Below are 144,179 nucleotides of genomic sequence, written 5' to 3'. Positions count from 1 at the left end.
TCAGATTTTTGTTTCAATAAGTACCCCTTTTCATCAAGGGATGCTTGATATGTAGTAGAGTGGGGTAGAAGCAAAGAAAGATAAATTATGTAGCAGCAAATTACATGTATCCAAGAGCAAATTGGCAGAATTTGTTCAGGTGGAAGAAAATCACACTAAACACCTACTATGTTCCAGAACATCAAGGAGTGATGCATTACCATGTTTTATCAAGGTATTGCATCCTTTTTGAGTCAAAACCATTGACTTTCCATTGTTCACAAACTCAACAGCCAAATGAAGGCATTAGTGGCCAGTTTGGATTGAAAAGGCAATGACTCATTTCTGCTAACTTTGTCTGTACGTAGTCCAGTCTTGCCATTCCCTTGGATCACTATAGCTCTTTTTAAGCTACAACTTCTGTACAGATCTTGGAGGTCACATATTCGAATGACTGTGCTGCAAGTGAAAAAAGATATACAGAGGCTTTAGCAGCCCAGGTATTGAGAAGGAGTGTAGAAATATATTTTTATTCCACTCACATCAGTAAGAAAAAAAGGGTTCTGAGGTTCTCCAGTAAGAATTTGCTACAAAAATACTCCAACATTCTGCAACTGTCTACAAAGGAATACACACTTATTAATCAGTCCTACTCCTTCACAGCCAAAATGAGTGCCAAAGGCTGATTTTCTTATCGACAAATGAAACAATGGCAGCACCAGGAATAGATAACTTTCATCTTTCCTCACAGTCCAAGTTGAAGCAATTGGACACCAATGCTTTCTAATAGTACCTACAATCTCTATATATTGCTCTTGCATGCTTTGACAGCTTGGGATAGGCAGAGTTGATTTTTTTCCTCATTGAGTGAATAAGGAAGGTTTTAATTTCTACAAATGAGATGCAAACTCTTGTTTTAAAGAATGGAATAGAATTTAAACTCTGCTCTCAGGAAGAAGAAAAATTTGGATGATTCCTGACAGTACTTTTCCTATTCCACCAAAGAGTGAGGAAAACCACTTCTCAGTTCTAACCAAGAGACAGAAATTACTTCGAGCAGTTCACCAGCTAGACCAGGGATCGCTGTGTCCAGATTAACCACTGGCTTTATCAGTTTGGACATACATTTTAGAGGCCAGAGCCAGGGTGCCAGGGCTGAGGGGAAAGGGTGCCTGTCTGCCGGAGGTGCTGCGTGGCCTTCCCGACCACCGGCAGCCACAGCACCCATACGGCGCTGGTGCGGGCAGCGCTGCCAGGCGCAGGCAGGGAAAGGCTTAACTGTAGATAAGGCTTAACTTGCAGTGCCAATCTGCCGAGGCTGTCCTCCATTCACCTCACACACAACACACATACTAATTTCCTTGTAAGGACCAGCAAAATAAGTGTATGTAACAGACCCTTATGCCCCTCCTCTCTGTATTCAGTCTGCTTTGTTAACCATCACACAAGATAAGCAAGAAGGGCAGGAGGGGAAAACAATCTTGATCCTTGTTTAAAACAAAACCACAAGTGTCCCAAGCCAGAAACGGTATCTGCTGACTCAAAGGCCACGACAGGCAACCCATGCCCGAGAAGGCTGAAGATTGGCAGAAATGCAAGTATGAGTAAGGAACTCCTGAGAGCTCAGTGGCCCAGTGGCTCGCTGACCTACACCTCCAGCCTCTCATTGCCCAGTTACGTTCAGGTCCAGCTGCAGTGCAGGCAGCCATGCTGCAGCAGCAGTTGTCTGGCACAGCGGCGTCTGTCTGTGGCACACAGGCTCTCCCTGTACTTTTTTATTCATAACCACATCCTGGAGTTGGCTTCTCAAAACAATTTGCAATTTAGGCAGCACCAGGGGAAAAGCAGAGGAACAGCTAGCCTGAGAAAAAAGGAAGACAACATGCTAGGTAGCTGTGGGTCACATTTACTGCTAAAAGTCTCACCCTCTTTTAACTCTTCCTAACATAAGGTAGGGGCAATCCTGCCGGGTCCCAGAGGCATTGACAAGCATTAATTTCTGTGACCTGCCTTTCCTCCCTAGCCCAGCTCCAGAATCACAGAATCGTATAGGTTGGAAAAGACCTTTAAGATCATCAAGTCCAACCGTAAACCTCACACTACCAAGACCACCACTACACCATGTCCCTAAGCACCTCATCCAAACGTCTTTTAAAAGACATCTTTTAAATGTCTCCCCTCCTTCCCCCAGCCCCCCACTCTTTTCAGACCCAGGGACACAACTTTGGCTTGGCCAGGCCCCCAGGCTTGCCCCAAGCAGTGCCATGTGGATGCTGGTGCATGGCCCCAGGACCCGCTGCCCTGACCAGGCTCCTTGGGCATCACTTTGGGGCCACTGAAGGACCCCACCACTGCCCCCAGCTCAGGGACCCCCTCACATTGGGGCAGCCCTGCTCCTGCTGCACCCTCAGAGCAAGGTCACTGCTGCTTTCTGTGCCTTCCACCAGGTCACTGCATCAGGAGCTGACCATCAGTGGAGACGGAGCCAGCTACTGTTAGACTTACTGCTTCAGGAAGCCCATTTCACTGCTTGGAGCATCACACCTTAATGGAGATGAGATAACTTACACATCTAGCTGAAATGGGCAGCCTACCTATGGAAAAATACTTTTTGCTCTGCTGTCACATGAGCCACAATTGATATCACCCTCAGCACATGGCTTTGTTCTGCTTCCAAAGTATTCCCAACCGCCTGTCATTTCACACTCTTCTGCCTTCATCTTCCTCATCCTCCCTATTATTTCTTTTGCATCTGACACCTTGTCTTCTTCCTCTATAAAGACGTACAGCCAAATTGCATAAGCCTATTGCATAAATCCCAGCTGCAAACACCCCAAGATGCCTGTCATGACATCTTGTTTCTGGTATTCCTCTTCCTCACCACCCCCCCATCCATCCCCAACCCCCTAATGTTCTCTAGATTTCTAAGTCTTCAGAGAAGACCTATCTTACTATCATTTTTGCCGTGATGTAATGCCAAAGGACAACTACCTTGCTGGGTTATTAATGGCAATTATTACAATAACAAATTCAAGAAGAATTATTTTGCAACTAAATTAAACATCTAAAGTAAGAGCAAGTACAAGTGATGAATGCCTAAGAGCTGTCAAATCTCTGCAATTAGTACTCTATTCAGAGCTAAAGGAAAAGCCTCTGAAGTAGCACTGAGTTCTAGATTTTATTTTTTTTAATTACTATTTTTCATTGTGGAATTGGAGAGAGTAAATATCACACAAGAATGACTGACTCCAAGGCTTCTGTGTGCATCCATTACCCAAAATCTGAAGCTTCAAAAAACTTCTTGCAGATTTACTGACCACATTAGAAAACAACAGTCAGTTTTCATTTCCATTTTGGCCAATTTGTGGGAAAAAAAATCAAAGCAATAAAAACCACACAACTCTGCTGCAATCAAACCTACTTAATTTTTCCCATCTTCTGTTCCCTTTGCCATGTTTAAAGCAAGAACAAAAAGCTTTCAGCCAAGGCTTCAGCATGCATGCCCAACCATGAAAGACAAATACTTCTTTCATCAGCAATGTACTGATGAGTAGACAAAACTATTATTATATTTCCCCTGCTAAGGTGGACTTAAAGCAGCATATTAATCAGAACTGCATACAACCTCTAAACTGGCCAGGAAGTGGGATCAAAACAAGAAGCAGACATGACTCGCCATCCTATGACAAGATATTTGTTCAAAGCCACATTTTTTCTTCCTCCATAGAGGACTCCAAAAACATGTTTCAGAGGTTAATCTTTGTTGAAGGTGCAGCAAGACAAGTGTATTGAGTAACAAGAAAGCTCCATGGGCAAAGTTGTTCCTACTCAGCCACCTTTACTCCCCTGTTTCACGGTTAAGTCTGTGGAGCTGCACCAGATGGGATGGAATTTTCCCCCCTGTGATTAGAGACATTTGTTCATCAGATGTTTGTGCCAGCACAGAGGAAGCTGTGCCAAGGGAAGACACCACGAGCACTTGACTCTAGCTGCAGTGTTTGTCAAGTACAGGCTGCATTTCTTTACCCACCTGTAAGTGCTGTTTCGGCAGCACTGTAAGGGTTTGCAAATTAGGCAGATAATGCCTGTTAAAGGTTGTCTTGATTTTCTGAGCTGGAATCTCAAGCAGTGAAAGAGCATTTAAGAGGAGGAGCTGGGAGCCCAGCTTTTAAGTGTCATCCTTGTTATTGACTTTTCAATATAGAAGTAGAGTCATAGAATATCTCGAGTTGGAAGGGACCCGTAAGGATTGCCAGAGTCCAACTACATTTGATATCTCCATTTGATAGATTCAAATCAACCAGCTGATACATGCATTGGTATACAAGCAGTTAAGCACATAGTAAAATAAACTATCTATCTAAATGATTTTCAGTCTGCAGGGAACTCCTCTGGCTAGCCAGCGTTGGCTGGAGTTGGGAAATCCACATGCCAGGAAGAAACTAAACAAGTGTATTTAATTAAGAGCTATCCTAGAAGAATAGCTTTTATAATTAAGGTATTATAATGGAAACCCAAACCTTTCAGAGATATCAGAAATACTTAAAACTCCAGTGCTATTTGTCTGCCAGTCAACTCTCAATAGAGAATTTTCCTGTCGGCTGGGTTTAAAGGCTCGGGCTCCAGACAAATTGATTGCTCATAAAAAGAATATCAGTTACATCAGAACTTTTTGCTGTATGCTGAGCTTTGACAGGCTGGAGAATGATGTCCCCCACGGAGCCAAACCACGTGTAAGCACAAAGCCCGTATGGCTGACTTGCATTGTTCTCTCTCTCACATGCTACAAGCAAAACCTCCTTTCTCTCACCTCTTTCAACAGATAATTTCTGAGCTCAAATTTGCTAAAATATTTAAGCTATAATCCATCAGCAAACAGAAAGCAACCCTGTAAAACCTGCCATCTCCAGCCTTACCAGAAGTTCCTTCCACTCATAAACAGCAAATTGATACCTGGACTCAAAAGACATCTTTCAGGTCACATCTTTTTAAGGAAAACGTGGCCTTCTGCAAAAATTATTATACTCCGTCTCACGCTTTTCACCTGGTTATTATTCAGGCCGTAGGCTTGTTAGCATGAGGACTTCCTACAGGCTTCTATAGCCTGCTAAAACTCCCAGTATGCATTATGGCCTTCAAATATTAGAGCTGCATAATACTAACAGAACCTGGAAAGGTAATTTACTGACAAATGACTGTAATTGAACACACAATCTACTAACAATGTTCTAACCGAAAAATACATTATATAAAACATAGAAATATTGTAACAAATTTTAGGAAGGGACTGAAGGCAGCAAGGCAAAGTTAACAACACCTGTTAGTTATAGCTATTCCAGGCAGACTCCCTCCTGGCTTGTTTTTTAACTTTTATTAACATAGACTCCACAGCTGTGCCACTGCATGCCACTTTCACTGAGGCTTTGCTGTCTTTATCATCAGCAAGCTTTACTCAAGTCCATGCCGAATCTCCTGTGTTGCAGTATATGCTCCCATTTATCCGCCAAGGACATGAAAAAAAAAAATCTATTCCTTTATATGGCAATAACCTTTTACATATTTGAAGACTACTATTACATTCCCTGTCAGTCTATTCTTCAAGGTGCTTGTGGGCGACCACAAGTTTTCCAGACCTTGTCCTCTCATTTTCCTCCTCAACGCTCCCTCCAATTGATCCCTCTCTTTCTGAAAGCGTGATATTCAAATCTGGATATAGTACTCTTGTTGCAGAGTAAGTGGAGAGATGAGCTAACATCAAACATCTTTATAGATAATACTTCTGGTTACGCTATTGAGTATTGCACCTTGGTTGCAATTAGTGCAAGTGAAGACACAACAGATCTGTGCAACCCGAAATCAGATCTCACACTATAAAGAAGTATTTAAAAAGCTCTTATCCTCAGGCTTTAAAAGGACTCTCAGTATTTCAACAAGCTGATTCATTAATGCTATCTCTTTGTGTTGGAGAGAGATGACTTCCAACAGTGAAGACTTGCCAAATTTTGTTCCCACTGGTTGTCACACTGTTGGGATGGAGTTATAAGATGTACATCCGATTTTTTAATGCTGTGTTCAGCAACTATTTTGAAAGGAAATCCATGTCTTCAAGCATATCTCTGATTGAACACATGCCCAGAGGTCTTCAAGAATCACAACTATTGCTTATCTGGCATCTTTATCTTCAGAAAATGAGGTGGAAAAGAGGAGCAGCCACAGAGCTGCTAAGCAAAGTGGATTCTATTACAATAACACAACAGTAATTGCTGGAGGAGCAGCAATTGAACTGCAGATAACCAAAATACCCATGTATCACAGACCAGAAGGAATGAATCACAAAAAACGGACAAAGAGCAGAACAGATACCTCACATGAGGTATCATACCTCACACGCTCCAGCTTCTCAGCAAAACACCAGGAGGTTTAAAAATATCAAAGCTACTTCTATAAAGAATGATGAAGGCATTTCTGTTAATCTATTCCCACCCACCCCTTAGTTACAGCTTCCTCTGGCTTCTTGCAGAATTTGCTACTGAACTCAAACAGATGACACAGCTTCACAGTGATTACACTGGCACAGCGTGCCAGTTTCCCTCTGTCCCCTCACCGATGTGCCCAGTAACTGTCATCTGCTGGAATTTAAAGCCAAGGGTCACCCACGTAGTGGAATGGACTTCATTTCATGCCTTCCAAAACATCATTAGAACATAATCAGTCATAGTTTCCAAATAAATCAATGATACCTCCAAGGCTGAAGACTTAATGCTATACTTTATGCCTAACCACCTCCCTCTAAAATAGAGTCTCTCCAAGAAACTGTCTGCAGGAGGAATATATACCTATGTCAGACCAGCCTCCAAGTAGCAACAAGTTCTTTTATTCCTGTTAAATTTTCCTTTATGTTTTTCATAAGTGTTTCTCTATCACATTAAACCCCTTCCCCTTGCCCAAATTCACTAGACAGATTATCACAACCCAAAGCTTTAAGATATAAACCCCAAAATCATTATGAGAATATGTACTGACTTTTCACTTTGGAGAAGAGGCATGTTTTTTGTTTCTTGGTTTTTATGTTTGTTTCAATCATTCATCTCATCTGGGTAGAGAAGAATTATTCAATGTCTACCTATAAATTCTAACAAATCTGTGAATAATTCATGCAGTAGAGGAGACCAAATTACCACCTACCTGCACCTGTGGATGTTGAGGAATTAATATCATTTATAAGGTCCCTTTTCTCTTAAACTGCATTCCTGTAGCACCAAATAACACACTCAATCAGCACGGCTGTCAACTTTGGAAAGAAAAACAGATACATCACTGGAAGGCAAAAGTTCTTTTCTAGATTAAAAAAAAATTCATGAGGAGGCCACTCTGTAGATCACCTCACCCTGGGCTTTGAGGCCGGTACTTCATTTCACTTACCTCACAGCTTCAACCTGAGAGTCCATCTCTGCATTAGGGGAAAAAAAAACCCAAAAGACCAGCCCAAACCCAAAAAAATACAACCCCCCATGCCACGGAGCTCAGTATAAGGTAAAAGCAAATCAGGATTTTCTGTGTTGTTACCAGTCAGTGAAGCAGGTCTGTCTGACCCTGTTCCACACACGCTGAACAAAGATTTTTGCTGTGCAGCACAAGGAAGTGCCGGCTCCGGCTGCTAGATCAGATCAATTCCTTTGTGCCTCAGGTAAATGCCTGCTTTGTAGGCAAAGAGGAAAATTTTATATCCTAGCAGCCCTCCTGCTCCAAGAACAGAGCCTAAAGTGTTGTTTCCATTGTGTCTGTGGATCTCAGGTCACTCTGGCATGCAGGGTGCTGGGGGCTGCATGATGCAGAGCTCTATCACAGCACAAGGGTCTCTGCTGGGTTTTTGTACCAATCACCGTTATTCCCATATGCCCCAGCAATGCAAATGTTGTATTTGATCCAGAGTTGCTCCCTTTTGCAGGCTCAGCATTCAGAAGGACACCAGGACACCCCCACCCTTCCTGGGGGGACACTGACATCCCCCATCTTGGGGGAAATGATGCTCCTGGGGTCTCCGTGCCCTGCCCCAAGTCCAGGCACTGCCACTGCAGCCAGGAGGGGCTCTTGGCCCTGCTCCCACCAGCTCCCCAGAGAGACAGACCCAGCTCAGCACTTGGAGTTTCTGCACCAGTCCCTCCTCCCACATCCCATCCTTCCTCTGTGCTAAGGGCTTCTGGCCCAAGACGATACCATAGGAAAGGCCCAGGGACACCGCCTGCAGCACTCTAGCATGGGATTTATCCCACCTCAGCCTGCCACGCATCCCTGAAACCAAGCCGCTGCCCATCACAGGACAGCTGAGCATTGCCCTCCAAGTCACTCCCAGCTGCACATGTTGCTTGTCCAAGAGTAGCAGTTGGGTCTTGCACATCCTGCCCGATGCACTGCTCAAGAAGAGACCACCAATGTCCTGAGCATGAGCCTCCGAAGCCAGCACCAAGGTGATGTCTGAAGCAATACTCATGAAGAACATGATCTAAACTTGTTCCCTCCGCACTGGCATGCTGTGGAAGAACCACAGGAGTTTTCTGTACTATTTCCAACCTCATTTCTCTTCTTGCTTGGCAGCTAGGTCACAGCTTGCTGTTATGCCTGTAGTTTTGCTAACCTTTACTGAAAGCTTGAAGCTGTGAACACTACTGCACTGCCGTGTGGTTCCTATCACTGGTAACGTGGACAATATTTTCCTGGGGTGAACACAGAGAATGCAGATTGAGCAAATCAAATCATTTAACAATTTTTTTTCCCCTAAAATTTGTTTCAAAAGAAACTGAAATTATTACACACACAAAAAAGCTTTCTTCCTCCATGTTACCATGAAGAAGAAAAGAAAAATAGTCTTAATTTTAGTTTAACACTTTTAAAAACTGCTAAGATTTTCAAAGATACAATATGAAATATATTTCATTTAAGTACAAGCAGCAAGAAAATATCCAAGTGTTTATACAAGTTACAGTCCCAAATTTACCTTTTTCACTTACAAGCAAATACATTCTCATTAGTCTTCAGGTTATTTATGTTTAGCTGTTTACTTTTTCCCTGTTTGAGTTTTTTTGTTGCTGTAGTTTTTTAAGTTTATACTCCATGGGTGAAACACTCCTCAAATTTGAGATCAGATATTGAGAATATAAGGAATAATTAGTTTCCAAATATTTGCAAGGTAAACAAGCAACCTTTCACCTTCTTTGGCCTTAAGTAACAATCATCAGTTTCCGTTAAGTGTCTCAGAGAAAGCCAGTAAAGCTATATAGCATGAAACTAGCTTCTCTGAGAAGCCTAAGGCATTATATTACATTCAAGCAACACATCAGGTTTTGATTGCTGCTTAGGAATCGTCACAATACGTAGCTCTAAATTGCTTGATGTAATTGTTTACTCAGTAATTTCAGGTGCCAGCACCAGGTAAAGACAGATGTGTATGAGCTAAATCATGCTAAAATATCATGGCTACTGGAAGCTGTTTACAATAGTGTTTTCATGAGAAAGGTGCATGGTCTGGAGCTGGAGTACTTCTCAAGGAGATCAGAAACAACATGGACTGTGCTGGATTGAGTCTCCTTCACATCTCCTTACTGTCTTATTACAGTGTTGTATCTAATCTGTCAGTTGGCTTTGATTAAATTTGTAGCTGGCTCTAGTTGATGCCAACTTCGTGGCAATTTCCCAATTCCATCACATTGTTGAAATCACCCAGCTGGAAAAAAACTTACCAAGAATATACTGTGAACATTAAAAGAATCAGACCTTTAGTGCTTCCCCTCCCTGCAAACGGTATGAAGCAAATCAACTGTGAACTAAACTAAGAGCAGAAATTGGCATGAATTATGCAAGCTATCTCAACTGAACATTTTTTCCCCTCATCATATCCCTGCTTTACCTAACACAGGAAAATTCTTTCAGACAGCTGTTATTTTTTTTGGCTTCTTTTGTACATCACCAGGAACACCTCCCACTGGGTTCCTCAGGAGATTGCTAAAATAACATAAGTAATACAGTGCAAGTATTCTATCATTAGTCATCGGGATGAAGATCTTTCTGGCTTTGTCTATTCCTCTCTGTGATTTCTTTCAGTGCATCAGCACAGTCCTTTGTTTTTTCTCTGCGAACACACTCGTCATTCTTCAATCCTTGTAGTACCTACGTGACACGTTATTACACTCAAAGTCTTATTATGGGCAAAAGGGGAAATGCTTCATTTGGAAAGCCAATAATTTATTGTTAGACTTAATTAAAATCTTAACAGCCTAACTAAAATACAATAAACTGTTATTACAGTGCAGTTACAATGGTACTAACCTTTGGAGTCCAAATTATCTAAACAATACAATGCACAGCTCAGCAAAGATTGCTATACAAAAGCATTCTCTGGTGTTACGCTCTCCTTTACTCTGCCCCTATGGCTCTCAAGTGTGAGAGTAAGTCATCTTCAAGAATCAGCTGGGGGGGAGGACATGGGACTGAGGTTGCAACAAGTTGTTAGCATCCCCCGTCCTTTGCTAAGAGGAGCATCATGTTCATGATGGGGTTTCTTCCTTCCCATTACTGAGGAGGATGTTGTCAATCGTTTCTTCCTTCTCCCTCCAGGGCCCACATTTGAGTATTTTTATACATTTTCTAACACAATTTTACACTTTAATCTTCCTTCACTAATACACAATTTGATATTACATCCAGATTTGCTATAGGTAAGAAACTCTCTCTCTAAGTCTGATACCTGTTCCTTTTCTCTTTGTTACCACTAAAACTGGTTTTGTCCAGCTCTGCAGTTCTTTAACTGAGCGTGGCTGTCAAAAGCCCTAAGGCCTTCAGTATCATCCTTTGCCCCTTCCGTTGTCACCCAATGCCTCTACTCCTCTACACCACATCCTGTGACTTCTTTGGTGGCCTCTACTGTCATACCACGCCTACATTACCCCACACTACATTATGCTATGGCCATAAATGTTTCATTCTAATAACTACTTGTTACAATTACCTATGTAAAATTATGGTAATTTCACATGCTTGTACAAAATTAAGCAAGAGCAAAAGAAATTAGGCAGTATCCTCCTCATCATTAAAAAAATTGTTATTGCAGCTAAACAGAAGTAAAGCTCTAGGCTGGCTAAGACAAATTCAGGCAAAGCCTAATAAGAATCAGTCCTGAGGCCTTACAAAGTGGTTAAGCTTACAAACTAAGCAGCTTACAGGACTATAATGACCAAGAGTCCCCACTCTTCCCAAAGCATCAAAACTGAAGTCTCAGTGTCCTCAAGTTTTGTGCACATTTGCAGCCATTGAAAAGTAGTGTGCACTTCTCTGTGTTGCTTCCAGTCCCATGAGGACAATTACATCCCTTCATCAGCAAAGCAAATGCTTGGGAGGTAATTAAAAGATGATTTAGGAAAAAAACCCAACCACCCCAGATCCAGCTATAAACAGATGTGAATGCATCAGGTTCCTTAATTAGCAACATTTGCTGCAGAGAATAATTTGGTTTGTTTTTGTTTCTACAAACATAGATCAGACTGAAAGTGATGGAGATCATGAGTTTAGCAGCTGGAAATGGGGAAATTGTGCAACTCCTCAAAAGTAGGTGTTCTGGAAACACCAAGTACAAGTCAGTCAGATGTATGCTATTCCTGGCTGCACACCTATTACACTCGTTAGTCAGTCAGTTACACTTTTTTTTTTTCTGATGATGGTTGGATTCAAGATCTTGAAAGTTTATCGATGCATTTATCATTTGTGCGTATTACGACAAGGTTTCATACATAAGTCTTATCACCTCATTGCGGCCTCACTTTACATATGTTTGCAGCCAAATTTCAGCCAAAATTGTCATAAGTTCTGTTGAAATACGCCATGAAAAATTAAACTGCAGCCTTAGTAGAGCACAAAACAAGCCTATGCCTCTTTTCAAGCATCCGCTCAATGTCCATCTCCAAGTATGAGTGGGAGGGGAAGCTGCTGGTCCACTTTCCTCTCCTGAATACAATGCTTCATGGACAGTATCTGAAGTCTGAAAAGTACTTGCAGATTTTTCTCTCTTTTGCCTAGACTAACTGGCTTTCACAGAGACTAAATATAGTGGATTTTAATCTACCAGGCTGTGAAAAAGTCAGTCAAGTCCTGACAGCATAAACCAAATGAAATAAGGTTTTTTTTCAAGTATAATGTAGTTTAGAGAAGCAGATGTTACCACCTTCTGGCAGAGAAAAAAAGCTACATTTTCAGGCAAAACAGCCCCTTAATACATATTGAAGAGCCTGCACAGTGGAATACTTGGTGCAATCCAGAAAAGTCCAGTTTGTGAAAGCAAGTAATTCCCTACGGCTATCTTTTGAGGAAAGAAGAAAGCCATTGAAGAACATACCCTTCTATGCCCAGCAGGGTCTGCAGTGCTACATCCTCATTATGCCAAGCACCACACAGAATGCAGCTTGTAGAAGACTGAAGATTGCAAGGAGATCCTCTACTATTACATACATTCACAAAACCAGAACAGAGGCTCTGTTTTGAGCTAAACCAGTGTAAACACCGCTTAGTGACAGCCAAAACATCAGCGTGTTATCAATATTATTCTCATACTAAAATCCAAAGCACAGCACTATACCAGCTACTAGGAAGAAAATTAACTCTATCCCAGCTGAAACCAGGACACCTATTCACCTTGATCCAAATTCTACTCGAGCGAAGTTGTCCTCATTCAAGCTTCCATGTCCAACACAACCCAACTCTGTTTTCACAGAATTGTTGAGGTGGGAAGGAGTCTCTAGAGATCTTCTAGTCCGACCTCTGCTAAAGCAGGGTCAGCTACAGCAGGTCGCAAAGGACTGTGTCCAGTCAGGCTTTGAATATCTCCAAGAATGGTGACTCCACCACCTCTCTGAGCAGCCTGTGCCAGTGCTCAGTCACCCACATACTAAAAAAGTGTTTTCTTATGGAATTGGATGGAATTTTCTGTGTTTCAACTTGTGCCCACTGCCTCTTGTCCTGTCACTAGGCACCACTGAGAAGTTTGGCTCTGTCTTCTTTACTCCTCCCATCAGACACAGGAAAGTGAGTCCTCATTTCTGTGAGCACTTGCAGCGATCATCTATGTCCAGGAGATTTGTAAATGTCCCATGGGGCCAATGGCACACCATGGCTGGATTAGCAAGTATGCTGTGCTACAACTGACATTCAATGATTGTCCTTGAGATGTTCTGTATAATTTACTTTCCTCCAAAGAGTGGCAGGGAGCAGTTGGAAAGTTCTTCAGCACAACTAACTGGCTAAGCCTCCCTTATGCCTGACACACTATTCCCATAGTCTTCTGTATAAACTACTGTTTCCAGTGAGCCTGAGAACACCTGGCTGCCTCCACGCTTGGTTTACGTGCAATAATGTAGTCTCTTGATCCAGAAGCTGAGAGCATGTCTTGAAATTTCCAAAAGCAATTGAAACCACCTTGAACCTCAACCTAGGAAGCCCCAAGGGCCTGCATTTCAGCCAATAACTTCCCTGGCTGGTATGGCCTTATGCCTACACTATGCTTAGTTCCTGTGCTTCAGGCTCAGATACACCACCAGGCTGACAACATCCAACATTGCTGACAAAGGACAAAAAGCAGGATTACTCACATTTGAACATGCACTTCCATCACTTCTTCAACCTTAAGAGCCTTTGAGTACTTGCCAAGTTAATTCTCTTTTCATTTTTATACAAGTCTTTGCTGATTCACAGAGGTGGAGGAGGAAAGTAATGAGGGAAACACACATGTTGCAGTACTAAAGAAGAGATCTTAGTGTAAACAGCCCAGCTGGAAAAAGCAAACAACAGAAACCTTATGAAACAGTTTGATCTCAAGTTTTCAGTTGAGCTGTGTGGACACTTCCACACACAGACAATACTCACCCTCCAGGACTGCTTGCAACCAAGCTGCAATCCACCACATGCCATGAGGTCCTGAGTCCATGCTGCATGACCCATGTATATGATACTCAACAGCAGTCCTTTTTTTCAGTTTAACTGAGAGAAAAATCTGTGCTTTCTCTGCATACTGGTTGTGCTGAGCCAGGGACAAGCAAGGTGGAGCATTTCAGAGTGGCTTCCTGCTAATGAGCTAACATTTCCAAAGTGGGCTCAGGCAGATGCAGCTATAAAAGCACTGTAATTCCAATTCATTGGCCCCTAGTGGAAATGAAGCAATGAATAAGACAGCTGCTTAACAGTGATCCAAGAAAGAAAATTATGATTAACATTTGTCTTATTGCCTTAACATCTTCCTTTTTTCTTTATACAAGGCGATATGTGTGCTGGATGTAACATTCAAAGAAAATGTTTTAGTACTAATTTTTATTCCTCCTATCTACAAAACTAAACATCATCTACATCAAACAAATATGTTTCTGACCTACTGAGGCACGTGGCTATCCAATGAGCATGTTTCCTCTCCCTTCAGTGGAGCTCTGGTGTTGAAATTGTCACACTTTCCACCCACAAGTCCTTCGAACCTTTAACTTCATATGACATCCAAAGTAATTCCTCCATGGTCTAAAACAATTTCATAAAAGTTGTCATCATTCCCCATCTCCTTCATACAACCCAGTGTTTTGAAAAAGCATGCTATGAAATGGCTACAATAAACCATTGACCCACTTGGCATGTCACCAGTGGGCTGGGCAAGGAAACCTCTCATTGCTTTAGTGCCTAGGATCCTGCTTCACCTGTTGTTCACAGTAACATGTAGCATTTTTTCAATACATCAGTCATCATCTATACTGGGGCCACAAGTTCTTCAGAGAACCTGCTCTACCTTTCAGGAGTGGGAACCTTCGAGCACCAGCCAGCTAATTGTACTCCATTAGATCCTCCAGAGCACCCACGTTCACATCATTGAGTCACGCTCCTGTGCAGCAGTCAGTGCACAGAGACACACTCTTGCCGGCGACGGGCTCACTTCAGACTTCTGATTCATCAGGGATCCTGCCCAAATTCTTCAGCTGCTATAGCTGAGGGAAGAAAGACTTGGAAATACCACTGTCAAGCAGTGCAAATGGAGGCACAAATCCAGGCAAGTCTCATTCTCTAAATGAAGCTTAGAGGGATGCAACTCTTCCTTCTAGAGCTAAAAGAGTCATTGTTCTGTCAAACACTTATCTTGGAATATTTCCTTAAAGCCAGAGGGGCTGCTCTGAGCCCTCGCTGAGCCAGGCTGCACAAACCCTGGGCCTGTGCTAGATAACCTGAGCTAACACATGCTCACAGCAAAGTTTTTCCACAGCCACACATTTCTCTTGCAGCCATACAAGCAAAAGCGTGAAGCTACTGTTTGGCAACATTTTTACTTGCCAAGACAGTTTCAGATACAGACTCTTAAAAGGAACATTGTCATATTTTGCAAAGTTTTTAATATTTTCTCTCCTGCACTTCTCATGTACTTTTTAAAGCCCTAAATTTAGGTGGAAACTAACATTCTGCATTACTTTATTGTCCTTTACAGAGCTGTTGGATATAGGCACCCCCTTCAAGAACTTGAAATGGAAGTATTTACATGGCTGTGTGCCTTGTGAAATTCACTACAGCTGCAGAGCACTCAGGGTATACCTGATTCTTACCCCCGTTATAACACACAACCATCAGCAGAGTAGCTTGCACAAGGAATAAAGGAGGGAACTTGAGAGCTAAAGGCTTGACTCCAGAACAGAGCTGTAAACTATCTGACATTATTTGTAGATAAGGATCTAAAGGGGACTCCTAATGCATCAAACCAACAAGATGCAATAACTTGTAGAAGGTGCAAATGCAGGTGAATCCACTAAAGAATACCTTACGATTTGAACAGATGTGATTTTTTAAAATTATTATTTTAAAAAGCAGGTTACAAAAAGCCTAGGGAAAAAAAAACCACAACAAAACAAACAAAAAACCCCACATACTCACACTGAGGGTTGGTAAATCACCAAACAAACCAGAAGCAGACCTTCTCTTGAAAAGAAGTAAGAATTCCTGAAAATGAGGTTTCTCTTTGCTATTTATATATGACCTAGAACATTGTCTCTGTTGCAATGATGCTGAGGGTTGACAGACAATAACATCCAAAGGAACTATGCAATTAACTTTAAGGGCCATTTATTCACTCTGAGTTTCAAGAAAAAGGTTTCCATATGAAGTCCTTAGCTTTTCTGTAAAACATATAAAAGAACTGGCACTAAAGGCATCACCTGGATCCACACAACCCCCTCACTTAAAGTATCAGTAGATAAAACAAAGTGAATAGATACAGCTCTTTTATGTATATTGATTCCCCTAATATTTGGTCAGGCTGGCAAATAGTGGTTTTGTTAGAGGAAGCAGTGCATTTCCATGTTCAAGCCTCTTGCACCCACAAGTATGCCACTAACACCAGTTACAGTCCTTCCAGACCCCCCCCTCATCCCCGTATTTACCAGCTGGCCCAGCAGCTCAGCTGCTCCTCCTCTCTTAACCAGCTTGCATTTGGATTTGGTTTCTTCCAGGCTTCTTGCCTGAATTTTTGCAGCTGGCACTTCCTTCTTCCTCTATAGCTAGATGCCATCAGGTGGTGTGCAACAGATCCATCAGCAGCCTCCATCATCTGACTGTGACCTACAACAGATAAGACATCTGTACACTTGGGCCTTGTCCCTCTGCCACTCGAGAGCTGCTGTCCGGATGCAGCACCCCTTTTGAACATCTAAACCATGCCAAAACCAATGAGTCCTCCTAAAACTGCTCATGGCTCTACACCAGATACTGTGATACATGCTCTGAGGTTGAAAAGTCTCAGGAAGGAGCCTTCATGCCCCCTTCTACTAATAGAAAAAATGGAATAGAAAAGGGGAAGGGGAAGACAACTGATTTTTAAGAACCCAGTCTGACCCTCCACAGCAAAAATAAAACTTCATATGCAATAAATACCCTGGCACTAGTGTGCATTGCACAGGTAAAAGAATGCTCGAGTAAGAAGTTTCTGAGTTATTTGTCAGATCAATCACTGCAAGAGGCAACAACAGGGTTTTACTGACATTTTCATATTGCAAACAATTTTTATTATATTTCCCCGTGTATTCCAGCAGCTGTGCTAGCAATGCCCTTGGTAATAGACTTCAGATTCTCCAATTTCTTTGTATCTGCTATATTTAGATTTGTTGTTCAAACCTCTTGATCTGACTATTGGCATGACTCATCAATTGTTGGCAGCATATTATTATAACTAATCAGCATCTTACAATTAGAGACAATGGCTTCTGAATAAAATTAGTTGACTGGAATATTTTTTGAGCCAGTCAGCAGTAGCCATTAGAAAAAAAGCTTTACCGTTTCTAATTTTGTGTTATTGATCCAAAAATGCTAGAGATAAAACACTGCTGGAAAACTTCCTGGAGATTATGTCAATACACGCTGAGTATTAATATAATCATTTTTAAGAAGCCAGACACAATGATTCATCCTTTTTAACATGTGTCTGGACTTTGGAATTACCTGTTATGGTTTTCATATCATTATTTACAGTAACCAAAAAGCTTACCTTTCTCCCAAAAAATTAATTCTAAGGTTTAACACGAAAATTCATCCTGGCCTGAGCAACAGTTCTCTGAGTAGTTTCTTTGAGCGTCCAGATCTATTTGACTTTGCAACCACACAGGCAACTACATGTATGAACTCCAAGATCTGCGTTTTTGGCAAGTTCCCCTACGCTGCAATTTGTTCTTGATATAGCTTCGCAAAAGAGATCAGTCAAAGCAGCCTATGGACTTTGCTGCCTTGGGTGCCTGTGCCCAACATAGCCTGTGAGGAGACTGGAGTGACACACTACACCAGTGGAAGCTCCGGCATTTGGGGAGCAGCCTCCAGCTTTGGGCACCCTCTGAACTTAGCCGGGAGCCCTGCCTTCGTTCAAAGGCAACGCACTGCTCGTCAGCTGCTGAGTGGCATTTTGGCTCCGAGAGGCAGTCTTTCAGCTTCCAGCGTTGTTTACAGGCATGTTTCACCTAATTTGGCAAAGCAAAATATTATCTGGCACACCAAAAAGGTTGCTAACTCTAGGTAGAAGCTATTTTAAGATGCTTTTATGCTAGTATAATTGTTCCTCATTTCCATTTCTACCGGGGAATAATTTTTAGCTCAATGAAAAGAAAAATATATCACCTTGCTATCTTTCCAGAATAAGATTATTGAAATGGGAATTAAATCAGTATCTCTATAAAAAAACCCAACACCTTTGTTTGCAAGCCCAGCATACCAAACAGTACCTTCAGAGTGCCAGTGAAGTTTTAATTGATGGCATCACCTTTCCCAACAAGGCAGGAAACCTTCAAAAAAACCATAGGAAGTCTGAAATAGCTCATCTTTCAACAGTTCACATTTGACAGTGTTGATTATTAATGCTGTGCTTTTAACTCCTACTCATATAGCAGAATCTGCTGTTAGCCAGCTTACGTGGTATTAACTTCACCTACAAGCATTCCTGGCACACTCTGATACCACGACAACCCAGGGCTATCTACAGTCTCCACATCAACGTGGGTTGTCAGTCTGCAGATCAGCCTCCCCAGACCAGTGTCCTGACACCATGAGAGTTTTAAATGCCTGCAATGATCAGTCATGCTCAAATGACAGCACAGAAGCAACAAGAACTGGAAGCCTGTTGCTTTTTTCTTTTTTTTTTTTTTTTCCTTCCCCCTTCGAACTATGTCATTTAAGCTCTTTCTTCACTCTAGTCTTTGATGGTACTACAGAATTCAGCAGCGGGGTGATGAAAAAGGTACAGCCCAATCCTGGACCTACCTTGCTGCAAAACACAAGAGTATGGAGTCTGCCACATTACTCAGTAGATCATCAGGACATCTTCCTGGGCTGAGGAATCTCAGCTGAGCATCTTTCCTATTTTGGGAGACTCGCTGTCCTCAGGGACTTACCTATACATTATGGAAAATTTATCCCTTCTTCCCACATGCTGACTTAGGAAACAGAGTGGACATGGTTGACATGCAGGGAAAATACATCACATTAGTCTTAACAAACAGCAGATTCTGGAACAGGCACTTGGGCTGTTAAGATAGTGTTTAAATGAAGAAAGAAAAATAAGGCCAGAAGGGCAGTAAGTGGACCTATATCAAGTCATAAACAAGCAGAAAACTAGAAAGCAGGTTCAGACTTTAGACCAAAAATCGTAACAACCTCACAGTAATAAAATACCAGACAGCAGGATTCACAACAGCAGCATCAATTTTATCCTGAAAGGCTTTCCTGTCACTCAGTTACTACCAGTACCAGCCAAACCCCAAGCCATGGTTGCATTATGGTACCAGGGTGGGTTTTCATGTGTCAGGCTTGATCTTTCATACATATTCCTTTCCTGGAATTTCCATGTAACCATCATAACCACTTTATGAAATACTGACATACATGCATTTAGCAGTTCCTCAGTCTTTTGCAGGATCCAACACTTGTAAAATTGCTATTTCCATTCAAAGCCCAAGTCTATTGCTCTGCTGCGCCATATTTTTGACTTGCTTTACTTATTGGCTCCAAATCTAAGAGGCCAAAGGGGGTGGGAGGGAGGAAGACCACCTCTTCCAAAACATCCTCTTTCCAAGGAAGAGCACGCTGCTTGGATATGGACAGTCGGAGCAGTTGCTCAGACTAAACAAAGACAGCTTCCTTGATGAACACATGATTGCACAGGATTTCAAATGAGCAAGCAAGTGCTGGAAGTGAATAAAAAATTCAATAGGAGAGATGGCAAGTCTGCCATCCAGCTGAGATTTACTTTACTATGAAAGAAAAAGGCTCACTGGAGATTACGGGAAAACTTTTTGGAGGACTGCTATGCTAGCAGCCAATGATTTGTGCAAGGACTGCATTGGTTAACTTGTCAGTGCTGTTGACAAAAAGCAGCTGTTTACATGTACAGCTGCACATTCTAAAATGTTGCGCTGTTGCCATGAGCACCACCCATGGGGTCCACTGTGTCCTGTACAACAGCAATCACATACTGGGTTCCCTTGAGTTCAGAAGGGATCATTCTGCTAAGCTTTCAGAGAGATAACAACTGTTACAGATTCAAGCCTAAACAAATCAAGTTAATAGATTTGTTTCCTTGGTAGGGAAGGAGATTTTAAAATCAGACTCATACAGGTAGTGGGCTTATGTTCAAACCCAACATCTATGCAGCAGAATACATCATCTGGTGACACTATTGTCCTCTAAAGAGCTTTTCTGTAACTTCCAGGGAACTTTTAACAGCTGCTTCATGGGGAATAATGCCACTGACACATGCTTAGTTTTTCTGCCACTGACCCTCTGTGAGGAAATAAACCAGAACTTCTGAAAGGGTTCAGAACTGCCCATGGAATCTTCATTTGGGGAGAATGGGGAGAATTTTCTCCCCATTTTGTTGTCTTGTTTCCACCTGTCTGTGTATTGCGCAGTCTTTTCTGTGGCACTTGGTACAAGGCCTTGTGTTTTCTGTCCAGATTCTCCTCTTGGGTATAGCAACACAAATCCAAACGAACTATTATATCAATGAAGTTTATTCACTTTGAAAAGTGGATCCACTTTTAGCCCTCTAAAGAATTGCCAAAGTATGGAGTATTTTCAAAGTCTAGCAGAGATAGATAGAGATTAATTCCTGAAAGCTTAACTAGATTAACTCTGCAGACATTCATCGCTCAAGCCCATACTCCATCTCTTTCTTTCAGTAATTACTGGTCTCCCTGCAAGGAAGATTCTGAGGGCCAGTCATTCCAGTGAGGTGTAATTAATTTGTGTCTGGTCTTTGTGAAGAAGCAGCAATGAAGTCTCTGCATTTATCCTATTGAAATGATTCTACTAAGCATATCTTTTAGTTTTCAGGTGAATGCAAGGTGTTACGTTTCAATGGTTAGAGATTTCAGACTGAACATGCCTAATCCAGCCAAACAGGAGGCTACTGCCAAAGGCGTGGTCTGTCTCCCCCACTATACCCATTCCTACCTAAATATTCCCACTGTTTTCCATCAACTGGATTGAGCAGTCAGCTGGCTGCAGTGCAAACCTTTGATCCAGACAAAAAAAAGCACCCCCTAAAAGTAAGCACAATTAGATTGGAGTTGACTTATCTGTTAGTTTCCTGACAGCAAGATAAAATGAACCATTGGATTTAATGCACAGTGGAAGCAAGCAGCTGGGAGATGGGCACAGCCTCTTTCAAAAATCAGTCGCTATACAGTTAAGTTAAAACTATGGTTTCGTATTGTGGTAAGTCATCAAATGGAGAGGAAGAAGAAGAGGTTTACAGCTTATTGCGGCAAGGGACTGAGATCTGGCAGTAGGATTAGTAGAACTATAACCTGATGAATAAGTTTCTTGGTTTTTTTTCTGGGAGAGGGAAAGTGGTAGGGAGGAGGTAGAGCAGGAGGATGAAAGAATCTATAACAAGCTGGTTAGCTACAGGGAGAAATGAACAGGATAAATGTTAGCTTTAATTTTGGTCTAAACTATTTACATGAAATAAAAACATTGGAGAATACACCTAAGTTCTGAGTATTCCCATGGAGTTGATCAAAATTGCACTTGACACGAGAAATTCTGCATTAGAAAAACCAGCATTATTGAAAATGAAAAAATAGCAACTTCTGTATCCCAGAGTCAAATATGATGAGGGCATCTTGTCATAAATATGCAGAATTTGGAAACAGGATAGATGTATTAATGGGTGAGCATCAGAACTCAGAAACCCCCACTTCATCACAAAGATCTCAGTGCTTCAGATTCAAACTTATTCACACACCACCTGAGTATCTTTCTCCTCTCCATTGAAGAAGCTTTTTTGCTTTTCATGAAAATGGGTGAGATAAAGTCAAATATACTTGAATTAAACATGTTACTTGACTATGAAAATTATGACAAGAACCAAAATAAATCATCTGTTAACAGGGGAAGAAAGAACATCTTTACCTTAACATCTTTATGATTCCACCTGTTCCTGTGAAGAATTTCTTTCTGCTAATACAAACTAGCCCATGACTCTCTTCAGGTTTTTCCTGCCTGCTGGTACAAACCTACTCTGTGCAGAGATCAATCTTTGAAGAGCACAGGATAGCATGCAAGCATTGCACAGCATGCAAGGCCAGATCTAAAGCATACTGGAGAACTTTCCATTCCTGTGGAAGAATTTTGTGAGCCTGCTAGCTGCCTGGACTGCTCTGAGGCATGGTGTGACACAGGATAGGAGAGGGAAGGTCTCCAGGAGGTGTCTCTGGTGTGCAGCGAGACGGTGATGAACTTGTTTTAACCTCAGGAAGTCACAGTAGTACAAACCTCTCAGTCTTGTTGGGCAAGACAACAGCGGTGACTGCTGCCTCCCTTTGTTACCGTATTACCATGTGGCACTGTATGACCTTGTTTGGGGCGAGGTTGTGTTCAGCATTTCTATTGCTGTTCTCCATGAGGAGCTCACCTAGGGCAGCTAATTCCTAGCTTTGAACCCAACAGAGCTATTCTAGCAGCACAAAGGCTACATTAGCCTCTAGGTACTTGTTTTCCAATACCACCTTAGTTGGAACTCTAATTTATTTATTTCATGGTCAACAGAGACACTCGACCCTACCAATTCAGTTTAGCACAAGTGCAACGTTAGTTTCCTCATTTCCTTGTATCTATTCATTTTCATTTCTATGCTAATTTGACTTTTCACCGTTCTTCAACCACAAGCAGCAGCCTCTTGCAGATTTCTTGCGCTGTTATTTACTCATCTGCATTCAAGTGTTGTCTGTGACCAAAATACCCACAAAGTGTTTCAATGACTCCACTATTTTTTCACTTGTTCCCAAGCATCATCCTTCTCAGTGCTGTACCAGGAATGGATACTCCAATATCCGAGCTCATTGCTACAGAAGATAAGGAAAAGGAATCCTGTTGTCCTGGTTTCAGCTGAGATAGAGTTAATTTTCTTTATAGTGGCTGGTATGGGGCTATGTTTTGGATTTGTGCTGAAAACAGTGTTGATAATACAGAGATGTTTTAGTTGTTGCTGCACTAGTCAAGGACTTTTCAGCTTCCCATGCTCTGCCAGGTGCACAAGAAGCTGGGAGGGGGCACAGCCAGGAGAGTTGATCCAAACTGACCAAAGGGCTATTCCATACCATATGACATCATCCTCAGCATATAAAGCTGGGGAAGAAGAAGGAAGGGGGGGACATTTGGAGTGATGGCATTTGTCTTCCCAAGTAACCACTACGCATGATGGAGCCCTGCTTTCCTGGAGATGGCTGAACACCTACCTGCCTGCCCATGGGAAGTAGTGAATGAATTCCTTGCTTTGCTTTGTTTGCGTGTGCGGCTTTTGCTTTACCTGTTAAACTGTTTTTATCTCAACCCTCGAGTTTTCTTACTTTTGCTCTTCAAAGTCTCTTCCCCATCCCACCAGGGGGGAGTGAGCAAGCAGCTGCGTGGTGCTTAGTTCCTGGCTGGGGCTAAACCACGACACCTGTGTAAATGAGATCCCTTTGGCAGGGTTCCCTTCAGCATTGCTGCAATAACTAGGCAAAAACACCAGACAACTATGAGAAAGAGGCATCTGCTCTTCTTGTTTTTCAATGTCAAAGCAATTTATTAGAAGTAAGATGACGTACAAATAGGAAGGTCTGCTACTCTGCAATGCCAGCTCTCCTCACATGCTCCCTTAGCTCTACTTCACTACAAATCCACTAGTTTTTCAAGCACTGGTATGATGAACAGTCTTGACAAAGCAGCATTTGAATAACCAGTTTGAACTGCTGGTTAATTCAGTCCAGTAACTTCACTGCAACAGCCGCCAAGTCTTCCCACTGCAGATAGGTGCCGAAGCACAATGCATTCGCCACCTGAAGTCAGTCAGTCTGCACGCATTCAGTCCTGGGCTCACAACCGCAGCCTAGCAGGGTGTGCACAGGGCAGACTTGCCCTCTCTGTTGAATATACTTCCCAAAATCAATAGTCTAATCAAGGCACCTGCTAGAGATGTTAGTCAGAAGGACACCCTCCTCCCTAAGGTCCAACTTCTGCCCACAGCACCCTTCTCCGTATGCTCATAGCAATCTCCACCCTGCTGCACCCCTCCTTGCCCGGCCAGGCAGCCCCCCACTTGCAGAAGGGGGCCAGGATACACAGCCAAGCCCCCTCATTAGCACACTGCTTTCCTCCTTAGAGCCAGAGAGCTGAGACAGGTCAGCACTGTTTGTAACAGCACACACAGCTGGAAACCAGACAGATCTCATTAGGCATTTACAAATCCGCCTTTAGAATTGAAAATTAAGCTCAAACACTGAAGCAGCTGCAGAAATGCATCTTCAGCCAGTCTGGGTAAATTCTCTATTTCCCCAGCACTTAGAAGAGCCTTATAAGCATCCTGCTCAATATGCCATGGCACTGTGAAGGATGTCTTGCAGGCCTTCTTAGTTTAAATTTTCTTTATTATTCAGTAATGGGATGGGGTCTGGATGCTTGTTTTCCAGATGCTTGTTTTCTTTCATGCTGCCCATCCAGGCTCCACTGTAACTACAGGTTGACATTTCTTACTGAGGTGCAGGAGTAGAGATGCAGGGGATATAACCAGGCCTGGACAAGCACAACATGTGCCACTTTAGCTTTGTATCCAGAAAGGACACATCCCTGCATCCTTCTAAAAAAGCCCAGGTCTTTGCTTCAAAGGCATTTCTGAACATCAGGTAGGAAATGCTCTCTGCACTCTTCTGCACTGACTGATGAGCTTACATGTTCCGAGATGCCCAGGGTACACCGAGAGGGCATCCCAACTCCCTTCTGACATACTAGCTATACACTCTTTGTAGCATCTCCCTTTTTCCTCTTTGCTCAGCTGTCACAGAGCAAGGCAGGCTGCCTCCCGTGCTTAACCGCTTTCTTTACAACTAAAAATTCCTTTTCAAATTGCACAGAACTTGATCTTTTACCTCTTTCTCCAGCCTGTTGAGTTTTTTGCTGTGCCCTTGATATCAGACTGATCAGTGTCTTCATGCTAGCATGACTTAAAATTCCTAGTATCACACATTATATCCAGTTCCCCAAAATAATAAAACTTCTTTATGCATTTTGTGAACTATCTATTTTTCAGCACTTCTAGTAAAGTAACACTTCTATTTAAACGTGTTACATGCTGCTCCTTAATAACTGCTCTTCAGCAAGCAGCTTAGGATGGGAAGACAGAACTATGGATTTTCCTAGCCAAAACTGAATAGGGTAAACAAGAAAAAAAAAAAAGAGGGAGAACAGTTATGTAGAAATCCCATGGTAATAAGCAAGTCCCTTTCATTGGAGTATCATTTTTTTACCAATAATAAAATGTCTAACAGCAGAAAAAATAAAAAAGTTTTTACATATCTTCAGTTGACCAGTTTGTGACCCAAGCATATGCATATTTCTGGGCATAAAAGGACCTTTTCTTTGCTTTCCTATGCCTGCATCTGTACAAAAGGAGGCAGAAATCAGATGTGTCTGTTCACTCATAACTAGCTGAGCATTCACATCCTTGGTTACGTATCCATCGCTGCCTAAACTTCCATTTGTCATAGTTGATCAGCCAGCACTACATTATACTGAAGGAAGTACTGGTTCCCTGAAAATGGCTATTTGAATTTAATGGTAAATGTTCTATATCCCAGGGGTATTATCACTACTGCAGTCAGATTTCTACAATTAATTAGTTCATCATCTGCCCTTGATGGTTACGTGGCACTTCTCCATGGCAACACTGATTTGTGGAGTCTAGTTTCATAAAGAGAAGAAACCCGCAGACCCTCAGATTTCAACATAGCTGGCAACACCAGCAGCGAGAGCGCTCAGGCTGCAAATCCTACGAGACAGTAGCCGTTTGTGTAACTTCTGCTGTGCTTCAGAGATTGGCAGGTTTAGCATTCACCAGTGCTTAGCTGGACCTCTGCTATGGGGCTTGCAGCTGATTAGTCATGTGTTGACTCATTATCTCAGGCATGCTAGAAAACCAGCCAAAAGTAATGGCATGGGCTTTACAACTTTTCAAGTTCCATCCTCTTCTAAACAGATTTGGGCTACTGGGGAAGTGCCATTTATTTCTCATCATGCTACAGCAGGATTTGTTTTAAGTTTTCCCCATTGCCTGGCACAATCATGCTTCTAACACCTACTACTTTGTAAGTAATAATAAGAAATAGCACCTAGGCTTTAGACTGCTTTCCACGTTGGAAGATCCTAAGATATTCTGTACGTTTGGCGAAGCACGTTCAAGACAGCTAATAACTTGCCCAGCAGTGAAATACTGACGCCTCTGAGCTGGAGAGCAATACATGCTTAGCAGCAGGCATCAAAGCTGCCACAAAGCATTAAATTGACATAGCAAAATCAGACAGAACTACCATGACCATACCTGGGCTGGAAAGAGTTATCAGTGTTGAAAAAGCTGTAAGTTGCCAGCATTTTCTCACTCATCAATGAGTCAGGGACCTATTGCTGTTTTGTAAGAAGACACAAAACCCCAGGAGAGTTAACAAGCAAAATAAGAATACTTCCTGGGGAGTCAAAAAAGCCCATCCCAAATCCTCACCTTCAAGCAAATTTTGCCTCCATTGTACAGGGGTGCTTCAACAAGGGGGATTAGAAATGCCTACTCAGCCTGTTCTAGTCTGGCTCTCAACATCCCCCACTGAAGTTTTTCTCTTGTGAAACATTAACTGGAGCAGGGCCAGAAACCTTGCTTTCTCCCCACCAAATAGCTTAAGGAGGGTGGTGGATTCTCTCTCTTGCCTAGCAAACATCTCATTATTTGTATAAAACAACACACCTCCACCAGTAGAAACCTTCCCATTTCAGAACGGTCCTTGGCCTTGTGGCTCCTCTCCTGGCCCTGGCAGGGGAAGCCACAGAAACCCTACAGACCCTTGCAGCGCAGGTCAACCACGCTGGATGTACCTCTACTGTGCAAAATGCCAGTGAGGGTGGGGGGGAAGCTCATTTGGTCCCCCTGTGCGTGGCTAACAGTGGAGCTGTCTAAATGAGTTAGCGTAAAGCAATAGGGTTTCCGTTTCTGCTGCATGCTGTTGAAGTAAAGTCTCTTCCAAAGACATCATTGCTGTTACAACTACCAGCTTCCCATCCCTGTTGTTGGTGAACACAAAGTATCTTATTTCAGATGCAAAAACCATCAGACTTCAAAAGCAGCACAAATAATTAACTACCTCCTAGACAGCAGGTCCCTTGTGCAGGCCACAGGAAAGAATGCAGAGTGGGGGCAAACAGGCAGTTACATTTTTGGCAATGCCTGACTTAAAGGTGCTCTGTTCAATAGCAGCTTACCAGCCAGCAACACCAGCAATGCCCAGAGTTCACAGTACTAATTGGTAGGATTTCAAGTGCACTAGATGTCTCTCTACAGGACTTCCTGGCCACTCTGATGGAATTAATTGCACCCTAATGCCTCAATGTTCATATTATGTATCCTCCTCCTACAAAAATAGCATTTCAAATAACTAAAGCCAGGTTAATTACTCTGCCAGCCACTGGGAACACTTACTATGCCACCACATGTGGCAAAAGAACCACAAGCGGCTAAGGAACCCCATGCTGTTTCCCATGTGTCTGGATAGAAAAAGAAAAAACCCTGTTCTGCATTTCAATAAAGAACACTACTAACTAAAACATGGATGCCGTGTGTGGGATTCGATGGGGCATTTGGTATGAGATTTGAAAGCCTAAGTAACAAGTGTTCACAACAAAGCAGGACAGAGGAAGGCTCGGGAACGGTTTGTCTCGTAGGTGGTTACATCCAATAGCCTGGCGTTACCGACAAGAGCTCAACTTTTTTAATCCAGCCCAGTGAAGGGCAGGGGAGAAATACAGCTGCTGTGTACAGATGCGCTAAGAGGAGATGACAATGACACCAGAAAAGAAAAATTCAAACTGAGGACAATTCATCTTAAGAGTAAATAGCATGGATACACCAAATATACCTGTAAGCTGGAAACCAGGAGGCCCCTAGCCAACAGAGCTATCAGGTGTTTAAATAGTCTTTCACAAAACAACAGCTTTACGGATGAAGCAATGCCAGTCTGTGAAAGTGAGTATAAGAGCAACTAGATGTGACAGCAGGGAAGCTTACTTTCACAGCCTCACAGCCTGAGATATCCTTCTAGCCTTACATTTAAGTTCTTAAGTGCACCATATGTCCCAGCAGATTTCACTGGGACATTTTTCACATACACACCTCCCCCAGTCACCACCCCCCCCAACATCTCAGAGTTCAAACATTTGTCAAAACAGGGAAAAGGTTTGCCTTCTAGGCTTTTGATCTACCCATCACCTAAAATGGGAAGATGAAAGCATTTCAGCTCTCTAGTAAGCGTGATCACCACTTACATTTTCTACGGATAAAATATCTAGGAGTACACAAAAAATTCAAAGTTGCAGTAAGCACTTTGAAAGACTTGAGAGGTACCTAATATAAGATCTGTTAAACCTAAAGCAACAAGTAGCCTGTGTTCTCTCCAGTTTCATTTATAGCTTGGGTAATTCAGCAGCCAGGCTTTAATTTGCTGCTGTCAATTCAGACAGCATTTTTCCCTAGGTTCATAAATGTTACTTAAGTGAGTTTCCAACAGAAGTCTGCTTGGACATTAGTATGTTTAACTAGCAATATAAAACTAATCCTTGTCCCTCTTTCACTGTTCATCACATCATTTACAAGCTTGTTCGCACTGTCAGTTTCAGGCAGCCTTAGTAAAATTGGGAACAGCCATCTTCCATTGCTAGCGTTACAAATGTGATTAAAGTGCCTACTTTAGACTAAGCCACTAACCTGAAGTAGCAAACAGCAAATTTGAACTCTCTCTTTCCTTGCTGGTCAAGTCAGAAGATGAAATTTTGTATTTTCAGAAACTGCAGAGTGGATCAACAGCTAAGAAAAGAATGAAAAGCACAGTTTAAAATCATACAGTTCTGAAATGGACCATGCCTCCCCCTTGACTTAATTATTTCTGAAGCCAAATAATTCACTATTTGTTACCAAATCCCACCATGCTCCTTTCTGGGGTTGTTTTCAGGGAGTGAGGGTGTGGTGGGGTGTATTACAGCACCTTGCTTTTTTTTTTTTTAACTAGACTTGGTGCACACAAAGAGGTACATCAGTCTTTATCCTGACAAATAGCAAGCTATGTCCTTTTCCACTCATAACCCTTGACCCTCAACATGACTTCCTTCTCCATAAACCCTGAATCTGGGTGCTCCAGTGACTCAGAGAAAAATCCACCTGTGTCTTAACCTAAGAGAGACTACGTTCAAATTCTGCCAATAGGGAAGGATGCTTGCAGGACAGCAGAGTTCACTGTGCCAGGCTGCTTTGCCTTTCAGGTACCTTCCCCTTCCAGATCTGAACACAACAATAATCAAGCAAATTCCAGTACAGCAGTTGGAAAGATCATTTTATTGTACAAAGAATTTTATATGCCTACCAAGTTAGGGACAGCTTCCTGAAAACTTCCTGAATAGTTGCATAAAAAGTCTTAGTTACAAATTAATTACCCAATAAAAACCTGTGATAAAGGCAAAAGACCATTTAGATTAATAAATCAGTTATCTTTACTACATATAGCCTGTTATGAAGCTACAAGTTACAATAAGCCACACTATGCGATGACTCGCTAAAGTGATTCTGTCCTTACAACAGAATTTATGAAGAATCTGGAGCAATAAAGTGTGACTGCATCATTGCTCCTTTTTCTACCCAGAAATAATTAGTTGTGGTGGGTTTTTTTTTGTTTTTGTTTTTTTAAATAAAATGTTCAAGCTGGAGCAGGTCTCTGGAAATGATTTAGCAGTATTAAAGGCACTATTAAGAGACTGGGCTCATCTTAAGCTGCACCTACCACAGCTGTCTAGTTTGCAGATAACCTTTGATTCATTACCATGGCAGCAAAGAGTGAACCATGACCCTGCAGTGTGACAAGTAAACCACAAACCCACAGTGTGACTGAACACACAAAGCAAATTTTCACCTTAAAGGAGTCAACATTTTTAATCAAGGTCAAAGTTTAGTGACCACTACCCATCATAACTATACACACAGTACACATGTATTAAAGCAGGTATATAGTGGGATTCAATCCCTCAGTTACAGAAAGAGTGTAGCCAGAGGCCAAAGGAAATGATACTTCCCTCCCTCTGGATTTGTGAAGCTCCATATGGAGCACACTGCCTAGTCTCGACCCTCCCAATACAAGACAGCAGTTGCCAAGTCTTTTGCAGTTGACTAAGGGTGACTAAGGGTGACTGGTGACATACTAACCAAAACCACCTGCTATCCTATCAACTTCATACAGAGACACTTAGCAGGCTGTCTCACAGCTACTACACCTGTGACAGACTATACCACATGGAGGAGCAGGTTTCAATGCATGAAAAGTCTGTTGCAACACCATTTTCAGCTGCTGAAGGTGTCCCATACTGATGCAAAAGGCTCCTTTTAATTCACCCTTACTGATGCAAAAGGCTCGTTCACCCTTGCATCCTTAGATGCACTCACACAAACAAATGGAGAGAAGTGGCATTATCAACAAAGGTATAACTAAAGAGAGATCTATTCTCTGGCTAGACTATTACTTTCCTTTATCAGCAAAAAAATCCACTGAAACAAATTCAGAAAAATTTCTGACTTATTAGGAAATATCACAACTGAATAAATTTGAGAGACAGCTTTAAAGGCAAAAACATGAGTGAGGGAGGATACTGACAAAGAACACAAACTTGAAGCAGTACAGAAATAAAACTGAAACTTATTTCCCTTCCAGGACACTTTTTTCCCTTGTAATGTGATATGCAGAATTTGCCCAAGACCCTGAGATGCAACTAGGCTTCACTTCACAATAAAACTGTGCATCTTCAGATTTCACAAAAGCTAAAAGGAAGCCTAAGTTCTCTTGAAAAAGTTTAACACCAGATCAAATTAGAATTTCATCTGTGTTTTCCAAAGGTTTGCAATTTGGGAAACAAAAGGGTGTTTCAGTTTGGTCTAAGCAACTTCACAGTACATGCAGTGTTCTCTCAAATAGGAAAAAGCAGGGAAAAGTTATGCTCAAAGAGACAAAATTCACTTGAAAGGGTGCAGCAGCATTGCATCATGATGGTCATATTTTATATTCCTCTATCTTATAACTGACTGCACAAATGGAAAACTTCTCAATAGTTATGCCAGGCAATCACAGACCTAATGAGGGTAGCAGTATTGGCCACATACCTGGCAATAACTGTCAGCTTCCTTTTGTAGCTACCTGTACAGGCCTACAGGGAAAGATACCACAACTTTGTCCTGATATTTATCGTTTTAATTGAAGAGACATAAAACGTATTATAGGTAGCTATAGCAATTAACATATTTTGTGAACAAAAAGCATTTCAACAACAGCAAAGCAATTCAGAGGGAAACACACAAAAAGCTACCTTTGATACTTTTTGTCTAAATAAAAGACTTCAGTTTGGGGACGAGGTAGGGGAAATCCAAACAGCAGGGCAAACAGCTCACCTGTATTAATGTACCAACTACTCAAGTTAAATGCAGTTTTACACTTAGGTTGAATTCCATCTTTTATCTCTTGACCAGCTGATTTCAAATGGTGACGTTCTGGAATTCCAGCCTTACAGAAGAGCTCGCCTTGCTGGCCTGTGAGTCTGTATAAATACCTAGAACTTTTTATTCATTTGCATTTATAGAACAAGTGTGTGCTTATGCTGGTATTATAGTCCAGCATGCATGAAAAAAAAATCTGAGAGGCCGTATTACCCTATTACTTTATTTATGGGAACATTCAGTATTGAAGACAGTTATCTGACAGCTTTCAAAGGATTCAAGAACATTTCTAGTGAAGAGAGCTAGATTATATTTTAATTATTTCCTGATACTAATCAGGGTGAAATACAACCTCTTTAACAGAACTGAAGTTATCCTGAGATAGAGTGCTATCCAGATGCACAGTAGTCCTCAACAATCACTATTCTCTTTAGCCTCACTTGTTTAGTGCTCCAGTAAAGCACATCAGGACTTCAGTGGCAGCCTTTAAAATGGCTTTTGACACTTTGTGTGGAAGCACATACCAGCTTCCTAGTTGGTCAGTTTTCATTTTTTTTTCTTTTCTTTTCAGTTTGCACCAGATACTGCAGTATCTTCAGAAAATATCAGGTATGCCAGTAAGTCTAAATCAACTGTCATCCCAAACAAATACACTTGTTAAATACACAGACATATGGAAAATACAAAGCTCAGTAAAAAGACTTCAGACCCAAAGTCACAAAGGGAAGGGGAGCGGTTATTAAAAAGCCCTAAATAGAGGGCTCTTGTTTAGGACTTGTTAATTACGTCAGTCAAGCATGGACAACAATGTCTGATTCTTTCAAAATTAAGTTTCCATCTCCAAGGAAAAAAAAACAATGCTTAGGTAAATTCAGAAGAGCAGCAAGCCTATCTTTGTAAGAGGAAGTAGTAAATAAGTTTCAGGGAAAATATTAAAAATATTTAGAATTCCTAGAGGATTCCAAAATTCCAGTTATAAAAGCCAGCAAATATTTCGTGTTGGAGTGTGCTATTATTGACACAATTAAACTTGCAAGAAATGCAAAGATGGAGTTTGTGACAGGGATTGGATGGTTTCCTGACCGACATCGACCAACGTGCACAAAGGGGCAGAGAACCTTGTCATATACAAATTGTGTGTAGGAAGCTTAGAAGAATTTTCTTTCACTTATTTCCCTGCATCTTTTAAAAAAGATTTATTACTGTGGGGTATAAATGGATGCTATGAAGTATTTTTATTTGGATTAGCAGTAACTTGGCCAACTGGATTTAGGGCAACTTCAAGGTATGCAATTTTAAAAAGTGTCCTCTCACTTTTTGCAAAGTTTGGCATATCTATACCTGGGCACATAATAGTAAGTACCCAACTTCCCAGGCTCTTGCCTAAAATATCCAGACAGTAACACAGTGAAATCCCACATAAACTGCATTAACTATGTATAGCACTTAATGTGGTCATTTCAGATTCAAGTTTACTTGCATATCACCTAGATGTTTTTTTTCCTCTTTACCGAAAGTCTTCTCAGGAATGGGAAAGACATGAATTGTACGTATTCAAATTAAGATGCTATCTGACTATTAACATTATGCTGTGAACTGCAATAAAACATCAACAGCAGAAAAAAAACCCACTAATACCTTTATGGCTCTGTGTGGTTTCATAAGGAAGCTCTTCCTTCTAATGCAAGTCAGGACTATTTCAGATGGTACTTGTCTAATGGTGCTGGAGTAGATCCAAAGCAGCTCCAAACACTTTCAGGGCATCCATTAGCCTGCTAGTACATAATCATACTCTGGTCTACCATAGTTTCTTTAAATCAACATCTCAGAAGTGCACCAACATCGGTTCCTTTAACTCTAGAACATTAGCATTTTAAAAAATTCCCCAAAATACTGCTAAAAGTGTCAGCGGGGGGGGCGGGGGGAGGGAAGGGGTAAGGGGACAGGCAGAGAAAAGTCCAGAATCGAATTTGGTACCAGCTACAACTGCTGATGTCAAGAGAACCTGTACTGCAGCAGAAGCCCTTCTGCTGAAATTACGAGGCAGCCTAGCAGCGGAGGAACAGACAGTTCAGTAAGAGAGCTGAAAGGCAAAGGTGCAGCGAGCATGTAGAGCATCCCTTCATCTCCATCTGCGCGTCTCCACTCCACGGCTTTGTCTTTAGACACAAAAGGCTGAAGACTTTTTCACAAAGGCTTGCAAAGTTCTGAATCGTCTTCAGATAAGATCGTTCACATTCTTGCAAGAGAGAGACTTTTATCTGAAACCTGAAGCTTCCATCACAAGAGGAACCAATGTCGCTACTTGCTATGGTTATTCAGTTGCAGTTTAAGTTGTTTTCTACTTTAAGCTGCCACTTTGTGTTCTGGGATCTTGACGGTAGTTTCTTCACCACCAGCCCCCCCAGTATTTTAAAGAGAACTGATTTTCTTAGTTAATTCAAAATTACTGAGTTATTTTCCAATACAATAACCCAACTACTTACTGGATAATCAATGCTTTTAGATACAAGTATCCACTAGGCATTTTATTTCACATAGATATCCATGGGGTCAGTTACGCTTGCTGTGCAAATCACGTACTCAAGCCTGATGAGTGACACTAGAAACTAATTATCTTTGGCTTTCTAGATTAATCTTTTGATGGACTAGGGGGCAGCTATGCAGCTATTTAATCTGTATACAGATCTAATCTTAAACAGATGGTGAAACTTGGATATGATTTCATAGTAACACATTTGAAAGTGACAATTCTCAACCTCTCACTTTGTCTCAAAACTGTGGCTTTTGGATGCCCTACTATACCCTACAACATTCAACTAAGTAGCATCAACATCCAAACTAACCAGATTCTTCCTGCTATTAGGACACATCAGAAACTGAGGAGCTTTCTAGACAATTGTCACCTTTGGTTTATTTAAAATGGTTTCAGAAAACTGAAAAGTCAAGTCACTGCTTGGGCAGACAATACTATTTTTTTGTTGATTGGTACACTACTTTATTATGCTAGAGGCATAGAGCTCACTTCTACCTTCAGGAGGTCAAGATATTTTGTCATGGAACCCCACTGCTGAACATGCTACCTCACTAGCTATCCTGCCTCAAGCAAGCAATAGGCAAGTAGTCTAAATGATACCACCTACTTGTACAAGCAGAGGACTGTTTCCCCCAAGCTGTTATGGTCTGTTCCATGTTTGCCTTTTTTCTTGCTTACCATACATCATCTGTCACCTGAAAGTAAGGTGATTTAACCATTTGCAATGCTGCATCTTCCTCATTTTTCCAGCTATAAAGATGGCTGATGTTGAAGTTTCCCACTTTCCATTTTGAAAATTTCTCAGTTAAACATGTACCATACATATATAATACCACATCCCTCATACCATCATAGAACATTAAAGAGGAGAAAAAAAAATTATGCAACATTGAATCTCAACCATTTTCATATAGAGTCAAAAATTAGTTAACACTGTCCCAAGAAGCCAGAGCAGAAGGATAAGAGACAAATATATTACACCATAGAACCTATTCTCCATCTTAGAAGTGCATTAGATATTTTCTCCTTAATAAAGCCCTAGCTACGTGTATTAATGGGAAATATTTAGCCAAGAATATAACGAGAAAGGAAATCCTACGGGAGAGATCGTTGCCTCTTCCTGCTGGAAAAAATGAGATAAGAGATGACTGGGCAAAGAAGAATGCTATGGATGTAGAGGGAGCAACAGTGTAGGGAAGGCATCAGAGGCAGACAAGCTGCAGAATTAACAGAAACAAAGTAGGGGTTTTTAAGGTGTTCGAGACCTTTTCAATCTAAATTACTTTAATAACCCTGAATGGAACTGAATGAAACACAGTGTGAATCTGGCTAGTCCATCCAGTGTGCAAAGTCAGAGGACACCAGGGGCTTTGCTGGCTGATCAATCCCACAGTGAGAGATTCTGGAAAGTCATCTTTCTGTCCAGACACAAGCCTTGATAATAGCCATGCCAACTCTGGAAAATTAGAGACCACTCAACTTTGTTGTATGTAGATACATCTGCACCCTATGGCTTAAGGCGTCAAGTCCAGCGCCAGGAAGAATTCCTGATCTCCAGGGCAGGGGGGGAAGTGTAAAACAGATGGCTGGACTTTTTAGTTAAAGGTAGTGGGGCTTTTAGGGCACAATTTTTTAGTAGGCAATTTTAGAAGTGCTTGAAAAGCCAACACAAAACACATCCAAACATGTGAGACTTTTTGCCTTACCCAGTATTTGTTATTCGTTACTAATCCAGGGCTTCTAGCAATATTCCTGGCCACAGGAATCTGATCCAGCTGATAGTAAGTGACACATTACGTCAAGTCACAAGCATTAGTAACAAAGCACTGTACCCAGAAATGGTGCAAGTCTTCCTCAGGCAACCTTAAGCCTTTTGTCCATTTGCTTAGCCTACCTGGATGAACCAATCTACAAATGATGCTATGCAGTCAGTCTGGATTTTAAAGCTACCTGGATCAATACAAAGGAATTTTATTTGCCCATAGAAATTTCTCTCTTTCCTCTCAATTCACATCAAAGAAGGAAAGAACTTTGTTAGCTGTGGGATTAAATTCAGGCAGCTCAGTTTTTATGCTAAATAGGAGCAGCAACATCAGTAGCTGACGTCTGGTCCGGAAAGAGCCAATTTAGTAAAACAGAAGACAGAAATCCAACTGCTCTATGTTTTCATCTACCATACTTGACAAGGCTTTTGTCACAAATAGTAGCTACAATTAATTATTCCAAAATTACTACAGCAGTTCAGAAAAGTTATGTAGATCTGTGGACTCTTTTTTTCTTATAAGTACAATATACTATAGCAACAGGAGACAGCACACTTAATCTTTTAATAGGTGTCTGCCTCTCCCCTGACCCGCCAGCAGGCAACCGGTAGGACTGAAGCACCTTTTGTTGGTACACTGCTGCATTGCACGTGACCTAATACTGCATGTAGCCATAAATCAGCAAGAAAAACTTCACTTTCTAGAGTTTGTTATGAGCTGAATGGTGTAAACAAACAAATACAAATATGGTCCCAAATATTTTGCTGTCAACTAAGGAGCTGTTCAAGCACATATCATCTCAAGGCATACAAAGAACTGTAAGAAACTTCTTAATAGGACAGGCAAGATGAAGTGTCAGGAAGATTGGAACTGCAGACACACCATCCCTAGAGACAGGATCTAATGCAGGCAAGACTACTAGGAGCAAGATTTCAGAGATCCAAGACAGTAATAAACAAATAAAATTGAACATCAGGAAAAGGACAAGTGGAAAAAAAAAAGACAGTTGAATCCTTTATAGCATCTCTTAACACTTTTATTACAATCCTGAAGTGATACAGCAGATTATTATTTTCATATAGATGCAAAAATGAAGTTATTTCCCAGCATTTAGACTGAAGTCACATGGCACTGGATTGGAACCAGAGGCAAAAGTGGCAGACAAGGTTTTAGCCAAAGACATCTAAATTATCAAGTTACATTAAGAGCAGTAAGAGTATCTGATATACTGTCACAGGCATCATAAAAACTCACAACCCACTAAAGTAAGGTTTTACTAGAACAGGAACAAATTCAGGTGCAGTACAACAGCAAATATTTAAACTTCTTCCTCTGGCAATCAGCATTAAAAAAGTTATTTCCTGTAAATCTGTGTTAGATTATAGCTCTAATTTATCCCAGTGGAAGAGTACGCTTCAAGTTGGAATACAGTAAATCTGTGGCTAAACTCAGCCAAATTAAAATGACTTTTTAATATATTTAGCATACTCTATGCATTCTGTGTCTAGCCCTGCATAGTAAATTTAAATTCATGTAAGCTGGTGAGCAAGCTGGAGTCTACTGTATCTCCAACTTGGTCTCAAAATAGTGAGCTAAATTCCAATTGTACAGTCTTGATTACTACTCACACAAAGGGCAGAAGAATCACAGCTTGACTTGTAGGTTCCTAAGTAGAATTTATTTTCTACTGGCAATTGAAGGATCTTGATTTAGATACAGCATAAAATCAACTCAAGTAAGATCATAAAACAAGACTAGGAAAAGCTGCACTGGGGGTTGTCAGTGCAGATTAAAATGCCCTACACATCTCTACTTGGGTTTCACATCGTTTGAATAATTATTACTAAGATTCACAATCTATTTTTTGTGCATTTTCATTCAGTATCATTCAGGTAAAGGTACTAAGCTAATTACCAAGAACAATGCTATACTTTTCAATAAATACAGAAACCTCAAATCTTCACTTTGCCAGAAAGGAACTCTGAGGTTTATGAGAACTTTGAACGAGTACTTTGACAGGTAGGCTCCTTTACAAATCCAGTTTTTGGCTAAGCATCAAATCATAGGCCTCTACTTTTCAAAGCAGCCAGTGATACTAGAAGCAGAGAGCTGAACAGCATACCTAAAAGTTGCCTAAACTTCAAGAGCCAAAGTTTTTATGGAAAGCACACTCCACAATTAGGTCCTTTCACAGAATGGTTTCTTAACAAAGTCACTCCTGCTTAGCAATTTTTCACTGCTTACAAATATTTTCAAAATAGATCACCTCAGTTACACAGCAAGACCAAAAAAAAAGAATGAGGGTTGGTAGGTTTTAATGCCACTTATTTTAATGCCACTTCTAATTTTTCTAATTTTCTATTCGCCACAGGGGAATAAACCAAAAATGTTATTATGTGTTATCCTGCTGAGATTCAACCACTCTTCAGCTTTTGCTTTTTACTAGTTGTCACCATCTTAACAATTTACCATAACTTTTACATATCTTTTTAGCACTGCATTAGAACATAACTATCTTTAAACACCTTCAACAACAACTGCCCAGGTCATTTATGTCTTTCCACACCAAGCAGGTTCTTCTAAGTTTCCCCAATATTCCAGAGATCTACACCACCAGTTGCATAAAACCAGGTAACACAGCTTTGAAACACCACTAAAAATGCAGGCTAGCTTGATTAATCTCAAACTTAATGTTCTGATGACATTGGTAAAATGTGTTATGTGTAAGCAACAACGAAGCATTAGCTTCGCTATTGGAAAGAAACGTGTTTCCAAAAGCCAAACCCAGTCCTCTAGTACTCTGGACATGTACCACAAATAGACAAAAAACCCCAGGCCACCTCCCACTAGGCAACTGAGTAGTTAAGAACTACCCAGGCCATTTTGTTTTTTTTTCCTGGGGCTTTAGCCCTCCCAGTCAGCAATCTCTGAAGTGACTTAAGTTGTCAAAACAATTTCATCTGCTCTGTTACTACAGCACTCGCATGCAGAGCCTTCAAACAACACAGCGGTTCAGAGTAACTTCAGGTCTGTGGCATCAAAGAAGTTACTACACTACATTTTAAGCACTTCTCTATACAACAATACAGCATCCTGCACCCGAATTTGTGTCACCCAGAGAAGGAAATAGCAGTAACACTGCCAGAAAGCAGCTAAAGTTAAGAACTCTGAAGGTGAAAACCTTCCCTCCACTCTTCATGAATTATCACACCTTTTTGTTGGGCTTTCCTGGAGCTGGATACCCAATACATTAGAACAATTTGACACCTAACAGCAGCATTCCTTTAATAATCTCTTGTTAAGTGTTTCCCTTCTTTTCGTTAGTACATTTTCTTAGTTTTCCTTTGTATTACATCCACAGACATTTTGGACATCTGCCACACATTAAATATTATCTTTTCTATAATTAGACTAGCTTGTAGAATCTAAAGATACTTTAGCAGAGGACAATTTACATTTATCAAAGCTAGAGATGTGAATTACTACTCTTCCCCTCCATTCCTACCTCCCTCAACAGTGATTTTGGGTGTTCAGTTTACCTAAGTGCTGGATTTTCACAAAGTACTATATGGCCCCTGTTAAATAAAACAAATGTTGAAAGGATCTCTCATTTCAGCATCCAACACCACAGATATTCAAAAGCGGTATTGTTAGGAAAAAAACACATGCTCTGCATATACAACCAGAGAGGAAGAAACATATCACCAAGAAAGTGGATGCGTTTTCCATACATTAAGCAATCTTAAATCTAAACAACATATGAAAAGTTTCTATTTTGAATGTTTTTATTCAAATCAAAATACAAATACAAACATTTGAAAATGTACAAAAATAAAAAAGGACATTTTCTACATCTTAAAAAAGCAGATCAAACTTACTTCTATATGTGCAATCCTTTCTGTTGAACATCCTAATCAGCAGACATTTTTCTGTTCTCTTCAGAGCATTCTATGCCAAATGTCTTCCCCCCAAATCCAGCCACACTTAAGACTACAAGCAACATTTCAAAAAACCTAACACATTAAATGTCCCTGAACAGGTGACAAAGAAACCACTTCTCACAGGTAATAAACACGATAATATATTTCCCTAATGACTTTAGGGCAAACTATGTGCTAACGGGTAGTTTGCAACTCAAGCTTTCTGTAGTTTGTTGATACATAACTTGGGCAAACACAGTTGGACTACATTTTTCTTTTTTAAGCTATTTTTACAAATTCAAAAAAGCAATTATAGCTTTGTTGATAGCATTCTTCCTTCCTGCCTCCTTCCCCCAAAGTTTCAACTCTTCAAACAAAAATGTATCTGGAAATAAGAATAAAAGCAGTAGAAGAGGTCTGAACCCAAAATAATTGTTTTTTTACATCATCTGCCAACATAATAGGAACGGAAATGATCATCTGCCTACTATCACCTTGTACTAATTAATGTAGTGGAAGCATTATCACAATAACACTGTTTTGAACCACCCTAGAATGTATATTCAAATATTTTTTGAATGAAGTTTTGCTCAGTGATATCGATCAAAGTATCTCCAGCAGTATAGTTCATATCAATGTTCTGTTATTCTATTTCCTTTAACATTTGGTTAAGATGCTGTTTTCTTTTTGTGTTCTGGCAGTAGATGTTTTTTGGAGCTGCAGTAATGTAAGGATAAGGCAACACTTGTGGAAAGAGGTAGCTGCTTAAACTGACATTATTGGAAAACACATTTTTGGGACAGACAAGCCCTTTTTTAGGTCTCAAATACAGCAGGAGGCTTTAAAGTTGAAAACAGTTGCTCAATTTACATGAAAGTTCTCAGTCCCTAGGACAAAAGCAAGTTGACAGTGGTTCAAAGAAAGCTCCCAAGAAATAGGTTCTCTCTAACCTTTTTCTTTGCCATTCCTTCAGCTGTCAACTTCATCCACATCATATAACAGAAAGTTGCTTAGCAAGAGAACAGTTAATGTCTACTCATACAGTGTCCAGAGCATGGGCACCTAAGCCATAATCTTCTAGCTGCTACCTGTAACAAACTAGAAATATTTACCTAGCCCTATTGTGGATAGGGATCTCATTAACTTTTACTACGATGGAGATGAATGCAGGTTGAATACAGGTTTTATAACAGCATCCTGCCTGCAGCACACTTAACTATACTAGCTTTCAATTCTATTGCTTCCACAACTATGACTCTTCTCTCTGAAAAATCCAATAATCTGCAGAGAAAACACTAATATCACAGAAGTAATGTTTAATTCTGTATCGATAGCTAGTTCAGCATGACATAGCCATTTTTCTCAACATTTTGTCTTAAGGTCATCTGACTGAAAATCATTATTCTGTACTTATGTGTACAGAATGCACATAAGTCGTTTAAGTTTCTCCAGCAAATTTTAGTCAGTGTCTTATTTCCTGCTTTCTTAAAATATTTTAAGATTGTCCTGTGAGCTCATTTCAGCACTAATACATTAGATCAATTTTTTTTCTTGCTAAATATTTATTTTTTACTCCAAAGGAAAACTTATTTTTCTAAAAAGGTCCTGAGCACATTTTTCAACCATTACCCCACACTCATAAAATTTCATGTGGAATACTGTTAGCACTGGTAACATCAGGACGTTCTCGTTACTTCACACTACTGGTTAAGATTAAAGGACGGTGCTGAAAACTACTTGAAGTCTACTGAAGCTTTCTTGTCAAGATGTAAGAACACATCATAGGCAGTTTTATTGCCAACTGAGAAAAAATCAAAGAACATGCAATACATTTATTACCAAGCAAGACAAACTCTGCAACACTTAACATGGGAGTCATACTTGGAAAAATGGCTAAATAGCAATTTGTAGGTAAGATGCAGCTACACATAAGACACTTTCAGAAAGTTTTGTCTGTCTAGTCATCTACTTCCTGCAACTAAATTTCATATAGACCTACTGTGAAACTACAACCAGCAAGTACATCAACTGACAGCCAGGATCAATATAAAACAAAGTTTCTGATGTAAGGAAATTGCTTCACTTTTAACACGGTGGGAAGACACACAACATACGTTATGAAACAGCAAGTCAGTATTTGAGAGGTAGTCTAGTTGCTCATTTGACTGGGAGAGGTAGAGCTAGTTGAGAAATCAATAGCTAAGGCCAGTCAAAATGATAATTATCCCAAGTTTTCTAAGATGCAAAAAAATGACTCTCAGCCTGAGACTGCTTATGTCACCAGGGATTCAACTGTCTTGCTCATATTTACTTACTTTTACATAGGTAAGGTTATTGTGAAATATCCATTCAGGGAGAGAATGCTCCCAGAAATAACCAGGCAAACGGCTTAACTACATTTTGGCATGTGTCAACCAATTCATCTAAATTTATACATCTTACGACTATGAAAGTTAAAGCTAAATGGCTCTACTCTTTTGGCAGGTTGATACAACTACAAAAACAAATACATACCAAAGACTAGAAGCAAGTTAAGTCTCAAGTTCCATAGGGTTTACCTATATAAAATTCTCCAAGCAATTACTTCCCACAGGAAAAAAGACCAATTGTTTTAGAGATGAAAGCCAACAAGACATATTGGTCATACAGTCAACAGGTATGAAAACCCTCATCTCTTAAAAGTTAAGACATCTGAGTACAGAATCATACATAATGCTCCCTTGGATTGATGTAGACTCTTCCAGGTCCTGAGTTTTGTGGGTATCTGCTGCTCCAATTTTTGTAGTATGTTTGTTGATAAACAGGATACATATGCTGAAGACCTTCTTGTTCCTGTGGCTCTTCAGCCTCGCAAGTAAGTTGCCTTCCATTCACAGCTTTCTAAACACACACAAGAAGTAATCAGTTTCATAGTTCATGTATAGAACCTGCAATTCCTAATCTTGTTAAAGCTTTAGGCAAAATAAAAGGTGCATGATCTCCAACACAGTCCTATAAATCAAGAAACATGAACTTAAATTCTAATCACTAACAGACATATAACAGAAGAGTTAGTAACCACTCAAAGTTAACCTCAAACTTTTGTTTTAAAGGAAGTTAGATTTTAAGGCTGAATAAATCTAAAGCAAAACACAAACTATGAAGAAGGCTGTCAGCACTCCTGTGCTTTGTTATTTTATTCAACTAGTATATTATTTAAATTTTATTCTATTATTTAAATACATACTAGTGTTTATGTATTTAAATTAGTCAAAACTACACAGGAAATACAGGATATTAAAATGATATTGACTCTTTCCACTCTGTGGGTAGCAAACCCACACATCCAACAGTTATTGACTAGCATGGACAAATACTTTGCTCTTAATGGAAAACATCCTTATAAGCTTATTTTACGGAACAAGATGAAACCAAAGCTTCAATCAGGAATTCAAGCCATCTTGTTATTTACCATGTGCTGCAACTTTCCAGCGTCTTTCTCTCTGTACTGGTTTTGCAAAGCAAAATGTTCTTTCTGAAAGAAGAAAAGTTACAGTGGAAACAAGTCAAAATTCAACACTGCAAAACAGGTTTGGTTTATACAAAAATGCTAGTCATCACAAAATACACTGCCTTGTGAAGTGTCTTAACTGACTACCATTTAGAATACTTCTTACAAGGTAATCTCTGGTGGAAAAAAGATGCTATTGTCCATTTAGGAAGTGTTATTTATACATATTTAATTTTGAGTTTTTTATTTAAGCATAAGCATGTTTGGGAAATATTAAAAAGCTTTTTTATTTTAACATGATATTGATTTTAGATAAGCCCCAGGTTAAAAAAAGTGAAATCCAAAATCAGTTATACAGTATAAAGTTTTCACAAGCATATGGATAAATGCTGAGTCTGATATTGCACAAAAGTATTTAACTGAAAAGGAATTTAATTGTACACTACTGAGGGTAGAAGGGAGTACATGTTTGTTTCTTAATTTCATTAAATTAATCAAAGTACTTCCTATTGAAAAATTAAAAACTTCTAATGAGACTACCCAAACCAAAGAAAATGCTTTTCAGTAAAATTAAACTCCTTATTTACAGCTTGTCTACAAAAGTTTGTTTTGCTGACTGATTTTGCAACTGACAGTCCACACTGCCTAGACATTTTACTATCAACTTTTTCTGTGAGGCCTAAAACCTGTTTCTCAAAGTATATCTCTCCAAAATATTATTTTAGAGGTCTAGCAAGGCCTGATAGGTAGATGTACATCAGGAACTAATTTGCATTCTATTCATAGGACAGGACAACAGCTAATAAGAAGCAAAATCCCCCAAAACATGTATTGCATGAACACCCCAAAATGTCAATGTCAGCTGTAGGTCTGCTCCTACTGTTCAGCATGGCTTGCTAATAAAAACTTAGCCATATACAGCAATAAGTTCTTCTGCTACTCAAATAGAACCTTTGCTTCATTAAGCCTATTAGTCCTTTGGAACATTGGCTAGGCTAGAATAGGGAAGAACAACTTACCATTTAGCTGTGTCCTGCTACCCGATTCCTGCTCCTGCTTACAAAAGTGGTCTTAGAAAGTCACTCTGTTCTGCAGTTATTTGCCCTTTGTTGGCTCCCGAAGAACAGTCCCACCATCAAGATCAATATAGTTTTACAGAGTGCTTAACACAGAGTTTCAAAACTCATTAGTGCCAGATAGCTATTACAGTAACGAAAGAGTCTTAAGGCTGACAGTGATCTAGTGATCAAAGCATTTGAAAGGTGTCCTCTATCACTTAACTCTTCAGTCAGGTCTCCCAGAAACTCCACAATAAAAACAGAGGTTCTCAGGTAGCAGATGGGTAGGGCAGAGAGCAATGACCATATCTCTTACATTTCCTAACAAAATTGTTCACGTATGTACTGGGGCTTTGTGACAGCTTTATAAGCTCATACATTGAGCCCGAACACGTAGCAAACACCAACATTCCCAACAGTGTGACTATGCTTTGGCCTGACAGAAGTGCTTGCATTAGCCCTCAAGTTGAGAGAACAAATGCATATCAATAAAATTACAAGTACGTAAAAGATGTACATAATGTAGATGGTACTCCTGTGCATTAGAATATATATGTGTTAAAGATTGAAGACACATAACTTCTAGATAGAAAATATCTTAGAAAGCTTCTCTAGCTTGTCAACTCTATTACTTCTGGAACAGTTGGTCATTATTAGTACTCCTGATATTGTAAGGAGGACATAGTTGTGGCTTATTTAGCATACACTTTACATATTAATGGCAACCAAAACCATATTCAAGTACACAAATGCTTCATAACCAGCTAGGCTGAAATCATCTAACTTTAAGAAATAACACCAGATGGAAATCTTGCCCACTGTATACACCTGAAGAAAAATGAGCTACATGTAGCTTATCTATACTTAACAATGTATGGTTAACATGCATATATAGAGGAAGTAACATTTATTGGTAGATTCTGTTAGAAAACCAGCTCTACTGGCATATAAATCAGCACTCTTACTGTGCTCTTGGAAGCAAGCTAGAAGAACATGGCAGAAAGGAACTTCTGCCAGAGTTCACCCAGACATTTGGTTGAAGTAGAATCACCCAGTCTTGGGTGAACACTGTTTGGAGATACCATTCAAAAGCAGCTTGGACCACAAATAATTTTCCCAGGCAACCTAGTATCTTTTCTGTTCTTTTATTAGCAAGCTTTTCTAATACCTAACACAAAAATCTCATTTCTGCAAATAAGGTTTTCTTGTTTGGTTTCGATGTTGGTTCCACACCCCGCTCTTAGCTAAAGGAGAGCAAGTAGATTTGTTCTTCAAAATGGTCCTTCACTTGGTAGGAAGAACACCATGTCCTTCAATATTTATTTCAGAATGGTTAATTGTTTCCTTCAGTCATTAGTCATTAACAATGTTTATCATGATTGGTACAAGTGCCCTGCATACCTTCTGATATTCTCAGTGTTTAAAGTGGAGATTTGGTCCAGTCTCAAAAGGTAGACTACTGCTAAATTCAGCAGCTGCTGGATAACAACAATAGATGTTTATCTGAGCAATTTACCACACTGATCCAACAAGAGACAAAAAGTGTCCAGATTTTGCTCAAGTGTCACCCTAGCAGGATCTTGGGACTTTTACTGCTTGACTCATGACTCACTAGCAGCATTTCTCAACTGAGAAGTTGTTTTTCCCCCCAACTTAAAGCTTACTCTGTCAAGCTCAAGACCTCCAATCCATGCTCCTCCCTCAGTTATCTTCTTTCTAAACAAAGAATCAACCCTCTACCAACCTCTGGGATTGTTTTGGAAAAGATAGCAAAACTCCTGGAAAACAAAAATTTCCTGTTTATGCTGTGTAAAGAAGGTAAGTAAAAGAAGTTTGCTTCATAGTAACATAAAACTATGTATATCTGGGTCAAGTATAGGGAGCTTTCAATGACTAGGTATCAGATTTATTCAGAAAACAGACAACTCTGCAGCTTAATACTGCTTGTTTTGCCTCCAGTCTGTCACTAGCCAATTTCACAGCTTTACCATTGCTTTGCCATCAGCAACCTCAAGGTGACCAAGTAGGCAAAAAGCTGAAATAACATTACAGCAGCTTAACAAGACAACATAACAAGACAACAGGCTCAGGTATAGCCAAAGAACAAACTTGTACCTTGAGGTTATGCAGTCACTGGTCTGGATATCAGAGTGATGACTTGAAAGGTGAAGCTTTATGGACAAGCAGACACAGTCTTAACAGTTATAAGATATGACAAAATGGAAGACAAAGAGCAGACAAACTTATGGTGCTTGTAATTATCTCCAAAAAGAGAGGGCAATTGCACTACATTAAGAGCAACAGCATGAAGAAAAATCATCGATCAAGGCTAACCATCATACCAAGAAGAGTTCATTTCTGTAACAGGGTTCATATCGGAACAGAATACAAACAGTGTACAGTTCATAATAAAGCTACTCAGACTAAGAAGAGTTGGATATAATTTTTTCTTCATTACTTAAGTCAAATAGCTCATCATTTTCAACACCTGCCTGCATACATGAAGTTGCTGAATATTTCCATGCAATTAGTAGTTACAGCACTGATCAGCTTATATACACATCTTGAACATGCAAAATAAGTTAGAAGTTGGACTAAGCAGAAGAGCCCAGGCCTGGAACTGCCTCACTGATTTTCCCCTAAACAAACAACCAAAGCACAAAACAAGAGCAGAGCACCGTACCTTCAAGAGGACAGGCAATACAAGAACCTTCCAAACAGACCAAACAGCTGAACTAAAACTCAATTAACTTATTTACAAAACCATTAGTTAAAACACAACTTGTCATTCTGTCTATGTTTATATACTTACCTCTAATTTGATTATATCTGGGAACAAAGTTCTACCCATTTCAGGAAGAAATGCTTCCTTGCCCTTTTTCTGGGCTCCATCTAATAAATACACTGCACGCGTTAGAGAGCACACTTGAATGCATATTTTCAAATCCCAAGGAACTCAGTTCTTTGTTAGGCATTTACTGTTTTAAGCTTTATAAAAAGTGGTAGAGAGTATCTAAATGTTGCACTTTTTTTTTCTTCTTAACCTTAGTTTTATAAAAGAAAAATTGTACTGCAACTATACATTTGCATCTCTGCAAATGAAAGTATTTTTTCCAGGGAAGATTTAGCACAACTAAAACCACTTTCTCATGAGTAGAAAACCTTCCTACAATTGAGCCAGCTCACTGTCAGAGGGGCCAGTTTTGATCCTAACCAATTTATCTGTTATTTAAACCTTTTGTGGAAGTAACACTTCACTAAAAATAGCATATACTCAATATTTTTACAGTTACGCTAGTGCCTAATGGCACAATGGGGAGAAAACAGGAGAACAAATATAACTAGCTGTCCCATTCTAGACCTTCAGACAAATGAGACATTACAGACTAGGAATTTTTCCCCCTCCTGTTCAGTAGCAAAAAAAGTTTGAATAAGTAAGAGTTTAAAGCCTCATTCAAGACAAACATAAATAAATATTTTCCTGAATATTAAATGCACATGTCTGAAAACAGCTACTGGTTAAATCTGCAATGTAAACAGAGGTCTGCATGTATTAAACTAATACTGTAGTAGATTGATACATTTATGAAATTATCAAGAGCCAATATCAGAGATTCAAAACCTCCCTTCCTTTCCAAAATTTTTTGTCACCATTATGATGGAGTAACTTTGGAAGTCGCCTGTTTCAGTAACAAACATGCAGTTAATCACCAACTGCCTGAGTTAAAGGATGTCCAACTGTAATCGTACCAAGCAATGCTATCTAAGAATTATGACTTAGGATACAGCTTACACTATGGTACCATCATTCCTAATTAAGTTCTTCCCTCTATGCCACACTTAGCTAGTAGTATAGGGGCACAACAGGCTACAATAGCTTTTGCACAATTGCACATTTGTTTCCATTTTGTAATTTGGAACACTTTTCCCAACAGCCTCACAATGGTAGCAACAACACGAAGTAGATAAGTTACTGGTCTTAGAGCAGAAACCCCACCAATCTCAAGTGAGATTTCATTCTTTTCTCCTCCTTCCCCTTCACTTTTTACTTTTCCACATTCATTATTTAGTTCAACTTTTGAAGGAATTTTGACTTACCCAACTTTTAACATGACCTGCAAATTCATTGTGAAACAAGCTGAAAACTCATCCAATGTTTTCTACTTTCCCCACTCCTCCAACAGTTCTTTTCCACTGTCTTCACAGGCCTATTCTTCAGAGTTTTGTTTGTGATGTTTTCTGTTTTGTAATTCCATTAAAAGGGTTTTATTCCCCACCCTTAAAGTTATGCTGCTTTTGCTCCTCAAGTCTTAGAATGTGATCCGTAGATAAATTCTGAGAATATATGACTTAGTGCTTATCAGGAGACATTGATCTTTCATGCTTGAGCTAAAAGCATGAATTCACCACACAAGGAGGCGAACATTGCCAAGTCCAACACTTAAACCATGTCCCTAAGCACCACGTCTACACATCTTTTAAATACCTCCGGGGATGGTGACTCAACCACTTCCCTGGGCAGCCTCTTCCAGTGCTTGGTAATTATAAACATTAATAATAAATAATTATTTAATTATAAATATTAATAATAAAATGCTTGATTTTGCAGAGTTTCATAAAAGCATTGAGTTTTACTCTAAACATACTCCTTCTCAAACAGTTCTTTAAAAGCCTAAACCAGTTATCTCACCAACATCTTCATCTTACATTTGCACATACTTTCCAATTTAGAAATCCCATTACAAAAGCATCCACTAATAAAAAACTTGTGCCTCATTCTAGTCCCTATCCGGTTAATGTTTTTTTTCCATTGTAAGATCCTTCATCAATATAGATGAGTTCGTCTACACACATTTTGTGCTTCCTTCCATTCAATCTTTTTTGCCTAAACAGCTCTTCAGTCTAAGGCAAATTATAACAATAATGCTTCCTTTTTCATCAAGGAAGAGACGTTCCCACTTGTATTAAGACCATTAGGAAAAGAACTAGGAGTGCAAGAGAGCCATAATCTATAAATGAATCAATATTATGCTAGGTTTAAGAGTACTGTGGGTCATCTTTTCAAATTTGATCCAGAAATGTAATCATTCAGTAAATGGTGTTATATGCTTTTAACTGTGCTAATACAATTTCACCATCTTCTTTCCTGTTTTGAATAGGAATACAAATTTTACCATTAAAGAGCTTTAGTGTTTGACCAGGTTGCTTAGCTAAGTATGCGAGGTATTCTTACAAGTTGCAAGTCTAAAGTCAGTCTTCTCATGGCTAGAATTACCTATGGGGCTGTATTTCCCTTCTCCACTTTTATTTCTGTTGCTACAAAAAAGTCTTATTAATTTGTGAATGTCTCGAATTCTGAACATTCATGCAATGCATTATACAAAACATTTTTTCCTCTTTCCTTCAGAAGTACCTGTCAAGCTAGACATAACTTCAGTTCTTTCACAATGTCAAAGACCGTCCATCTCAGTCGTGTTTCTAGGCAAGTAAGAAGGTTTGCTTCTTATCAATATATTCTTTGAAATATAGTGAAACTAACTCTAACAATTCAAAGGATTGCCTGAATTAGTGCCTCCTCTCCCACTCCTTTTATAAATATGCAACAGAGGAATTCCTCTTTAAGTCACTGGAATTCTTCCATTGCTCAACTTCCTCTTGATTTGCCTCAAAACTCAGTTGACAAGCAGAGATCCCTCTCTCACCAAGGACATAACCTTCAGGCTACTCGCTGCTCTTTCACATCACATGCAAAAAATAGTTCTGAGTAACAGAACAGTATTTACATGACAATGATTATTAAAAAACCACCCAGACAAAAGCAATAGCTTTTGAAAAAGATGAACCTACAGTCTTCATAGTAAATACAACTGTTTACACTGCCATTTTTTCTTTGTTTCACTTAATATTCCTATGCTTTGGACTTCTGCCTCACTCTTTTAGGGCCAGAAGGGAACCAGTTCTTCTCAATTCCTACGTGATTCACATGAATACATAAATTGGTATCTGCAAATACCAGTATAGAGAAATTATGAGTACTCAGTTACATAGTACTTTTACATACATGTAGCTTACTATTTAACATTAGCACATAAACACTAACATATACTTAAAGCTTCCAGGTCTGAAGGAGTAACTATGAAAGACATTGGCTATCCAGTACTATCAAATGTCTACAACATCCCCCCTCATTTTCATATCAACACCCATCTGCTTAGATATGGGTAAAATCTAGTTAAATATTGACTGCTGGAACACAAACAGGAGAATTTCAGCTTATTCAGTTGCATTTGGAATACTTCACGAGACCCAAAAAAGCTGCTGTGCATATTTGAACAATAACTGTACAGATGATTTAGAAATTTGCATATTACATGTAACAACTTACCAGAATCAGCTTAAATTGAATCAATCCACTTTCAATCCTCAGTTATGGTGAGTTTGCAGAAGACACCATTTAAGTTCATTCTCCTTTACTTTGCACCTTCGTGCAGCCTATCATTTTCACTCAGATTGAATTTGACCATCTATTGCTGTTGACAATGCAGCGAACACTTCACCTGAAGTTCTTTCAGTGTAACCAGAAGCTTGCATCTGAACCATCTACAGAGAGGCTCACCAGCATGCTTCTCATTTTCTCATTTATGACTACACAATGCAGTTCAAACAGCATTTGGAACATAAATTATGTGGCTAGTACAGACTTTTAGCAGCCTGTCACTATGTTTGACTAACTTGCTTTTACCTCTTTACAGCTATTCAGGTGTTGGCTTATTACACCAAAACAATGCAGCCAATCATTTCTTGACTAGAGCTAGTATTTTGACATTTCTATTAGATAAAGCAGAAGCTCTTGCCTCAAGCATAACAGAGAGTACATGTTGATTATAGGTAGTATCAGCTGGGAAGACTCAGCCTCCAGCTCCAGTTCTTTTCAGTTTTAGAGTTCCACAGAAGAGAAAAAGAACAGGTATACTGACAATGTTATGCCAAAATCCATTATTTGTAAATAAAGCGTAGTTAACATCTAGCCTGAAAGAGAACTAGATCTCTCTCCTCCCTTTCCCCAAACAACTTAAAACTCAATTTATCCAGCTTGAGGGAAATGAGTATTTGATTCAGTCTGTTTAGGATCTTTTCTCTATTTACAAAATATCTTCAGATAAAACATTTTATTGTATGTTCAACAAAGACTATAGTCAGCTTCAGCTTTTCTTAGTTCTTAAGTATTCACAAACAGAAGCCACAGTAAGCAAAACCAAGAAAGAATTCAAAGACAGCAGAGTTCAGAAGAGGAAAACAATAAGGTATACAGTTTATGAGTAGCCCTGTAAAGGCTAAATAATTGCATTTCCTTTTGTTGTCATTTTGCCATCTAGCAGCACTACAGATGCACAAATAACAAAATAGTCCATACCTTCTGATTCTGTAAGCAAGATAATCCTTTACCATAGTACTTAAAGCATAGGGATGTATTAGCAGAAGCATGATTCATCAATATTGCATTTGTTGAGTATCGTAGTGACAGAAGAGTTACTACATAGTTAGCACAGAAAAGCATAATTTCTTTTGTGTCATCTTAGGTGTTATACCACCTTCAAGATCAGAAGACAAAAACCTCTTATGCTTTTTGCCAACTGTTTTATACCTCCATAATGTTATAATCATCAGGCTGCTACTAAAAGTAGCAATAGATCTCAGAAAAGTTTCTTGCTTCATTCAGCAACAATATTAACAAGTATTACTCAATGTAATATTTGTAATACACAGTATTCTTTTCATGCATTAGTTTCATGAGAAGGAGGAAAGCTTTTATTGGCAACTCTTATTTGGTGAGCTTTAGTAACCAGCAATCACATGAAGGAAATCTACAAGAATATTTTCAGCATTACTCCATCAAAATCCATCTTTGAAGATGGGTGAACACTTTTTTCCCTAGAGCATCCCTCTATCAGGAAAAAAAAAGGCTTCTATAGGTCCCTAAAGCTGCAAAGGTACAGAGTATTGGAAAACCAGTATTTGTTACAAACAAATAATTGCCTGAAGTACCTCAGTCTTATAATTGAGCACATCAGTGGTTACAATCACATTATTTATACAAAGTACTGAAGATGGAACAAAAATCCCATTAAGAACAATTACAGTCTAATTTTCACTGATAGGTGATTAAAGTTTTCTTCAGTGTAAGCAGAAATCTAAAAATCAGACTGACTGGTTTAATAGATACCAAAAAAACCCCACCCACCTCACTTTAGGAGCTATAGTCGGGATCTATCATTTTCACAGACTGGTTTATTATATGAAGTGTAATAATCAGTGCTGTTAACTGAAGCTGCCTCCCATAAACAGGTCCCTTCTGTGTTGCCTAATGCAAAAGAAGCCTTCTGAATTCACCTGGAGTTTCACAGGCAGCCTAATCCAGTGCAAAGCCATGCTGTAGCTAAGAAGGGCAGCCCTATCCTTCCTCACTCCCCACCTATTCTAACTGTCTCATTTGCTAGAATTAGCTTTCCAGCATATCACCTCTGTGATCCTGTTATATCAGACTACTCTCACACAAACACTAAATGCTGGTAAGGAACTTCATTGCCTATTGCTGTCTTGTTTGGACAGCATTACTGTAGATCACATGAAGCTACCCGTGAAAGCATAAGAAAAATTCAATTACTTGTCACAGAACTAGTACAGTGTCTTTTGTTGCTGATAAATTCAAGAAAAAAGATAAAATTAGAAATTACATAATTGCAAGCATTTAAAAGTGATTTAGTGATCTTCACTGGGAATCAAAACCATACTTTGGTAAATTAGCCATGCTAAAGCCCAAAATCCAATATAACCCCACCACTCAAAACTCAATAGCTTAAAAGATTGGCCATTGCAACTAACAAGGAAGATGATAATGCTGAAGTCACTTGTTAAGTTTATCAAGTATATTTGTTCCCTCATATGAAGATTGTTTTATAAAGCTATGTATATTCTCTGAATCACCACAGAATTTAAACTATGCCTTTTCTACCTCAAGAGGAGCAGAGTCTGTCAAACACTATTAGAGATACAAAAAGGATCTATCTACCAGTTTCCTGACCTTTAAGGATGACTTTAACACCAAGGACATAAGATTCAGATATCACATATGTAGAGAAGCCTCTTGGTTGTGAATCAACAATCAAAAAACTCCATACATTACCAGGAAAGCAAAATCAGACTAAATTAACATAATAAAGGAAAATTAACACTTTTCCTACCTCAATTAAGATATATATAACCACTTACTCACCTGAAGCATAGCTTCTTTCTGTGGTACAGAGAATGCTCCCTCCTCACGTGAGGATGGTTTGTGAGTGGGTGGAAGATCAATCCTGTAGTAAAGAAAGAATGAAATATGCCATGTTTGTGAAATCTAATTGAATAGTCAGTTAGGTATTATTTATTTCAGTTGCCAAATCATCCAACACTCACACTCAGAGACACACATCTTTCAGTCCCACCACTGGCAATAATTTGGCCATGCACTCTTTGTAGAAAAGCACCGCCTATAATTTGTTATTTATCCTATAAGGTATTAAGTAGACTGAAGTCCCCACAACCTCCAACTAAGTAGGATTAGGGACTACTGGTATCTATCATCACTTCTACGTTATGAAATACAGCTTGAGCAACATTTACTACAACAGCCTTTCTTTGCAAAGCCTTCAAGAAAGCCTTATAATAAATTATTACATGAAAGACTTCTCTATTGTAACTTTCTCAGTGAAAGCAAATGGTTACAAAAGAATTAAAATGTTAAGACTATTCATATAAATAGGCTTCAGCTATAGAATTTAAGAGAAATAAACAGGAAAACAGTATTTCTAACCATGCTAGAAACTGCTCAGTTGTAAGAAAACACTTGACTCATCTTGCTAGCTCAAGAGATTCAAATACTGAAACTTATTTTATGCTAAATGCTATAAGTATTTTACCCTACTCCTCATTAAGTATATACAGACATGACAGACATTTTCATTTCTCATTCAGTTTAACTGTTAACTTCATACGGCATGTGTGAAAAGACATTATATTTACAGATATTCAAAGCCATCATCACTTTTTATGCATGTTCCAAACAGGGTCTAGACATCATCCACTTTGACAAAATCTCTCCAGACTTTTTTTGTTTGCTTGTTTTTGTTTGACCATATTGGATGCTTAAAAAAGTAAACCACATGTCTGCGCCAGAGACTTGAAGAAACAACCGGTATTCCAGAAAGCACATTAAGTCAGTCATTTCTAAGTACATATGTCTGTGGGTGCTTGCTTCATTTTACACACATATCAGGATAAATCTTAGTGGACTTTCACTTCTGCAAAGCATGATCAATTTGCTCTCATGTTAGACCTACAGTTATGATAAACTAGTAGTCAGTGGCATCAGTCAAATGGACCTCTCCTCCACCCTCCAGTTCAATCAATAAGCAGTTTTCTAAAAAAAACCCCAACTTCTGAAGATATAAAGAATTATATTACCTCTGAAGTAATTCTTAGCTTCCTCATTTCTTTCTCAAAAATGCAAGTGATTTTACATTTGTCTATGCTGAAAATACAGTCTTGAAATTATGACAGCTGAACAGCTGCTAAGGAAACTCGGACATTTAAACTCCTGTATATAACAAACACTTTCTGCATATTGCTTTCAATTAAAAAAAAATCCAACACATACTCACACTTTGTCAAGATAGGGTGGCCTTTTTTTCCTTGGGGTCAGCAGCACTGTCACAAAGATGGTAATGATAAAAAGAGCAAGGACTGCTCCAATCACAGCCCCTGCTACAGCAACAGAAGATGTCTGCTTAAATGGCACATCTGCAATGTGATAGCATAGATTACACTTTTAAGAAGTCACATACTTTCATTACTCAGATAAGCTATTTCAGCAGTGCTCTGAGAAATGTTTCTTCCTTCCATGACCAAACAGAAAGCCTTGTCCTGCACTAGCACTCTTGCAGTCTTGGCTCTGGTCACCCAATTAAAAAACTGGTTGAATTAAGAGAGCTCATGAATCATTAATATAATTTCAAAAATTTCATTGACTACTTTTAATAAATACTAGCTGCATGCTTTTATTTTCGATTTCAAGGCAACATGAAGTTACAGAACACGCTTTGCACTTACATGAGCAAATGAGGTGTTAAATCAAAAAGCTAGACAACTATGGCTTTATTGACAATCTTTCTTTAAAGCCACTGAAGCGTACAGAAAGGAAAAAGGGAAACCCAAAATCAGGGGAAAAAAAAAGATATACTACTAGGAGCAATAAACATGCAAACTCGCTAATACTTTGCTTACACTGAAAGCAACCCCTAGGACCATCTATCTCTAGGGACTTCACACTTCAAGCTACGAGAAACAGTAATTTTTATAAATAAATTTTAACAAGAGAGGAGAAAAGCTTTTTTTTTAAAAGCATTTTTCTTTTGACCTCAGCATCGTCAATTCTAATGTTTAACAACCCTCATAGTGAATTAACACACTTGCCAGTTTTTAAAGGTCACCCATTTCACTATACTAGGAACTCAAAAAGTTTTAAATCTCAAAGCTGTGAAACCTGTTAGCATATTTTAATTCAGTATCATCAATCTCAGTGTTTCAAACTTGCAACAAAAGGCTTATCAAAAAGTTGCACAATTGGAATAATTCACATTAGCTTCACTAAAGCTTTTACCTGTAAAATGTAGGTAGCATACAGAAATTATGCTTTGATCTACATTGATTACTAGATCAGAAAGCTAACAGCAAAGGAGTTTAAAATGAACAGAGCTCTATATTTGTTACATATTTCTAATGCAGTTTACTTCAGCTATTTTCCTTCAGAAATAATAATATGCTGTGTTTATCTAAATGCCACACAACCATCCTTTATTTAATCTCTTAACAGAGGAAGTTTTAGAAGCCTCTCCAGCTACATATTCTATTCACAAGTCAAAAAACCAAAACCATTATCAAATCTGTTTTATCAATTACTCATAATTCTAATGCTGTTCTGCCTGTATGCTGGAAAGCTGGGCAAAGGCATCTTTTTCTCACCCCTCAATTTGGAAAAAGAAAAAAACACCCCAAACCAAAGAAAAAAGCCACCCCAAAACCCCACAACCCCCAAACCACCTCATTTCAAATTTGATAAAGGGATTCCTCTTCTCTCACTGCATATGAAAGACCTGACAGCAATACTCCCCTGGGATCACTCATGCAGGTATGTTTAAGTAGATTGAACAAAAAGGAAATAGCCATTTTTTGTGACTTTCTTAAAGTTAAGGGATAAAGTCATAGATTAACAACATGCAGGAAGATAATTCACTCCAGAAGATCAATGTCACATACCACCTTCAGTGATCATTGTTCCATTTTACAGAACAGCTTTCTTGGCATAAGCTCCATTTGTCTGTCAGATACCAGTCTATATACATAAGAATCACAATTCCCATTTTCTCCTGAAGAATGGGCACATGAATCAGTGGAAGGCTCACTTAACCAATGCATTTTAATTGGCTTAAGTATAGTTTACACTGGGTGCCCTCTTGTTTAAATGAGAAAATTGCAGGTAACCAATATACACTGTTAGGTCCACAATTCATGAAGGTGCTTTGGTCTTGTGATTACACCAGAAGAGTTTCTTGACTGTTTCATACCGTACTAACTTTACGGTGCCTTTTTTTCCTGGTAAATTCTGCTATAATGTTGTAACATCACGAAGTATTATATCTTCATTGAAAGTTCAGCCTTTGAATCCCATTTTGGATGAGGCAACAATAGCCACCCATTTACCTCGGAACACCAGGAAAAACAGTGATATCCCAGCAAGTGTAGTAACATATAGGAACTGAACTGAAGTGCCATTACCACAGGGCTCACTTAATTTGATTTTTTGAATTCCTTTGGCAAAAAGCAGGCACAAAAATTCTATCAGTCTAACCAGAGGAACGATCAGAAACCCAGACTAACATGCCAAGCTGAACAAGCCAGAGCACCTGAGATGCATGGTGCCAGCTACACAGCATTTTAACCACCAGCTGGTCAGAAATATATGGGAATTGATTCACTCCCAATAAATATGGTTAAAGCAGAGCTACAGCAACTAAAACAAAAAATGAAAAAAGTGGGTTTTTTTTAAAGAATGTGAATCCTAGACAGTGTATCAGCTGTGCTTAAAGTGCAACTGTTTGGACAGCGATTACCCCTATTTATCATTCTCAAGGTTCATACTTTTCAAAATAGTTTCTGAAGACACTTGTTTTATAAGCTTAGCATCTCCAAGAGGAAATGCTAAAGCTATTAACTTTAACAGCTTAAATACTTTAGTTCCTTCTACCAGCCTCTGGTTTTATTTTGCTTTTCATCTTCAATTTTAAGATTATATCTGTCAAACATTTTTGAACACTACCTATGTTCCAGAATGTAACAAAAAGTTTATTCACACAACAGCCATTTGTACTTACAATCAATTCTTTTTACAGCAGACATAATGTACAAAACATTGCAACACACGTAAGTCCTATCCCTATTATCAACTTCAACTCCAAAACATTTCAACTTCTTAACCCATAGGAATTAAATATATATATATATATTTAAAAATCAAAACAAAAAATCCACAGAGACAAAAGCAAGATATCCCATGTGGAGAACAGGTTTATGGTTATGTTTATTTCCAAGTAACACCATCTTTTAAAGATGATATATCAAGTATTTTTTATTTGAAGAGAGGTATGATCTCTTTATTCCAGAAATAATTTGGATCAGAACCTTCTACTAGAAATTTAACTCTTTCCTTGTGGTTGCACTCAAACTACAGATACACACAATATCATTTGCTATTGTTCGAGACTTTGGTCAATCATGTATCAGTACACCATTAAACCAAATGTGAACTTAAGTTGTTTAGGGATGCTTTTCCATTTGAATTTCAAACAAAGCTGTTGTCTTAATCTTTTTTAAAGACATGCAGTCATAAGCAATCACAGTGTATTGTCTACAACGCTCAATACAACTACTTCTGTGAAGCTCTAAATGCTGTAAGCTACCAAAGATCATGAGGATAGAAAAGAACTTCCAGCATGAATGCTCATGAAGCAGCTGTAATTGTGCAGCCTATTTAATTTCAAAGGTAGCAGACATTTTTTCCTTTCCAGGTTTCAAATACTAATAGCCTTATCAGCTTCATTTTCTCGAGCTAAACACTTAAAAATGGCACTTCAAAGGATCTACTATTCTGATTATGAATTTATCATTGTTCTATAATTCATCTAAAGTTATTTCATTCCTCCCTACATAATCAGCAGAATTAGTTTGGTGAATGTGCTCAAAACAAAGTAGAAATACTTCAGATGTCAAATGAGATGTCCTACATACAATGTCATTTTAAAGAACAAGAACATGACCATGTTGTTAAATCAGTATGGATTATTTGCAGGGAAAACAAATCCATTGCAGTACAGAGACTGCACAATTTATCTAAACCCCTGTTTCATAGATTCTGTAGTTGCACCATCAGAGAGTGTTTTCACTATACAAAGTAGCAATGCAAGTGTCCACTTCCCTACTAATAATCTGAAATTCTAGTTACCCTCTTCAAAGCAAGCATTGTAACTTATTCAGAAGCAGCGTAAAACCGCTGTTTTAACTTCTGGTCATAAAAATTCTGGCAAATGCTTTGACATGTCTTAGCATGCTTAATGTTTATTGGCACCCGGGAAAATAAGCAAACTCGCATTAGTCTCCAGCTTACAAATCTATTAGAGTTTTCTTCCTAGTTGTGTCCAATTCTCCAGCTTTCACATTCAATGGTAAGATTCCCACAAAGCCTCAGAAATGGGTCTCTCAAATTGTACCCTGTGTACTTGCAAAGAGAGTCTTGTATTCCTTAATAAGTTTTGACATCCTGCCAATTACAGGCCTAACAAAATATCTTACTGTATGTATATATACACACACTAGCATAAGCTTTAGAAATCAATGACTATAAAAAATAATTTTTCACCTTATTCAAAGACAAGTCTGAGCTGTTTACACAGTTACTCCTCAAAATCTCGTTCATAAGTTACTTTCAGTGCAATGACTTCTCTTAAGTACATAGTTACAAGAAGGCTCATTAAAATGCTAAGAGGTATTCATTTTTGTGCAGAAGAACCTAAAAATAAAGCTTTGATTCTGCTGTAACTCATTTTAATTGGTAAAGTATTTGCTATACAGAAGCATTAAGTTTACCATGGATGGTATCTAGATTGCAGTAATTCATTTAATCTGCAAAGTAAATGCCCCTAAAGATTATATTTGATCATTGCCTTAGGTAAACTTCGTTTTAAATCAGAGAGCCAAGACAGCCACTTTTTATTCTTAAACAATTTTGAATGGCAACTTTAATTTAGCCTTTTTTACCTCTGACATAGACCAATATAAGCACTCTGCATTAAAACTCAAATCTTAAACAGTAGTACAGCATTGGGAAAAAAAGCAGCTCAAATACATTTTCCCCAGATTCAGTATTTCCATTTGTCAAGTCACAATATAAAAACCTTCAAAAAAAATCAGTTTCAAAAAGTTTATTCCTCCTCTTGTGTAAGTATAAACAATCTGAAAGTGATCAGCCAATGAAATGAACTGTAGGGACACGTTTAGTTTTCAGTGGTTACTACACATACCACTCCCTCCGAGATATTACCGAGCCATCTATGTGAGAAACAAAGTCTTCTTCATTGTCATCGTAACATTCACCACCCATATACTTCATTCCCAATGTTCCACCTTCATAGTAATCCATTGGTCTTTCATAACGTTCCTGGTACCTGTTAATATTGTCTATATTGTTCCACTCTGGTTTTTCAGGGTCTTCTAAATAATCTTTAGATATTAAGCTGTTCATTGGATGCTTTATTTCTTTTTTTATACTGTCAGGGTAAGAATCCACATCATCTGACTGAAGAACATCTATTTGAGACTCTTTTTGCATATCTGACGGTGGAATGTAGTTCTTAGCAAAGTAGTCACCACGGAACGTCCGTCTTCTCCTATAGCAGATAATTCCAACCAGAACACTGACAAGTATGAGGAAGAGAGCCCCACCCACCGCACTACCGATGACAGTACCCCAAGTGTCTTCCTGCATTGCTGGCAAGGTTGATGTTGGGAAATCTATTATTCTAGGTTCTGTTGCTAAACCTGTGATGCCATCAGTCGAAGGATGCCAGGGAACCGTGGGCAGTCGAGTGGTAGTAGTAGGAGGATCTAATGGAAAGAGCAAAGAAGTAGACAAGACACAGAAAAGGCACAGAATGTCAATGCAAGCTAAATCAGTTAAGGGTTTATAAGAAAGCAAAGTTGATGGGTATGTTCTACAAGAATAGTTTTTCATTCTCAAGTTCATGGCACTACAAAGTCTTACATTTTCCACAGGCTTTGAACTAGCTTCATTTATTGTGGTTTTGAGCTATGCTGCAGCAGGATAGGAAGTACGGTGAGAAAATAAAATTAAAATAATCTTTAAGTAGACATCCTCCCCTCCTCAAAGTAAGGAGATGTAGCTTTTATGCTCAGATGTTCATAGTTCATTATTTGCCTCCCCATGGAAGAATGCTGTCTATTAGGAAAAACCCAAGCAATCCTCTATCTTTCCAGCCAGCAGTTAGAAATACTGGATCAAATTAATTGATTATGCCATAGAGTCAATTATTCCACATTAAATTCCCACCTCAGAAATTGTTCAGGGCACTGAGTATAAGAATGAAAAACTATGAGTTGTGTGCTCAGTCAACAGCACGTGAACTACTGATTTTTAAGCTATTCTCTCCAAAAACATTTGTTGCATTAATACAACTTACTCAGCTTCACCTTGGTATTAGTGAAAGAAGCATAGTTAAAAATGGCATGTATTAATCTCAAAATAACAGTTATGTTGAGCAAGGAGCTTTCAGGATTTTAAAATAAAAAAAACATGGAACATTTGAAGTAAAAATTATTTCTACGCATTCTTCCTAAAAGCAATTTGATCCCTTATGCACAAAGAAATTTCCATATTCATTCCTCAATACAAAATATCAACTGATTTCATGTCAGGTTATGCAAGTAAACAAGAGATTGCCAGATACCGGGCTTCTCCAGCACTCAGTTTTTCCTTTATTCTTTAAGTCTACTGGAGATGTATGCATCTGTATTGAAGACAAGGTTGCAACTGACAGGCTGATGACACTGAGAAAAGCCTCCTGAGATTACCCCAGTCAATTGCAATGTTACATGCAACTCCAGTTTCTATTTTTGTGCCGAAATGAATAAAACCAGCTTTTTGCCTTGCCCAATGCAAGGTAATTTTAAAATCAGTAAAGCAACAAACACTAAACATGTTATTATAGCTTGAATCTTTTAGAGAGAATATTACATGGACAGCCAAGTAGCTCATTATGTCATGTTATTTAGTTAAATGCCCATAAGCAAGATTCACAGAACTATTACTACCATATTACAGAGGCACCCTAAATTTACCACCACAAAAAGTGAAATAAGATAGAACTCGAGATTTGTCAAGCTTCCAGTTATTTGACAAATCATAACTTTAAAGATTCATAAATATGACTTTTAATCTTACTGCTCAGAGACGGCCATACAATTCTCTCATACTAGACAGAATTGCCACATTTGTCATGATCACTACAACTCATACTTCAGACTGCACCTCACTGCTGAACGCAACATTTTAAGCTTGACATAAGTAAAGTTTTACACAGATTTTCAAAGCACATAATTATATTACCTGACTATGTAAAAGTGGTGATTTGTTAGGGAGCTATACGTAAATGAAATTAATTTGACAGAAGACAGGAAACTGAACAAGGAAGATGCACTACCAAAATGAACAAGAGGAATTCAGATTATGATTTTAGTAAAAACTGATTTAAAGTGAGTTTAATAATTTAACAAAGAAGTAGAGATTAAGGAATCCAAGTTTACCAGGGTTCCCATGTCCCACAAATCCATAGGTCAAGAAGTTAAACTCAAAACCCTCTTCCTTGAAAGTGTATTTGCTTTAGACACAAGATTTGTTAGCTTAAAATACAATTTCAGACAGTACCAGCAATATAGTCTTCCAGGCTATATATACACTTTTTTTTAAACTGGCTTTGTAATTGTTCATCTACTTCCCTCTGATACTGAGGTCTTAAGCCTTGTCCTCCACATCCACAATATAAAATACACATTCACAAGTTATGTAGTATTTGCATCCTGGCAAGCTTAACCATCACATATGCGAAAAACACAGTGGCAATTACACTCTGTTATTAATATATTAAAATACCAGTGTTTTATGAAAAGCTTTTCTTTCAAAACTTCTGTTTCATCCACCAGTTGTGAGGTTGTTCAACTGCATTAGTTAACATATTAATCTTAACTTCATTGCAAATGTAGTATCAATTCAGTGTTTGTTGATATGTATTCCTAGAATACACAACATGAATATTTCTACTGTCTATTTGTGTCAATACCTTTTATTGTTGAAGAATGGCAAAACTGAAATCATCCCTCCTTGTTTATAAGGCCAATTATAACTAAGAACATGTGAAGTTAACTTCTGATGTCACCCTAAGCTTTTTGAATGTAAAACTAGATTTATGTTTTTACTTCCTGCACCAAGCAAGTTTCCCAAATAGAAAACAACATTAAGACTAGGAATGCCAGAGTTCCTTACCTCTACTCCGTAACATTTTGCTTGCAAATCACATCTCAAATGCTACCTCCAAATTAAGAAAATGCCACTCTTGTCTGTTGGTATGAAAGATTATAGTCTTTCATACCAACAAGCTGTTTAATTATAACATTTCACATCATCACCAATACCTGTTTCTTTGAGTTCTTAATGCTTTCCACAAAACATTAAGCATATCATTTTCAAGTTGTTTCAAATGCCACTTTATTCAAAAGCATAAATTTCCTACTGATTATTTTCTTTAACATTTTACTTATGCCACAATGTTTAACAGCTCTGATCTCTTTCTCTGATGTAGGCTTGTGTTGTTGCACAAACCACAACAACATATCAAAGTATCTGTGCATGCTAGGGAGCTGAAAGCAGCAGAAATTCTGAAAAATTTTGTTTTTACATTAAATGCATCTTGAGTTCTGTTTTTGTCTCTTACTATGTTCTGGGCCCTGTTCAAATCCTTATTACATATACCCTGTAGTAATGATGAGGACAAGTGAAGACGCACAAAAATTTTCTTCTACTATTACATAGCTACCACCCTCATTAAAATGGATAGGAGACATAACTGAAGAAAGCAAAACCTTATTTTCTGGTATTAAAGAGTAAACCCATCAGCTCCCTCCATAGATAAAAAGAAGCCAAGTTTTCCTAGTTTGTTTCAAAGGCTTTGATAATTTTCTACCATGAAAAGCAAGATTTGCTTATTACTTCAAATGAAGCTCTAATGCCTTCTCAAACAAAGCACTATGGTCCTCGTACACTATGCTTAGTTTTTCCTCTATTACTTATTTTCCAGATGTTTCTCATGAAAGTCAGTACCAACTGCCAACAGCTTCAGTCCGATATTTTTACTTTTCCCTTAAAAGACTATTCTTGATACAGTTTTCCCAGCTCTTGCCATACAAACAACTTACCTTGGGCAGAGGAGTTTCTACAATTAAGTTTAGTAGAGACATCCAACTACATGATATGTCCCATATCCCCAAACACTACATCTCTCCCAACTCAATCCCCCTGCAGTACATCCTTGTTCAAATGTCCAGGACCCATTTTTGCTTCTGTGGGAATTCAAAGCCAACAAGAAGCCAAGTGTCAGAAAGATGAATGGGCAAAGAGATGGATGGACCATCCTTGAAACCAGACTACTAGCTTCAAAATCTTAGGTTAAGTCCTGTCTTGGTATCAACAAGCACACCACTGTAGAAAATCAACTAGAGAACACAATATTTTTAAATTACAAACCATTTTGGATTTAGCCCACTATGAAGTATTTCAGGGGTAAAGTGACCAGCTCTACAATAAGGAAGAATAAAATTCAATACTGGCACACATCTCCTTTGGCTAAAATTTGTCACTTAAGCATCACAGAAACAAAGTTTTGGAAGAGAAGGTACCTTGGCTAGTTGTTCTTTATTAATACAGACAGTCAAAGTCTGTCTAGCTTCAAAAACCATGACAAAGTCCAGTTCTCCCTATTTAAAAAACAAAACACAGACCCCACACGATTCAAGATCCACACTTGAACTCCCATATCCCTTTCTTTGCCTTCTGCAAGACAAGGACTGCTGTCAATTACTTATAATCCAAAAGTGAGTTGGCTTTGCAGAAATTACAAGATCTCTCTTTGCAGTTCTCATTTTACAGAATGGAAAGTGTCTGCCTCTATATGTATTACATGTATGTTTGCACAGAGACCTTACCTCTGCTTCTTAACCTGCTGTTATTGCTAAGTTTCCCTTAGATGCTAAGTACCTAAAAATTAAACTCTATGTAGCTGGGCATTATAAAAACAGCCCTTTCTTCCAACTGCTTCAAAGCTCATGTTGCAACTCCCTTATTGTGTACTTGTAGGCAGGGAAAGTAGCCTTTCCATGAAAGAAGGCTTTCTGAATGTCTGAGATTAAATGATTTTGAAATTTATCATTGCTTCTCCAACCATTCCCACTCTAAGGTCAAGTAAGTGGGTAAGGATGCTGCATAACCCTCTCTGCACAAAGTGCCTTGGGTACATGGCTTCCACACTGGAGTTAAACATTTCCCTGAGGATTATCTTCAGTTTATTCCCCCTCATTTTGGCAGCATGATAGATATGAAGACTGAGATCAGCCTGAAGCAACTGACAACTTCTTTCATCAGAGTCAACCATCCATTTTCAAAGTTCAGTGTTCTTTCGCAGCTTCTAGCTGGGATTTCCACGCACCAAATAGAACTTTAGCATTTCTTTGGGACACAAGAGAAAAACTGTTACCATTAACATAACCTCAAGCTTGCAAGGAATATTCAGGAACAGCATTGAAAGTTCAAAGCCTGCTATACCAGGCAGCATGCAAGTTAGCAGTTAGGATATCCTGGGAACCCCTTTTTCTATACAGCAGAAAAACTTTTAATCAATATCCCTTCTAATATATGCTTTAGAAAATACAAGGGCATCTATTCACAATGGTCTCTCAGAAAAGAGATCTATGTATGAAGAAACAAAAGCAAAAATGATGACCAGCCTCTGCTGTGTTAACCCTTGCAATATCCACTCTACAGGAAGGTGACTCTGTGCTTACAAGTCACATCTTCCTAGAATTGCTAGGAATGCTGGCTAACAAAGGCTGGCTTTATTTGTAACAAAAAGTAGTCTCTTCCAAAGACAGTCACTTGAAAAGATGACAGAGGAAGCTAGTAAGTTCCTATCTGAATGCAAGTCTCACAGGTCACCTCTCTTGCAAATGGAGAAAGGGGAAGCCTCAGTAAACAGTATGAAGGTGAGGGAACACAGAACCAAGAAAATAAAGTTCAATTCATTGTGTAAAAAAACCTGAGTAAATCTATATTACAAGATGAAGTGCTTCACATATCAAGCTGACAGCTTGGTTTTGAAAAACCTGTTACTGCAGGACTAAGCCAGGAACTTCAACAACACTTGATCACCTCTGAACTCCATGAGGAGGCATGACTTGCTTTTGCTGGACAGCTATACAAACCAAGTTTAACTTTACATCACTGAACAAGTAAGAAATAGTGAAGAGTATTTCTTCCCTTCTTATTGGTGCTTTAAAACCAATATTAAAAAAAGCCTCTAGCTTCAAACACCATTTTAATATTTCCCTATCCCTATAAAGATGTATCATCTCCTGTAACTAAAAGCTGGTGAATCTATCATTTAGTCCCTGTCAACTACTACTATTTCCCTATTCCACTTTGAGAGTATTAACATAAAGGTTAGGAGCACAACAGAATTTATTAAAAAAACAGCTTTATTTCTTAAGAGTGCACTGGGCCCAAATGCATTTTTTGCTCAGCTTACATTCCAATCCTACAACACATTTCAACTTAAGTTATTTTTTCTAGCAGTTAAAAAGCTTTACAACTACCAGCATCATGACTGTTCAGAAACATTAACTTCATAAATCCTCTTTGACAGCTTCATAATTAAAATTTGAAAAATGGTGTGAGCATACAGCTTTGTCTGCTAGCTTCAAATAAGCTAATTAAATGATTGCTCTACAGTACAGCAGTGCCATGTTCACCATTACTAGATAATATCTGCTCAGTTAAGTCAAATATTAAGGTGGCAAGCAGTTTGACTTAAGATTTACCACTTCAGTCTTATTTTCTGTACTCTCAACATCAGCCTGTATGTTCCCTCTGTAGAGTAACCTGGATGATTATCAAAGATGAACATTTTTGCTATTTCATAGTCACTTGCATCATACATCTTGCATCATTTTAAGGGCATTTCAGTTATTTAAAGAGCTAATCACACTGAAAAGTTATTCTTAGAGTGACAATAAAATATGCTTAATATTGATTTCTGAAAACAATACAGGTGCTATACTTTATAATTGACTCACCTCATTTTAATCAAGTCTCCTATATACTAGAAGTTTATACACAGTGCTTTTAATCAGTTCGGTATAATCTTCTCTAAGGTATCTAGACCACAGTGCTGGATACTTGTCTCAGCATTAAACTCATGTGTATGACTTGCCTAAGCATTAGTTGTAGTGATACGGCACCAGATTTATTCTAGGTTGCCTAAAAATCACTTGTATTTTCTTAGATGTTGGTCATGCTACACACCAAGATTAACATGGAGTTTTTAAAACCTGAAATTAATGTTAACTGAAGTATTTGTTTTTACTGGTGCACATAACTTGTAGAACCATGACCCTGTATGATCTCTAGCTAGCTGAGGTTCAGTTTTGGCACTCCCTAAAAACAGCTAAATTTTGCTATTTGCAATAAAGTTACTGCAGCAAAACAAAGTTGCTGAACAAAGCTGAAAAGCAGCGCACACCTGAACTATCCATCAGTCCACACCAAAGACCAACTACTGCAGCTTAGCTATCTCTGCAGTAAGCTAGTTCAAGTTATGTTGCATTTGCCATATGCTAGAACATAAGCCATCACCACAGCTCAACTACAATGTATTTCGAGTATGCTTTTTCAAAACCTTGATTCATTTTAGGAAACATCATATAATATTTCATAGTTAGCCCATTTTAGTCTGTGAGTCACAAACATACTTTGAATGATAGCCTTATATTTTCATGCATGACAGTCATGGTAAAAAGCACAAGTTCTACTTACAGCAGATCATATTCATAAAACCGACAACTTGAAAAGTGGTGGACTTGAAAAAACTTCCCCCCTCCTTACAGTTAGAATAGGGCTGAGAATAAAGCTATAAACCATATTGTTATTTTCTGAGTAAGAGTATTTGAATGTTACATTCCAGGACAATATTTCATCCTATTTAATGACAATATTCTAATTTTTTTTACTTGATACTTCTTACAATGTGACAGTCTTCATAACTGTTTTGAGACTGTTAAACAGCCATGAGTTCTTCTCCACAAAGGAAACATTAGAACCAAGCATCCAAAAGTAACTTCTCACAGAAGTGACTTTAATATTAATTTGCAGCACTTAAGTCTTTAATAGCTACAATTTTATGTAATTTGTTTACAAATAACTCCACTGTGTTAAACTATTTAGAAGTTACCAGTTAACTAGCTCATTAACTAGTCAGTTAATTAGAACTTACTAGTTTTCCACAATGGCCTGCAGTGTCGTTATCAGACTGAAACACCATCCTTTGTTCTAAAGATGCAGATAACTATCAAATATGAATTGTAACAGATGTGGCTTCAAATATCCTGTACATTCAGTTTTAGTCTCAAGTTTTCATTCTCATCTCAACCCTTAAGTGTTCATATTTAGTTTTAAGTTCTTACGAATAAGTCATCTATGTTTGTATCCTTTAACTGGCCAACATGTACCCCAAAACTTAACTCACACTGTGGAATAACTAATGTCAAGAACTTACTGAAAAGCAGCTAGACCACACAAGAGAATGAAGTTCTAATTTTCATGTCTCTATTTTCCTTAAAAAATTATAATATATTAGAGCTTATTGATCAAGCTAGGTATTAGCTAATTTAGCTAATCCATTAGGGAAATCTGGTGAGCTTTTTCACACCTGTACAGCACTATTCACATATACCCTAAGTCATGCTGTTCTTTCACAAAGAAGGTGTCATAGTAAAACATTAATTACATTGTGTTGATAGATACAATGATGTTTTCCAACAGCAGTGGTGCTAAACACACAAGTTTGCCACATTATACTAAGTAGATCTATGAGAGTTCTGCATGAGATATCTCTGCATGAGATATGAGCAACTTTATGATAACTGGATATCTGCATCCTGAGAAAAGGAGACAATGAGTAACTGGAGTACAATGCACACATTCAGATCATAACCCTAACTTCCTTAAAGCAGAGCATCTTTGACTTTTCTAAATGTAGCTGTTCCCCTCCCACTAACATCTGTTTTTTTTCAATTTATTACAGACAAGGTACTGTTTATTGCAGTCAATAAATCTTGCCAAAATGCAGGTTAACACTGGGGAAAAAAAAAATCAACACCAAAGTTCACCTACCAAGAGAAAGTAATAATCTCAGAAGCACTACGGGAACTACCTTAACCTTAAGAATTTATACTGTATGTTGCTGTTATTGAAGGGTCAGTTGAATCCCAAGTTTTGCTGTAGCTCTCAAATCTGTACTTTCAATAGCTTTTCACACAATTAAAAGGTGTAAATATTTTATGCATCAACCAGCTCTTCAGTTTGCTATTTCAACCATTGACCAAAAAAAAAAAAATCTGAGTTAACATACTGTCTTTGCAGAGAAGTAAGATTTACCTAATATGTAGATAGTCTTCTGATCACTTCTCTGACCAAGGGAATTAGTCACCTTACAGATGTAAGTCCCAGTGTAGTTGTATGTCAATGGGCTGCTGAACTGCAGAGTATTGTTGACAGACAGCAATCCTTCAGGCCATTGTCCATCCAACCTAAAACAAAACAGTTAGTTATATTTCAACTGTGAATCTTTAAGACTGAAGTCTACATATAACTAGTTTAAAATAATATTTGCAATAGTCTAGAGAGTGAACTTTTCACTGTGCTCTGACATCCTCAGTGGACTTTCATTGGATATTCTCAGTGTCCACCTGAATATTCAGTACTTTAATTTCTGTGCCAAGTCCTTTAAATGTCAAGTCTGCGGGCACTAGAGAGCTATCTACAAATGAACACTACTACAACTAAGAAAAACATTATCTCAAAAGAACTTGGAGGAACAATCCAACTCACACTCTAAAACCTAATGGTCAAACTAAGGTGCACTTATACTGCTGTCAGGATTATCTGTCTGTTCTTTTCCATACAGTTGAGCTATCACAATAAATACTTCTGTCAGTACACGCTTAACTTACAGGACATTTTGACCAGGATTTCTAAGCAAGAGTTCAAGCAGTTTCTTCCCTCTCAACCTGCCTTTTCTCATCCCCCATCATTTTCCCATCTAAATTACAGCACTGAAACTGAATTTGGTGCTTGGTGATACATTTAGGGAAATAACTGGTTAAAAAAAATTGTTTCCAATCCACTGGCTTTTCCAAATCTATCATTTCCCTGTAGCATTCTGTACGTGATTACAGTAACAACTGTGTAAGCACAACAGAGAAAGGGGAAAGGGCAGAGGCACTGGAACTATTTTAACAGAGTGCCAACTCCCATTAAATACCTGTGCAATTTCATGCCATTGCATCCCATTTTGCTTTTATCTAAGTATCTATCAACAGCTAAGCAGGACTAAGTCAATATTCAAACATGTGATCACCAGGTCTCAGTATCTTGGAAGCATTTAGCAAGTATGACTTCAAGTAGTATCGAACAAAAAAGCCACCCCTGACACTTTGAAATAGGTACTCAAATGGAAAAAAAAAACCACACAGTTAACAGTAAACATGATCTCCAACAAATGTAGGTTCAAGACAACATTCCCATTGCTTTGCTGACAATTATTGCCCAGAATTGCTTCAGCCATATAAAGTTGACAGAAGTGATTAAGCATGTACTTCATAATTCATAGTACCAGAAGTATTTAAAAAACCATGATAAAATAGTCAATTAGTTTGAAAGCTCTATTCTAATAAAATGCTCATACGTGCAACATGTTAAAATATTATTGACCATGAAAATATTACTATCCTAGCAAATACAATGTCACCTTTCCTTCTAAGGGATAAAGATTTTTTGGTGTGGTAGTTCTAGAAGCCATTATAATTTGAAAATAGCAAGATAGCACACTTTCAATACAGCTAGTTTCCATTTCCTTAAACACTCAAGCTATCCTTCCTTTGCACAGTATTTTTTTTTTCCCCTTGAAATTACTCATTCACCAGTATTACAGCTTCTTGGATGGGCTTTGTTGTTGCTCAAACAAAAAGGTACACTAGTAGTTTTATTCCAGAAAATTAAGTTTTTCTTGTAAAAGTTGGTTCAGTTTTAACCTTAGGAAGTTTAAAAGTGACCTCTGAAGCTTGAAGTGCTTTAAAGCGTAGTGTACATTTCTTCTGGAATTGGAAATAGAGGTTGTATTGATTAGCTCTTACATATATCTCAAATTCAAATCAGAGAACCGAGAACCCAGTTCATCTGAAGAAACAAGCGGTACTGCTGCTGAGAGCCTGGCACGCTTTTTTAAACTTAGGAATTTTTGTGTGTTGAAATTTCTCATCACACTGAATTTGAGCTAAGCATGGAATGGGGATGGCAGCCTACTGTAGCACATAGGTGAAGCATACATTTTACTAAACCTACTTCAGTGTAGCCATGCCATTCTGACTAGAGTTAGCTGCAATACTGACTTAAGATTTCAATGGCTGCTTTTAGGATTGAGTCAGTTATAGTAATGTTTTGTTTTCCTGTGAAACTGCCATCAAGCAATTCCAAACTTATCAAGACAACATTTTCAAACCACATTATGACTACTGTTCCTATATGCTAAATTATATCTACCACTGAGAAGGTAGGGAAATGGATTACAGATTCCAATAGATTACACATAGCTACATATAAATTTATACTGTCCTTAGGAAAGTTATTTCCTTTGTTTCTACAGGCAACAAGTCAACTGAAAATAGCTGGGTTTATTTAATTTTTTCTTCTTCACAGGACAGATTTTGATCTATGCTTGCTTTTATTGTCTTCCTCTATCTCTTGCCCAAAGTACATCCATGGCTGCAAAAGCAAAGCAGTAAATTTCAGAGTAGAGCCCATCCAATCCATATATTCATGAAATGTGGCTGTTATGCAAGAAATATTTTTTTTTTACTAGAGACATATGTTCAAGACCTAGTTTTCATCACTATGCAAAACTCCACATTTATCTGTCTTGGTAACTACTTGAGCACTTTTGAAAAACAAGACAAATTCTGTAACTCAGTAAGCAGTACTTGCCATCTCAACTGTAATCTCCAGAGTTTAAAATGCAGATACTGAAAAGTCTGTTTAAGTGTTTACAATCTACTTTAAGTAATAATAAAACAGAACTAATGAAATAATAGTTGGATCCCTACTAGATTTATTGGGCTTTGCTCTATATACTGCAACATACACAGTATAGTCTACTTTATAAAAAGTAACTACAAAAGATTTTACACTGAGAATAATGACAAACTGTTCAGGCTTGTAAATTTACAAGATATCCACTCACCCATATTCATACATATACACATCTTGTATCCTCCTTTTAAAAGGCTGGATAGTAACCATTACAAACCAATACAAGTCATACTCCTTGTTTTCAAAACAGGTGTTTACTGTAAACTAAGAGATTATACCACTTTAATCATGTGGCAAGCCCCTTTTTATAGTTACCTGGTCCACATAAATTCCATAGGTAATGGATTTGCATCAGCATTACATCTGAGCTGAACGTTCTCTCTTCCAATGAACCAGTTTCCATCATAGCCAGTTACAGAAACTTCTGGGGCATCTGACAAAAAAAGATTTAACCTATCAACAATCACAGTATTTTCTTTAAACACGAACTGTGTGTAATGGTCAGCTCAGTGGAGCAGAAGGTGATTTTTAGTTGTTTGGGGTTTTTTAATTTAAAAACCACCAACACCAAAATACACAGAAAACACCAATACAGTTCCATGCTACAGCATAATATGCAGCAGTGGATTAGATCAGGAACAGCAAGTTGTTTTAATTGGTGCAACTGTCCCACTGTGTGTCTTCAGCAAACATACAGCACTTTGAAGTGAAAGGACTTCAGAAGAAAAGAATCAGTTTAATGTTTTTTGGAAGTGAGGAATGGTAATTTAGAGCTACTTCTCAAACAAGATACAGCAAAGGATCAGAAACAGCGTATTGACAATTAGGAAACAGGTAATTAGGAAATCATAAAAAAGTTCACAGATGACAGTTAAAAAGGTTAACAGTTATCCATGGTATCATAATGTAGAATGTTATGGCTCTAAAAAGCTAGGCCAATTCAGATAAGCCAGAGAGACCTAGCTGAAATATTCAGAACTCAGAGAACAGAAGAACCAGTATGATTTGGTATAAGCTCCTACAGCAGAGATGGAGGAGTCACTGCAAAAGCTGTAAGCGTAGGGAAGACTGAAGGATGACTAGAGAACACAGACATAAAATCTGTGCTTCTCACTTGCTGCTGTGTCGCTTACTATACAATTTTGTTAGAAGTTCTGAAACATGGCTTTGCACTAGTTTCAGATAAAAATAAGTTTAAGACCAACTTGCCCCCTTCATTTCACTTTAAATACAGAACTTCAGTCTTATTCACTGTTTGAGACAATAATGGGAATAAATAATCTTTACTTCCATTTCTGTATCAAAGGCACTTCAATCTAGAACTTAATTTAAACATTGACAAAATAAACCAGTACTAATCACTATTTTATGCCCAAATAAGTGATTCTTTACTAAACAGAACACAAACCCACAAGAGATTCTAGTCAAACCAAAATAGCAAAGTTTACTTTTTCCAGCCACTACATTTGTTCTAATTCAATTGACAGACTTCTATGATTTAGGAACTTTAAAGCAGTACACAGCTGAGGCAGGATACCAAATGAAGAACTTGAAAATAGCTCATTTTGGTCATGTATGCATTGTCTAACAAAAAATGGATCACATGCCTAAAGCTTATTTATCTTAACTGGTTTTAGCTAAGCAGCGTTGTAAGCCATCTCACTTCGTATTCATGTGTTTTACAGCCACAAATTTGTTAAACAAGCCTGGTACAAGTTTGAGTAACATGAGCAACCTGAAGCTGAATAACAAATGTTAGGAACATATATATTATGTTCTTGTTTCCTCATGCAAATTAGAGTGGAAAAAGCTTAGTGAGTAATTTGAAAATAACTTACTGACCCCCATAAGACCTACTCTCAACTTATCACAAACATGAATCCTCATTAGAATTCTTTTTTAATACTTCTGAAATTATAAGGCACTATAAACAGTTTACGGATCAACTGAGTTTGCTGTTTTGTCTGTAATCTTTTAAATGTTAAATATAAACATGGATAATAATGTTTACCCATGAGCCAATATCCAAAACAAATGGTAGAAACATAATGGTATTCTAACTTTGTGACTAGATGATTTTTTTTTTTAATACAGAGACCCTAGGTTTCTACTCCTGCCTGACCTACCTCTTATCACATACTCTTCCATAGGGTTTTAATTTCCCTTTTTTTCCTGAAGCAACAAGTGCTCCTCTCCTTCCTATGGAAGGTATACACCGATAAAGAGGGTGGTTATAAGTTACATACCAAGTAGTAACTACCTTACAGAATACTTACACTGTATGTCCAACACATGAGGGTATCTTATCTCCTTTTCCAAAGCAGGGTGCCTCACAATACAAGTTATACGTCTTCCTCTTGCAAATCGTGTAGGGACAATCATATACTGACTTACAACTGTCACAGTTTCATTTGGAAACAAAGTAGAGCTGGATTCCATTTCACCAAGACCTCCTTCCCAGTCAATCTCTGCAGCAGGTTTTCCAGTGGCTGCTGTACAAGTGGCTGCTATTGTCCGATTTGCACCATCTATTAGAGGGTTTGGTCCTTTTGTTAAACTCACAACAGGTTCAACTAGGGAGGGGAAAAAAAATTAAATTTAAACAAGAAAGACTCCACATCTTTGAAACTGTTGCTATATAAAAAGAGTTAGGCAAGATTTAATCCATTTGCAAAAGCCCACGCTAATCAGATATCCTAGAAATAAGATCACGTCACATCAGAGATGATAGCTCTACAAAGCTTTGGCCTGCTGATACTGTTAAAGTTTAATGAGTGGACAAAGGTGAACATTGCTCATTCACTACATTTAATGCATCAACAGGGAATTCCAGAGTGGTTAGGTTCAAAACGCCAACTACAGTGCTCCAATTGCAGTTTCTGACAACAAACAGCTTAAGAAACTAGGTTGAAACTATACCATGATTTTTAAAAAAGGCTTGGATCCTGCTGCACTTTCGAGCGTTATACTTAAAGTTTTAATCTGTACTGTTAGTTTGTGTCATTTCAAAGTTACTTAATTCAGTGTTTTAACACCCAACATTAAGAGCTTAAGCTTCTGTTGATCAGTACAACAATACAAATTGATTCCATGCTGAAAAGGACAGTTAACCTCTAAAAAGTATTTTATTATATATACACATACATCATATATAAAATCTAACATGTACACACAAATATACACAGTATACATAATTTTTATATAAAATTTGTATATGTTTTGATACACAGATAAATTGTTTCTATTTATAAATAAAATTCTGTCTATATATAGATGGCCATCACCTATAGAAGTAAAAAATATGAACTCAGTAATATGTCCAAGACTCAAGAAATCTGCAAGTGGAAGGATCTGACCTCCTTGTAAACGCATTCCTCACCCCAAAATTTTAGAGGCTTAGAGAACACACTTCCTTCTAAAAGGAAGTTGAGTCCCTGATGTACAAGTCTACTGCTGAGGACCACAGACTGAAGAGCTTTTAAAAAAAATTTCCTTCTTATTTAAGAAGTCTGTTTCAGCCCTGTACAAGCCATCCACCCATTGCAGCCTAAGTCAGAAATACCATCTGGTGCTTCAGACAGAAACTAAGGTTTTGCTTTCTAGGATGGCCCGTTTCTATCATCAATACTAGAAGATACATGTCTCCCAGTAGCATACCAGCCTATTACATAATCCTTGTCTTTGGATCTAACGAGGCTGTCAGAGTCCTCTGACATGCAGTCATCACTACACACCACAGAGCTTCAGAATCCACCTCAGTGGACCAGCCCTCACTAATCACAAAGCAGAGACAACTCTTGCAACTCCTGTGCCTTTCAGTATTCTATAAGAAAAAGAAGTTTAGTTCACAGAATTTCTCTCCAAGAAGTTGAAGTTGACCTACATATCTTAAAATGAAATAGAGCAGAGTTCACAATACCTGGCAAGATACTTCTCCAGCTACCTACACTTTCAAGAGATAACTGGGTAACAAATATTTTCAGCTTGAATGAATTCAGTGCCAAAATCAGTTTTTGATTTTTTTCTGCTCAGTCTAACACTGCTCAGTGTCTGAAGAAGGTGGTTTATTATTTGTTCAATTACACTAAAAAGGAAAGGCAACTACTAAATGGATAACCTTATAAAAATGTTTTCTGTTCTATGCTTAAAGTATATCAAGTGCTTAAATATACCTCATTACCAAATTAAAGGTTGTTTGTTTTGGGCAAATATTTAGAGTGGATTATTTTCTACTTTGTTTCTCTGAACGCCTACCTCTGATTTATTAGTGACCCTACTGTAAATAAATGAACAGCAGGGTTTTTCCGCCAAGTCCTATATTCACTCTTCTAGATCTGAAGCATCTCTAACAGAGCTTCTTTCAAAATTTGATTCCCTGCTCTCCAGCACTAGCAACAACTACAGCTTTTTGCAATAAGCTTGGATATTTGAACTGATGTACACATGAAGCATTCTATCATCTGAAAAAAGCCTTTAAAACCTAGTATGGAGAACTTGGCATTGTATAGCTTTGTTATTTGACCCACAATTTGGTTTCCCTGATTTAACAAACATTACCACCTTGTTCCTCCCAAATCGCTAGTAGTAACCTTTTCAATAGCTTCTGTAATATTACTGAAATGCAGAAGTAAACATCCAGATTTACATTTAGTGTCTTACAAACGTAAAGATATTAATTTTTGCTGTATCCTCCTGCCCCCGCCAGATCTCCATCACAGTTAAATCAATTAAATTAATAGCTATCATTAACTTCTCATGCCAGAACTTATAGACTCAAATCATTTCAGCTGGAAATAAAGTTTCATATATTCTATTCCTTTGAATTTTCCTCAAAAAAAAATGAGTACACAACTCCAGAATTTTTCCTCTACCCCTTTGTGAAGGGATACATAAGTCAACAAGGAGCCTTAACTAAGGTAGCAGAAATCTCCAGACCCAAAGCAGACTACTTAGTATGCTGCTTCACTTACCTTGCGTTGAGAAAAAAAAGTCTTCAAGTATTAAGTGATAGAGAACAGAATATAGACTGGTTTAAAAAGCCTAGTTTCTCCCAAGATTATCATTATTAGGAAAAAAGCATACTTCGCTTTCTCAAATGATATTTGAAATTTGTGAGATTGGCCAGATTCTTGGTTTTACACTTGTCAGAAAGACACAAAGTTGAACTATTCAAAACTACTCAACTTCATAAAATATACTTATTCCCAGTCCAATGTGTTTTGGTGCTTTAGGTTTTTTTTATGCTTCACAAATGGTTAGGCTTCTACTGTCACATCTTCCCATAAATCATGGTTCTTGGACTACGCACCAACTACGAGATAAACAAATAACCACATACTAAAAAGTAGAAAGCAACTGTTGTTGTTATATTTATTTCTATAGCCTATCCTTCAGGATTACTTGTTCCCAGCAACTGAAGTAAAAACAGCAGAAACCCAGCTACTCATTCTACAGCCTTTCTAGCTGTTTCACTCAAGATAAATATCTTGTGAATGAATCCCTAATTACACAGGGCCATTGGCATCTCACCTCATTGGCATCTCACAACGGGAAACAGTTTTACTGGCTTTCAACTTGGAAAAAATTACCCAAAGTATGGTGTTTCGAGGGGTTTTTTGTGGGTTTTTGGCTGGCTTTTTTTTTTTTTGAAAATGTAACTTCTATATACAGACTCTTGTAGCAGTCCTCTTTTGTCCCAGGACCATTTGGTGTGCCACATGAACCATACTGAAGTGTGCCCTACAGACTTTCATTGCTCACAGTGGTGGTCATGGTGGGGGACACGCAAAGGAGGTCGGGAGAGCATTAAAGAAGCTGCTTCACCCATTCAGTAGAAACATGCTCTATTCAAGTCAAATGAAAAAGATAGTGGGGACAATGCTTAGTTTGGGAAAGGAAGCCACCAATCCCACAAAGAGCCAAAAGCAGAAGGGACCTGCTTCCACAATGTAAGAGTTCAAGGGCAGTGGCTGTTTCCTCCATCCCCTTTAAATAATCAGCAGATAGGTACACTGACTCAATGGACAGAGGTTATCAAAAGGCCAGTGCACATGGATCATCTCATTCCTATCTCTTCAGAGAAGAATAGTCACATAGATCTGAAGCAATATTACAGCGTGAATTACATTTGAGTTATAAGAAACAGCAGCTGAAGTATGGAAGCTAGATGTGCAGCTTGTTTAGGGAGTCTCAACTAATTTGCACATCTGTGCTAGCCTTTTTACTGATTCACAACCACTATGTAATTTAACCCTACTTACTCTAGCTTCACCTTACATTCACATGGACAATCAAAGATCTCTTGTTGTTCAAGTCCTTACACTTCTTTATAGAAAAACAACATAACATAAAAAAAAAAAAGAGCCTTAAATCCTATTGCATTAAGTTTCCAGGCGCCAAAGTTTCTTCTTGGTTTTAAGTATTTCATAAGCCTTTTTCAACTGCTAATGTTAGTTGTTTTAAAGCTAATTTTCTTCTGCCACTGCGCACAGGAGGTCTGGACGAAATTGGCACGATCACAACACAAACAGGATTACTTCCACTTACTATTAAATTTACTAATTCCTTGGCAACAGCATGACACTGGGAATTGTCAGCCCCTTCATCACAACTGACGTTTACTTGAATAACTTCTTTCCAAAACAGTATTTCCACTTTTTATTTTCTCTCCCCTCAAAACCAGAAGCCTTATATTTGTGTAACTTATCCTGCCCGCTAATTAATCCTTTATTATTGACTTTAGGTGACTTTTTTTGTTTGTTTTTTAAGATCAGTCAGTTCACTAATTTGTTACCTACTACCTTCTTCCTGGTCTGGAGTATTGTGTGGCACTTAAGAATGTGTACATCTCCATCAACTAGCACTTTTCAAACACCATTATCAGAACTGTCTGAGAGGATCCATTTTCCATGCTGACATGCATCTTCCTTTAATTCCCTATCGTAAGAATTTCTACTTTAGTGTGTCTGGGATCTATTCATGGTGACAGACCTACATCTACCTTTGCCATTCTCATCTGTGCAGCTCATTGTTCACTCATAGCATTGGTAAGAGCTAGCCTGCAAAAGAACAAGATCTACTTTATCAATACCCATGCTGAGAAATCTAGCTTAGCAAGACAGTAGGAGCCAAACCAAACCAAGAATTTAAGATAGTCATGTAGAGCGTTCAAGCTAGTAACATAATTTTATGTTAGCTCTGCAAGCTACCCTGTCACACACCATCTCTTCTGCCTTCAAATACCATTTTGGCCATTTTAGTCAGCATCTTGAGAAAGAAACAGCTTAACATACAATTCTTTGCAATTTTTTCCCTAGTTTAACAATCTAAGTTTGAAGAACCAAAGTTTTAGACAAGATCAATACAGCTGTTTGACCCAAAAAGCATTTTCATATTTTCTCTTCTTTTACAGTGCATTTCCTTAAGACAACATGAAACACTAAGCAAAGCAAACTGGAAGGACATTTTATCCTGTAGTTATTTTTTCCTCCATTTGTCTTCAGCATCTCTGCCTTACAGTGTACAAGCACCTACTACATGATTAAGTTCAGTCTGTCCACTACGTATCGGAAGGAAACATTCTTTGCTAAATAGGAACAGACAGGGACTAGGAAAAAAAGGCAATGCTGCTTGGACTGGAAATGGTTTCAGCCCCAGGACATGAACTTTTCTCTCCTCACTTAAGGGAGAGACTTTTAGGACAGTGGCAGAATGCAGTCAGAATAAAGCTAGTTAAGTCACATTCGGTTTTAAATTTTGATTGGAGCTATTCCATGCCTTAAGACTGAACTGAGCTTAGGAATGCTGAGCTCAGGCCAGTAAAGCTCAAAAATTATTCAGTTACATGCATATTCTGAAAACCATTACTTCCTCAGTACTTTTACTGTTTACGTCTAGATGTCAGTGTAGCAAGAAGTTTTCAGAAGGACAGAAAATGCTCTGCTGAGGCCACAGAAGATAGGTAAGTCCAACAGAGGGTGGTTACCCAGCTGTACATGCAAGCCAAGCAGCTGCTAAATAGGATGGCAAGACATCTTTGCAAGCAGTAGTTGGTTATTGCAATTCAGAGGTTGATACCAAGTCAGAGAGGCTTACAACTATCAGCAACCGTCTACATCATCAACTATGAAAAAACACTATGATCAGGACCACTGTATGCCTGACAAATACTTCTTTACCTATTCCAACTGCAAGTTTTGATTATATATCTATATATCTCTTAACAAGCAACTTGCGGTCCTTCTACATTTTCAAATGCAGAATAATAAACACAGGCCATACATTTGCTTTCCAAGTTCCTCTTCATGTTCTCCATAAACCTAAAATTTGAAGGGCAAAATGGACACAACTACTAACGTGATCTGAAAAAAAAAATATCTTAGAAATAGGGACTGACTAGAAGATGTGAAGGAGAAAATAAGAACCTCCCACTGTATGTTGATAAAGCACAATAGCCGAAACCTGAAGTCAAAAGATTGCTACAATAGGCACAGACATAGCCACTTGTAGTACAGACAGAAGACAGGTGGAAAAGAGAGCCCTAAGGCTACATGCTTTATATACCACATGGAACCTCTTTGTTCAAGCTACTTGTTTCAAATTGGATTAAGCCACTTGCTTTGATGTGTTTATTTTGCCCCACCTTGTGGTGAAAACCAGTTTACATACTGTGCTACAGCCATCTGATCAATCTTATATAGTACTCTACTACCACGGAAAGCAGAGATCAAAGACCAGGAAGATCCTAAAAAGCACATTTGTTTACAAAAATATAATCACTGAGGTCTCATTGAGCATAGAAAATATTGCTTGACTATTTGCAGTGGATACAGAAGTCACTTATAATATTATACTTTCTTATAATAGAGTAAGGAGAGAGCAAGTCAATAGGTTTCAGTTTCAGGACAGAGTAATCATTTTACCTCATACTGCACTACCACCTAAGTCTACCTGTGATTCAGTACTAGTCCTTTATGACCGCAACACTGAACCCTCAACAAGACAGACAAAATTAGTTTGTGTGAAAAACTGAGTTTATATAAGCCTCACATTATGACTATCCACAACCAGTCAAGGGCTTAAATTGCCTCTTCCCACAACTCCCAGTAATAGTCTAGGCAGTTTTGCTTTACATTTATACTGTGCAAAGTACAGTTATATCGTCAACCCCAAGCAACTACACTAACTTATCATGTTAACAACAAATTTATGAGGGAATTTAGGCAAGGTGGTAGCTAAAGCTGTGTTTGGCAGCTTCTCAGCAAACACACACAGAGGTCCCTAGTATCAGCATTGCCAGGTTTGGGTTCTACAGCACTGTTCAAATGTTTAGATTAGCACAATGCCTAAATAGGAATTGCTTATTTATTTTTAATATCTGGAAAATCAAACAGCAAGTTCTAAAGCAAGACCCCAAAGAAGACTCCTCAATAAAGTTAGTAAGAATACCAAGACGCCTGTTATGAAAGACTGGATAATATATTTTTATATTGTCACTGGGTTAAAAAGGTAAAATACAATGTATTAATAAGTTTGCAGAATTCACTGACAACTTTGTGCTATTAATTTCACTTCCTTTCATAAAGAAGTTGACTTACCTAGTACTGTTACAGCTGTTGATGACTGTGTATTTCCAAGTGGGAATGTAACTGCCTTGCAAATATATTCTCCTGCATCAGAAAAGCTTACATTTTTTAAGATGATTGTTGCATCAGTAAGTGAGTAGTTTTTAAATGACACTCTTCCTTGGTATTCTCCTTGAACAGATATTCCATATTCAGGATGGTGAACAGCAATAGTCTGTGAACTTTTACCATGTATCTTCTCCCAAGAAACTTGTGTTATTGTTTCATTTACATCAATTATGCATTTCAGTGCAACCTTCTTCCCCCAAACTGCTGTCACATGCGGATCAACAATTGGTCCAGCTAAGGCACCTAAAAACAAAGCAATTGTTAGTTGGTACACAAAAAGGTTATGCCTCTAAGTCTTCACATTAAGCCTTCTTCAGTAATTAGCTTGCCTTTTTCAAAAAGAATTCTATTTTCTTCTGAATAACTGTATTCTAGCTGATTCACAGCAATGTGGAAACATTATAAAAGCATGCTTTAAGCAGAAACATCAAAGTTAGGTATAGATCAACCATTCTTCAGAGAATACTATCACTAATACACAACTTTCTATAAAAATGACCTGATAATTGTGTAACTAGTGTATCAATCTTTTGGGAATTTAACTAGATAAGAGCATTGCATGTATTCAGATTTACTGAAAAAAACAGTACCATCAGACATGGTACTTCAGCAGTCTGATTACTGATCCAGACCATCAGGTAAAAATTTAATTTAAATTACTGCACTTATTTCTACTTTCAAAAGAAAAGTCTCCTAATAAAGATAATTTAAGGAGAAATGCGTAAGTGAAACTTCTCCTACTTACCATACCAGCAACTACTTAAAAAGCAAAGCAACAATTATAAAAAAAAAAACCCAAACCCCACAAACTACTCCATCTTAACAGTGACAGTCAAAGAATTTGATTTTAGCTTCGGTATCCAATAAAGGTATGTACCATCATACATATGCAATCTTTCTGCTACACTGTAGTGTGCTGCCTTCACACTAGATCTTCCCTCTGTATTAACACAGTAAATATGCAAGAGTAGGTATAGTAAGTGCTTGCTTAAGATTCAATGTATTTCTGTTTAATACCCAAAATACTTTCCACAGTAGCAACTGCATTCTGAGCTCAGCATTTTATACCACCTCCTTTCAAGAAAGGAAATCCACCAAGACAAAGCAGTTCATTAAACCACAGGTTTGTATTTCTTTTGCCAAACAGGTGCTCCAGCAACTTCAATCGTTCATTCTCTTGGAGTAAACCAACATGATGAAAAAGAATCAATGTCTTAGTCCACACTGCATTTATTTTTACTGTGCTTAAGTTTTAACAGAGATATTTAAACTGCTCTGATTTTCTCTTCAGCTACCAAATCAGTACTCAAGCTGTTACTGAGAAAGTTCACACATGCAACAAGATTCATGCCTAAATTTTAGTAGCCCAATTTTCACGAGCATGAAGGGTCATTCAACTTGAGACATTAACTGCCTTCTCAGTCAACAACTTCCCACAAAAGAGAAACCATGTGTTCAGGAAAAAAATTCTCTATATGCCTTTATGTACGAGTCCATTGTTGAAAGCTTTCCATTTCCCATCAATTGATTTTTCAGTGTTCAAACCATAACTAAGTCAATGAAGTCACCTAAACAAGTGATTTAAAGATTCAGCTATGGATTTCTTCAGTATAAAACTACTGACTAATGCCAATAGTATGAAAACATTAAGTTGCACAAATAAATCAAACTAAGTCAGAACTTTATACCAAGATTATTGATATGCCAGTCACTAAGAGAGGCTGGTGAGGGAAAAAAATAGCCAGAAAACTCAAAAAACTGAATAAGTTTCATCTAGAAAATATCCAACATGACTAATCCACACAATAAAAGAACATTTTGTCTAGTCTCCTCATGCCTCTTGAACTAGTACATATTGTTGAGGCGGACATTGGAAAGAGGGCAACTATACGAACACTAACTGAAAGGCACAGAATTCTGCCCAAACTTTGTCTCCACTTGCCATCGCTACATTTAAGCATAAGGTGGAGTGTTCCTTAAGAAGTATTTAACTATTGCTTTCTATCTTATATATAAATAAGGCTCACAAGTTACATTTCTGCAATGTATTTCAGAATGTACAGAACATAAATATTCTGTAATGTCATTTAAGAAAAACCACATTTTTTTTCAGAAATCAGCAATTTGCAATATTTAAATCTATTGAATCTTAACCCGTACTGAACCTTAACATAATGATCAGCTGCATATAACTCCAACAAACTTACTACAGAAAAGCCCTATAAGTAAACTTAGGCAAAAGCTGCTTGGACTTCTGGGAAGGTAACAAACTGAATTGGAACACACAAGGTGTTCTTTCTCCTTTTAGTTTTTTTTTTTTTTTTTTACAACTCTACTTCCAATAATTAAAGACTTTAGCTACATAAACATGACCAGAGTACATTTAAAAAGTCGAAAATCAACTAACAGTTATCCCTTTTTGAAGATATGAAAATAAAACATTTTTTCCATCAAGGAATACTTCTAACAGCTCATTTGTGCCATGAGAACATTGTGTTCTCACATGAACTGCTTGAATACTTCTAGAAGTCAAACTTCTTTACTGCTGCTACTTTCAGAATTTAAAGACTAGACTGAGCAGACCTCATATTTATTTATATATATACACACACTTGCGGCTATAGAACATTAATCAGTTACATCTTATTGTTCACTTACCTTCTCCAATAAAGGAAGTAGAGGCAGTAGATCATTACACCAAATTTTACACATTTATCTTCTGACACATGTTCAGACTCCAAAGACAAAAAATCAGCTGGTCTATGCTAATCATTTAACTTGAACCTACATATAGTTTATATAACAGTATATATACTCCCAAGTGTTTAAAGTTTTAAAAATAGTTTAAAGCTCAAGTGAGAACAACCACATCTTTCACTTGCAATAGCATCTCTGGTTTTAATTTTCAGCCAGTTATTATTTAACTAACTTCTTTTGGTTGCCGAGCAATCAAGCTAACAGTTCAAACTAGCAAGTTAATTACTATGCTGATATTCAGAGCTCTCCAAGACTCAGGACTCTAAGATAGGCATTTCCTTTGACATACTAACTCTCGAGTGGAAGTATCTATTTTGCTCAAAGATTGTACTTGAATAGTAACAGCTACATGCCTACTCCAAAATGAAGCTTGAGGCTTACAATGCACAAGATTCTGAAGAACAAGACACTTCAAGGCCACATTATTCATCTCCTTAACTGATCCAAGGTACCGATGCATAGGACACATTTACTGTTTTAATAAAGCCTAGCTCTTCTCCTCTTGAAATCTAATACTGAAATCTGACCTTCTTTGCTTGCGCTTTCACAATATTCAAGTCCTTGCTTATCATTCTCAACATCCCTTTAAGGAAACAATTTGTATTCACTTACTAATCAAGATCTTTTTTTGTAACTTCTCAAGGCAAAAACAGCATCATGAAGTTTTCTTACATCTTTCTTTAGATTTGACAAAATTTTTGTGGATCTATTTTCCCTTTTCTTTTTGCTCACTTGGAAGACAGAAATAATAGCTTATGCCTTCCCTCTCATTTCCTCAATCATGTGAGCTCTGACAGGTCATAGGTTCCAGCAGGTCTTTGAAATGTGGAATGAGGTTCTTGCATAACCTGCTTAATTGAAGACACTGTCAGATTACTTTTACTGGTGGGTTACAATAAATACTTGAGTATCATATTGTGATATGGCACCCAATCTCATTCATTTCAAAGCTTTGAACCTAACTGTATCATTCAGCCTGTACAAATGTTTTAGAGATCCCTGTCTGTACCAGTCAGCCAGACTTCCTGCTTTAATGAAAGAGTTCATACTACTGTTCAGATTGCACTGGCAACAGACAGGGGATTTACCTTGTTTTGCTCAGCAGGAGCTTGTCCAGTACCACTTCATATGCAGCCTGGTATTACTGCCATCTCCAGGACCTTTAGATGTTTCAGTTTTAGCTAAGTCCCTACACACTAACTGATGTTTTGATTACACAGTGATCCAATCCGTGCTCGTAATACTTCACATCCAAGTCTATCACAAAACTACCCTGTGTCTAAAGTTAAGAGAAATTAAGCAGGTGGATACTCCTCCTAGTTAATCTACTTGACACATCTATTTTCCAACCTATTTGCAAACATGCTAATAAGACTCTTAACCTATTTCATAGATAACACTGTTGCATGCAGACACTGACAGTCCACATCTCAGCTTCTCAAACTGCAACAGTTCCTCTCTATCTCTAATTTTACCAACCTAGAGGACTTTTAAAAAAGCAGTCATTTACTATTCATAGCTCCACACTTACTTATTAATACCGTGAGACTCCCCTACCTCAACTTAAGTCTTAAGATAAAAATAACTTCAAAGCTGAACAATGGATCATCTCATTTGAGAGTGCAGGGAGGGAAAGCATAAGCTTGTTCTAATATTTTTTGTAAAACACCTTCCAGAAGAACATAGTTTTGGCCCTTTGAGTTCTGACACACCCTGCTCCCTCCCAAAATGAGCTGCAGTATCTCTTCATTTTCCCACCCATCCGTCACATCACCACACAGATCAGACTTCAAGGCCCAGTACTGCAAATGTATCTCAGTTCAAATTGTACAAGCTATTGTTCTATTTCAGATAACCACTAGATTTCATCATTTTTTCAAACCAAATCTTTTATCAGATTTACATTGTGTTCACTACCTCTCCAGTTTGAGACCATTACAAGAATCTTATTCAAAACAGCAAGGCATTTACCATTATCACTTCACTTGTGAAAAAGCAGTTTGAAGAGTAAACAAAACAAAAACAACCTTAAAACTCACTTCTAGCATTAAAAGCCACAAAACTAGAAGCTATCAAATATTGACTGAGATAACAGAAGCTGCTCACTAGTAATTCTTAACCAAACTTCTCTCACTAACTAAAAAAAAAAAGATAGTAAGGAAATATAGGGTCTTGAAAATATAGTGACCTTCTTAATACAACAAAGTGCTCATGCTACAAAATGAGAGAGTAGTGTCCACGCTTCCAGCCCTGTTATTTGTTGTAATAAACAGCAGATTTAGAGATTTTTCTATATGGAACAGCCATGCACAAGTCTAATTACAAAAGCAATCCATTTTGTTACCTGCTATAGAATCGTGGCCTGCTTAACAGCACACCACTGGCAAGACAGAGAGACCACACTGCCACTTCCTAGCCACTTATTCTGCGCTAGCTGTGAACTGTTTCCACAAGACAATAAAGCCAAACTGCAGAAGAGCAGAAAACCTGAAGTTTTTCCCAAATCAGCAAGTTATTCAGCTCATGGGTGTATCTGGCCTTAGTACACACTAACACAGGGAACTAAGAAGAGTTCCAATCAAGAGCGGAGCAGAACAATAAGAACATCCCATATTTTGGTGACAGCAAGTTGCTATGTCAGCAGAACTTCCCATGAAACACTCTTAAGGTCAGGCTAAGCATTACTGTTAGGTCAGTTTAATTTTAGCTGACATCAGAAGGCTTAGACTCATTCTTCCAACCCTCCCTCTCCTGTATGAGCACTCATCAGGTACCTAAGAGAGAGCCCAACCTACAAAAACACTCACTTGTTTTCTTCCTGATCTAGCCTTCTGAATTGGCTCATTCTCTCTTCAGTCAAACACAAGTGGCCATGCAACAGAGGCAACAAGAGCACAGCTGCACATTCTAGTGGCATTTTAAGATTTGTTTAGCTAGAGAATCAAATCACTTAAGGGCACTGCAGAAAACAAGCCTGAAACCTCAACTTGAGGCTTTATAAAAATATATGCTTAAATTACTGGGAAGAAGTCAGTATGTGTCTTTTGAGTACCAGAGCACGATCAAATTACTGTGTCAAAAAAAGATCAGAACCAAGGAGTGGAAGAGATTCAAGATTAAGTAGTACAAAATGCTTCAACACTAGCTTCCAATTAGAATTGTTAAGCAAGATCTTAGGAAAAAAATGCACTTACGTCAAAGAGATAGTATTATAACCCAGTGTTGTTCTTGCCTCAGGATCTGCTTTATCACAATCCTTGCTTGAAGTGGAGCGCTAGTTTGTCAGTGAAGCTTTTTTGTGGAAGTAGGCTGGGAGCAGAAACAGGGCATAAGGTTGGCTTCTATAAGCATTACGTTTACTAGACTCAGCTCGAATTCCCTTTTTTGTACAGCATTCACCTCTTAAAAAGCGAACGAGAGGTATATTATTTCTATCTTAGAAGAGCAACTCTTAAAGCCTTGTTTGGTGTTTATCACAACAGTACAACAGGCATGCAAAAGCCTACCAGAAGGCAAAAAATCTCGGTGAAATGAGGCACAGCAATTGAAAAGTCTGAAGCCGAGACTACTGAAATCCTCTTAGCTGGCAAATGCACAGAAAGGCTATTTCAGACTGCTTTTTCATTTTATTAATGTTCAAGGGACTCAATCTTTTGAATTCAAAGGTCAACTTCAGCTGATACCAAAAGGAAACTAGGAACATTATCACAACAATTGTTTAAATAATGACATATTCCCAGATTTCTCCCATTGCATTTATGTATCACTCCTGTGGTTCACACACATTCATCACGTGGAAATGCCTCTATTAACTTCTGAATGTTAACTTTTTATACCTACAAATGGACCAAAACTCAGTTCCAGTCTTAACCTTATCTAACATGTAAGCAGCTATCCTTTAGGTGACTATAGCCTACATGCTTACAAAGGCTACAGTAAGGGGAACATAATTTCTAGTTGAAAATCATAAAAAAAGTTGCACAAAGGTAAAATTTTTAAAACAACCTAGAAGTTGAAGACACTGGCCATAAGAACTGGTCGAGTTCGAGAATACATGAAAAGGTCAGTCTCTTAATTTCAGTACTGTCTCAATCAAAAGTTAACGGTTACTGAAGCAGGGGTTTTACTCAAAACATCAAGCTCAAGACAGACAAATTCTCAGTTAAGTGCTATCATAGGATGTTCTGCAGAATTTAAGTACCTTGAACCTCCACCTGCTGCTCCTAAGGGTAGAGCTGACAACATATCACACCATTCTACCAAGAGGCTCATGTTACTCAAACTCCTTCATTCCCCACAGCTGATGGAAGGGACAGTCAATCATCTTCCTCTAGTTGCTGAATCAACATGTATATCTATCTATATAGAGATAGATATCACAGAATACTGGTATTTGTGGGAAAGGCTACAACTACCATTCACAAGATAGCATCCAGAGCCCATAGAGAGAAGATTCATACTGCCTGTTAAAAGGCCAGATAATGCAATACTGGACAAAATACTCTCATCTTAATACAAATGGGTCAAGATGATAAAGTATGCAAACCTCTATGGCACCACAAAAAACACTTTAAGACTGATGTTTTCATCACAGAAAGCAAGGAAACAGATTAGAAAGAGGTATTTTACTCCAGTGCAACACAAAGTCAAAAGAAAAAAAGTAGTTAAACGCAGAGTTTAATGTTAACATAGCTTGAGCCCAACTCATACAGTCATGAGTTGGAGCTTCAGAAAAGCTCCACACCTCTGCACTTGAAGTCAGGTATGGCTGTGACCCACTATTATTATTTCACAATGTTGTTTTCTTCACATGTTAACTCGTGCTTCTGTTCTAGATTCACTACCTCCATGCAGAGCAGAGACTGTGCCCCTGCATGCTCTGCTTCCTACCATGCTGCACAGACCTTTAGTATCAAGCAGCAGGAAACTAAATACAATCTAAGACACTAAAGGAAAGTTTTAAAAATTTAGGCTCATGATTCAAATTGAGTTGTGAAGGACAGTCTTAGAAAGCCAATTTTATAAGGTTAAAGCTTTAAATCTAACTACTCACCAAGAATGTTTACAGTGTCCCATGAGCTTTACAGCTTCATCTGGAATTACAACTTAAACCATATTAGCATCAGTGTCTGTTTTACATGCTCTTACATTATAATCTTCTATGTGTGTTAACATATAGCAAATGAAGACATTTGTGTTTGTCCTGATACTAAGCATTCAGATGTTTACAAGACATGTTGAACTAATAAGTGAGGCAAACTATGAGGCAGCTGGAAGTTCTGCAATGAACATTCCAACCTCTGTTTAACCAGACAAACCTCCCAATTCCACCCCCCTTAAAAGACAATAAGCAAGTCAATGAGGTACTCTTTTTCTAACAAATGGGTCAGGCTCAAAAGCAGGACTAGAGGAGAACATCTCGCCCTTAGCTCCACTCCCTCAAAAAACTAGTAGTAAGAGTAAACAAGTAGTTCAAAAGTTATCCATACAAATATACACTGCTTCTTCTCCCTAGACACCACAAAATGCTTCACATTTCCATTTAAATACATTTAAATCCCCAAGTACCAGAGCAATAGGTATAAATACACAAAAAGAAAAGCAAGAGAGATCAAAAAAGCAGTTATTCATGTAACTCAAACCTTTGATTGGAAAGTTTGTTAAACAGTTCCAGACAATCTTCAATATCTTTTGAAACACAAAAGACAAGTCAATAGTTCTGACAAACTGACCTGGAGGAAAAGGTTAAAGTCCTATGTGGCATCCAGTTTAAACACATAACCAAAATATCTAACAGATACAGTGGGAGGTCAAAAGGAACATTGCACTTCTGTTCTGTATCTTGGTGGGGCTGCCAACTAGCTGCATTAGATAGAGAAAAACAAGTGAAGTTATACCTAACAAATCTTTCCCAGCCAGCCTGAGAAAGCTTCAAGTTCTAATGGGTCCAAATTAGAATAGTAGTCAGCAGGCACAAGTATAAGTAACAGATACAGGATGTTAAGTAACTGGTTAGAGAGCAAAGACTGTTCTGAAAGTTACAGCAAGTATATGGTGATTATGTTTCAAGAATTGAAAGTGCCACCCTAGTAGATGTTAATACAGAAGTAAACTCTCTGCTCTAGCCAACATCAGTGAGGCTCCATCTGGAGTTGTTCAGCTTGAACATTGTACTTCAGATACTAGCCACCTAGAGAGTCTGAAAGCAAGCAAAGTGTGCTCAAAGGCCTAGAAAACGTGACCTATAAGGAAGGACTGGAAGAACTGATCACTGTTCTCAAAGAAGGCAACCCAATAAAAGTCCTGAAGTACTTACACTGCAAAAAGAGAATGCCTGCACTGCTGAGTATACCAGGGGAGGGTAGGAAAGATAAACGGAAGCAACAAAAACACCACCACAAAAACAAGCAACAACAAAACCCACTGAAATCAAGAAAACCTTTGGTGCTACAGAAAGTGAATTCCTCAAATGAACACCCTGGCCAGAACAGTAAAGCTCTACAGCCTTTAGAAAGGTTTGATGTTTAGTTATAAAAAAAACAAACACCCAAACTAACCTAAGCTGATCCTGCACTGGAGTAGAGACATGACCTGTTGTTCAAGGATTTTGCTGGCCTGATTTCTATAAGATTATTAACAGACATTTTTAGTAAAGTAATAATCTGGTCTTCCTTCAAATTCTTGTTAGCTGATATGACACACATGCTGATGGACTCAATTACAAGCTCTCTTTTCAGGAGCTTATTTGCAACAATCCATTCCATACACTTATACCACTTGCTCTCGAATCACTGTTTGGTTCACCCAGACCTTACTACTCTTAAGATTTCAGACTACGTTGCTTTTAGGAGTCTTCTTATTCCTAGTCCTCTTACTAGCAACCTGCTGATTCACATTTTTTTCCACCTGTGTGTCAAGACTATCCTCACTTGCTTTGCAAATCAAGGAACATGAAGAAATTACCAAAACCAGAAGAAATTAACTCAAAAGACATCTAGGATGGCTAATTAATTTCATTTTAATGCTCAGTTACTAGCAGTTCAAAAAAAAAGTGATTAAACCAAAAGTTCTGTGTTCCAGAGCATCAGTGTTTTTATCTAGCACACAATTACTTATTAAGACAAAGCACTTTCAGCTACTTTTTTCATCCTCAGGTCTACTGCATTTGGGATTTAACTTGAATTTTATAGTCAACCTGTTCAATTAGCTGTTTTCTCACCATATGTTTTTCACCATTTGCTGCTTCTATTTGTATCCTTTCCAGTTACCCTTTTCAGTAAAGGTTTTCCTGTTCTTCAGAGGGACAGCCAGCTCACAGCAGGTAATCAGTCTTCTCTATTACTTATTTCTAGTATTCTGATCCACAAGCAGGTATTCAGCTTTTGCCATGTATTTTTTAAAAAGCTTTTAACTCTTCAAAGCTGTATATATGAATTCACATGAAGTCTCTATTAGCATGAGTTTTTCCTCAACTGAGTCACTCCGATGTACTCAAATCACTCCTTTGAAACTAGTTTTCTCATTCTCAACCACAAATAAGACTTGGAGAAATAAGAGACAGCCTTCAGCTTTGAGAAAAGTAACTCACTCTGAGTACGTTCATTAATAAGTTATGTTATAACCTGATGTTTAGACATAACTTTAGTGTTGCTTGCTTAAAATTCACTTTAAAAGCTCCATTTTTTCATTTATTTGCAGGGCTGTGAATTCAAGGTAATGACAAATTCTACTCAAGAGAGTAACACCTAATTACTTAGTTTTAATCAGCTAGTGCTTCAGCTATTCTGCCTGCTATAAATCAAGTACACAGAACTTCATTGGCCTTTAAGTCAGGCCCATCACCTACTACCAACTACCTTTCATGATACAGAGGGACAATTACATACATTACACAAAAATTGGCACTTTCTGGACATCATTCTTAAAAGGTTTCAATTCTAGTATGCTCTTCAGAGCCAAGTCTAGAAGTTCCAAAACTGGCATTACTATGCTTTAAGTTCAAAGCAGATGCCAACTTAAGAGGACATGCTTCAAGAGGACACAACTTCAAGAGAACATGCACTGTAAGAGTTAATCTGTAGACACATTGTTGACATGAGTCATGATTTCACAGATCCCACCATATTCCTCCTTCTCCTCCCCTTCTCCCAAGAAATCACCTCTTTTCTCAAATGAGAAGTCTTAGCCAAATTCACTTAGAAGCCCACTTTCATATATTTGACCCTTGCTGCTCTACTCTGAACCTACTTCAACCCTAAGTTGTTGTGGGGGTTTTTTGTTTGTTTGGTTCTTTGTTTTTGTTTGGGGTTTTTTTTGTTTGCTTTTAAGATCAAGGGACTAAAACTGCACAGAGTATTTGAAGAACAGGCAAACAACCTATTTACACATTAGGACAGCATATTCTGTTCTCTTATTCCAACACTTGATTTGCACCCCCCACCCTTTTAAAGACAACTAAGACAGAAAATCATCAGTTCACGCAACTGACCATCACATCACATACTCCAGGCCTTGTTTGCAAGTACACAAATATATAATATTTATAATATATATGAAGTTTACTCCTCCCCTCCACAAAGGAGGCCTCATGGGCATCACTGAACATTTATATACACTTCAGCTTGTTTCATTATTCAATCACTCAGTTTCATAAGGTCCTCCATAAATCTGTGTAATTCATCTTTATCCCAACTTGCTGTCAGGAACAAGTAGTTATGTTTAATTGAGGCATCTCATACTCCAGGAAATGCAATAGACAAGATCCTACTATTCTCCAGCACCACCTAGAACTATAGCTTCCACCATATGAATTCTCTCCAGAAAAAGGTCCTAGCAAGATCGCAGTGACTGCTAACTGAAGGTTTGGTCAGATAAATACCCTCCTACACTTTCTTCCAGACTCCAAACCTGTCCACTCCCTATTTGGAAAAGCAATTTAATGCTATCACAATACCCATCTTTTTTTTTTTTGAGAGACAGAGGAAAATTGGGGGTGGGGCACTAAATATCATAGAAGTCTGAAGAGTTATTGCCCATCGCTCCTGCTTCGTTTAAAAATCTGCACGTTATCAGTGACATAGCAGCATAGTCTCCTCCGCCCATCCACAAACTTGCAAAAACATGGGTTGGTATTCCAGGAGATGCACACCAAGTCTGACAAACAACTTCCCTTCCAAGTTATATGCTTGTTGTTTCAGTACTACCATATAATAAACTTGCCATTACATAGACTAACAGAAGTACAACAAGGCAACTGCAATCAGAATCCAAAAACGCATTACGAAGTGATCAGTATAGGATTTTTGTCATTGCTGTTTGCTGTCTTTCATTATAAGGCAGACAATCCCTGTTCTGGTACATAGCGATAGATACATACACTGCCACACTAATCATAAGGGTAACTGCAATGTGTATCTTGCTAGATTACCTAGAAAGCTTATGTCTATCCCAGAGTATAAATTACTATCAGCAAGACATTCTTCGCTCAATCATTCTGACTTCATCTGTCAGACCCAGGCATTCAGAATGCTCAGGTCCCAGGAATCACTATTTATCAGTACCAGCTCACAGAGAAAAATGCATTCACAGAAAGCCTGTGATGTCTCCAAAGTGTTCAACAGGTCATCTCCAACACAGGTATAAGCTATATTCATCATTTCCAACCAGAATACCTATCAATTACCACAAACACAAGTGAACTCCTAGGTATAGGTTTCTTCATAACACATTTCTCATTGGGAAAGGCAAACAAGCTCTAATATTGATTTAGAGAATAATGATTTATTGTAGGTAAGAGGCAAGGGACCTCTAGAAGCCACCTAGTCCTGCTCAAAGTAGGTCCAGCTATATCAGACTGCTTGGGGACTCATCCAGTCAAGTTTTGAATATCACCATAGAATGAGACTGATTCCTCAACCACTTTGGGCACCTGCTCCAGTGTCTGATGTCCCTCACAGAAGTATTTTTCCCTTGCATCGACTCTGAACTTCCCACACTCCAGCTCGTTCCTATTCCCTTGTGTGCTCCACCTTCTTGACATGCTCCCATCGGGCAGCAATAAAGGCTCCTTCCCTTCTCCAGGCTGATCAAGCCCAGCTCTTGCAGCCTCTCCTCATACACCCTGTGCTCCAGCCCCCCACCAACCTTGTGGCCCACCACTGGGCTCACTCCAGTACCTCAGTGTCTCTCTGGTACTGGGGAGCCCCAAACTGGATACAGTGCTCCAGGACCAAATAGAGGTGAAGGATCCCCTTGCTCAACCTGCTGTCATGCTTAACACAGCCCAAGATGAGGTCACCCTCCTTTGCTGCAAGGACAAACTGCTTGATACATGCTCAATTTGTTGTTCACCAGGACCCCACATCTATGACTGCTAAGCTGCCTTCCAGCCCACTGGACTACAGCCCATGCTGTTGCATGGGGTTATTCCAGTCCAGATGTGGGACTTCACACTTGCCATTGCTGAACTCCATGATGTTCCGGCCAGCCTGTTTCTCCAGCATGTTGAGGTCCCTCAAAGTAGGAGTCCTGCCTCCTAGTGTTATCAACTGTACCCCAGTTTGGTATCATCCACAAACTTACTGAGTGCACTATACCCTGCCTTCCAAGACATGAAATGATATTTGCCCCAGTATCAGTTGACAATTAGCCACCAGTTGGACTCTGTACAACTGAATTCTACCCTTCAAGCCATTCCCAACCACCTATTTTTGTCCTTCATGTGCCTGGAGAAGACCTGGAGGAGGATTTGCTCCATAATCTTTCCAGGGACTGAGGCAAGCCTGACCAGGCTGTAGTTTCCTGGATCCTCCTTTCCTGAAGACAGGTGTGATGTCTGCCTTTTTCCACTCATCAGGAACCTCCCCCAGTCACTATGACTTTTCAAAGGTGACAGAACATGGCATCAGCCAATGCACTCAGCACCCTCAGAAGCATATTTTTTGGTCCATGGTCTTGCATATGTCCAGTGGTTTAAGTACTCTCAAACTGTATCTTCCTCTACTATGGGTTATGCTACATCCCACAGATTCTGCTAGTAGACTCAAGGAACAGGGAAGCCACAGGGCACACCTTACCAGTAAAAAAATCAAAGCAAACACAGGATATTGTACATCTCAGCTTTTTCCATGTCCTTCCTCACTAGCTCCCCTGCCCCACTGAGCAGCGGGCACACATTTTTCTTTTAGTTTTTCTTTTGCCAACAGTGCAGTTACAGCAGTCTTTCCTGTTACCCTTAACATCCCTTACTTGTTCCAGGTGCAGCTGAGCTTGAGCTTTCCCAGCTCTATACCTACACTCTCAGATACTATCTCTATGTTCCTCCTGATTCAACCTTCTGTGGACTGACTTTGTGCATTTGAGGCTCAGTGAGGAATTGCCTGTTCTTCCATGCTGACCTTCTGCCAGACATGTTGGACTTCCTGCACATTACAAGGGACATTTATTGTAGTTTGAAGAGGTTTCTCTTGAAGATCAGACAGCTATTCTTGGCTCATTTGCCCACCAGAACAGTTTCCCCATGAGAACATTACAAGCAGATCCCCAAATAAGGTGAAACCTTTTCTTCTACAGTCCAGGGTTATGGTTCTGCTACCGGTCCCGACCACTTTTCTCAGTATTTCAAACTCCAGTCTCAAACGTACTTCAGCCAGTGTCATTGACTGTTACATTTTCAACTAGTTGTTCTTTGTGTAACAGATGCCAGGGTGGCTCAAATCTCCCAAGAACACCATAGCCTACAATCATGAGGCTTCTTCCAGGTGCCTAAAGGCAGCTTCATCTACTTTTTGAACAGGCCAGCAGTAGCAGACACTTAATGGTGCAACCTGTTTTGGTCTGTCCTCTTAACATCACTCATAAGCTTTTAACTGGCTTGTCACCTGCTCAACAGCAAAACTCCATGCATTCTATCCACTCTTCTGCAGAGCACTACCTTTCTCACCTTCCCAGATTGCCTTTCCTGAAAGGCACGATCCAGCTAATTGCACTACTCCAGTCATGCAAGCTATCCCACCACATTGCCAGAATCCCAATGAGGTCATAAGTCTGCAGTTGTGCACAGTCTTCATTTGTGCTGCCTTCACAGTGGGAGGGGAAAAAAAGTCTCCCATCATGTCTCCCTCGGACACTTCTTTATTGCTCCTCATGTCTTCTCTTCAGAAGAGAGAAAAATCTGAGGACATCCCAACATACCTAGTTTAAAGCCCTCCTCACAAGTTAACAACACTATCGGAAAAGAGACTCCCATATTACTTTGTCAGATAGACCCTGATTCTGGCTTAGCAGTTCTTGTTCCTCACAGACAGCTCAGTGGTCAGAGAAGTCAAAGTCCTACCTTCAACAGCAGCCAGATGCATTCACTCCTACCCAAGTCTTTCTGCCTCATTGGATAGGCACCTAGGTTGTAGGCTTGCACTCATGTCCTTCACCTTTGCCCTCGGTTCTTTAGTCATTCTTGATAACACTCAGGGTTACCCTTGGCAGAATCATTGGTGACCATAGGGATATATGCAAAACATAGCAGTCAAGAGAGCAGACTTAGTGTCTCTGTAATATCCTGGATCCAATGGCCCTGAAAGGGGGAAAGATCTCAAGACATTAAATCAGGTCAGCGGATGGGGTGCTTCCAAACCTCACAGGAAACTCTGATAACTATCACCCTCCTTTTTCTTTCCAACAATACTAGGTCCTTCACACAAAACAGGAGACTATTAAGATGCACAGAACTAGGTGCAAACATATGATGAAACCACTAAGCAATACGAATGTCCTCCATCTGATAATTAAAAGTGCTAAGATTACAATTTTAGGTACTCCCCCGGCAGTACGAATACCAGCTAGTAGCCAATAAGTTAATAAGCTTTCTTAAATAGGGAAAAAAAAAAAGCTCTGTCACAAAATCTCTCAGTTAACACCTTTTGGAAAGACAGTCAAGGTACCACTATGCTGATGGGCATAGCAGACACCGCTGAATGCATGACCTATGGAACTAGCAAACCAAAATCTGATCCTGCATGTTACCAAAAACAATAGCTGAGACATCTTCATACGCAAGTCCTTCTGCCATTAGTTCAAGTAGAATATTACATAAAGGTCCAGAAATGAAAAAAAAACAAAACCAAAAACAAAAACCAACCCACCTGTTTTTCTTTCTCAGTTTCATTTAAAGTAGCAAATGTTTCAGTGCCTAGCACAGTTATAACCCTACACTGCAACTAAGGGAATCCTACAGCAGAAATCTTCCAGGCAGTAACATTGTATTAAACTAGTTGGGCTGAGCTGTAATTGCTGAAGTCTTAGGGATTGTGAATTAATTCCTGATCCTTCAGGCATTTCCCAGTATTTACACCAGGCAGCACAAGCAAGCTGCCTAATATGTAGATTCTGTCATCCAGAATCTACATATTAACTGTAAGACTGCATGACACACTTCTGGAATGACAGTCAACTCAGCTGGCTATAAGATGCAATAAAGATCTAAATCAAGAATTAGTGCATTTCCATGCCTATATTTATAAGCATGTGCAGTACTACAGCAGCACTTAATTATTTTGTTATACAGTAACTTAATTTTCCACACCTATGTACCTTCTGTTCTTCCCATGCTACACTGCACTTCTCAGACTGCATTTCTCCATACATTATTAACAATAGCTTAAGTTTGCCTTAATTTATGGACTTCGAGAAACAATTAACCATCAATTTCACAATTACTGTTTAACTTTACGTTCAAACAGAAGGTCTAATAAAAAGTGATCATGTTTAAGTTAAGTTTCCTAGAACTAAGCCGTATTTTACCTACTCAAAAGTAGGGGTAGAGGGAGAAGGATTTCTGAGCTGTTCAGTCAATAATGGCCAATAAAGTCAAAGTGAAGAGCACACAGATTGCTCTCCTTTGTCTTAGGCAAGCAAGTTCATTCAGTATAAACACAAGATAGGTTAACAAATCAACAAAAATCCCAAACAACTTTTAACACAGAAATGCTGGCTGGTATTGACAAGCTGGAACGATGGCCATTAAAGATGTGTCATATTGAAAAGCAGTGTCTACAAAATTCTTATTAAACTTAACCAAGTATGAAGTTTTAAGCACAAATAACATCTCCTGACTTAGGGTAATAAAAAAACCCCCAACAATTACGTAGGGCATTTCAGCCATTTTAGGGGGAACAAGACCAACGGAAAAATACTGTTATATTAACATGTTTAATTGTCTTTAATAGGATATTACTTTTACATAAGAAGATTAAAGCAAAAATTTAAGTCAAGCAGAAATGGACATCATACAACTTTGAATGGAGAAAGGAACATGGCACACTCAGAGAGATTGCCCACTGCATTTGGTGTTGTGAGTATACACAGTCCTTACAGAAAGCTCATGGATAAGCTAGCAAAAAATTCTGTACAAGCAAAAATTCTGAATTTCTTAAAATAAGCACCCAGGTATCAGGATTTTGGGGTGTTTGGGTTTTGGTTTTTTTGTGAAAATAATTTTAAGGAAGGAACTGAAATTCTGCTAAGCGTACAGCAACAGTTTTAAGCATTCAGTATTTCCTGCCCCTACAACTGTACCTCCTATACTGAAATAAGAAAACCATTAAAAACTGGTCGGGAACACTGATGTGTGACATCCTAGATAAAGGAACAGACCTTCAATCCCTAGGAAAGCCCCTATTCCCTTAAGCAGGCCACTCCTCCACTTTTTATATGTTGTCTTCCCACTGTCTTCCAATTCTTCCCACGAGGAAGAACTGAGGTCTGGGGGAGGAGAAGGGAGGTTGTCCTTCGCACTACGTAAAGTAGCAAAGCCTCAAGTTCAGGAAGACAGCTAAACATTAACTTCACATTTTCAATTACTTGTAAAGTGTGAATGTTATCTGCCAATATTTCACAACTGCACCCATACTTTTGAAGTATAGTATGCACCTAAAATACTGTGTTCAGTTTTGTGCCCCTCACTAACAAGAAAGAGACTGAGGTGCTGGAGTGTGTCCAGAGAAGGGCAAGGAAGCTGGTGAAGGGTCTAGAGCACAAGTCTGATGAGGAGCAGCTGAGGGAACTGGGGTTGTTTAGCCCAGAGGAAAGGAGGCTGAGGGGAGACCTTCTCGCTCTCTCCAACTACCTGAAAGGAGGCTGTAGCAAGGTGGGGGTCAGTCTCTTCTCCCAGGTAACAAGCGACAGGACGAGAGGAAATGGCCTCAAGTTGCGCCGGGGAGGTTTCGATTCGATGTTAGGAACAATTTCTTCAGTGAAAGGGTTGTCAAGCATTGGAACAGGCTGCCCAGGGAAGCGTTGGAGTCACCATCCCTGGAGGTATTTAAAAGACGTGTAGACATGGTGCTTAGGGATGTGGTTCAGTGGTGGACTTGGCAGTGCTAGGTTAACGGTTGGACTCAATCTTAAAGGTCTTTTCCAGCCTAAACATTTCTACGATTCTATGATAAAATGAACATATTTTGTCAGGAGCAGCAAATCATGAAATACGATGCCTAAATCTCAGCTGTCCCTGACAAGATGTGATGAGTTACCCGTTACATTACAAAGTTATGTGGATGCCTGCTGCCCCCTGCATTGCTGACACTGCAGGCTTTTTTTTTAGCTCTTAAAGCCACCCTCCGCTGCAAGCTATTCCAGGCAGTTAACTCTCTTTGTCCAGGAACTGCATCAGGACAGTAAGCCTAGGTAACCGATAGCCAAGCATATTAACGCTGTATAATAGCTGCTCTATTTCCTGCCAAACTGCATTTTCGGTATTTGTCACACTGCCACTCAGCTCTGTGCTGTAAGGGACTGGTTTTACCGGCTACTTATTGACGTAACAGAAGACATGCAGGCAAGTCTTTCTTTAAGAGATTCTCTTAAAGTTATTACTTATGTTAAGAGTTAACAATGGGATCCAATTTTAAAGTAAGCTTTTAGCAATCAAATTCCTTTACAGGAAAATCTTGTTTCAGATTTTACTTAGGTATTTTAATCTTAATAGAAAAAGACTTCCAACCACTTCTACTTTTCTTCCAGGGATAGCAACTACAGTATACTAGCTCCTGCCTACCCATGCACAAAATGAGGCTCATTTAGACTGAAAGGGACTTCTGGAGGTTATCCAATCCAATCCCCAACTGAAGGCAGGGCCAACTTTGTAGTCAGATCAGGTTGCTCAGGGTCATACCATAGTCAGGTTCTGAATATTTTCAAGGACAGAGATTCCACAACCTGTTTCAGTGCTTCATTCGCTGTGTGGGAAAACATACTGCTAACACGTTATTAGAATTTGCCTTGTTGTAGCTTGTGTCTGTTGCCTCTTATCCTTTCTTTGTGCATATCTAAGGAGAGCCTGTCTTCATTTTCTCTCTCACCTCCTACTAAACAGTCATAGCCAACAATTAGAATCCCCTGCTTCAGACTTTTCTTTGCTGAAAGCTGAACAAACTCACTTCTCAGACCCTCTTCATGCATCACGTGCTGCTGACTCCTCATCTTAGTGGCCTTCCACAGACACCTCAGCACCTGCCTCATACTTGGGAGCACAAAACTGGGCACAGTACTCCCGATGCAGTCTCACAAGCTCTGAATAGTAGAGAATAATTGCTTCCTTCAACTGACTGACCATGTCCAGTATGCTCTTCACCTTTTACACCACAAAGGCACATGCTGACCTGCAAGGGCCCCTAGGTTCTTTCCTGTAAAGCTGCTTTTCACCACTTAGCACCACATCTATGCTGCTGCATGGGGTCATTCCGCCTCAGAAAGACTTGGTATTTGCTTTTGTTGAATTTCATGAAGTTTCTGCCAGCTATTTCTCCAGCCTGCAGATGTCCCACTCAATTAGCGCTAGTCTCCAGCATATCAATTGCCCCTTACAATCTGGTAGCATCCACAAACTTTCTGAAAGTGTATTACTGACCTGGAAAAGGGGTTGAAATGCAGACAAACTGCCCCTGCACTGATCCTTAAAGGCATGCCACCAGTAACAAGCCTCCAGGTGGACTTTGTACAGCTGATCAGAACCTTCTGAGTCCAGCAGTACACACAATTTTTCACCCACTTAATAATCCACTTACCTAAACCATATCTCACCAGTTTGGCTACAAGGACTTTTTAGGAAATGTTAAAAGCCTCTCAAGGTTAATAACACTCATTGCCCTTCCTTTGTCCACAGCCTTGTCCTATGCACTTACAACAATCAATTCAGGACCTCTTTTCAGAGCAGTCTCAAATTGTGGAGACGCAACTCCTTTTCCTCACTTACTTCAGTTTTCACCTTATTTCCAGTCACATCAATTTATCACACCTAAACCATGCCTCTTGAGTCTTGGAAAACACAGCTGTACAGTAGCTCTCAAAATACCTCACCAAAGGAACTTTCACTAACAGTTCCATAGAGCCCCATAGTCCTCACCTCCTTCTGTAAGGCAGAACATTCTCAGTAGAATCTTTAAAAGATCTTACATGAAGCTTACACAAAACTATTTCTCAACAACAGATTACATTCTGATTTGTCAGAAGGTAACATAAGTTATTACATATTCATGTGAAAACACCGATGCATCGACAGTGGTAATTAATCTGGTTATAGTCAAAAGCCTTACTATTTTACAGCCATTGAACTTAACAGTTGTCTTATACATATAGAATCACAGAATGGTTTGGGTTGGAAGGGACCTTAAAGATAGTCTAGTTCCAACTCCCTGCCATATAAGCTATGCACAGAGGCTTGAACTACCTCTGATACCACAAACTGCTGAAACACAGCTACGCAGAACTTAGTATACTCTTCCTATACAGGATATCCTGGATAAATGGGTACATTGCACTTGCTAGTTACCTGAGGTAGACTATTTTATGCTACCTCAGCTACCAACACCACAGTGAAACTTTCAACAGGATGCATTTAAATCTCCTAAGAAGTGATTAATGGTATGGTCACAACCATCAAATTCTCATGGCTGATTTCTTTAGATCTGTAGTGCCTCTTTAAATGTTGAAGTACTGTAATTAAGTCATAACAACATTACTTCTGTTTCAGGAAAGTTTACCTTTTGAAGTAAAAAATGCATCGAGTGTTTAAAGCACAGGAGTAGCATCACTGGTGAAGGGCCGAGCAGTGGGTTTTTATAATGCAAATATTATCAATGTTTACAAATATGTTCAAAAATTGAATTAAGCTTAACAGCTCTTGATCTTTGCTTCTCTGACCTCTCGTAATAATCTTTAGCAGAGTTGAGTAAGTATATTTTTATTGTGGCAAGGGCCAATGGGTGATGTAGAAGAAATTAAAGAAGGAATTTGGGGAAAAAAGATTGTCTCAAGTTAAAACAAGTGAAAAGTTTTGCCCCCTCAGTTACCATGTTATTGTGAAGAAGTTCCTTGCATTTGATGTAATTTAACTTATGCTTGACTAAGCTTACTATTGTCCTACCAGATTATGTACACTGAAAAGAAAGTAAGTAAAGCTAGTTACCCAACTTGAACATAATCTCAACTTTTTCACATTCTATCTCCAGCATCCCTTCATCCAATAGGCTGTTCTTAAGTGTGCTTGTCCCAACAATAATCAATTTTCAGCTTAACCATATGCAGCATGGGTGGTATTGCAAATAAAAAAGAAGCAAGAGAAGTGGGCAAAGAATACCCACGCAAAACAGGATTAAGAAAAATTTAAGTCAAACACTAATTTGTAAACTTCTAACTCAAGGGCTAGTGAAAATAGCAGATCCAAAAGTAACTAATAAGTTCATTAAGCTAGCTCAGTTTGTTTCTTCCACTCATCTGTAAGCATATCAGCTATGGAGACCTGTTTGACTAGCCTTTACTCACCTTTTAACAAATATGGTTTCTTGGCAGGAGATTGCCATTTCAATGACTTCAAATTCTGCATGTGCCACTGCATTAGAGTGATAGCACTAGCACCTTCTAAGTATTTAAACCAACAGTCACTTAAGGAAAACATTCTGTTCAAACTAATCTCAGGAAGATACTAAGGACAAGTTTAAAAACTATGATCACGTTATACCAGCCTTGACTAATAGAAAAGGAGAAAACAATGATCCCCTGTAGACATACAGAGGTATCTTAAATGCCAGATAATGAAAATCTGATGGGGGGTGGGGGGGGCGCAGAGGAATCAGCAAGAGCCATTTGCTGCTGTAGGTAATCCTAGTACACCAGCCAACTCAAGACAAGCTACATTTGACTAGCCTTCATGTTGAGAATGCAAAAACATGCTATTTTAAGGTATTACAAAATTAAAATTGCTTTTACTTCTGCACACTACTTGAAAAACAACTGAAGCAAAAATATTGAACAGAAAAATGCAGTAGTGATTAAAGAGGATAGTCTGGAAGCTTGTTACTTTTCACCACCTGAACTAATAGTGACCTTCTTGACAACATGCTGGTGTTAAACTTTACCTGTTTAGTTCCTCACACTTGGGAAAACACAGGTAAAAGGATAGAGGACAGAGACTGAAGTTTCAAGACTTTGAAAGTTTTTTTTATTCTTGCTGCTAATTTTATTCTATTGGCAACTCATGGATAGAAAGACCAATTTTTGAGTTCACATTTCAAACAGTCCTAAGTCTAAAAGTTAATTAACTGAAAAGAACAAGGAGAAAAATAACTCTTGAAGCATTCATCTACTGGACAATTTAAAAAAGAGTTTGGTTTGTTTGGTGTTTTACTATGACTTGGAAGTTGTTGTGCCATGCCTTGAAGCTCTTCACCATTGTTCTAAATTGTGTAGTAAGCAACTACTGGCCTAGCTTTTCCAGAACCAAGATAAATACGGGCCATGAGCCCCCTCAAGAAGTCTTACTCATACATACCTACACCTCATTTTAACCCACTACTTTACACCTTCACTGTCTTCTCACATCCCAGGGAGTAAGACAAGCTCTCACCTAACAGCTTTTCATCGCTCCTTACTTTATAGACAGAAACACAATAATCATCTTCCCTGACATTGTCTTTACTACATGTTTCACTGTTTAATTGCTTCTCATCTATTTCCTTACGTTTTATCCACATTCAGCTATTCCCACCTTTTCTTAGCTATTCTGGGGATTTCTTACCATACTTACATGATACCTCTTACCATGCCTCTTTTTGAGGCAATCCATCTGCTTTCTAACCAGGAATAGAGAACAGTGTTAATGACCCCTTTACCTGTAACAAAGAAGTTTGACCAACCTATCTCATGCCTAAGCCAATAATTCATCATCTTCTCCACCTTCTCAATAAAAATACATTACTGCATTTCAAATAGCTATGATCTGAGGCACCGAATGCAACTGTCCTTCAAATAAGAACATTTCAAAGATCTTGTTTTAGATAGGCTAAGTCTACCAAAAAACCCCATACAAACACCCCCGTAGAACCATAGAATGGTTTGGGTTAGAAGGTACCTTTAAAGATCATATACACCACCTCCTCTTCAAACAACAGCAACAAAAACCAACAAGACATCACATAACAAAACAATAATAATTATATAATTGCACCTATAGCTATTCTTCACATAACTAAGAAAATCTGACCATTCAGTTAGTATTCAATTATCAGGTCCCTAAGAAAACTCCTCACAGGAACTTCTGCATTCATATCTATATACCAGTCAGTATAGCGGTCATCAGTATTAAAAAAAATGTTCAAATAATCCTAATTCAATACAACACATTCACTCAAAGTTGGAAACAAGAAGTACAAGTACAAACACAAACCATGCTAGAGTGAAGTAATTTGTCATCACACAGCTCATCTTTGAGAAGCAATGTACCAGGACTCCAGAGCAAGCAGGCAACACAAGCAATCTCAGCACTCTCACTTCTTTGCAGACTTATCTAACCAGTCTGTAGCCACACGTTCTGATAAAGAACTCTGTTTGGACAAAGCTGTATTCAAGCACGGGACAGCAGGTTAAGCTACCTCCACAGCAACAATGTGGTGTAACATGGGACGGAAAGTAATAACTCTTCAAGTTTATTGCTCTTCAACAGATAACCAAATCAATGCTAAAAAAGGACATTTACTAACAGCACTGCAGGTAGTTGGCACTTAGCAAGATCACCTTCTACCAGTTTGTATACCAGATTTTGTATTTCTCTTTCCCTACTTCCATTCACTACTGATTTTATTTTTAAAAATTGAGATTTAGACTTTTGATTCTACAGCTTCTAACTCAATTTTTCCTTTGAGTTCCACAAATCCTACTCACTAACCCCACACACTGCTTACTCAAGCAATACACCCCCAATTCCTTTTCCCTTTTCACAGCAGGTGCATTTACATCTGTTATTTTGCATACCTGAAAAGCTCTACCACCAGCACCTGAAGGGTAATCAGCTGGTACAGATGCTCTGTAAAGGCAACATATTTTTGCTTTACAGATGCTCTGTAAAGGCAACATCTTCTCCTGCAACAGAACAGTCCTTCATCTCCCAGTATCATCGTGTGAGCAATACTACATAAAGGGGGTGGGAAAGAACAACCAAAGAGATTTGACCATATTTCTAAAAAGGATACTTAATTCTGTAACCTTACAAGAAATAAATGCTGCTAGAGCCTTCTTTTGTTCAATATAAAACAATCTTCATATTCCAGGACATAAAATTAAGTTCTTTAAGGAGGCATGAGAGAAACACATTGTTTAAATCAAGAAACTGTTCAGCCTTTATGTAGCACAAGTCGCTAAACAGCCATCAGAATTCTTTTCCAATACTCAAAGCATTCAGATCTTAACAACTCAAATAACATTACACTTCACTGCCATATATATGGGAGCTCTTGCACACCACAAGCCAAAATCTTAGTTGGGTTAGTTGGCATCCTCACTTTTCATTCATCCTAAAATTTATGATTACTGTAACCTGCTTTCACCCTGTCCATGCAAGTTTTATAACCACTTCTTTCAGAGCAACTCCAACTCGTACTATTTCCATGCAATGCTCCAGATAAATTGAAACTGTCTTGTCTAAAATTTAAATAGAAGAATTATAACCCTACACAATATATTTTATTAAAATGTTAGCATCTACATTTTGTTATTTTGTACTTATTTTACATGAGCACCACAGTTTAACAGTGATAGCAAACACAACAGACCTACCACAACGAAACAGATCCATGAACTGTTCCAACACAGCATACCGCATATTATATTGAATTATCCTGAAGTACAGGCTTACACTTCTGGCTTCGCTTTTTGCTAATTATCAAACAATCTAGGTTTAGCTATTTGAAATTACTCTGTTATTTCTACCAGTGCAGTTGCTCTGTTTCTTCACAGGAAATACACTTTCTACAGGAAAACAATTGTGGGAAATTTCAGGGTCAAAAAAAAAAGTAATCTAAAACCTAAGATACCGACGAAAACCCATCTTCCCCTGCTTCTTACCTCACAGTCCAAAAGTCACTAGTAGTTTATTAAGTTTCCCCTTTTATGCATAGATTATGCATCAAAACTTTGCACTTGAAAACAAACATTATTTCAACACTACATTCCCACTTTTCGCAGATGTTCTGAAGTGTTATCAGTCAAGTTCATATACACCAAAAGGAATCCAGGAAGACTGACATCCGAATTACACTCATCAAGACTAAAATAGTAAGCCACCGCATGACATGGCACACGGATGCTCTTAACTTCATTGTTACTATTATCTTCACATTTACATGTAAAAATAGCTTGGCAAGGTTATGTCAAATCTCCAACTTCACCTTTTTAAACGGAAAAGAGCAGAAATCACCCTGAACAAAGGGAGAGGAAAAAAAACTGCTAGTGCAAGAAGTTTGCCAGCCCTTTGAAAACTAAGTCTTCAAGCCTTAAGGTTTTGAAATGTGGCACCTTCTTAACATTGAAGAAGTTGATTTACACAAATAAAGCCAAATACTGTCTAATAAGTGTGTTATCAACTAGGAGCTCCGAAGTTTTATGCATGGGAAATTAAACTGTTGGATGTATTTTAAAGAGGAAGAAAAACAGGTCTTTAACACGTTTTAAAACATCCAGCCAAGTAGCATGCAAGAAGGCAATAGACCTTGTTTCAGTTATTTCAACAGCAACTTAGTTTAATGCTGATGATCTATTAAAAAAAAAATAAGACAGCCGTCAACTGAGAGACTTAATCCTGTAGCCAGGACATACTCTATGCAACACAAAAAAATTTCTGCATAAGCAATTCAACTTTTAGACTGCTTCAGTAACTTATAGTTCATCTTCTCTAAAGAAGCATCCCAGTAATCTCTGGCTAAGGAGACGGTCACCTAGTCCCACAGACCTCTTGTGCTGTAACAACTATTGCAGTTATTCAGCTTGACTAGGACCAAATCTGTCCTTTTGACAAAATTTATGTGAGCACACTAGCTCTCAGTGAATTGAAACAGTAACAGGTTAACCATCAGAACAAGGAATGACGGTGAACTACTCTTAGTCCTCCGAAATAAATCCTATGCACAGGAGCACCGACCGTTCTGTCTTTCCCATAGTTGCCTTTCTTTAGGGACAGCTCGAACATATGCAATTTAACAGGGTTCTCTTTCAGCAATTTCATGTGTTTAAGCTTAAATTAGTAATAATCATCTTTTCTGAAAGCGACATCATTGCCAGAGGGGGGAGACTATTACATGCAAGAGCACAATCTTACAGCAGCAGTGCCTCAGCTCCCTCCCTGAAAAGCATTTCTCAGATACTATACAACTGCTTTATGGTGGCATGGCTTGCAAGTTCCTCAGTATTTTTATCACATGAGCCTCCAGAGACTACCTCCTCTAACTTGTTCCTCCTTCCTTCAAGAGGGAAAGGACACGGTGTATCCTATAATAAAATATCCTTGCCAACTATTCATTACTGCATTGGGAATACAACAGCAGGATGATGGTTTTCGATGTGCTCTTGCCCAAGTCTACTTTTTCCCCCCTCATCTTCCACTGCTGTAAAAATGACAGTACACACACTACATTGCATGCAGTAAAATAAATAAATAAATAAACCAAATCCTGCTCTGATTGAGTTTCCAACTGCTACGTCGCTTGCTTGTTTTCCACAGGAAAAAGCACGGGGGGGTGGTGGGGTGGTGGTGCTGGTATTTTCCTACGAGTGGTCACGTCAGGCCGGGCGGGGCCCCCGCCCCGCAGAGCCCCCAGCAGCCGCTGCTCAGGATGAGGGTGATGCAGAGTACACAAATCCATTCTCACAAGAGGAGATAAGCGATCTAAAACCATAAGCCTACAGTAACTAGCACCGATTTCACCCTAATTGAGAGGAAACAACGATGCAAGCCAACAGCAGCAGAAGCAAAGAGCGCACTCTTCCTCCCCCGAAGTACCCCCGGAGAACACGAAGACCCACCCTTCTGTCCTTCCCACTGACCAGAGCGGGGGGGAGACAGCCGTGAATTTCCGCAAACAAGCGAAAGCCCGCCGTTCAGGACGGGAATTCCGGCGGATAACCTGCCGCCCGCCGAGGGGGAAGCCCCAGCCCCGCCACCGGACCAGCGGCGGATAAACTTCCCCCGCTGCCCCGCCCCGGGCTGCGGCCACCCCAGCCGGGCGACGCGGCGCCGACCGCCCAAGAAACTTCGCGGAGGCGCACGGCGGGGCGGCTCCCGCCCCCGGACCCCGCGGCAAGCGAACCCAACGGCCGGCACAACGGCCCGGCCCGCCCCACCGCGGCCTCCCGGGACGCCCGGCACCCTCTCCTACCGGCGAGGCCAGCGGCGGCCTCCAGGCGTGTGCGCGTCCCGGCGCCGGCGCTTGCGGGGGGTTTCTCGGGGAGAAGGCGGGGGAAAGCGCCCGGGGTCTCGCCGGCGCGGTGCGGGCTGCGGCTCCGACCCCCCTCCTCCCCAGTCGCTCCCGGGGGAAGCTTCCGCGATCCCGGCCACGTCCCACCCGCCTTCCCCGGCCGCAGGGCGGCCGGCAGGCAACCGCCACCCCGCCCCGCCGGGCGCGCACACAAAGTTTCCCCCAACTCGGCCGAGTCCCCCGGCGCTGCCGGGGCTCGGGTTTCTCTCCTCCTCCTCCTCCTCCACCCGCCCCCTCGCCCTGCCCCGGCCGCCAACGGGAAAAAGTTTCACTTACTGCAGCAGAAGCGAGAGAAAACCAGCCCCAGCAGCCCCAGCCCCGGTCCGAGAGGCACCGCCGAGCGGAGCCGCCGCCGCTGCCACCACCACCACCGGCGGGAGGCACCGCCGCCGGCCGCTGGAAAAAGTTCCCGGCGGGCGGGAGAAGCCGGCGAAGGGGGGACACCAGCGGCAGCCTCCGCAGCGGCTTCGGCCCCTGCCATGCTCCGGGCTCGGCTCCCAGTCGCCGCCGCTACGGCGCCCGCTCGCTCCCGCTCCCCGACCAGCCGCCGCCTCCCGCACCGGGTGCGTGTGTCACTGAGCGGGGAGGCGCTGCCTGCCGCTCCCCGCCCTCCTCAGAGCGGGCCACACCACCCCGCCGCGGGGAGGGGGGGGAGAGGGAGGCGTGTGCCGTGCGCGTCTACCTCGCCCCCCGCCCCCCCGCCCTTTCCACTCGCCCCGGGGCAAGTCGCCTCGCCCCCCGCCTCTCCCGGCCCGCTCTGTAGACTCGCAGACGCGCCCGCGCACCGGGGGGTTCCCCTTGGCAACGCGAGCGGCGCGGGAAGCTGGTGGGAGGGGGTGCCACAGTGTCCTCCCCCGGGGGGCTGTTGGTACGTCCCGCCCCGCCCCTCCCCGCCCCCGCCCCGCCCGCCACCGCCCCGAGCGTGGTCGGGGGCGCCGCGCGCCCCGGCGGCCCGGCCTGACTCACCGCCCGCCCCCGCTCCCGCCCGCTCCCCCTGCGGCTCCTGCCTCCCCCGGCAGCCTCCCCGGCCTCCTCCGCCTCTCCCGGCCCGCCTCGCCCCTGCGGGGAAGGGAGGCTCCGCCACGCGTCCTCCCAGCCGCTGTCCGGCGCACGCCGGCCGCGGGCCCCGCTGAGGCAGCGGGAAGCCGGCGGGAGAGGGGGGCCGTGCGGCCGAGGGATCCCGCGCGGCCGGGCCGGGCCGGGCCGGGCCGGGCCGGGCGGCGGTTGCCCCGCGGCCTGGGGACCGGTCAGCAGCGCATGCCCCGGGCGCGGTCCCGCGGGGGACGGCGGGGGACTGGCCACAACCGCTCTGCCGGGCGCGGTCACGGGCGTTCCCGTTCGCCCGGCCGCCGGGAGGGGCAGTCGGGGCCGCTCCCGGGCGGCGCGGGGGGCCGGCCGGCGCGGCTCCCTCCTCGGCGGGACGGCCCGTTTCCTCCTCCGCGGGGGCGCTCGCCCGCTGCGGGGCCGCTCGCCCGCTGCGGGGCCGGGACGCAGCGGATCCTGCGCTGGGCCGCTGGCAGCGGGCGCTCGGCTTTGGCCCCGTGGTTTTACCAACAGTAAGCTTTCCCTCATCGCTTCCTCTGCTGTTGGCAAACCCCTCGTGAGGGGCGTGTAATGTGCTACCCGATCACCACCGGGGTGCCGGGCAGGGGCACCCGTTTCCACAGCACCTCCCAAGGTGGCTTGTGTAGGCTTCTCGGCAGCCTAAGGCGAGCATCGAGCGTGCGGGTACAAAAAGATGCGGACCCCCTCCTAAGCCCGCAAGAGATGACTGTATCCAAAGGCAGACTCTGGCAGAGCTGAGGGGTCTGAAACCATCTGGGAGCAGTGTGAGCCCTGCGCAGAAATCACCGAGGAATACCAAATATAGCCCTGTGCAGCCCTTGCAGAGGGGCCTGCAGGGGTGCCGGGGGCAGCAGGGAGGGTTTCTGTCACGCTAACGCCTGCAGCGAGTCTTGGCTGTGGCACAGCACGTAGCTTTACTCTGGGTAAGACTGTCATCGATGAGGGCAGAGCTGCTCCGGAGGGAGCGATGGTGCCCCAGCCAGAGGCAGAGACCAATGCTGTAAGTAAGGTGGCAGGGGAAGGTGGCTGCTCTCAGGGTGAAGAGGGGATTCATGCCTTTGCCCAAGGTCCCAGGAGTCCAGCTGAGGGCTGTCTCGGAATTAGAGCAGGCTGTAACCAGGTCACAAAATTAAAGGTCACTTTTCTAGGAAATACGGTTTCTTTGCTGCATCTCAGCACTGATCGGAACGTCAGTGTTGTGGGCACAATGTCAATGGATGTATCCCCAAATCAGATTTTCAATAGCAAAATACAGAAGCTGAAAGAATTGCATTGAGAGTCTTGCTTCTTTACAATCTAGGTGTGCTTTTGCATTTCAGATGCACTATCCTTGCAAAACTTCAAGGAAAATAATTGAATAGCTGTACATACCATACCTGCAGCTGAGACATCTACTGGGAGCAGGTTCCATATAAGCCCTACCTTTTCCGCAATACAGTGTAATATTTGATAATTTCCTTCAATGGTGGGCATGAACAGCAACTTCTCTCAAAGCTACGCATGGCTAAGTTTATCAGATGCTCACAAGAGCATGTTCATCCGGTCTTCAGCTACGCTGAATGTTTGCCAATTAACTGGCCTCATTAATTTGTGACTGTGAAACAAAACAGAATTCAGGCGAAGAGTTACTAGAGGCAGACTGCTAGCTGTGATGGATATCCGATGTTCATCAACATTTTGCTGTGCAAACCAACATAACTGAGAGGACTCTCAAAGTTTTGTGAAATCAATGTAATTCCGCAAGTCTAATCCTCAGCTAGTACAAAACTGTTCTCATGCCAGTTTGCTCTGGGACTGGGACTCAGGATTGCTCAGGTGGCACAGAGGATCTTGTCCAAAGTAGGTAAACAGATTTGTACGACAGTTTGTTTAAAGGACAAAAAGAGGTTTTCCCACCCTGGTAATACTTTTGAAGCCTGGTCCTTTACTCTGTTGTTAGACTCTTTGCCGTTTTGATTCCGTGGAAACCAATATATTCCACCATGCCAATAAACCTGGATAAATATAATACTGAATTAGTCATTAGAGCCCAATTCTTATTTATGCTAAGAGCCTTTTTACATGGGAAAATTGATGAGCATAATTGTAGCAGAATAATTTATACTGGTATGGCTTTGCTGATGTAATATTCCAGGTAGATGTTTTAATTGGGTGCAATTATTCCATTTCCCTGTATAGGCGAGTCCTATATAGATAAATCCCCTTTTATAGTTAACAGTCGAAGCAAATTACATCTCATAATTACATTTACACCAAGTTTAAGGCACTCGTAGGATGGGCAGGAAATATAATGGGGCCATAGTGTAATTGAGAGTGCAACCCTTAAAATCCTATTTGTGACAACTATAATCAAATTGTCATCTGCTTTAATATTTTCATTTCTTCTCATTCCAAAACAACAAAAGGCATTAAGTCTGTTTAAAATGTTTTGAAGGTCTACCACCAAAATATGTACATCGACTCATGCAGGCTAAGGAAGCAAATGCAGTTTGTCATATTTAAACAGAACTGTGCCCAGTCTGTAGGTAACATCTTCCAGTGCCAGATTCAGCACTGTTGTAATCAGGCATCCTGGGGACTTTGTGATACAAAAGGAAATTTGACTTCATGATATCAAGGCTAAATTTGGCTCCCCAATGCTTAGAACACTCCTGAAGGCATAATGCTCCAAACAATTAATCTTGCATAATATTGAATAAATGCGTATAGGACACAGTGGCTCAGTTCTTGTAAATCCGTTGTTACTGGCATAATTTTTTCCATAAAAAGATGGTTTTCCACAGTTGGCAGCAGTCCTGTTCAAAAGCATCTTTGAGCTGTAGAAATACAAAAGACCGTACTTCATTTCCAGTCCATATTTCCCTCTCTTTCTGGCCATTGTCCACCCACCTGCCCTTCCCCCCCATGAAAAAAAGCTCTTACCTTTAATTTAGACTGGGGTGTTTGGCAAGCGTTTACTTCTCTGTTCTTAACCCTTTTGGTCATTTGAAAACAAAGTCCTGAAGCAGTGTGAAATTAACTTATATGCATAACATTTGAAGTGACGGCACAAATTCCCGCTGGAATGAAGGGCTATTCACTTCAGTGGGAATCGGCAAATAGATTTGTAGCAGAACAATGTGCTTTTCTGAAAACTCTCGGTTCCATTCGAGCGGATGGGACAGGGCCTCCCTGGCGATGCTTGCGCACTACCACCCGTTATGACCCTTTAAAATAAAACCACACCAAACCAACCCCAAACAAAACCTGCTTTTTTTCCACGTGTTTTCAGCTGGATGAGATATTTAGCCTCTTTATTACACAGAGTTTCTGCAATTTGCTAATAGGTGGTTGTGTTTCTGCATCGTTCCTCCAGCCAAAGTCAGAATAGTTGTGTCTCTGTCTGTGCCTCAGCAAAACCACAGCCAGAGTTACTATTTTCTGTGCTGTATGGAGGAAGGTGCCTGTCCAATTCCTTCTCTAGAAAACCATGGAAAAGCATCTCTGTAGGCTGTGTGGCAGGCATGATTGACAGCGGTTTCAGCAGGACCAAAGAACGTGGGCTGCATATTTATGTGCATGTGTCTCCTGACCCAGCAGTGGACTTGGTGCTCTGATCGTCCATGATCATGTTTGGGAAGGGTCAGACAGCTCCCCACAATGCACAGAGTTTGTCTTATTGCTGGTAAATTACGTTTTTAATAGTGTTGGATGCACTTAGGAATTTTGGAGGGAGGGATGCTCTATGACCATGACTGTTACTAAGAAGTGACTAAGATTAAGAGTATGTTGTAAAGTTGGATTATTCTCATGTTTCCCAGCTCTTTGCATACGGTATAATGCAAAATGATCTGGGTTGTCATCTCATAGAAAAATCTATCATAATATTTTGATTCAAATCATAAGCAAGCTTAGCCAAGAATAACATACATACAGTCGCATGGTATATGATATTTTTAAAATCCATTTGCCCAGTACTTTGCTTATTAAAGATGATATACTTATATCTTGTTTCAATCAAAGACTATGACTTTAAGGAGAAATCTGAGTGACCGACTCCCTCTTCATTGCAAAGTACACCTAGAAAGCTGTGGTTCTCTTGCACACAGAGTGGCCCTGCTCTCACATGTTTGTGCAAGAACCTTTATGTGTCTCAGAAAAGTCCCAAAGCTCGTGCTTTTTTCACAAAGTAGTAATGGTTACTGACAACAATCACCCCCAACATTATGTTCATACCCCTGGTATATATCATCCAGTCTACAATGCAACTGAGATTCCTGTTGTCTCAGCCAAGGGGTTTAAGACTCCCACCCAACTAAGCAAATTCCTTATGCATTTCTGACAGACAAAAAATAATAGGCGAGGAAATGGTTTCCAGTTACATCTCTCTGGTTGCCATTTACCTCATTGAGAAAGAGGACAGAAAATTTAAGGATTCCTCTTGGAAGAATATTTGCAAGTCAGACAATGCTTCCTCTGTTTTCTTTCTGCTCTGCTTCCTCTTACTGTAGTCTCTTGCTCTCTTTCCGTATGCCTCTTTGCCTTTCTCTCTTTCTGTTTAACTATTTAAGTATCTTATATAGAATTGTGATATTATATACTAACAAATACAAAATGCCCTTCGTTCGTATGTATCTGTGTGGACAAATGCATGGTTTGTGTATTTTGTTCTAAAACTACCACATTTCTTTCTAAGCACAAGCATTAGATACTTAAGATGAGCAAAAAGAGAGCACGGGAAGGCGAGAGAGGAAAGTGAAGAGAATGGGTGGAAAAGAGAGGAAAAAGGAAAAAGGAATGAGCGAGCGAGGGCTGTCACCATGACGTTTCAGAAGCAGGACTGTGGGGGTACAGTTGGAAAGAGAGGAAGAAACCCAAAGGACCGCACCCTGATCTATAGCTGGGGAGTAGCTGGTGTAGCAGAGGGAGGATGCTAAGTCTCGCTTTTCATGTCACCCCCCCGGGGCTGCTCCCTAGCTGTAACCATTAGCCAGAAGCCAAGGGTGTTGCCAGTCTGCTTGGGTGCCAATAGGACATCCCTATACTGCAGTCCCACTTCCCTGCCCTTGGCAGTGGTCTCTCCAGTGGCCAAAAAGACGCCCCCAGGCACACCTCCCCAGTCTGGCTGATTTCCCTGCATGAAGGAGAGCCGCTGACCTGCCGCTTCATCCAGCCCCCGCGTGGTATAGTGGTGGAGGAGGGATAATTACCCAAGATAGTCCTGGTTCAGCTCTGTAAGAGGACTCTTGCTGTCCTTCTAGATGTTTCTCTCACAACTAAAGAAAAATGAAATGAATCTGCCTTTCTACAGGGTCAAAAAGAAGAAAGATGACTTCCTGAAAAAAAAATTATATCCCAATGAGGTCACTATTTTATAGCACTGCCTACATTTCACGATGATATTTTCATTGTCCCGATTCACTGACATGATCCCAGCCCCAGCAGGAGGTTAGTTCTTGATTCAAGGAAAAAGGAGTTTTAACATTCATTTTAATGGGAACCTTTACTCATTTTTAGTATCAGCACTGTTACACCAGCCTCACTTAATTATGGGAGAAGAAGCAAGTTAGAATTCCCTGGAGGAACTCTCTTCATCTTCTCAACTGCTCCTCCCTTAGTCTTTTCATTTTCCTTGAGAGTGCTTATTCTTATCCTTAGAAATTAGCACATCCTGGCGAGATTTTAACTACTAGAAATGGTGTAATCTTATTACTTTGCTTTTCTTCTTTTCCACTGTCTTTTCCTCTGTGGATTGATTGTTAAATGCAGCAGGTATTCCACAGTGTGACAAGTGGAGTACACGAACCCAAAGGTTGTGCCTGCCTGTGTCCTAGGAATACAGCTTGGATATGTAATATATGAAAGATGCATCAAGGTAAAATCACAAAATAACTGCAGTAACATGCTGTATTCCTGCTGCTTACATCCATGTTTTGTACTTGAAACCATATTAACTTCTGCGAATTCAAATACCAGCGTAAGAGTGAAACATGCCATGGTTCACTAAGGAAAAATCACCTTATTATACCTGTAGGTTTCTGCTGTATGAAGCCCGTGTGCATTGCAGTTTCTATTATGCCATTTTTGAATGCCTATAAAAATTAGTCTCGGCCTGAAACTAAAAGAAGATTTCAGTCTCTGAATGACTTTTGAGCACATTTTAAGTCACTTCCAGATCAAGTGTTTTAAAACTTTGAGTGGCAAAGAGAAATGCATATTCATTTTAGACAGCTGTTTTTATGCTTTTACATATATAATCGAATTCAGAATTTGCCCTTCTACTTTCAGCCTGAAAAGAGTAGCCCAGAATGCACCTACATGCTTTTGATCCTTTGCAAAAACATTTGTAAACTGAAGGAACCCTATTAAACTCTAAAAACAAGTCTCTCTGCACAAAGAGTGCTTCATTTCTATACAGGTTTTAAACAGATGCTGTTTGAAGCATACAGAAAATCTCTAAAGCTCTGCTTTAACCTGAGCATTCATTGGTCTGTCCCAAGGTGTGTCTTTACATGAAGAGAAGTGCACTGGTGCACATGGAAAATGTTACTAAGGTTGAAGTCTTCATCTACATAAATATCTTGCACCACTTCAACTATTCCCATATACAAGAGAAAGCTGAATTTATAAAGAAATTAATACTCTTATTCCTGTAAGGAAAAAGAGCACTTTTATTGATAATAACTGCACCTAAATTGCAATTATGTAACTGTTTTACCTAGAAATCACCTCATGATCAAAATTGTTATATAACAAGGAAAAAATCTGTGTAGATGAAGGGCACATGAATAGTGGATTTTTTTCCTTTGGTTGTCCAGCCAAAATATGGGAAAAATGTAATTTCAGTTTTGCCAAAAAAAATATTGCTCAATTTTTTGGCTTTTATAAACATTTCTGGCCCCTTCAAATTAGGTCAGTTTCTAAACAAAAGCATCATTTAAATGTGAAGTATCAATGTTTCATTTTGGAAATATTTACTGTTTCATTGTTTCAGTCCTCCGGAATGAGACATCCTGCCATTTGCTGGAAACTGTCCCAAATTCACAAATGTTTTCAGATTCTGAAAAAATTAGGTTTGGAGTAATATTATTTTTCTTGGAGGGGCGGGGAGCAAGGGTACACCTACACCTTATTTAAGAGTTCACAAGGCCTGAGAATTTTTTTCCCTTAATTTGTAGTAATCCACTCAGAAAGGATTAAGTAATCCAAAACAGGCCACCCTGCAACAGAAATGCAAAAGTCCTCTTTTCAGTTTACACAAAATAAATCAATTGTTTAAAGGAATATTTTATGTGAGATGTACAATACCAAAACACCTGATGTTCTTCTAATGTCATCCTTTAGCAGACACAATTAAGGAAGAATACAGGCTTGACTGGTAAAACACACACATGTGTAACTTTAAGTATGAGAAAAACCCAATTTAAAGAAAGAAAACTTGCTTTGTTGCAAGTTTGTTGCAAAAGTTGCATGTTCATGTAAATACCTTGAGAAACAAAGGCTGTAAAACATATTTGTCCTGTCCACAAACTCATACCTGCTAATGCTTCATAAAATTAGTTGCATCCTCAATACTATCCTTCAACAGCAAGTTCCAAGGCCTAATTATATATTTAATTATCTATTTTTTGTCAGCTCATTTACGTCCAAGTACATTCAACAGCATGTCATCTGGGATCAATTCTTCAACAGTGATTTTATTATAGTTTCTGTATAATGTTACTTTGGTATATCCACCCTGTTCCCACCACTGAGCATATGGTGTCTCTTTTTTTAATACATCTGAATTAGAGAAAACTACCAACATTAAATATGAATCTCTTGGCTTTTGACGGTTGCCAATCCTGGAGTTGTTTGCAAATGTTTTTGATATCAGTTTCACTTCTGTACCACAAGTGCTTTGTTAACATCTGCCCTGCAGCAGATGATAATTTTTATTTACTGATTTATTCATGTATCTATATTTTGGTGTGAAAACATAGTCGTAACTCTTGGGCTTTAATCTGCGGAAGGAATAGAGCAGAATGAAACACAGTCAGTCACGCTTTGCACTTGAGAGGAACAACGCCATTATTTCTTTGTTTTCTGCAGTAATCCTAGGTATAATAGGTGGAATGGCAAAAATAAATTGAGGTCTTTGTTGCAAGTCTCCCTCCCTCAGCCAAAGAGCCATGCTTTCCCTCACGTACATCGTCTATCAAATGTTGTTTAAGGATCTTTTTGCACCAGCTGCTATCCTGTTTCACTTTCTGCTTCAGCTAAGCTCTCTAAACAATTTGATGAGCATGAAGAACGATGCCAACCTGACAAATCCTGTTTTTCGGATTTTTCTCCCGGAGTTACCCGGTCGTGAAGCACCACGATGGTGGCTGTATTCACTTTTGGGGCAGTGAGAGCCGACAGCCCCATTATCTCGTGGTTCTGCAGGGCTAGAAGCAAGTTTGTGGAACTACATGATTTTTCTTCATTTGTGCATGACAGTCTCTTCATTTGTTACCTGTTTATAGTTATATGAACACAAAAATTAGTTAATATTTACGATTTGGTTGTGTAAATGACTTCACATGGTTCAAGAAGGGCAGCATCCAGTTCATGAGCTGCATTTTCAGAGAAGACTCCAGATTCCCACTACAGACTTCTGCCATTAGCCTTCAGTGGGCTGGATATTTCACTTAATCATTTCAAGCTGAAATGGCCATTTTATGTTCGTTTTAGAGCTTCTTTAACTTTATCAGTTATGCTCTTCCTCTGCTTGCAATCAATTGAATGAAACTCACAATAAATAAAATAGGAAATCCAGAGAAGTAACAGATAGTCCCAATCATCCTTAACCCCTGACACCCCAAGTCTGACTCTTTTGAGCATTTCAGAAACTGATGGTTTTCCATGAGCTGAATAATGGTGCAATGCTTTAGAAAGGTTTTACTAGCACGGGGTTTAAATTAACTGCAGAAATAGTTGTGGTTATATGAGTAGCATAGTAATTCTAAGAGATCTTGTTGGGGAGAGGGGGTGTTCAAGAATAAATGCCAACATAAAAATTAGCCACCAAAAACATGTAGAATTTCAGCAAGAAAGCAAGCACATTTTCACCAGGACAGAAAGTATTCACACTTCGATAGCAGAAAATGTATAACCAATGGTAATCAAATTTTCCATGGATCCTTGGATGAGACTGATCTAAAATACTCAGTCCAAACCCTGACAGCCGTTTTTAGCTCCATCGTTTGTTGGTTGTATCACTTCAGTTTCCCTTGAGAAGCCTTCATCAAGGTTGTAAGCTCTCAGAAAGACAGATGAAGAAAAAAGCTTCTCCAAAATCAGAATTACTTGTATTCTTATTGATAATATTCTTATCAGTAATCTTAGAAATGAGGAAGGAAACTGACTTATGTGAGAAAATAACAAACAATTTCATTTGTAAGGATATGAACCCTGTGTAAGAACTGGGGTGTTGGCATTCTGGCAGGTTGTATGAGAAGAAAAGGTGATTTTGGTGCTGTCTCTGCCTGTTTGGTCAAGAAACAGAAGACATTGAGCACTCTCTCATATGTGTGGAAAAAAGTATAAATTATGTACTGTCCAACTCCTTTCCAGGAGGAAAATTGCTATAGTCCTTAATTTCAGTGTATTATGAGCAGAGATTTATTCCATTAAATATTTATATGTCCCTGACCAGTAATACATAATTATGTCTTTTAGGAGTTAAGGGCACAGAGGTATAAGACAGACAGTAATTTATGGTTTTCTAGTTATATGTTACAAAAGGAACATTTCTTGTGTTCTAAGCAATATAGAATTATGGTTGCAACCCAGTCATTATTCTACTATGTAGCATTTATCTACCTATATATGGATATATTTATCTAAATAGGTATATTAGATGCAACTTGTCTTATGAGTGACCTGATCCTGCAAAGACTTATGCATACACTTTATTTTATATGGCTGGTGTGACCAAAACAATGTCACTGACACATGTAGAGCTCAGTCAGTGTGTTAACCTTAGCCATATAGAAGCCCTAATCCGACTTGATTACAGTGAGTTGGGAAACTTCACTAGAACTATTTTTTTAATCAGAGAATGTAAGTGAATTTAAATCAGACTTTCTCACAAGAGGTTATACACCATTTTCAAAAAAGGCTGGAATTTCTGGTGTGACTGAGAATCTTCAAGACTAAAAGTTAGATGAAATATGTAAAACCCTATTTACCGAATTACGTTTGCTACATTAGACATCTTCAGTAGACAGAGAAGATGGCATGAGCACTGATAAAGACAGAAGTCACTGAAGTACTGATGCGGGGATATGCTATTAGAGACCCAAATGCAGAATCTAACTCAGGCAAGAGAGAAACCTCAACCCGGGAGATGAAGAGGTGCTAGAAGGCTTGCTTTTAGATATAGTTATGGACCACTCACAACTGTTAAGTGTAGACAGCTTGGAAAATGCCTACTGCATTACTTTCATGAAACAGAAATACTGTTTCTTATTCAGCTGTTATGACTGTGTCTATTGTTCCTGCTCCATTTTACAGTGAATATTTTTACATCCTTTATTGTTATAACAGCAGGGATAGATAATTTTTTTTCAATTACTGGAAAAGTCGCTGAAAGTACGGTTCTAAAGTGACCGAAATTGTTCACACCAGTGAGTGTAATTTGGCAAATAATTGTGACTGAAAAAATATGGAAGTATAAAAAGACCTGAAATGTTTCATTTCAGAAACACCAACTGCTTATTTTGACATTTTTTTAATGAATCATTTTGGCTTTTCCTTTCAAAAAACATTTTTCATTGGCGAGTGGTCTATATTTTTTAAAGACAAAATAATTAGAGGTACATAATCTGAGAACAAAATGCAACATTTCAATGAAAAAAACACAGAAGAAATACATTTTGATTTCAGTGTAGCAGAAGATTTTTCTCCTTATTTTTTATTGTAATTACTTAACTAAAAAGATTTATAATTTGCTCTGCTGTATTAGTAATGACCGTAGGTGTCGATAACTCAGTGTCAATAACCCCAATATCAGTTTAGATCCAGTTACATTTTGGAAGGGGAAAAACCCCCATAACTGTGTGACAATGCAATTAATATGGTTTTTCAATGTTCACAGGTAACACAATGAAGTAAAGGTGGCTACACCATGTGTGAATGCATGACTAGCCTAACTAGGTCCTGAGAACTGAAGTATATTAGAGCAAGAAATGAGGCCAGGGCTCTGAAGAGGCCTAGCTTAACGCGCTCCGTCCTTTGAAAGATGTACAGGGTATGCTGAGGCAGCTTTGCAGGGAAAAACTGTCATGGTGAGGACCTCATCAAGAGCCCACAGAGTTCACTGAAAGACTGGCTTAAGGCCACCCTGTATAGATAGACATAAGGGAAAGCGTGGGCTTGCTTTATTTCCTCAAGTCTTGGAGATCTGCTGAAGAAGCAGAATGGGACAGCTTCAGGAGCAGAAAGCTTGCTGCACTCAGAAGTGGATGTCTGGAAGACGCATTTGAACCACACCAGAGCCCCACTTCAGAGCTTTGGCATGGAAGTGCGACACGAATATCTCATAAATTGGGGAAAGAAGAGTTAAGATGCGTGGCACGATTCCAGGGTGTACAAGTGTTAACTGTTAAAGAAGCTGTGCTGATGCAAAAGAAAAAAAGGATTTGGACCATGTTCTTTCACTTATTTTTTTCTGAACTGATGTAAAGCTGATCTAGTGAAACCCCACCAAGCATCTGTTGGCTCCTGGTTGCAGCACAGAAATCCTCAGTACAAAATTCTCCCCATGAAATGATGGGGTTCAGGCCTTTGTACAGAAGACCTCTGTTCCACCAGTCAGTTAAGAGCCACCACACTGCAAAGTTTAAAGCTTTTCTCCTATTTTACAGCAAAAATATAATTATTTTGTAACTGCTGATGCAAGCACCTCTCTAAGTCGAAATGGTTCTATATCCCCTTGGGTTTTCACTAGTGAATTAAAGTTTGCATGTGCCAACTTTTTCACATTTTTGTGAAAGGAAAACAGAGGGGAAAACTGAGGGGATTAGTCTTAATACCTTAGAGCTAAATAAATATTTACTAAGTTTGATTCTGCCATCATTTCATGGCCAATGCTAAGTACAAGGTGACTGCAGGACTGCTGAAAACATACAAACATTAATCTGCTGTTTTTTTCCCCATTTTGAAATGTATCATAGAATCCAATTTCATGGCATGCTTTGATTTTATATGTATCCCTTCCCAGGTGAAACAGCTATTTTTTGTCACTTGTGACACTTTCATTTCTCATATGTGTTTCTAAAATATAATGCTCAGTTTCGCCATTTAGATATGCCTTTATGCAAAGCTATGGCAGAGATTTACTGCTGCAGCAGCTACTTTTTGACTCTTATCAGGCAGCCAGCTATTTTCTACAAAATCCTTCCTGTTATAGGATTCCAGACTACCCATAGATCACTCCAAACAAGAATGTGAACATTCAAAAACAGCTCTCCTGCTCACAAAAAGAACTTCTTTGTTGATCTCCATATAACATTCAGCTGGTAGTTAATCAGATTCATTCAGAGTAGATAACTAATGACATTAAAATACCCATGTAGGTGCAAATGTGTAGCTTTCTGTTATTTTATATGAGTAAAATTCACTGGACTAATTAAAAAAAAATAGAACAATGATTTTTGCACTGTTCACCTCCATGTAGGTTTACTATAATTCACAGAATTTGCAGCTGAAGGAGAGGATGACAAATTCATGTGTTGTATGTAAAGTGTAGCACCTTCTACTGGCTAGTTTCAGTCTTTTGCAAATGAAAGAGGTTCATGCCTCTTTCCTTCTTTTGGCTCCAGACCATTTCCAAAGTCAGCTGAAGGCCTTAGACATAATCCTTGGGGTAATTAATGGATGGAGCCCCAGCAACGTAGCAGATCTGGTTTCAGCCTTTGAATGGCTGAGAGAGCTTCTTCCTCCTGGGGTGAAGCAGAGTACAGAGCTAGAGAAACTGCACTTGCCCACCTGTGGACTGCATCCCTACGGCATATCCAGCTGCCGCTAGGAAACCTGGCAAAGGCGCTTGGCAATGTGAACGCAGATTATGGCTAGCCTCCTTTCAGAAGATTATGACAACCTCCCTTGGAACTATGTTATATGGCTTCATGGAAGTCATGTAGCAGGTGATAACTTCTTAAAAAGTTTAGTAATTTAACAAGGAGTGCCCCCCCCAACATAACCCTCCAGGAGAAAAAATTCACAACAAGATAAGAAAAACCCAGCTAAGGCCGCTAAATTGTCACATGGATTGTACATAAAGACTCCAAGGCTCAGATGACACCATGGACACCTAGAGGAAGTGTCTTGTACAAGGTGTTCTTGGACTTAAAAAGCATAGGAAGATTAATCTGATGAAAAGTAAATCTATTATTGCCAGTCTGGATTTCCTTCATAGAAACAGAGAGGAAAAGGCATTTCTGTGGTGCAGTTCATCTCGTCTTAAAGTGGACAACCAAAATAGAGTAGATGAACACACCCTTAAAAGTGTCCGCTTCTCACTTTGAACAATTAGAAAGCCTGAGCTAACTAGCTCAGGTGTAGACATTAGCATTATAGGCATATAAATTAGGGAAATGGAAGTCCAGTCATGAATATATTTTGGACTACAACTCATCATAATTTATGCAAGTCATTTACATATGAAGTTTACATCTTTTTCTAATGAACAAAGTATGCCCCTGAGCAGACTTTATGTGACTGGAGACAAGCTTAGTGCCCTCTGCACAGGTGTGAAAAGGAAATTGAAAAGTGTTTGAGCATAGATTAATTGAAAAGTAGTGTGATATCTTACAAGGCAAAGGGAAGAGATATTGCACAACCTTTGGCTATGTTAGAACCCTCTTTGGTCACTACTAGGTACATGCATTGTTGACTGTGCTGTAATGCCAGTTGTAGGCACCATGCATGTAACCAACCCAGACTCAGAACAGCTGCAGAAGGGAAAGTGCAGGATTTCATTCCATCTGGTTCCCAGCACTGAATCTGTGAGCAACTCCATAGTGGAGTACCAACTCCACTAATTGCCATAAGTGACTCCTATTTTCTCAGATGCACAAGCGATACAGTAGCTCTACCTTTTGGTAGAGCTTTTCTGAATTTGCTTACTTATTTCCACTTAACTGAAGTTAGATTCCTGTCAGGTTTTTTTCTTATTTTGCTGTCCTGCTAGAGCATAAACACCACTAGCATCCAGGGAAGCTATTGAGACCAACAATTTCATGGACTACACAAGAAGTGACTAAGCCTGGTGTTGAAACCTTGGAGGCTCTACTAACCATCAGTCTTCTTTCCGTGCTGAGGTTTTCTTTGACATGAATCCCAAACATAACTATGTATATCCAGCTTTTGTATATCCATCTTTTAAAATGACACACCTTCAGGGGTGTCAGGCTCTAAAGGACACACAGGCTTGTTTGGATGTTGGTATAACGGTGTGTGCGGTTACTATTCTCTCTGTGTGTATGAGGACATAAACATACACATGCACATGAGTTCATGTCTAAAATCGCTCTTTCCTGAGATTTGCCCTTAACTAATTATAAAAATGGTGCTACAAACCCATTTTCCACTCTAAGACTTCTCCCTTCAGAGGCATCCATCTCAAATGTGAAATCTGGATGGTGTTTTCTCTGTTTTCTGGCACCCCACTAGGGATGTAATTTACAAAACATACCCCTACATTTTTAATCCACATGACAAACCCTTTAGTTCCACTGGAGGATGAAGTTCATGAGAGATTAACATTTTGGAGACCTATGCACACTGACATGTAATCACAGTAATTTTTTATTGACATCCTACTGATTTCTTTTCCAGCTTAGTGCCATACACAAAAACTTCTGGCATGACGCTGAGTTGTAGTTCCTGAACCTGAGCCATGTAACACTTGTCAGGTTATTATGAAACTTTCGTATCCATATCAAACAGCAGTGATTCAGTATCAATTGACTTCACTGACTGTTTTAACACGTTTTTTTTTGCTGAAAGGGAATATTTTCCCTATTTTACCACAATTAAGATTGAGATGACAATATTGAGATGACATTTTGATAAAGTGCAGCCATTTTCTGTTGAAGAAGAACTAACTACCAAAGAAAATAACAGAAAGCAAAATAACAATTAAAAAACTTACCAAACTACAATCAAACATGGTGATGTTTCACAGGTGTCTAGTTCCTCAGCAGTCTTCTTCAAAGTTGTGAGATCAGCTAGCGGAGTTAAGACTACAGTGTTGAAAAGAGTAGCATGGTTGAGATAGATATTTTAAAAGAGGTAGTGAAAATTAAAAACCCAATGGAAAATTTGAGAAGACTTAATGGAAACCATTTTTTCTAAAATAGTATTTGACCAGAATATTGAGATTTATTCTTGTAATTAATTTATTAGGTACTTTTATGATCATTGGTGACCAGAATCTTGAGTTCTTTGGACAGGTTTGTCTGGAGAGCATGTCAACTTAAGCAGAAAAGATCTCCTGTTGCCATGATTAAGAATTAATTAAATACTGTCTAAGAAAGACATCTTGGTTGAATTTCTTATAGCTACTTAAGTACGCTGTAAAATTTTTTATCCCATTACTATTTACGGTCACTGCTTACTCTGGAACCTAAAAGGTAGACCTAGAAAAAAAACAAAAAAGAGAGAATACTGATGTTTAAATAGATGCCATATTCCTCCCAGAATTCAAGCTAAAACAGTATCTTGACGAGGTACATTAAAATCATTCTGTTATGTGCATCACCCCAGATGCTTATTTTCATTACTGCAATTTGAGTCATTACTTCTCATGCATAGCAGCTAAAATCTTTATTATTTAAGTGATATCCATTATTTTTTTTTTAAAATGGTTTCTTACTGTTCAAAGTACTGACTGTACAGAATTGCAAAGTTCCACACAGTGATGGTAAGTGAAAATAAGAAAGTGTTTTAATCATAAATATTATGGTGAATACCTGTGTCAAAACTGTAAGTCTAATTTATGTGCCTCATGATGACATAGTATGTGGCCAAATTACAAAATTACCAGTTTGAAAATGAAATTCAGTGTCTGGTACAGCTTAAAGCCCATATGTATGAGAGAAAGAAGTGCAGTTCAAGAATTCAATTTATATTTCTTTTGCAATCCTTTGCAGACCTTTTGCCAGACCTAAAAAGCCATTGCAGGCATTAGAGTTTCAGTGTTAGAGTTAGTCTTGAGATTTATCATACCTCTGAAACCACACTGATATAATTTTGAAGCCACATCAGTAATAAACATAATCTCTATCTTGGATATTTTAAGTTCTATCCAGACTGTGATTTACATTGCCATCACCGTCAATTATATCACAGTTCTGTCCAGGACTTCAGAATAAGCGTAGGAAATATAAGTCCACACTCAAGCATACTATAGAAAACTACTTTATTATCTTGCCATTCACTAAGACCCAGGAGATGTACAAAGCAGCTTACACAGTGTGCAGCTGCAATACTATTTGCAATGTGGGGTGGAAACATAGGATTTCGTGGCAGGTCACCTTACCCAACGGTGCTGGCAGGGAGGAGGGGGTGCCCAACACCCAAGGGCCAGAACAGAGACAAAGCTTAAGACTCCATCCTCTGAAACTCTATGATGAGCCATAAATTTGGGAACCAAGCAAAGCAGGGAGATCTAGGACCTCAGCTCTACAATGGACCATATTTTTGAAGCACTCCAACAACTTAATATAGTCACAGAAAAGACAGTATCCCCCCCCCCCCCCCCCGATTATAATTTGAATGAAGTTTGTGGCAGAACTGGTGCCTACAGAAAGTAAACCTCTTAGGTAAATTATTTGCTAGATGAAAATCACTCCTGTTCACCATTCAGTTTAATGTGACTGGATTTTCTTGATGGAACTTCCTTTTCCACCTTTCTGTGGGAATGTGGGGGGGCAGGACAAAGTGACCCAGTATAAGAAAAAGTATAAGTAAGTAAAAGAGTATAAGAAAAAATAAATTATCTTTAAGCTTTTCTGTGTTAGAAGTCAGGGGGAGGGAGGCTGCACGAGGCACACATGCGCATACTCACATTTAATTATGCAGATAATGTTGACGTAATTTGAGATTTCTCTTTCACCTACTAACATTTGTATATAATTCTCACATTTTCAGTATCCATGTCATTGTAATACCATGCTAATTCGTACTTGGTCTCTGGATTATGAGTCACTTCATTATATCTTACCGAAAAACGAGACTGACCCATGTTTGCATTCCCATGACTGAAATAGCTTTGGAATCTGCGTGCAGGCTTCTCATTGTCTTTGCTTGCTTTTGTCTTCTCAAACTCCTAGTAAAGGAGATTTTTATAAACTACTTATTGTTTCCTCTGTGCCTGTAGAACATTGTACCAATATTACTCAAGGATTACAGACAACTTTAGTGAATGCATATGTACAGACCTCTAGGAATTTCTGATCTTTGTCTTCTGTTGCAATTTGAGCCTGTACAAGTTTGTCTGACATGCGAACTGTGCAAAATCTTTTCTGAGCTTTTTTTAAGCTCTGGTTTTGTCCATGGGAATGCATGGCATTTTTTTAGTTCAAATGTGAAGATGTTTGTTATAACAAGGGCATGAAAGCAGAAACTAAAAGCTTGGTGAAAGAATGTTAGTTAAGACAACTAGCTAGCGAGGACTCTGATCTCCTTCACTTATACCAATCTTGAGTATAAACCATATAATAAGAAAAAGTTTATTCATAGAATACAAACACTAAAGTAATAAAAAGTGTCTTTTCAGATACACATTAAGATTTGCTGTGTTTTACTGCTTTCATGTTTGTTCATTCCAGCAAACTATCTTGTTACCTGAAGTTATTTAATAAATCACTGAATATAATTAATTCATAGCTGGACAAATGCAGACGTGTTTAGAAGGTGAGGTATATAGCTTTAATTGATTTCTTCTTGTATGATTATGTTGCTGATGGTTAAGGTGAGATAAGAATCACTTCCAATAGGTTTGTGTTTTCAGTGAATGCATGGATCCCATCATATGGTGTTTGCAATGAGTAAAACCAAAAAGCTGATGTCATGATCTGGGAAATCGCACATAACACTGGACGCAGACTGTTGTACTGCACAGAAGGTGATGACTGCAGGAAGAAGGAATGAAGTGGAGTTATTCCCCAAGAACTGTGTCAGGAATCTTTTCATCCGGTCAAATGAAATACTTCTTACTGAAGTGTGTTCCTCTAGAGAATTATTCTTGCTTTTAGTTTGAGTTCAGCAATTTATTTTAATACTTTATTGGTTAACCATAGAGTAAAATATCACTAATCTTCCAGGAAAGCTGTTGGATGTTCTGATGAACATTCATGTAAAAAGACAAGGCTGTCTGAATACCTATGGTTAAGAGCTTGCAAGTAAACATTTTATATTGTTTTGATAAAAAACAATCATATAATTTGGAAATAGGGAATATTATTTGGCTACATCTGTATTACTTGAGCCACTTTAATATTAAAACAAGGTATCTGATTCTGTAAGCTGCAGATCATTTCCACCAAGGAACCAAGTATTGTACATTCCTGTGTCAATGGGTCAATATTGAGGGTGTTTAAGAGTTTGCAGAATCTGGATCCAAGGGAAGAAGTTCATATTATTTTCCTGCTCACTACATGTTTCCTCTCATGTTAGAAGGTGGCTGTCCCAAAGAACATTTACTGGAATATCTACAGATGAGTTATAGCATTGCTGATAGCTTTCGGTGAACACTGCTGTTGTACAGTAGAAATCCTGTAAAGCTAGGATAAAAGCTTTGAAGATAAGAAAGATTACCATGGAAATGTCATTATTTGGAGAGGAAGAAGTAAATGCACTACCATAAAATGATTGTTTTACATGCACGCATATAAAAAGAGAAAGTGCCAGGATCAGTGGGTGCTCTGCTTTTTGGGTTTGCAGGTACTGAGTCAGGGGTGTAGGTACTGATTTAGTCACGTCAGTTTAGATTCTTGTTCAGTGTAAAACAGTGTAGTTTTGCTGGAATAAGTGATACTACATTGAAATACATCCCCTCCTCTCCCCTCCCTTCTCCCTCCCCCGCTACTTCCTCCCTCCCCTTCCCTTCCTCTCCATTTCTGTCTCCCTCTCCCTCTCCTTCCCACTCTCTTCCTCTCTTCAGACCATTTTCTGGATGGCTCTTTTTAGAAATGTACTCATTATGAAATATGAGTATCAAGAGTAATAGATAAAGTAATTCTCAAATATGAAGAAGCTATCTTCATCCTAATAAATTGTATTTCCAGTAGAAAAATGATCAGATTGAATTTGAGTTTTCTTTCAGCCTTGCTGAGAATTGAAAGATTCAATATGTTTTTAATTAAAGCAGCTTAATGGAAGTCCAGATCATGCTCTCAATTCTTTCTTTTCTCTAAGTAGAGGAAATAACAGGTATGCTAGAACTGTGGCCTGCTGGATTATAAGAACTGAGCACAACAGTGGTTTGAGGGGTCTCTCCTGATACAGCTGGAGATGCTGTTGCACGGACCCATGCAAGACACACCCTCATCACCACTGGGCAGCAACTGATTGTCCTGTTTGGAAGATTTGATCCCCCATGCAAGCCCAACCCTATGCAAAGATCCCAGTACCTAATTTTTCCTTCTAACAAGCACGCTGACCAATGCTCTGCCTGTGCATTAGTCAGGGTCTGAATAAAGAAGAAAAGAGCTGATTTCCTGAAGTCTTCTGGCTAGTGAGGACTAACAAGTCTGAAATAAGCATGGCTTCCAGCCACGCAGAAAGCAAAATGAGTGCTCTTAAGTCAGAGCTCCTCTACCGCTTCCCTGCTAGCTCAGCTGGCTGCCTTCTCCCTGCCCTCCCACTGCTGTGTGCTGTTTCCAGAGGCAGTGGAGTTTCAATAAACCCGTCCTGCAGGTCCTCAAACCCGCTTGCCAATGTGACTTTGGAACCAACTGTAAGAGACCTGATTTGACTATGCAGCATCCGCTGGCTTGTAAATATAGGACTTTGACCACTAAGCAGCTTCCCTAGCTTAACATTTCTTAGCCACTTTGATCTTTGTAAGCTTGGGATCCCTTTAATTAAGGAGCCAGGTTGTCCAGAAAAGTATGTCTATTTGTAACGAGATCCATTTTCAGTCTCCAAACTGAAAACACAATCATGGTATTTAATGCAACACAAGGTAGAATTGTTTTTTATTTAAAGAAAAAAAGGAAAAAGAAGAGAGCCTAGGCAGTGAATGCAAAAGTGGTCAGAGGGCATAGGCTCTGTTAAACAACTTCCATCTTTTCGCAGTCGACACGACAGGACTGGAGCTCCAGCGCCTGTGGTTCGTGCCTCTCTCAGGAGCCTTGCCACTGCAATTGCAGGCGTTTGTAAACAAACACGGTGTGTGATTTTTCACAGCTCAGGACAGAGTAGGTCCCCCTGTAGATGGTGATTACAGGTTATGCATAACTGCATTTGTCAAGTACTTGAGGCCGTTGTGAAGTGCTTTAAACTTCTATTTCAGGGTCGTACTTTCCTTTCAGAGCAATCTTTAAAACACAAAAATATCAAATAGTCAAAATCAATAACAGGAATTGTTCTTTCCAGAAACTGCAGCTTTGCAGAGATCAGGTCAGTTTGGCCTCTTTTTTTGTGTGGATCATAATACTGTGGTATATGTGCAGTGCTGACAAGGCGACTGAAATTGAGAAGATTAATATGGTAGCAACTAGGCTGAATCCTAAGAAATACTGAGCATCTAAACAGCTCAATTTCTCCCTCTAGAACAGCAAATATCTGTAACCTATGTGGGATGTCCCCGTGTATGGGGTCACTACTGGGGAGATGACTCAAGGGAAAGCTAGAAGGTTTGCTTTCTACTCTGCTGGAACCTATGGGCATGCTAGTGTTGAACACATAGGAGTTTTGGCAGTATTTTAGGAGGAAGTAGAGCAATCATGAAGAACTATGTACCTAAGTCACAGGAGGGATTCAAAGGGGACGCCAGAAAGACATGAAGTCAAAGCAGTAGTGCTTCCCATCCACGAGCTTTAGATACCGACACCATCTGTACTGGGGTCATAATAAAGCAATTGCCATGATCTTCCGGAAATAATTTAAATAAAGAGGAATCAAGGAATAAAATAGAAACAGAGTTAAAAACAAATCAGCTGGAGGAAAAATCACGGAGGGCCTGATTTCCAGTCATGTGCGTATTCCACTCCTTAACAGCATAAAAGGTCCTCAGAGTAAACAGGGGTTCAGAGTGAACAGTGCACACATCATGGCTCACGTGTATTATTTGAGACCTGGTCTTATGGTCTTCTCTGGCCAATTTAATAAATAGTGAAGTGCAGAATGCTTGGCATAAAAAGTAGCACCATCTGTTCTCAAAGCATGGATCCTTGTCTCAGGGAAGGGAGCTGCTGTTGTTTTTCATGAGAAGGTAGTTAGTTGCCTCACTGGAGGTGAGGCTAACCTGGAGTTCTCAGGGTATCGAGTACAGTAACAGTTTTATTATTCTCCACATGGTTCCTTGTCTGATAAGCCCCAGAATTTATTTACAGTTCAAATCACTCCAAGGTCGCTGGCTATTACAGTAGGAGAAGACGTTGTGAGGCAATGCAGATTGCATGGCGTAGCAGCAAGTTGCTACAAGTAAACAGAAATTTCTCCAGGTTACTGTCCTGTGTGGGCCAAATTTGTTAAAGCGAAGGCTGGACCAAAACTCCTATGGGGCAAGGGGTCATGAGCTGAGTTCAATGGTGGTATAAAGTAGACGGCATTTGGAGGGCATCTGCACTTATTCTGTCACATCCCTGGTGAAAAAGTCCTTTCCTGCCACTACTCAATTACTTATCCCTTTGTGGGTACCAATTTAATCACATTTTGTATAAGCAGTGCTTTGACTGCATTCACTCCCAACCAATTCCTCGTTTGCCTGTTTGACCTCCATTAATTCTTCCTCTAACATCTCTTCTGACAGTTTGTGCTGCGGAAAAGAGAGAGAAACTTTGGCTTGCAAAGATCACCTGAGCCTCAGAGACCTGTATGCGTCCCCTTAGCCATGTGGCTGGATACAAGCCTGGCTATACGGGCCATCGTCAGGGCTTGCAGGTTTCCTCTTCTCCCACCATTCACACCAGGTCTGACTCCAGTACTTTCTATTCCTCACCTCATCAGGGTCATGGTCCTGGAACATACTTCATCTGCAGCACTGGTATAAAATAGGCCATTTAATTTCTAGCTCTGTTTCCTACGGAAACAGGATAATATAATCCTACTGCATTTTTCCCTCCATTGAGTAGGTTTGAACTAGTCAGCTAATTTCAATACTCTTTGATAGAGAGATACAAGTTTAAAAGATAGTTCAATTCCTACAAATTTTAAGAAAATAAGTGGTCACAGAGGTGAACAAGACCTTTTTGTGCCTTTTTATGGTAAATGCTACCATTTAAGCTCCTATCTTATTATGAACATGAGAATGCACACATCAGAGGGTGTGATAAATGTCCACCCATGGCAGAAATTTCACCTTGAGCTCAGAATGAAAAAGCCAAAGAGTCAACCATGAGACAACACTTCACAGAAAATGAAGCTTCATCAGTCTGGTGCTTGTGGAACCTCCCATGTGATGGCTTTCTCACTGGGGACCCTCTTCTACCACTGTGAATTTCACCTAATTTACCCATCCTATGGGTAAATAACCATGAATAAATGGAAAGTTTGTGAGACAGCCAGCCATATGTAAATGCTGATAACAACAGAATAACTAGTGCTAAAATTTAACAGTTCTCAAGTGTTTTTTTAAACTAGTAGCCAAGTTAACAACCCTCAGTGCTGCAGTCAATATCTACACAGCATAAGTGAGTGGGACTTGTTTTGCCACCTAGAATATCAGAGGGGCTGCACGTAGTGTTTTTTAAAAGTGTTCATAAATGTACCAATTACTATGGTATCAATTGCACTAGAAGATTACGAAGAGCCTTCTATCCTGAAGTTTTTAGCAAATTAATTAAAAGATCTGAACTCTCATGAGTCCAAAAATTCTTTATAGTTTAATACCATAATCTTCTTGTTATAAATAAGGGGTCCAGTCATACAAAATAATCCCAAACCTTTTGCAATGCATAATCCAGTGAAAAGACTCTGGTTTTGGTTCAAAGTTGGCTAAGCTATTTGTAGCAGGTAGGGACAATAGCAGGATTTTAAAGCGGTCAGCTGTTTGAAAGATCCTCTGACAGAAATTTGTGAATGAGAGCAGTAGTTCACTGTCTAGGGGAGACTTTGTGAAAAGAAAGTTGTTCACATTTGTGCATTTAACAAGAAGCATCTCTGGAATGAAGGTTTTATAGGCTGCATGTCAGGAACTGCAACACCGTGTGCAGTTTGCACCTCCATTTACATAAGTTTAAATACATATAAAATCCCAAATTATCATAAGAGCAGCAGCTGAGGATGAAGCACAGATAAGCCAAGGAAGGGTGGACAACTGTCATTAATATTCATTTATCTGTGTTGCCAAATCACCACTTTCAAAATAAGGGTGGAAAGTCAAACGGAGATGTTTAATTGGGCAAATAACTTCACTGCTTCCTTATGCGGCTGAAAGGAAATTCAAAGGATTTCCAGACATTAATCTTTTAATTAATCCAAAGGAAATCCTTGGATGATGAGAAACAGTTACAAAGTGGACCTCAGGGATTGCCTCTTGTAAACTGCAGGACTAATCCAGGGATTCGAACATGGATATCACGTTCTGGCTAACCGTCTATTCAACTGGTACTTAAATTCATCCTGCAGCTAGTTACACTGAAGGATATTCAGCGTGGCTTTTAATGCACTTGTGTGGACATCTCTATCAAAAACCTCTATCAGCTATTTGCAGGACAATTATATCTGCTCTTCGGATTTCTTTATTCTCTTTTTCTGGTGCTCTTCACTTTCTCCAGCCCCTTTCATGAAGAGATGTTCAAATGCTGATATGTAAAAGCAATATGTTAATCTGGACCTTTAAAGGATCGTGGAAGATGTGCCCAGATGCAGCAACACCAGTGTAATCCATAGTATGAAGGCTGGCAGCTTTTCATTGATCAAATACATCATGCTCAATAAGGCAGTTCTGCAGCTGGCTTCATAACTCCCATGAGGCCCTTTATAGTGTTGCTAGGAACCTGTAAGTAAGGTATCATCTCATAATTTGCTAGAGAATAACTGCGTACAATGCTCTTTGTCTACCAAGGACCGAATTCTTTTTTTTGCTTTGGTACCTCAGCATGCCTACTGTTGACTTTAACTGGCTGAATGTTCTTCGATGGTTTTCAGATTGATTAATATTAAAAAGTGTTGAACTGGACACCGCTTTCAGATAAACCTTAGAAAAAGCTATAAAAAAAGCTTCATAATTTTTTTTTTCAACTGAGGGTTTGTGCCAATCATGTGAAAAAGTTATGAGTCAACAAAGAGTGATAATCTAATTTTTCTCACAAATAGATGCATCATAGGTTTTTAACAAGCCAAAGTTTAATGGGGTAGAATAAATTAATGGCAGTTGTCTCAGAGGAACTAAATGATACTTCCTCTATTCTGTTTGTTTTGGTTTTTTTAATATTTTCACTTAATTTGTCAATGATTCAATATTGTAAAAGACTTTTGCCTTCTGATTAGAAGGGAAGCCTACGGGAACTTTTATTCTCCAGAGAGCAGTGCAAATAAAATGAAAGTCAGGAAACAAAATAACCATGTAATTTACTCCCTGAGCTGTTTGTAGCTCACCTATGTATAAACAAACAAAGGAATATTTAAGGGAATATATTAAAAAGAAGCAATGTAGGCAATCCTAGGTTTTGCATGCATTGTGTTCCCAGGGGCACAAACTTCAAACAGGTGAAAACTTTACAGATCCCTTTGCTTCACCCCTCTCCCTTCTCCTGCCCCCCCAACACGTCTGCCTATGCTAGACACCACAGAGAGCAAGGGCAGTGAATAAGTCAGTCATTTTGACCACCTCTCAGGGGAGAAAGCGCATTGCATTTTCTGGGCAAGTTTATCTCTTTCCTGTTAACACACCTCAACAGGCTTTACATGAGGAGAGGGAAATGAGAGCTGTGTGAGAAGCAGGCTAGGTTGGGGATGGAGCCCTGTACTGGGGAACACAGGTTCAAGGCTTGCCTTCTCCACCCGGCATTGCTCAGTGACCTGCATTGCCTCCACTGCCCTGAGACTAGCTGGTGGGTTTGGACCACGGCATGGTAGTGACCAATTTTTCTACAAAGAGATGTGTCGTAGGTTTTTAACAAGCCAAAGTTTTAAGGTGACTTAGCAGGCGGGGAGAGAAAACCCAACTGTTCAGAGGGACTGTGAACAATCAGAGTTTTGCTGCACACCCACGTACTGATACAGTGGTGTAATACAGCATAAAATAACTGTCTAAATCAGCCCAGTGAGTTCCGCAACAAACAAAAAGTTGTTGTATTGTGTTTTTTTCCAAAGCTTTGCTCTAAACTCTTAAGGCACTCACCCAGACTCCAACAGTAGATTTTGCGGCCAGATTTTTTGTACTTGCCTGACTACAGCTGGGCTCCTAAGTCCATATTTTGGCAGCTAGCTGGGAACTAACAGAGCACCAATAAACCTCACTGAAGTCATCACCTTTGAAAACCAGGTTTCCTTAATTTCTGCACTGAAAATGGACTTAAAAGCCTTCATTTAAGCACCTAAGATTGAAAATATTGTCTAAAGGTTTTACATTAACCATAGATTAAACAGAACTGTCAGACAACAGCGAAATAAATGAAAGTCATTCCTGCCCTGACCAATGTTGCTTTTTCTCACTTAAAAAAGATCTGATTCATTGTTTTGCATGTGCAGTTCATGTGTTTTCAGAGCTCAGGCTTGTTTTCCTCCTGCACCTTTCACAGTTGTGTTGAAGCTGTGCCATCAAGGGATCAGCCAGGGCTTATGCACTCAGTGGCAAAGACAGGCAAGTAGAATACAGCAATTTTTTTTTAATTCTCCTGTCTTGTCATCAGTGTAGCAGCTTTTTCAGATCCTCAATTTTCTGTATTCCTGTAGAAGGCATACCACAATCAGAAGCCACTTTCTTTCTTTCTTTACCTCAGTCCAAACAAACTCAGCCTAGCTGTTCATTTTCTCTCTCTTCAACCAATATTAACTTTAACGTACATTGCTGCCTCCTCAAATCTTTGTTTCACTTATCATTTCCTTTGTGTTATACCCCAGAAATGTGAACTTCCAATCTACATCTTGCTTTAATTCTATTGCACTTACTTCTTAACACATGATCCTAATTCAGTGCCCTTATTTTTGGAACTTTCTAACTTTCCTGTGCAACTCATTTAGATGTCATTCATCATTTTCTGACTCATTTTTATTTCCCTCTTTCTATCCTCCTTTCCCTATTAAGAGGAAAACACAAGCAAAAAAAAAAAAAAAAAAAGACGACAATTTCAATCAAAAAAAGCCAGTCATTTATTTTCTAGTAGGTCTTCACGTGAGGCAGTCAACAGAAAAATGTCTGTTGTAAGTGATGGAAGCATAATACAGCATTCAGGCAAGTGAAGTGGCATGTTTGCCCTGCAGTTGTCTAATTTTAACCTTTTCTTCAGTCTGGGAGGACAAACAAAAAGCTGTATGTGAAAATGAGAATAAAAAGCACCTTTTCCTTTAAAGTCTTGTACTGGAATGAATGTTAAATGCCAGTTCCCGTCTCCTGAAAGGAAACTTCTAGCAGGCAGACAGCCATTTCAGAGAGCTGCATGCTTTGTAGCAGCAGTAGCAAAACTAGGAACGTTCCCTGCAGCTCAAAACAAAATAACAAAACCTCTATCTGTACAGGTTTATGTTAAAGTGATGTTGTTGAGAACAGCCTGCGTCACCTTTAGCTTGCAGGGTAACATGCCTTTTCCACTCACTGCAGAAAACAATACAAAGAATGAAGCGGCAATACCAGACTGCAAACAAAAAGACCCAGCAAAGCATGGGGAAGTGACTGACTGACATTTTCAGAAGTGCCCGAGGACTGTTTCGGCAGAGAAACACACCTTGAGTGTGGTGACACATTAAAGAACTGACTAAAGACGAAGCCGGTACCGTCTTCTCTATTTTCTCTTGAGACCTGCGAGGAGCAAACATCATTCCCGTGGCAGAAATACTTATCCTAAGGGCGGCAATAAATTAGGCCTCCAGTGCAGTGACTGCTACAGGACATCCCCAAGGCAAAGAATTGCTGCAAAGCGGTCTCTCCATGGACATTTCCCTTACTGCTAATCAGTAATTACCCCTGTCCCCCTGACCGCCCCAGCCGCTGTCACAGCCCGCCGTGATGCCCCGGCAGGAGTCTGGTGCTGCGGGAGCTGCAGAGCCAGCTTGGCACAGGCGCTCCGGCAGCAGGGGAGATGGGGCAAGCAGCCTCTTGGAAACAGCTGCCTGGGAAATGATCTCCAGAGCAAGCGGCACAATGAAACAGAACCGCGCTTCCCCTCTCACATTTATTTTTTCCAGTCCTGCGGATTCATCAGCTTCATGTTGGAAAGCTTCTTGGTACTCACTGGAGGTGGTACTGTGCTGATGTGCCTCCATGCCAAATATGCTGAGAGAATTCCTACTGTGAAAAAAATGAACTAAGGAGAGGACAAAGGAGCACACATATGTATTCCTAATAAAAATATAAACCCCACAAGTCTGTGGGCTGATATGTTTGAATCATATTGATTTGACAAGTTCCTGCTGGCAGTAAGAATGAAAGAGAAGTCAATGAAGTGCCATGTGCATGTGCTTGCAAACCATTTTTAACTACGTCAGATGGCCTCAGGCTTCTCTTCTAAGGATGACTATTTTTTTAGCCCAAAATGTGTCCAAAAGGTTTGGCAGAGGGGATCAACTTAATAGATTCACAACTTGCAACTGTGCTTAACAACCGTCAACGTATTCAGCAATTTCAGTCATGGACAGGAGATCCTCAAACTTCTTGCTTGGTGCGTCACTTGGCCTGTGAAGACTTACAGCTCCTGCCCTGGGACAGGGCTGTTTCTAGGACTCATTTAGGTGTTTTCACTCATACCTGTTTTGCCCTGCTGAACTGAAACTTGTTAACTCAATTTCTTAGCAAAACTTACAGTCTTGATCCAAAGCTCAGCTATTTAGATCATTACCAAGCCATTTGCCTGACTAATGCAATACGATTATTTCACTTTACAGCTACTGAAGACTAAATTTTGAAAAATGCTGTAATTTCATGATCATTTTAAACTGCCATAAATGAGCCCCACGGCAGATAGAAGCAATCCCATTTTGCTCCCAGCCCTGGTGGTATTTCTGGCACCCGGAGTCAGCTTTCGTAGCTCTGCTGCTCTGGGATAATAAATCCGAGTCTGAAACCTATTCAGGACATAGCCTTGGGTTCAATGATGCTGAGACCTACTTTTTGACTTCACAAAATTTCAGATGTGAAAGCAGACGTGGGGGAGGACAAGAGGAAACCCCTCAGATTTGGATTCAGTTCAGAATCCACTTCAGATGGCAACTGATACAGAACTTCATTTATAACGCCAGACTTGGATCTCCATGCAGCTAAGGTGCATGGCAATATTCCTTTGTATATTTAGCTCCATTTATCCTTTTGAAAGATTTGTTTACATTCACCGCTGATGTAATTCACGTTCAAAATCCTTTATGATGACATACATCATCACTGATACAGCCAAACATAATTTCCCATACTTGGGTTCAAAGCTCAAGTATAAATCCCCTCTCCAACCTCAGAAGTGAGATGTACAGTCACGCAAAATTTAGAAAATCCTGTCATGGATGGTTTTGTTAATTTTCACCTAAGCATCTCAAGGAAGCCATCAGCCATAAGCATATACTTTTCAAGCCTAAGGAAGGAAAAGTGAGGAGCACCATCTTTCTGATGTCTTTGCAAAAGCCTCACCAGTGGATCACCAGTGGATCGATACCAGTGTAGCCTCCTCACAGTGGAGGCTACATCGATACCACTGGTTTAACAGACACTGAACATTTTGCAGGTGTTTGGCTTTTGCTAGGTTGGGTTTTAGATCTCTCTTGAGCTTGGTATGAAAGAACTAGCAAGCTCAACAACTTGCACAGCAAGTGTTAAGCAGCTAAGCATTATTTGCTCCGATAAACAAACTTTCTATAGGGAAGTCTTTGGTAATGTATACACTTGCTAGAACTCATGGAACAGGATGTGCTTTTGGATGCCAAAAGCAAGTCACTGGAAATGACAAGTAGGCATTAATTACTCTTGTTAGCATACTGAGCACATCTAGTACCTTTTACAACATAAACAACAGAAAAATGAGAAATCAAGTAACACTAGATGAAACCTAACTATACATTACATTTATATGACATTTTTTTCTGAAACACTGGTTGCATTAGAGTTTTATAGGCCAGATGATACAGACTGCTTTACAACCTTCTACTCGTGACTCCCCTGTGTGGCATGTCTGACCCCTAAGAGCATCTCCCTCCACTGCTGGATTTCTAGGTGATCCAGAGCTACCACCCTGCTTCTAGATTCTTTTTCTATCACCAGCCCTGTGGGCACATCTTAAGTTAGCAGGATGTTGCCAGTGAGGGTAGAGTCACTCCTCTCAGCTGTGAGCAGCTGAAGTTCGCAGCTCTGAGGCTATTCTGATGCACTAGGGTTGAGATCAGCATCTGGATGGGGCAGGTCACAAAGTAGGTTCAAACCTACTTCAAGCAGGTTGAGACTATTTCCCCCTTCCTGCTGTGCTGTGTTTACACTTTGTAACCGGTGTGGAGGAGTTCTCTGCTCATTTTTTCAACCTCTTGTCTCCATTCTAGTAAGTTCAGCTCATTTTTACTGTTGGCAATAATTACTATTCATCACATTAGAGGATGCTGAATAATAAATTAAAATATGTATGTGTAGGCAACGTGCAACTACTTGGAAACCACAGTCCATAAATGTTTCTGGCCTGGCCCTACAGATAATCCTACTTCAGACAGCTGGAAACAGCTGCTCTGAAAACAGGACCTTATCTGACAGTGGTTGCTAACTGGTGAGTCAGTGGATGGTGTTACATCAAAGTGGATTAAGGAGGAACAACTCTAAGGTTTGCTGATAGGAATGGAGATGAAAGACAACAATAAAAATGGAATAGACCAAGAGAGAATGGATATCAACCTCTGAAACATTGAGCAACAGGCTGGCCAGGCACACTGTGTAACAATTAGCGGGCTGGCTACTCTTACAGCCAGGAGGTGTAAAAAACCCTATTTTTTCCAAGGGGATTAAGATAAGATAAAGCAGTTAAAATAAGACCTTGTAATATTTGGGTTTACTCTAAAAGAAAACAAGTACGTGATGTTGCTTTGCAGCTAATAAGGGTTATGAGCCCCACATGTATCCCCGATAAAACATCACCACAGAAAATGAAATCTGCCCATGCAGATGGGTTCCTGGTATTACTTTATTATTGGGTAAAGGACACCTCCAAAAGCACACTGCTTCCTAATGCCAAATTAAGGTCTTAATTCAATAGTGACTCAAGGAAATGTGACACCTGCTGAAGCAAAAAGACTATATAACGTGCATTCATAAAGATCTCCCATCCAAGCTCGACTCATGCCCTAGGCTTCCAGACTTTGAGATCATAGCCCATCTCACTATGGGGCACAGATAAAGCTATTGCAAAGCTTAATGCTGCTGCACACAGCGAATGAATCACACATTCTGGTCATTTGAGTGGGCTGAATAAGGTTTGTTACATCAAGATATGGATCTCATTCTTCTGAACAAAGCAAAACATTTAATGAAAAACTGACGTTTTCTTAATATAAATGAGTAAGCACAGTAATTTGCACTTATATAACTCCTTTCATCTCCTCCAGAGCTCAGAGCTTCTTAACAGTGAAAGGTGATTTTTTTTCTTTACTTACATTTTAAAGGAAAAATTGAAGCACTTGTAAATGACTTGCACAGAGTTGAGTCAGAACTCAGGTCAGTCTCCTGCTGTCGTTGTCGTAGATTGCTGCATCCTCCTCACTACCAATTTAATAGTTTATTGTTTGTTTTTTATTGTTTGCAGTTGTAGAATGATTTGTTACTTCATTATATAAATTTATCCTGCTAGCTTTGGAATGTAAAAATAATTTCTGTACTATCCAGTATAGTTAATTTATAAATACTTAAGGCCAGCTTCATCAGAACTAGTAGAGGATGAACAAAGAACATAGTAGCACATATTTTTCTTTTGGCATCAGCACTGGCTTATGTAGCTCTCACTTTGTTCTCTTGTATAATTTTTTCATGGCAGTCCATTTTTAAATCTGGTTCACTGCACAAACAGCTGTTGATACACAATGGAGAGAGCAGGATGTGGGGAGGGAATGGCAATGGGCAATGAGAGCTGCCCTGGCCAGCTTTGCTACTGAAAAAAAATCCATGAATATATCACCAAATTTGCTGTGTCCTGGACGTACTGAATATAAAATAAGTATGTATTTTAAATGCTGAACCCGGATATCTCAAAGGTTCAATAAAAGCATACAAAGTCTTTATCTTTAGGTCACTAGTTCAAATCACAAGTAAGAGATCTGAGGTCCATTTCTGAGCGGAAGAGTGCTAATAGCACTGATTTTCACTCTTCTCAGTGCTCTTATTAAAGAGGCGACAGCAGAGGGAATGCATTACCCGCTCTGCCCTAGAGGCGGGTCAAGGCTGAGCACACTGACAGGTCTGTGTGTAGGATGCTGTTGATCACTTTGTCCCTGTTGAATAACTAGGAAATGAATCCCTTGGGTAGTGAATGTGACACCTTCTGACACCACAAATTCACACAGGCAGAGGGAGGGAAAGAATGCAAAGTGTCTATAGATTTGCACTGCGTAAATCAAAAGCCACTCAGAAGTAATTTGTATTGGACAAGCATAAAACTGATGCAACCCAGAGTCATGTCAGCTCCTAACTGATCGATAAGAATATTCAGTAAAGCCTTTGCAAATGTCCAGCTTTTAATTGGCACATAAAGTTTTATGAAACCAGATCATCACATAAACAGTAACAACATGTAAAAACTGCAACAAACACACCAACAACAGCTTAATAGTAATGCTGACAGAACATATTTCATAAGAACCTGTTTACCACTGATATCCTTCATGAAATTGTATTGGAAATAAAGGCTATTAAATTGCAGTCAACCCATGAAATTATTACTATAAACATTCATTATTTTATGAAGCAGCCTATTGACATTCCTCACCCTGAAGAAAGAATTATGAACTCTTGTTACACTAGTACACCGTAGCTTGGCTTTAGATTATAAATTCATCACTGTGTTCATAAGCTCTCGCCAGTGTTTCATTGCTTACGTGTAAAATGTGTACACGTTTACCAGTCTTGCTAGAATCACAACTAGACAGAAATGATTATGTTAAAATGCCAGGGCTTGGCATTCATTCATGTACAAAAATGAAGCTGTAGTTCTGCTGAAGATGAATTACAGGACTGCATAAAACAAGGCATACTTTTTTTACTGTGTTAACAAATACAGTGAAACTTAGTGCATGAATAACTGCAGCATGTTGGTAAGTCAGTCTATAGTCTTATGAGTTTTATTCATGGGTCAGCATTACTGCCTGTGAGCTCAGCTACCCCGAAGGGCTGACTGCTGAAGCCTTGTCTACGGGCACTCATGGAGCTCCGCTGGCAGAGCCTCTCATGTAGACGCAGATCAGGCAGATAGGAGATACTTACTGTTGGCCAAATTTCTCTGGCAGCTCCCTGAATTATATATTATATCTTTATATTATATCTTTTCTTCTGGAACAACTGCCCACAGTAATGGTTTTTCTGGCATCATGATATCTACCAGAAGATGTCTGGTTTCCACATTAACGTGAGGGTATCAGCAGAACTTTCTGAATGTAGACCTGGTCTGACCTAAAGTACTGTAGGAGATATGCATGTAGCGTATGAACAAAATCATAGAATGGATTTAATTCACTCATGTTCTCTTTGGCTTGTTTTTAGGTTTTTCTAGTCAATGGAGTTTCCATTGTTTCCCATGTCTATCTATTTCACAACTGCACTTGGCTGAAGGACCAGGAAGTTGTTCCTGTTTTTTTAGCTTAATTTTTACTTTCTATTATTTGAAGCTTTTCTTTCCATCCTTCAGCAGTTCTTTGGTCTCCCTGGATTTTCAACCTGTGCATACTTGAAGGGCTCTCAAGCCGGTGATGTTAGGCTTTCCAAAGTTGTCACAGTCATCAGTAAATAAAGTGGCTCTAAATATTTGTAAGTGGGAAGACAGAAAAAGTCCAAAAAGATTGTAAAGATTCACACTGGCTCTGGGGATCACCTCGAGGTGATCTGAAGAAGGAAGCAAACAGTAATGGAGGTTCTGTCAGCACGGACATTTTCTTTTCATGTTCCCCTGGAAAAAAACCCTCTTCCTAGAGCTTGTGAGTAATCCCACAAGCAGTTCTTATCTTTATCCCCTTTAGAGAAAAGTATCACGCTCTGTCATACACCTCATCACTGAGTGGCAGGAGATGGTGCTGACCACCGTGTTAGGCATTTTCCTGTTCTACAAGTTGTTTGGTTATGCTTTTCATTAAACAAAATTTCAAATGAAGTCTACTTAGAAGACTTGGTTTCGTTTGCAGCAAGAGTGTGGCAAATCTTTTTGCCACACTCTTGCTGCAAACAGATGGAGCATCAGTGATGTACAGTAGTAAAATACTTTTCTCATCTTGAGTTTTGTGAGATACCATATGTGTTCACACAGATAATAAAAGACAACACATTATTCCAAGAGTACTGGAGACTTTTCTGATGTGAACTGATAAATCAGTCCTGATAAGAGCAAACAGAACTCTAGTCCAAATGGAGATATTCAA

At 39.5% G+C, this 144,179-nt stretch overlaps 1 protein-coding gene across 2 annotated transcripts; it reads right to left on the bottom strand.

The window, feature by feature from the left end:
- Positions 1–39,674: 39,674 nt before the first annotated feature.
- NECTIN3 (nectin cell adhesion molecule 3) lies at positions 39,675–109,805 on the bottom strand. Of its 2 annotated transcripts, XM_072884779.1 has the most exons (9): positions 109,476–109,805; positions 81,553–81,891; positions 74,233–74,529; positions 72,272–72,389; positions 69,248–69,399; positions 55,026–55,164; positions 53,600–53,681; positions 43,229–43,291; positions 39,675–42,657 (listed from the first exon to the last, which is right to left on the bottom strand). In XM_072884779.1, exons 1-9 carry the CDS (start codon positions 109,678–109,680, stop codon positions 42,481–42,483), a joined length of 1,572 nt encoding a protein of 523 aa, XP_072740880.1. In that variant the 5' UTR covers positions 109,681–109,805; the 3' UTR covers positions 39,675–42,480. The 2 variants fall into 2 exon arrangements, with proteins under 2 accessions (XP_072740880.1, XP_072740872.1); XM_072884771.1 differs by lacking the exons at positions 39,675–42,657; positions 43,229–43,291; positions 53,600–53,681; positions 55,026–55,164 and adding an exon at positions 56,482–60,579 and having other exon boundaries at positions 109,476–109,803.
- Between the last annotated feature and the right edge of the window lie 34,374 nt (positions 109,806–144,179).

This window comes from Ciconia boyciana, chromosome 1 (assembly GCF_034638445.1).
Source record: "Ciconia boyciana chromosome 1, ASM3463844v1, whole genome shotgun sequence".
NCBI lineage: Eukaryota > Metazoa > Chordata > Aves > Ciconiiformes > Ciconiidae > Ciconia > Ciconia boyciana.
This window is presented reverse-complemented; position numbering and strand designations above follow the sequence as displayed.

Bases quoted from the DNA above. Each gene is read 5' to 3' on its own strand.
- NECTIN3 (XM_072884771.1), bottom strand. From the start codon at position 109,680: ATGGCAGGGGCCGAAGCCGCTGCGGAGGCTGCCGCTGGTGTCCCCCCT. The intron at 72,390-74,232 runs GTAAGTATTCTG...TTTTTTTGTCAG, and splicing joins TCATGTGTTGGACATACAGT to ATGCCCCAGAAGTTTCTGTA. The intron at 69,400-72,271 runs GTAACTATAAAA...GTTTTGTTTTAG, and splicing joins ATGGAATTTATGTGGACCAG to GTTGGATGGACAATGGCCTG.